Source organism: Anguilla rostrata, chromosome 4, assembly GCF_018555375.3.
Source record: "Anguilla rostrata isolate EN2019 chromosome 4, ASM1855537v3, whole genome shotgun sequence".
NCBI classification, from domain to species: domain Eukaryota; kingdom Metazoa; phylum Chordata; class Actinopteri; order Anguilliformes; family Anguillidae; genus Anguilla; species Anguilla rostrata.
In genome coordinates, this window is record NC_057936.1 from 31,798,754 (window position 1) to 31,938,007 (window position 139,254).

The 139,254-nt window shown below is 38.5% G+C and overlaps 1 protein-coding gene and 1 long non-coding RNA gene across 6 annotated transcripts; one reads left to right on the plus strand and one right to left on the minus strand.

Moving 5' to 3' along the window:
- Positions 1-7,315: 7,315 nt before the first annotated feature.
- On the minus strand, positions 7,316-8,824 carry LOC135254285 (uncharacterized). The gene is made up of 2 exons (XR_010329813.1): positions 8,734-8,824; positions 7,316-7,446 (listed from the first exon to the last, which is right to left on the minus strand). It is a non-coding gene; the product is annotated as an uncharacterized LOC135254285 (long non-coding RNA).
- Positions 8,825-11,324: 2,500 nt separating this feature from the next.
- On the plus strand, positions 11,325-118,129 carry ntng1a (netrin g1a). 5 transcript variants are annotated; one of them, XM_064332266.1, is made up of 10 exons: positions 11,325-12,288; positions 19,833-20,546; positions 60,226-60,869; positions 86,317-86,489; positions 96,144-96,170; positions 99,520-99,564; positions 101,253-101,312; positions 103,502-103,669; positions 106,722-106,856; positions 116,679-118,129. In XM_064332266.1, exons 2-10 carry the CDS (start codon positions 20,301-20,303, stop codon positions 116,927-116,929), a joined length of 1,749 nt encoding a protein of 582 aa, XP_064188336.1. In that variant the 5' UTR covers positions 11,325-12,288; positions 19,833-20,300; the 3' UTR covers positions 116,930-118,129. The 5 variants fall into 5 exon arrangements, with proteins under 5 accessions (XP_064188336.1, XP_064188332.1, XP_064188333.1 ...); XM_064332262.1 differs by lacking the exons at positions 99,520-99,564; positions 101,253-101,312 and having other exon boundaries at positions 11,326-12,288; XM_064332263.1 differs by lacking the exons at positions 103,502-103,669; positions 106,722-106,856 and having other exon boundaries at positions 11,328-12,288.
- Positions 118,130-139,254: the final 21,125 nt, after the last annotated feature.

Genomic DNA, 139,254 nt, shown 5'->3' on the forward strand with positions numbered 1-139,254 from the left:
GCTCTAGCAGGGCATAAATTTGACAAACTGACTTGTTGGAAAGGTGGCGTCCTATGACAATGCCACGTTGAAAGTCACTGAGCTCTTCAGTACGACCAATTCTACTGCCAGTGTTTGTCAAGAGAGATGGCATGGCTGTTCGCTTGATTTTATGCATCTGTTAGTAATGAGTGGGGCTGAAATAGCTGAAACCACTAATTAGAACAGGTATCCACATACTTTTGAAAATGTAGTGTACCTATAATATTCTTTCTCTTGGAAGGTATCACTGACTTTGATAGAGGGTTTGTGTGGCGGTTCCTAATCATCCCAGCCACAGTACAAGTAAAATACAATTGAAGTTTATAAATTATGCCTGTAGTATTCTGCATTGACTGTGTGCACAGACAAAAAGCATGGATGCCATGTTCCAGGTATAGCATATAAAATATATAAAATAAAGAGCTCACTATGTTTGTTAGGGCTCCTTTTAAAATATCTCTGTAGCCTCTTTTGTCAAAGCATGCATATTTATGAGCAAAATGAGCACTAAGCATTCCATGTTACTTTGTCAGTGAAAAGTGGAACTGCATGATTATGTCAGTAAGCTCCACATCTTACCATTATCAGTTAGCTACTTGAATTGCATGGAATTGGAAGATGGTGGAGATTTGTCATAAATTACGTCTATTCTCACATGTTCCCATGTTTTTTGCCTGCTTCCACAGGGCTAGTGGCACAAAACTGTGAACTGACTGTGGTATAAATGTGAGCTGGTAGTGTTGGTAAGAGCTCCATCTCAGCTGCAGTTATAGGCTATTCTACTACATACACTTTGACAAAACATCTTCTGGCTGTGAAAGTGTTTATTTCTTTACTGTTGTCTTGAAAGCACTTTAATTACATTACTTTAGGTTGGTTAAATTTGACCAATGTTGCCACGGGTATGTGGTGGTGTTCAACAGCTGGATTGCCCATTGCACTCCGAGATCTCAGATTTAATGGAAATGTCAGGTATGATATTAGCTTCAAGCAAGTGCTGAACTGTGTGCTGGACTTTCTCACAGAGTCATTTACCTCAGTTAAATGTTAAACTAATTATTATTCAAGGTTTGGCTAGTTTTTAATCCTTTTTAAAGAATATAAATTACATTGCAACCCTGGAATAGGATTATTTTGCTTGTATTGCATAGCAATTGTGTGAAGAATCAATACTGCCATGCATCTATTCAAACTTATACAATGTTCATCCAGGAGTGAAGGCACGTTTGACAAGAAGATTAATGTTAAACTTAAAGCTGCAAAGAGGAAAGCCATAGGTCCCTCAAGGGCTTGCAGTGAATTGTATTTAATACTGCCTTCCTCCCAGTGTTTTCTATGTGCCAAAAAGTAAACAGAACTACAAATAAAATGTAAAGTATAGTAAGTATTAGCTGTATTATGTTTTGGATAAACTTAAAAAAAACATTTGCTCTGTACTTCACAATTTTAGATTCTCAGCCGTTATATAAGAGTATTTCATACACTTTTGTTTCACCATATAGATATAGCTATTTTTATTTATAGCCCCCCCCCCCCACATTTTAGGACACCAAAATGTTTGGGACATGTCCTTTGCATGCAATGACTCCCATAGACATCATCAGCTGCCAGGCCTGTGAAGCAGCCATCTTCAGCTCCTGCTTGTTTCATGGGCTAGCCTTAAGTTTTCTCTTCAACATGAAATGCATGTCCAGTTGCATTCAGATCGGGTGTATGACTTAGCCTGTCAAGAATTTTCCAGTTTTTGGCTTTGAATACCTCTTTGTTATTTTAGCAGTGGCAGCCATCATGCTCAAACCAAAGGGCTGGCTATCAAACTGTTGCCACCATGTATGACGTGGCCCCCTATGACATCCATCAATCCATCCATTATCTATACCTGCTTATCCTGGGCAGAGTCATGGGGGGTGCTGGAGCCTATCCCAGTGCACACTGGGAGAGGTAGGAATACACCCTGGACAGGCTGCCAATCTATCGCAGAGCACACACACCATTCACTCAGACACTCATACCTATGGGCAATTTTGAGTTTCCAATTAGCCTACCTGCATGTCTTTGGACTGTGAAGGGAAACCAGAGTACTCAGAGGAAACCAACACGGACATGGGGAGAACATGCAAACTCCACACAGAAAGGCCCAGCCTGGATTCGAACCCTAGACCTTCTTGCGACAGGGCTTCCCACAGCACCACCATACTGTCAAATAAAAAAATTTTCCGCACATATATTGGTGGTTAATTTATACTTCGTATTTTTTTTAATTAATTTTTTTCATTATTTTTTCTGTGGTCTGATTTTTTTCCCCTAGCACACAGACAAAGATATAGATGTATTTATTTCCCAAAATATGCTGTGATGTCATATCTTTGCACTATAGTTGGTAACTGTGTATGGGTATTGAGCAAGGAATTCTGAGTTTTTAGGGCTGGTTGTTCAGGCTTTTTTGTTTTTTAACACATTTTGTGTTCATAAGAGAAAGCACGGAGGGTCGCACTGAGTATATAGATTTGGCGTGCAATACAGTGTTGAGGAAACCAGCTGAACTGCACGTCTTTGGCAGAAAGTTACAAGAATGGATAGCCTACATATGTACCATTGAGATGATATAAGAAAAAATCACATAATTAAAATAAATACATTGACATAAAATAACATCTGGATATGTCATGATTGCATTGCTCTTATTTTATAAGCTATATGTATGTATTATGAATGAGTCTTCAGTTCAAAACCATTTGGACAAGCTACACATTTGGGATGGATTCATGATATTTCTAATATTTAAAAAAAAAACTATAATGATGTTGAAGATGGAAGATTGTAGATTACTTTAATATATCTTAAGGGAAATGCTGCATGCTTTAATTATGACATAGCCTACACCTCCAATATCCAGATGCAAATCAGGCAGAAATCATCCATTAATATAGCCTATTGCATTTATGTTCTTTTCCGTCATAATTACAACACATTCAGAGGTCACCCAGGTTGAATGAATGAGTCATTTTTTATCTTGTTCTGCCAACATGCAACCCATCTCTAATGGGTTTATAAGACACTGTATCATACCCTGACGAAGGCAAGTAAGCTAAGAGGCTTAGGATTGGTACATCTTTTTAACCTCCTATGAACATACCGCTATATTAATCAAAAAAAAAAAAACTTTCCCTCAACAAAGAGTGCCGTGGAATTTTTTTTCTTTGCATCAATCTATTAAATTGACCACTTTCATAGAGCTTATGGCTTATTCTTATTATTTATATAGGACATTTTACTAAGGATTTGTCGCAAAACGCTTTTACCCTAACCTAAACCCCCACAGTGCAAGCCGGAGGCAATAGTGGCAAGGAAAAACTCCCTGGAAGAAATGCTGGAAGAAACCTTTGAGGGAACCAGGTGCAAGGGGGTCTGGCAGGGTTGCATGAAGCGTCTGAAGGTGGCAGTCCAGGATTGGTGAGACAGGCTGGAGTGGTGGATAGGGTACAGACAGTAAGCTTCGGGGTGACTTATCCAGTGAGGATAAGTAATTGTTGTAAGGTTAAAGCACCAGAGACAGACAATGAAAACAACGCATACATTTGTCCATAAACAACAAGTTTATTTTTTGACAAAACGGTCCAGAATTTGCAACTGTTGAAGCAAATATGATGGGCAGACAACAAATCTAGGGCAGTTGTTACTGGTGCAGGAAAATGGATTCCAGCTCACTCTCAGAACATGCACAATCTGCACACAAGGCAGACAGACAGGCAAGTCGGCCCGAGCATGGTACAAATCCACATAGTGTGTGGGCCCATCATAATCCCTTTTCAATCATGCACTTTTTGGATTATAGTTCTATTTATTTCTTACCAAGCATTGTTTTACTTAATATGATATTGCAATTTAGGCAAGTCCAGTTATGGGGGGGTTTAAGGCACCTTATGAAACAGGTTTTTAGACCACAGATTGGCATGAGGAGCTTGTGGGGGCACAGATGATAATAAATTCTGGGCAAGGATGTTTTTTCCTCACCTGCAGAATGCATTTGTGATTTGTTGCCAGATGGTAGCAACATGCAGTGAATTGACCTAAAATGTCTGAATGCCCTTTGTATTGAGTCTTTGAGACAGTTCAGTGCAAAAACAGCAGTCGGCATCATCTCTGCAATGCTCAATAGGCATATTACAGTAAACAAAGAATGTTGTAGATGACTAATAACAGACGGCATTCCCACGTGACTGCCGGCCCATGTCAACTGCAGTGCCAGTTATTGAACTTCTTCATAGATTTTTAGATGCATGGCTTTGCTGAGTGCAAAATAGTAAGCAGCAATGGTGCGGAAGCTTTTCAGTCAATGGAGGAGGTAGTGAATTGGAGTCTCGGAGCGTGTGTGGTGCATTACATTACACTATTGATCTGGTTACCAGATGCCTCAATACAGGGTTACTGACATGGCTTACATTTCATATATTACCCATTAAAATGGCTGAGTATTTACAATACAGGTGATATGCATTTCTCAAGGGTACGACAGCCTGGCTATTTCTTGGATTCAAACCTGAAACGTTATGGTTAAGTCAAGTTCCCTTATGGTTACAGTACATCACATTGCCAGTACTGTAGAGTACTAGCAATAGTAGTACTAGTAATAGTTTTGGAAATTTCTATACTGGAAATTGCTTACAGGTTATTAGAAGATGGATTTTTCATTTGAGGGATTCAATCATATTTAATCATTTTCATTAATTTACTGTTTTATAAGTACTTTATTAGAGGAGACGGAGGCTTCATGAGAAAAATGTTTTATAGACAAGGTTAAAATGGTGCATGGCACAGTATCAGAAAATGCCATCTGTTTCATAACAGAAATAATATGTACACACTTGTATGTTATAATATTGTCATTGAGCTCAGATTGCCTTAGATTGCCTTTTAATTACAATGCACACCGTTCCCTCCAAAAGTATGGGAACAGTAGAGTGAAATTTGTTGTTTTTATTTTGAGAAAAAAAAATACAACTGTTCTCAATATCTGATTGAACTGGTCAAGCAGCAGCATTATGTGCATGGGAAGCAAGAAGTAATATAACATAAAAGAAAGACCCAATTGCATACCTGCATCCTCATAAACTGAAATGGAAGCATTGTTTTTTACATGCTCCCACTGAGGTTGAGATTAGCCATCGTAATAAAAATATAGGCCTTGTCAGGAAACTCAGTCTCATCCCTAAATTCTGCAGAGACCGTCTTTAATCCCACTGGGTACTGGCCAAAATAACCCGTTGTCATCACCCATTTGACTTCTTTTATACTGAAAAAAAAAAGGTTTTGTGAAATGTTGAATAGGGAAACTGTCTGGCAGACTTATATACTTACAGTATGTTGACGCTCTGTCACTAATATGTAGAAAGGTAAAGATATCTTTATTGTTCCTCTTTAAGTAAGAGAAATTGTGTGTATACTATATATTTTTGTTTATCAGTTATTTTCAATCCAATAAACTACTTTTGTGTCAGAGTGCGCTTCTGCATACAGTATCAAAAATATATTTTAGAAGAATATTCTTTCTTAGTTTTATGATGTAAGATGTGCTCATAGGAAAAGGGCATATTTGTTTTAGATTGCAGTGATAGTCCTTTACCATGCAAATTATAAATGATAACAATTTAAATGATAACTTTAGACAATTTTAGATTTCCCAAAACATTTAAATATTTGACTGGAAATATTAAATATAGCATTTATTTGTTATTGCAATCTTTAATCATCATTTACACTCAAGAAAGCTAATGCTGAAACGTTTGTCTTAGTCGTTTGACTTAATGCTTCAAGCGTGTTTCAGGCATCTTTTTGTATGCAGAGCCTTTTTTTTATTCTTCTTTGATTCATTACTGCTTTGGCATTTATGCACCCAGTTTAAGTCTGTGCACAGTAATTTAGATTTTTTTTTTTCAGTCTTTAATCATAAACCACACTAAACCAATCCTAAAATGAAACTAAACCACCTACAGTGATCTTATTTCAGGTATTTTGGGGTTTTAAAGAGATTGCCCAATTTTAAAGTTAATACACAAACTGCTATGTAGCGTACGGTGGTGTTATGTAGCAGCTTAACTTTTAACGAGCCAACATGCCTTCTATCATCATTTTTATGTAACAACGATGGTGTATTCACAGTTATTTGCAATTGAGAAGGCTACATTTTAAATATTGAAGCATATTTGAATAATAATAATGATAATAATGAAATAATTCTATTCATATATGATTGTCCTGCCTGATGTGTGCCATTCTATTATTTTTCATGATATCTGGATGGAATATGTGCTGCTGGGTGGCTCATCTTGTTGAGGCAGTGTTCAGACACATGGATGGGCCCCAGTGTGGAACTGAATCTGATCTATGCCAGGGTGGACTGTCAGCAGCTCGGTACGGTGAATCACAATTTTCTATAGCGTTGCTCAGGGACAGGACGGTTTCAGTCTGCCTGGATGACAGCGTCTTGTCACGCATCAGCGACCCCCACTGGCTGATAGAGAGCCTGCAAGTACTGTATCTGTTGAGCCACACATGAAGTGCCATCCTGTGTAATCAGAAGTGATTTATTATTATTATGATTATTTTTTTATTATTATTTATTTATTTATTTTACAATTTTTAATTATATATATATATATATATATATAACGCTAATTATCACCTATTGCCCATTTCAACTTGCCATAGTTCACACGCTGTAGCCAACAAGAAGGCTGTTGTATATGTATTCTACAAAGCTAGACAATGCTATGGATGGTGTGAGGCATAATGTAGCTAACTACTGTGTGATCTGTTTGAAACTGAGCCACCGATAGCATTTAGTTTGTGGACATTTTCAGCACTAGAATATAAGTATTCCATTTAGGGTTTTGCAATTAAAGCACCGACATGGTCTCTATACTGTACATTTGACAGGCAAACTCATGTGTAAGCATTTGCTACTGGGTTGCATTGTGCTTTTTACGCCACATTAAGTATTCTCCACTGAGGTAAATGCAGGACAGTCTGTGATGATGTATGTCTAGAAAAAACATAAACAACTCGCTAAATAATGTATGCTAACCTACAACACTTGTTTGTTCTAAACTGTGAACTGGCAGGTAGAATTGTAAGGAATGAGTGTTAATCAGCATCATAAATATAGGCACATAATATAGACACATACAACCGCATTCAGGCAGGCGTGCGCGTGCACACACACACCTACACATACACAGACAAACAAGCCTGCGCCGACGTACTGTTCGAGGTGGCATAAGGAAATATTGGGGTATCCTGACATCAAGCAAGAAACACAGTCGCTTATGCTGGGCTGTTTGGTTAAGTACAGTTAATAGTTTCGTCGGTTGTTGAACTATTTAAATCGCTGTATCGATGGTCTGTAGGGGCATTCTGCTCTGTCAGCTGAAAAGAAAAAAAAAAAACATGGGGAGCTGCCATGTACCTGAAATGAAACTAAAGCAAAAACTGAAGAAATAAATAGTTATCAGTGTACAACACAACCAGCTAGGCCTGCATTATGATCTGAACACTGCATCCCTCTCATAATCAGGTTGTGTTTCGTTTTTTTTCTTTCGTTTTTTTGTTTGTTTGATATTGTGTGCGTATATATATATATATATGTATATATATATATATATATATGTGTGTGTGTGTGTGTGTGTGTGTGTGTGTGTGTGTGTGCGCGCGCGTGTACGATATATATATATATATATATATATAGTAAAACTGCACGTTAGTTCCAATGACTGGCTTTCATCTTGATTTCGTTTTTATTGTTCTTATTTCTATTCTTTTTTAATACAAAATATATAACAATAACGCTAACTAATTATTGAGTAAACCATCCAATAATTTATTTTACCGAAGTTTGATACGTGTTATAAAATTCGGTATATGAGAGAGAGAGAGAGAGAGAGAGAGAGAGGAGGGGGGGGGGGCGCAACCTTGTGAAGCAAACACAGGGGGTTTACCCTATAAGGTAATAAGGGGTGTCCTATTTATTTTTACAACAAAATATGTAACATAACACTGATTTTGCTACGTTTTCCTACATTTTCAATTCCCGTAGAGGCTAAATATAGGCTAGTACAAAGTTGTACTAAGGAGTTTGCGTAAATGTGCTGGTGCCTGCGTAAAGTGTCCGAGTAGTGTTTCTCTGCTAGAGACGGCTAAAATGTGGTCCCGTAGCATTGCATTTTTTATAATCATAAGACACATGCTTTAAACAATTATTACATTCCTGGATTGAATCACTCTTGTTTAAGCACGCTAACTATCAAGGAGCGCTCTCGGGTAAAACGATGAATATATCACATTTCCGGACCTGATCATTTTAACCAACACATGCGGTGAACAGTGTTCTCATGACGCTACAATATATTTGTCTTTACTAACCCTCCGACAGTCACGTTAAGCTAGGCTGTGCAAATGTGTGTAACTTTTAATGAGAGAACTGTATGCACACAAACCTAAAAAAATACGACCATTTGGTGTAGTATATCAGATACAATCTATCTTTATGCATACTGGTGAATTTACGGTATTGCGTTTTAAAATGCATGCATTTCACCGACCTAGATGAGGGACTAAATTTGCGCTTTCTTAGTGTATAAGAGTATAAAACCGAAATTAAAGTGGTTGCCTATCTGCATCACCCTGCCACTGAATTTGTTTGGCTTGTTGTTTTACCATTGGAGTGGCGTTTGTGTCTTCGATTCTTCCACTCCTGGAGAGCTGTGGGGAGAGTTGTTCGTTCTTGAGCAAATCTTTTTGACTGCAGTCCACAAAGGTTTAAGTCCGAAACCAACACGTGCTTGAGCTCGTCACATTCTTCTTCTGAGTCGGATGGAATGACGCTTTGAAAGGAAAGTATAGGTGCGGGAAACTTTTTGTTGTTGTTGTGATGTAAGCCTTCAGACAAACTTTTGACGCGATATTTCAGGGAAAACCTATGTGCAGCGTATATGATTGAACACCCGTGATCATATACAAATTAATAGATAAGAGTGACATGTATAAAAATTGCCTATATTGTCTAGAAATAATTATTAGGCACAGTAAGTAGGCTACAGAAAGGAACCGTTTGCCAGTTGAATCGGGATATGACATTTTGTTTTCATTTGGGCCATTTCTTTCTCTTTCTTTCTTTCTTTCTTTCTTGACACATTTGAAACTCCACCTCCCCCCCCCCCCTGCTACATTATAGCTAGACTGCCAATATGACGCTTTTTACTTGTTTGGTCCTTTATGTCTGCAAACTGACTGAGCCAATATATTCTCCATCTACAGACCGGTATGTCCAGTAAGCCGTTGATTGGTGTGGTTATGTTCACAGGCAGACTAGCTGCTCAAAACTTTTTGATGGCTGTCAGTTTTGTGTGTGTGTGTTAGTTTTAATTATTTGAGAACTAATTCGTAAGATAGGAAGCATGCACATCAGGGTTGCAGATTTTCCCGTATTTATTTATTTATTTATTTATTTATTTATTTATTTATTTATTTATTTATTTATTCATTTTAGAATGTGCATGGTAAGTCGGCTGGTTGGTTTTCATATGCAAAGTGCTGAATCTGCATATCAAACTAGTGACTTTTCCTATAGGCCCAAATATGATCTGTGCTGTTCCCATATTGTATCTTAATCAAGCACGCCTTTAATATTCATAAAAAATATTACTCCACCCCTTTATTAGCCGTTTAAACCACGTTCTGATTATCACACTCCGTAAACGGATTGCCCTGTCGCTTTGGTCTTCACTTGTCTTATTTAATAGTCTGAGTTATATAATAAGTCATATTGATTGACAGGGCCAAACCAGATTTCTTCCGATGGGAGTTTCTGATGCTTTGTAATTCACCTTCAGAACATGAAAATCGTCTCCCCACTCAGGAAATATAGCCCACATTTGCAACCTTATTTGATAGGAGAAACAAAAAACACATCTTAAGTCAATAATAGTCGTTGTTGTCGTTATATATGACACACACGCACGCACACACGCACGCACAGACACGTTCCCAGTGGCGACCCCTCTGAAGTGATAGCTATGGGGCACTATTTTATTTCTTCAGTTCAGTTCATATAGTTAAATGCTTTGGGGTTTTTTTTCAACAAATACAGTACAGTATTTTCATAGTTTGAATGCTCAGCCTATTTATATGTTAAATTTTAGTTAAACATAACAGATCCCGTCTCCAGCACTTGTGCTTTGTTGTCCATGATCCTCACTGCACATTTATACATTTCTTGACGCGGAATCTATGGATTGAAAGGGTAAATCTGATGTAATGTGTGTATTTACAATAGCCAGTGATATAGACCTACAATAATAGACTATTTGTTGAGTGATATCAATGTAACTATTTGTCTGGCACATATTCTAGTATAAATAGATATGTGGACAAGACATCGTCTAAGACATTTTTTTTTCTTGAGCTGGATAAATGCTCTTCGCTCTAGAATAGTCGTCAACCCCGGGTTTACTGTCAGGGGTTGATCGAATTTTAATACCATCTTGGTTCTCCCGAACGTGACAGTGTGCGGGGTCGCTCCTGAAATGGCTCCCAATACTAATCAGTTGTTTCGGCTGATGTCACTGTTGGCCCTAATTGCGAAAAAATAAAGCCTTAAATGTAAGCAGTGTCTGTGTGTCTTATTTCTCACAGAAACAAAATAAAAGGGCTGACCCAAATAAAGCGGTAGCGTAAATGTCATGTTAGAATTCCTCGACTTTCCTCTTTTGTGTGTCGGATGCTCAGACCTTAGGCTACTGACCTTATTACCATATTTGCAATTTTTCTTTTAAGTGGTCATTGTACTATATAGGCACCGTGGTACGTACGAGAGTGCATGAGCACGCGCGTGCGCTTCTTTTGAGTATCTGAAAAGACAGGTGTTAATTATGGCAAAACCATTAACTGCGTAACGTCGCGGAGAATGTGGAGGAGCCGCCCATAACCAATTGCGTTCTGTACGAGATATGGCGCATGCGAAACATTAATTGAAACATACGTTCGATTTTCCCCAAAATTATGTGTGAGCTTATCGGATATAGTATTTGGAACACGTGATCATCAAAACGTCGTTATAGAGTAAGAAAGTGCAGGTGCATTAATTTTAACATATGGCGTATAATGCGCATAGTCAATTCAAAATCCACATTATTTACTTTAAAACATTTATACAGCGTAACAGATCGTTATAGTTGATAAAACAGGACAGGTAAATGCTAGCTTTAGGACCCTGCGGATCGCGCAAGTATTGTGGCAGAAGACTGCTTCCAATCCCTATATTAGCTCGCATTTGGAGAAGATTGCTTATCTCCCATACATCTCTCCTTACAGTGTTAGGTGTTGGCAACGGAAACCCTAATTTCCTCTGCTATGTCCTTTGTCCTCTAACTTCATGTCCCACTGAGATAGCCAACAGAGCGGTGTGAACAGAGAGGATGCTCTAAAGAATTAGGTCTGGACGAATCTATGTGCTGTGTGTTTCATCCAATGGACTCTCCAAATGTGTATCTGTCAACACATCTACATTGCACACTAACACCTCGCACAGAGTAGAGGAATGCGTGGAGGAAGCGCGCTGAGTAAACTGTAGAAGATATTCTAGGCACAAGGGCTAATTGGCGCGATTCTTGTCCCAACTGAGTGTCTGAAACGAGTTCTTAAAGACTCGCGGGGAAAAACATTTCCGCTATCAGGAGTTTATTCTCTTGCTTGTGGATATGGGGAGTGACACAATGAAGATTGCTTGAGAAGTGGGAACCACGCCACGATTTAAAGTTTTGCAAGAGGCTTTTGGGGAAAACTACACAATACTGGCGCTATGTTGGAGAGGCAAGCAGCGGATTTTTGAACAACATTGTAGCTACGGAACTCACTGCCGAAATTCTATATTCCCATGTCATCGCGCTGACCCTGCTCCCCGGACAGTGATAAGTCATTTATTTTGAAGTGGTTGAAATCTCCTCCCCGATCCCGATTGCAAGCTATATGAAGGTGGCACCGTGATTCAACGAAGATTGACGTGTGTTAGGAAACGGCTTAAATCAGTTTATTTAGTCAGCTCATTAAACTCGTGCATCATCAACTTTTTGCATCACATTTTCCCTGAACTCATCACATTGAGATTTAACTCACGCATCTTAAAGAGGATTCAGTGGTCATTTCGGAACTTGTTGAACACTCACAAAGACTGGACCATCGTACCGCGAACACAGAGGGAATCATAAAAAAACTGTAAGTAGCCTAGGTATTTCCGTAAATGTTTCAGTTTTTATTTGTCGGCTACTGCAATGCATCCGCGTAACAGCCTGCGGGTGTACAATTTATTTCGACAATAGAACTATTCACTGTAATTTTGTGTTATGAGAGAGTTTTCTCATAACTGTCGTTTTATGTAGTATTGCCTCGATTTCCCCATTTGACACTAACTGACATCAACTTCATTTGACTGTAGAATAAATAAATAGCTCGTAATAGAAACATGTATATTTTAAAAACCTATAAAATGGGAAACAAATTGATTCTATGGTGCGTTTAATGATTCATATGCTAATTTTCTTAGGAGTGTACACGCGTAAATTTATTTAATTCCTCGTTCTTTAGGATGCAGCTTTCATTTAGAAAATGCACGTTATATGGCCGATTTTTACAGCGCCCTCTGGTGGGGGTAATCAACCCATTTTATATTGTTATTTGTTGTGAATTCGTAAGATATTAACACGAATTGAAAAATATTTACCAGTATTACTACTTTGAATACAACAACTTAGGGAATAGATTGTATTTAGATTTTCTCTGCGCACAGGAAGAATACCATATAGTAACAATTCTGGCCAACAAACTACGAGGCAACACCAGGCTCCGATAGACAGTTAATTGGAGATGCTTCGAGGTCTTTCTTTTCAAATGTTACTTTGTTTGGGGTTTGGCTGAACTAGATTAACAATTTTTCTGACGAACAAACCATAGCAACGCAGGGAGAGCATTTTGCGGTAATTCATAACGTCCATCCCTGTTGTTTTGGTCGGTTACATTCAGAATGAAACTTTGTCCTTGAATATACACTGAATGCAGGTATCTATCTTAGAGTTTTTCATGGGCGCAATAAATGAAATCATGCTCATTGAATATGAAAAGTTAAGACGAGGAATTTGCGTGCTATTTTTTTAGAAAAAGGCCGAAAGGTATTATTATTATTTTTTTCATTTGAACTATTGTGGATGCAGTGATGTGCCCTGACTGATGTTGTGAAATTTGTTCGTCATTGTTTTAAGCGTTACAAAGTATCATGGATGTATAGGAACTAGTGGGCTGCTTAAACCGCGGGGAAATAGTTGAGGTATTATTGCCATGCAACATATAAATGCATGTGATTGAATTGTTTTAAAGTAGTCATCATACCCATTTCTATATTGTTAATAATTAAATAGTATTTCAGGGAAATATCCAGTCTGAAATAATAACGATGCTAATAAGCAAAACAAAAAAGTGATTTGCTTAATTATATTTTTAATTGAATTTAATTGAAAAGTTACTAATAGTTTGGCATGGATGTATTGTCTATGATTATATAGGCCTGCTGCAAATGAGCTGGGAATTGCATTAATTAATAATTTGTTTTCCAATAATAACTCATTCTTGTAGTTCTAGATGAATGGTTTATCATCTCGAAAAATTGCCATAATTATGATGATGATTAGTGACCAACTGATTTTACCAGTTACCATTAGAAGGATATAATACTCTTCGTTGTCAACGGGCCACCCTTTTAAAAAGAGTTAATAACTGGCCTATGATAAGAATGTCACATTAGCAAAAGCCAGGTCACATGATTGAGCATTCCATTATTTCATGAAACCACCAGCAGATTTATGGTGTATCCTTAAAAAAAAAAAAAAAAATATATATATATATATATATATATATATATATATATATATATATATATATATTATATGTACATCATGGTGAAGTTGGGAATGTCTTATCCTAGTTACTGTGAATGTAAGCATTTATTTCAGATGAAGCTTTTTGTATTTTCCTGAATGCAATACCTTGGTTTGCTTTCACTTAGTGGATGATGTGAGCATTTCAAGCAGTCAGCCAGTGTCACCATGAAAGCTGAATAATATGGTAGCCTTTTAGGAAAAGCGATTTAAATAATGTATACAGTTTTCTGATGTCAAGGGGAAGTGTCTGGTTGGTGGCAGAGACAGTACCTTAGAGAGAAAAGAAGGGGAAGGGAAGGAGCTTTCCCCCCATCGCCTCTGTTCGGAGGCAGGTTTTTTTTTGTATGAACGGAAGAGCCCAACCCCCCATACACGCACACGCACACGCACACACACACACACGGCCGCAGCCACATGCGCCCTCTCATGAGCAATGGAGCCGCCAGAAACAGTACCACAAGAGTCACCCTGTCAAAAGGGCCGGTCCCTCGCACATAAACTGCATGTGGCAGCCTCCAAACCGTGCGAGGGGAGAGCCTGAGCGCAGCTGTGGGCTGAGTCAGGCGTGCCTTGGCAGCCGCACTGAAGGGAATGCTTTATTCAGAGGATCAGGGCTTGTCAGGCTCTCGCAGTCAGATTGTGTCAAGAAGGGCCTGCCACGTTCTGAGGTGTTCGGGGGACAGAAATGAGCCTCTGCTTTGATTTTACCGCTCACTGCCAGGACACATCACTGAAACTGTTGTTACCGCTACAGCTGTCTCCATCAACCATTACAAAAAGAAGAATGGCCGAATGCAGTCTTTAATATGGTGGCATATACATCGAAATGAGTCCTATTACAGCCGCACGACGTTATATTATCCAGTATCAGAGAAATGTTTCCTGTGCTTTTCCTGGTCATGGGAGGAAGGACATTTACGAAATGCTTATTTGGGGCTACTGTCAATTATGATTCTATGGCCAAGATTCCCTGTGAACTCTGTGCATGAGCAATTGTTCGCAAAACTTACATTTTATGCGCATCATTTTCATAAACACTGGTTTTGTAAAAATAGAAAGAGAGAGGCAGAAGGGGACAGAGCGGGTCAAAGGGTGGGGTGAGACAGAGAGGGGAGAAAAATGCAGAGCAAAACAGTGTGAGCAATAGAGAAAGAGGAGTGGGGCGTAGAAGAGGATGAAGAAAAGGAAGACAAACGTGGAGAGGGGTGAGAAGATAGAAGAGACAGAGATAGAGAGGATAAAGTAAGCAGGCTATGTAAACACAACGCTTCCCAGAAGCTACACCAGTGACACTAACCAACGGCAGCCAGGCATGTCTGTCTGTGGAGTTTTAAACACTCTGCCATGCTCCAGTGACCCGGGGGAAGAAATTGAAGTGGACGCAAGGGGGTGTTTTAGAACTTAAGGGAGGGGGAAAAAAATCGTGTCCTGCAGTGTGTTCTTCCAGGTCATATAGATTCTGTGAAACATTTATGGCTTTTAATATAAGATGTGCTCCCATGTTATCTCATTGGTGGAATCCTAACCCAAAAATACACTCCCAATCTGTGTTGTCTGGGTCAGTGGGAAGAAAGTACACAATGTACCGAGATCTTTTGCTGAATCATTTGCATAAAGCATTAATATTAAAACCTGTGCCAGAGTAAAATAAATATATGTTCAATTCAATTCTGTGATACAACAAAGTGGAGCCCATTCTCTAGCAGAGACTCTAGTGCCTCCATCTTTACAAGCCTCTTCCAAATGATCATGTTGGATCGACCTTTAGTGATGCTTATCAGCTTCAGCCTTATGGTGTTCAGAGTGGCTTTGGAGTTCTGAATTTCCTCATCTGTGCTGTGCAAACCAGTACAAATGACCCTTGTTATGGCTGAGGAAGCATCCAATCCTAAATAGCGCAGGTCTCGCTTGTAATGTGAGACACGCTCCATTCCTCTAGCTGTGACACCAAAATCCGAGAGCAGGCTAATGAGAGGAAGGACTTGTGTCTAAATTGTAAAAGTGATAATGACCCAGCGCCTGTGATCTTTAATATGCCCTGGCCCTTATCTACCCTGGAATCAGTGTACTCTCATTAGACTTATCTCTCCCTCGCTCAACCAGTCCTAGTCCCTGGCAAGCTCTGACGTTTTTCTACGCATTAATATTATGTCTGTAATGTAATGGGAGACTATTAATCACAACTGGTTCTATGCCAAGAATTCTTCTCCGTAATTGGCTTCCCTCTGCCTGGAACGTCTCCTCTCCATCGACGTGCCGGCATTTAATGGAGAGGATCCCCTCCCTTCCTCTCTGTCTCTCCTTATTCAGCATGGTGGATCCAATCAAGGTCTCCATCCATAACTGCTGATAATGGTCATTTTGATGGATGTGATGGATTTTAATAGAATGGAATTATACTTTCAGATTGATAAAAATATCCTTTTTGTGCCCTGGGTGTATTCATGAGCACTCTCCCGTAAGGTTAAACGTGTAACCCACACCAAGAGAAGAAGAGAAGGAAAAAAAATAATATGGAAAAATAATAATATACTTGAAAAAGAATATGGACGTTATGGCATATCTGAATTTATTTCTGGTCCTTCTTCCATAGTAGGAAACCTGAGGTTACAAGAAGGGAAGGTCAAGGTTAATAAAATATGCGCTGCTGACGTGTTTCCCATAAACAGCAGCAGAATTTCAGTTAAAAAGCTGTGTTTTTGCTCACCTCCTATATTATTTCCAAGGGGTACATGCCATTACCTACTGAATAATATGTTCAAATGTGAGTGAGACCAATTACAGCAGACACATTGTTTTTTTCTTTTTCTTTTTTCTGTCTCTTGTAATTTTTAATCTGTACAATTACCCCCATTCAACTTAGTCAATGGTATTAAACTTTAAACTGTCTTTAATCTTTCCTTTTCGAATTGGACAAAGGCTTTATTATTTTCTTTTCAACTGCTGTGGTGGTTTTAAAAGGCAAAATTGCTTGTGCAGTACAATGCAGCTGACAGCGTTGAGCAGACAAACCTCCAATGAGTTTTGGAGACTAATTGATCACTTAGGAGTAGGTGTGCCAGGTCAGCAGTCCTATTGACTTCCCTGACTGATTAACCAGAACGGAAATGTACAGAAGCATTGTATCTGCAGGAGTGTTTGGTGAGTCATCAGCAATTATCCCTCTGGTAGCAGGGCTGCCATAAAAAATTAAAAACTTTACATTGTTTCTTTTTTGCTCCCGGCAGTAGAATGAAACTGCCTCTGGACACCTGGAAGCACAGAGAGGGTTTGCCTCAAAAGCCATCTGCTATTGATTATATAATCGTGTTTTAGATAAACTGTAGATCTCAATTTACTAAGACCCAAGTAAGTAGAAGCGAACAGATAAAACAGTACTTGTGGAAGCTGCATTGTTCATTGGTCAATTGTGGATGTATTTTCAGAATGGTGTTTCTTTTGGTGTTTTTGCTGTGTTTGTGAGTGCGTGAGCAAGAGACCGAGAGAGCGAGCGAGCATGCATGCGCGCAAGCATGCGAGTATGTATGTGTGTGTGTGTGCGTGTGTGAGTGCAAGCATATTTTATAAGCAGTTTTATAAGAGTGTGGTCCCTCTCAGGGAATTTTACATTTTACTGTTTTTACACAGGAGTCTCTATTTCTCTAGGATCAGAACAGACAAGAAGATAAAACGACAGTGTGAGGGACATAACTGCTGTGCAATTGCATAAAATAAAGAGATACAAATAAAATGTAATGATTATTATAAAAGCACCTGAAATCATAGTCACCCCCTCTAAATACTGAGTGCATTTATCACACACAGCATTTTGGGTATCCCTGGACTTAAACCAGGCTGAAGTGCGTGGGCATTCAAACTGTGCAATAATATCTCCTAAAATATATTCCACGGGGCTCCAAACATTCACAAACATCCATAGAATTTAAATTGGCCAAAATCAAAGCAGCCTCCGTGACAAGCATTCCCTGTTTTGATTTGTTAAAAAATTCACAGTGGTGCTTTCTGCCGTGTGACGGGGTCAAATGAAAGCAAGATCTGCCAGCATTTATTGGAGAACAGCTACAGTGTCAGAGGTGAACAGACGAGTGTCTAATGGATTTCAGTGCCATGAATTCAGCCCAGTGATAATGGAGAATAAGAAAGACCATCACATTTCCCCCATTTGAATCATTTGAAGGTGGAGCTTCAACCGAGACAATTGAAAGTCATAATCACGGTGTTAATTGAATATTTTGTGTGTGACCATAGTGGGTTGTGAGGTCTGTGCAGTCCGTATTAAGGCAAAATAAAGAAACTGATTATCTTGCTCTCATAGAACCTCACTCAGTATGTAGCTGCTAAGTATAATTGGAAGCTGTGATCGAACTCAGGCCCGTATCAGTCCCCTTATTATGATTCTGTATAATGAAATTTAGGACAGCAGTTCCCATGAACACATTTCATGGTCTTGAATGCTGTATAGAATCACTCTTACATTTGCACTTTGTCTGCAATAGAAAACCTGTAGGTAGCACTGAGCCACCTCAAAATCTGTGGAAAGAAGCTATTTCCCAATTTCCTCTTGCCTAACTTCTGTACACTCATTTTTGGTTTGTAACCTTTATTCAGTCAGGAAGATCAGCTTAGACCTGGGGAAACATGATAATATTGGGGTTGTATATGTACTGTATCGGTAAATAACATCTTAAAATGATACTAGCTGATGAACTAAGATTATGGCTGATGTGGTGGCATGACCTACATGCTTCAGAGAGGCAAGACATTGGTGTGCCGCTGATGGTGTCAATTTCATAAAATGCTGTGCTCACAAAGTAGGCTGAGCAGATTCATCTGAACCTCTTTTTATTTTTCCAGCCAAACTCACAAGCAAAGTGATACACAGATTCATTAGCTCTCTAGACTCATGCTGTCTGTTTAATAAAACAGTAAGCAAGTTTAAATAATTTTGGTTTGCAAATGAAATATGTAACAATTTTCTTAGCTGATGTCTGTGTTCATGTACATCTTCTGGTAATGTGTAAACTTGGTTGCAGTTAGCATTTATGCTATAATGTAATACACAGCAGTATTGGCACTGCTGTTAGTGCCAGCCAGTATGGTCAGACTAATATGGTTTATTGAAAAAGTTTCCATATTGTGCTACCCTACTTAGACCCTCTTTGTCTTTAGCGATGACCTTGGGAAATAAAGTAGGTAGTGAATATAAGGGATAGGGTGGTCAGTCAGCTGTGTGTGTGTCTGTATATATGCATACAGTGCGTGCATGTGTGCATGTGTGGAATTTGGGGATTTATGTGGCCGGATTGAAGGGCTATGTTGAGACTTTGGCCTTTTCAAAATGACAGTAGGATCATTGATGACCACAGTGTGTCACAACCTCTGTGGAATGTCACATTTGAAAGACAAATGAGACATAATGCCTGATTGTAATTGCCTCGGAAATGCTCTGAATTTCTGTCTGGTGACTCAGAAATACATTAAGACACATTTAGCAAAACTGGCATTTTTCTATTGCAATTACAATTTAGTGTTTACATTTGAATTGCTGTATTGGAGCTTGTTGTATAGCTGGGAATATTGAGGAAGTTGTGTATTGGCTGAGGTATAAATATCGAAAGGCATAAACGGTGTCAGGGATGTATACCCCAAATCTGTGGTGGTACTTGGATATGTTGTATTTCTTTGTGATGTACAGAAGACATCTGCACAGCGCTACCTTGCACATCCTTCCCTCATCACCTTGCATCTTCTAATTCTCACTCACTGTCAAAATGTACGTTGTCATTATACCCCTGCAACATATTCATCTCCTCTAATTGTTTCTTACAGAGCACGGGTGCGAGGTGCAAAGCGATGACTGACAGGAAGCAAACCTGAGACGGCTGTCACTCATCGCCCCGGGCCAAGCAAGCGAATCACCTGAGTGTCACGGACGGCATTTAATGACCTCGTGCTCTCCTTTCCCCTCTCTCGTTATCACCTCAACAGCCGGGGACCCCCCCCTCCCCCCCTGTTCCACCCCACTGACCTGTCAGCTGAGACACCGGATCTAACCACAGAACTTGGGGAGACGAGACTTAGTGCAGATTTAGGCAGAGCTAGCAGCCTCCCCCACCCCCACCCCCCAAAAGCAGCTAACACAAAGCTGGCATGCCGGCACGGTTCCAAAGCTCTCCACTCAACAGAAGTTGGATTATTTTATAAGATTGCCCCGGCCACTCTCTCTCACTTTCATTTGGGGAGCGGGGTAAAGTATTCTAGAGAGGAATTTAGAGAGGGCTCACAAAGGAAGCAGCGATGCGTCTGCCCGTGCTGTTGACACTGCAGGCCGTGTGGGCCGGCCTGTGCCACGCCATGCAGAATTACCCCGCAGCCTGGGGACACTACGACGTCTGCAAGTCGCAGGTCTACACCGAGGAAGGCCTGACCTGGGATTACATGGCCTGCCAGCCAGAGGCAGCCGACATGACCAAGTACCTGAAAGTGACACTCGACCCTCCCAACATCACATGTGGAGACCCGCCTGAGACATACTGCGCCTTGGTGAGTCTAGAATGCTCTCAGATATGGATGGGCTTATTTGGCACTTCTGTTTGATTTATGACATGCGGCTTTTTTCACTCTACATGACCTTTAAAGTTCAAAGATTTCACTATTGCTTAAATACTAATGCAATATTGTTGTCTGGGCATAGTAACATCGCTCAAAATCTCTCTTTACACACGCACACATAAATTTGCACAAACACACATACACACACATTTCCCCTCTGCAAAACATTAATACAGAAACGTTGCTAGTTAGTCTCACACCACTATTTATATTTTTCAAATATGGGATGTATTTTTTTATTTATATGCACTCAAGAAAGGGAAAAATTAACTTGTTTGTGAATTGCATGAGCTAGAGGACTTTTAAAAGTGAATTATTTTCTAGTTTTGTATTGACAAGACAAACATAAAAGATTTTTTTGTTTATTAGTTAAAGTCTATGCATCACTCCATTACAATGGTGTGTGTGCCCTACAATACATTGGCGGCCTGTCCAGGGTGCATTCCTGCCTCGCCCAATGCACACTGCGATAGGCTCCAGCACCCGCCCATGACCCTCCCCAAGATAAGCTGGTATAGATAATGGATGGATCACTCCATTACACCATACTTATATGTTTGTGTACAGGAAGAGGTTAAAGCATAATAAACTAAATCACATAACAGGAGAATATTATGAAGCATTTCAGCCAAGACAGAGCCATAACGTTTTAATTAATTCCATTTTTTTACAATGATGGAATTATATCTTTGTTTTTGTAATGGCCATGATTTGAATCATATAAAATATGCATTTGCTCATTTACGGGTATTCCTGTCTGTTGAACAAGGCCACTTACACCAGAACAGTGGCAGTGAGTACAAGTATAGAAAACCACTTGAAGTCAAGATTAGTCTGAGGTAAATGCAGCTCGTTTTTGAAAAGGAGGTCAAATTGGTAAAGCACTAAGTACTGTAGCTCCTCCATGTTTAGACTTTGTAGCTTCAAAGCCGCAGTTGGTTGTCTATATTAAGTGACACATAGACATGAAAGCTGAATACGTCTTGGGTATCTGTACTGTTCTGTCAAACATTTTATCAGTAACAAACGTGCTTTTAAAAATTTCAAAACCTTTTCAGAAAAATAAAGGAGGTTCTAAGAAGTGCTGTAACTACTACTTGAGAAATGAAAAAGACAGCAACCATTGGCAGAGGGAGACGCAAGGATAAAAATATGGGGAGTGATGGAAGACCTAATATCTCATGTACAGGGGCTTTGAAAAGTGAATTATTCAATATGTTTGTAGCTAATGTGTTTTATTCATAGGATACATTATTCAGACTCGCATCTCAGGAGCACTTTTGAAATCGCTGACTGCCTGTGATAGGTTTTCAAGGTTAGAAAAGGTTGAACTGGTATTTCTGAGGGTCAGCGTCACACTTGCATTCTGCCTCCTGGTCTCCAGGGACAGTGAACATCATATCGGCTAATGTGAACTGAAGCTGGTGTCTTTATTGGATGGAGGGGGGGGGAAAGCCACCCATAACTGAGTGATTTTTGCTCTCGGCCGAAGCGTGAAAAGGGGCTTCAGTCATCCATCAATAATCTCCTAGGCAGTTGTTCAATAATTTTACATTCAGTAGAAATGCTTTCCAGACAAACAAAGTGCACTCAAAGGACCTTTAGCCTTTATCAACAAGCGCAGCAATTGAGTTAGTTGCATTTTGACTCTTTGAAGAGACTGAGGAAATGAGAATGTGACTTCCCCACCCTGACCAGAAGCTCTTTAGTCAAAATAACTTATAGCATAAATACTGTTATTTGACAGACATATACACTTTTAATTCAATCAGGTCTGTCAGTGATCCCAAGTTACTACCGTATAAATGTGATTTTTCTTTTAGCTGTTAATGAATATTTTTCATATTAAAGAAGCAAGAAAGAAAAAAACATGCTCTTCGCTATCGATTGATTTTTATTCTGTTTTGCATCCAAGTTCTCAGCAGAAGAGATCAATTTTTGAGCAATTAGCTGTGAAATGGCAACTAAAACAATACCAATATCACGATTATGTCAATAACATTTTTATCATAAGTACCGCAGTTATTTATGCAGGCAATTACCAAGTCCTTACACCATGCCCTGTCTGAGAATTCAATCTGGTTAAATTGATTTCTGTCCATTGACCCTTAGGGCATATGGCTCTTTCTGCTGCCTCTGATTGCTTCCTGCGGTTAAGGCGGTATCAGGCGTCGCTGCCTGCAGACGGGCAGGTAGGCTTATCTCAGGTCAAGTGTAAACCTTATAAATGCATGATCCCTGTTTCAGCTTCGCTGCCTGGGCGCATGACTCAAATGTGCAGCACAATCCATCCAGGCAGGCATTGAGTTCTCCTGGGCCGTGGATAGCTGCTGCGCTAAGAGGAGCCGTGTAGCTCTGCTGTTTTCCTGAATGAGGCAGGATTCACCTCCCAGTTTATTAGTCATCTTTTCTCAGTTGCTACCATTGTTAAGTAATTATGCTGCGAGGGGCCCCTAGAAATGCCAGTTACGTCTCACTGTGGGGGTTCCAGGCCTTCAGACGGGTCAAAGTGTACTCTAGGTTTTCAGGTGCGCTATGAATCGCTGAGACATTGTGTAGCATTGTGTAGTTCATACATTGCCCATGTAATCATCGTGATTCGTTTTTGTACATTTTCTTTGTGATGGGCCCCTGATATAATCTAAGATTACACAAAATTCAAAACAAGATAGATTTACAGAAATTAAGTGTGTATAATCCAATAGACTTGAACAAATGCTGGAAACAACAGATGTCTATTACTATCTCTCGGTTAAAAATTGTTTTTGTTTATTTATCGTAGAAATTTGCTGTCTGCGAAAGCGTGACGCGTTCAATTCAGGCTGGTGGTTTCCAGAAAGAACCCTGATGTATGTCATATCCCAGTAGAGACCCCCCCCCCCCCACCACCCTTGGAATGAGGCCTGAGCAGGCCTAGGTATTGTGGTCTGCAGGCGACACGTTCAGGCAGAGGCGGGGGGGCTCCTGTGAAATTATCTGCAGTTATATCCAGGCCACAGCCAACAGCCAGAGGGAGGTTGAACAGAGGACCTGAAAAAGAGCCCCCGGACGGAAGCGCTTGTTTGTGCGACTGTACGGTTTATGGCCAAGAAGTGCTGATGACGGGCGAAATGCGAGCCCTTGAGTGCTGCTATGGATTTCATAGCCAATCAAAACTAAATTAGGAAACAAAGAGATTATTAAAAAGTCCTCCGTGCACCCGGCACTGGCATAATATTATGAGACAGTCATTAAACGCATTCCGCAGAGACTCGGCTGATCACTAATGCAACATTGTCTTAATTAAAGGTTCCTCTTGCCATGTGAGGACATGCTATGCCTCCCCTTCGTGTGCAGTGCCATTTTAATTTTTTCCCCTCATTTCATTTATTTAACCACGTTAAATGAAGAATCAGAGGATAAAATGACTATATTAAATAAGAAAATGTGCTTGGAGCTTTGGGGTCTTCTCAGAAATACACATTGTGGAAGGAAACTGAAATTTACGGGTTTCATGATAGAGCCTTGATGGCTTCACAGGACAATGTTTGAATCTGTTTAAGACAGTTTTTGCAAATAACACAACTAATAAGACTCATTGTTCTTCTGCTTTTTCATATTTTGATATTCCATTTTGACCTTTCATAATGCCATCTCCTGGTATTATACTGCTCTCTGACTGGCAGAGAATATTTCAGCTCATCACACCATCCTCTAAGAACGGATATTCCTCAGGTGGTTGCAAGTTGACATTTGAGTGAAATTAGACTGCTTTCAGCAACAATACGGCTTGTTTCACATTTAAATACGCATTTAAATTCAGGAATAAAGTGAAGTTTCTTTTTTAAGATAGTGTTGTTTCAGACAAACAAATGGTGACATTTCATTTTAATCAAATAGTTTATTCATACTGTATTCATGTGTAAATTCACAAAATAAGCTAGCAGGCAGCATTTCAAAACTGCTGACTTCTCTGAATAAGAGTGGACTCATGGAAATATTTGCATTTTAATTATATTGAAAGGCAATTATGTATTCAGTAGACGTTCAGAATGTAGTAATGTATGCTCTATACCAATCTCATACTTTCTCTTGTGGTCACTGTTTCAGTTGTCTCATCAGCTGTTCTTCATTTAAAAAATTCTGGCAAACGTTAAGTTAGGAAAAGAAATATGAAAAAATTGAATGAAAATAAAGCTACAAACCACCATTAAGAGAACCTAAGAAGACATAGCTATGATTCTCTTTTCAAGAAGACTTGAATTTAATGAATTTATGTGGGCCACATAAATGCTTTATGTCAACAACCAGCACAGAAGGAAATTCTGTTTACACTGGAATGTCACATTCAATAAGATTTTACACGTCGTTATCAAACGTAATGTCCTACAGTGCACTTGAGACGTCAATATATCAGTGTCTGGCATATTTCCAGCAATCAGTTGCTTGATGTATTTCACGCAAAATTTAAAAAAAAATTAAGCAAGGGGTACACTTAGCGATAGTCCATAAATAAACCCGGCTGTCAAAGATAGTCATGCTGATCAGAGGCGGTGCTGTCTGTGTTTGAGTGCTTAGCAATAAAGCTTGCATGAGTACAAGGGAATAGTCTGGGTTTTTTTAAATACAAAACCTCCATCTTGAGCCCAGGCTCTCTTGTCCATCTGCTCTGCCAGGCGCTAGAGGAACCCATTAACAAGGTGACAGGAAATTTCCACATTTTAATTTTAATGGCGTGTCCCTGCCCGGCCATGCGTGGCCGCGCACCTCAGCATCTGTGCTGACACGGGAGCTGCCAGGCCGCGTAGCGCCAGAGAGGCCGCCGCCACCGGCCGCCTCGCTCCGCCGGAACAGCGAAAGGTGACTGCGGAGCCGCGGCAGATCGGCCGCCGATGACATCGTGGCGATCATTTACAGGACATGCTCATTACAAAATCCTTCAGCCTCCGTTGCGGGAGGGGGGTGCTAGATATTCTCTAGCGGAGTGCCACCCGCTGGACAGGTGTTCTGTCACGTAGATTTCAGGGCCTGTGACACGAACTGAGCGCTCAAATTTATCTGCACCGCGAGCGCTGACAGGAAGTTGTATTTCCAGCGTACCTGCAGAGCATGTCTAGCAGATATCCGTCAGGGCATAGATCGGGCACCACTCAGTATATCCTGCTACAATAAGATAAGAAAATAGTTTCTCAGGTCAATGTCCCATGGTGTCTTCGTGACATTTGTCAGCGTTTTTGTCCTTATGGAAATGCAAGCATGATGATGAGGGTGACAGAATCAAACAGCGGAAAGAGCCATTATCTGTCACACACGTTTCCTTTTTTTTCCAAGGTGGACAGGGAAGGTATCTGAACCTCAAAACAGCAGAAAATGGCAAAAGAAAATAGCATCATATGCCACCTTACATGTAAAACATATGCAGTTAAAGAAATTGGTGTGAGAAAACATAACTTGCCTCAAAAAGAATATTCTAAATTATTTTTTGTAGATTATTGTAGGAGTTTTTAGAGACCAAAACATGCAGTCTGGAATAATGAGAAAACATGAAAAACATTTTTTAATTAAATTTGATATAAATTAATCTAAATAACACTGAGAATTATTTAAAACTGATTGAATGTTTAAGCTTTTGAAAGGAAGCAGGGCCTGAATTTTCTAGTGCCATTGCTTTTCCAATACTCCTTAATGGTGCATTGGAGTAACTGTGACTCCTCAACCAGAAACTGAGCTCCAGTTGCTATTATGAGGCAATCATATCCGCTTTACTCAAATGCTCAACAAATTATTCCCATTGCTATTACGCTCACATGGCACTGAAGCAGCACTGTTACAACGTATTTCACTTTGCTCATTTGCCTATTTCTTAGACACAGGAGATATTTAATGTGATTCCATTCAGCCTAGGTTTCCTTTCTGCCTTCCAGTTCCCCCTTGCCTTAATTCAGAACGAACCTGGATCCCCCTCCTGGCTGTAGGGCTTTTGTTACATTTAACAGTTCATCATGCATGGAAACTATTGGTTGAAACCTTTCCTGTGTACAGTTTCCAAGAATAGCTGTAATACAGAAGTAGCACTTCTTAAATAGGGCTTAGGGATCCATTTCTCTTAATTGCTGTTACTGCTTCCGGCGTCCCTGTCCTTCTTTAACAGTGCTATTATACGTACTGCCTTGGATAGAGACAAGAGCTTAAGCAATCTATCTGGATGCTTGTCATCATGAGAACTAGTATGTCTTACATAACATACTGGAGCTAAACACAGACACATTCATGCACTCACCCGTACTCACTTCGCTGGAGAGGGTGACAAATTGGGATAAGGGGATGTTTGTTTGATTTATTTCTGGTGGCATGTTAATTCGCTCATGAAAAGATTAATACTCGCATTTTAAATTGAGACATCTCTGATCGCATTTTTCATGTAGATCAATGGGCTGGGGTCGCAGAGTGCGTTTGAGGAGACTCTTTGATTCTGCATCAGACTACGCACCGCTCGATCTCAGTCGCATTAACTGCCCATTAGAGGAACTGCACAGGAGGAAAGATTAATGATTGTGTGTGGTTGTTGGATGTCAAAACAGGCCCATTTACTAAATGGAGATGGGGAAAAATGCATGGGTCACTTCGTCCAAGTGAAGGGACGATCTTATTGATAAACAAATTGATTCCTTTAAACGGGCATTGGACTACAACCTGCTGCCGTGCCCTTCTGAGTTACATTCAAAAAGTAAAAATAACAAATGAACAGGATGGAGGGTGGTTTGCAGAGGGGAATTAATGGGTCTGTCCATTCTTGGGGGCAAAAACTGAAAACAAGTCCCTCTGAGGAAGAGCTGCTAGCTTTAAAAGGCTGAAGAAGCCTTTTTGGAGGGGGGGAGCTACCACACTCTTGGCCTGAAGGCCTCGTGTTCCCTTGGGAACTTCAGAGGGGAATAAGAAAGGGCCTGCCTGATGCTGTCAGTCCTCAGACAGCCCTGGATTACATTGATTGACAGTTCAAAAAATACAGTGATCTGTTGTGTCTGGCCTATGCAGTGTTAGGGAAATTTTAAATCAATAACAATGCTATCGGAACCTAAAATCAAATGCAAAATAATTCCCCCGGACTTCCTGTGCATAATGACATTTGCTCCTTTGATGAATTGCTAATGTGTTTTTTTATTGACAGAAACTATCAACAGCTTAGTCAAGTGGAAGAGCTAGATGGAGGACGGAACTGTGGTTCCCTCCTGTCAAAGGCTATCGGTGATGGAATTGCAATAGATTTCAGTGCTGAGAAGCACAAATATAAAAAGGCTATTAAAGGGATATGTCTGTGAAGAATATAGGACCAATTACTTTCAGGGGTTTAGGAACGTAAAGGATAGTGGGTAGGTTTAGCTGTTCTCCATACATAGAAATTGTAGCTAATGCTGAAAAAATCTTTTAGTACTTCAGCGCAATTATTTGTAGTCCTGCATCACTGTTTCACAACATGTCGGAGGTGGGATGGTTGGTGCTTTCATTGACATGGCATTTATTCTTAGAATTGTGCAAACATGCTGGCAGAATACAAGTTTATTATCTCTGTCATCTCTGATAGATGGAGAATAGACTATCAAATAGCTGGTGTGTTTTGCTGTCATTGATATTTTGGCTGTGCACTGGATGACTAAACATGTTCTTCACAGATTTGGATGAAAGCTTTTAGAGGTAAAAAGCAATCTCTGCCTACATGCTTTGCACATTTTAGACATTGTACCTGATTTCTGACTTAAGATAGATCACTCTTTGTAGCAGACATTGTAAGGTTAATGTAGTGCACTTAAGTCACTGGCTGGTTCATTATTGCTATCAGATTCAATGTGCTTGGGTGGGTTTAGTTCAATATAATTAATGCATTTACATTTAAAATATAATTAAAACTGAACAGTTTTTATTAAATTTTGAGGCTGGGCCTATGTACACACAGTGAACAATTTGGTTGATGGATTGCTCAAATGTACTAGGCTGAGGGAGGGGCAAGAGCTTCCCGTTGTGTCCTCTTAGTGGTCTCGTACTGCTGCATGTTTTTGATGAAGAGAAATAATGGCATTACACAATCTATCAAGATGTATATTTGGAATTTAGCCTATCATTTAAGTCTATATAGTTTTGTCATGACACCCACTCTCGGTAGTGGGACAGATAGATAGGTCACTAGAAATAGCTAGCTAGCTAGCCTTTCCTGACTGATATTAATAGAGGAAACCACATATTTGCCAAATAGCCTATCTTTTAAGTTTTAGCTGCATTGCAATGAGTGAAGCCGGGGAGAACCATTCATGAAATGGCATCATATTCATTGGAAAAATAAGAGCTGCAGAACTCTAATTGGCTGTTGGCAGGCAAACTTTTCTCTGGAACTTTTGTCGCTCAGATGTCCAGTTCCCAGTTGCACAGCTTCATAGAAAATGAATGGATTCCGGCAACTGGTCAAACGAGTCGCTCGCTGTGTGAACAGTGGGTTAATTTTAAATGCTTCTGTTTTACTGGCAGTAACATTTTGCATAATCTTTGTGACACATTAACTGATATTTACTTAAGCACAATATGGAGCAACCTAGCTAATAAGCACTTCCCTGCTCTAATATTTACTCTTAAAATGGTAAAAACTACTAAAAAAATCTCTAAAGAAGAAAAAAACTACTTAGGGTAAAAAACTACTAATCAAATGTGATAACATTTTTCATGGAGAAAAACCTTCTTATAGATGTGAGTTACAGTACCAAAAATAATATGAATTTTGAACAAGAAAAACTGCACAACACAGACAAACTCAGACAAGCAAGTAGCAGCAGCAGGATCAGGCAAGCAACCAATAATGAGAAAATTATTATTACAATATTTTTAACATATTACATTATGTTATTATTATTATTATTATAACAGTTAATACATTATATTTCATTGTTGCGAAGGTCGTTGTGACCTGCTGTGGTACAGACAGCACACAGTATATTTTCACATGCTCTTTAGTTAAGTCAACAAGCTAATTATACTATTGGACAGTGGTGCTAGACACATGATATTCCTGTCTACTGCATGACACCAATAAATTGGGTAGCTATTGCGTGCAAATGTGTAGGAGTGTTGCATAACAAATGTTAAGAAGCAAATAATGTTATTTGTAACATAGACATTAGCTCTATGCATTGTGACATAATGACAGTTTTTCTTTTTTCTACTTGAAATGCATTTCGGAAGATGTGAGTGTAACACAATTTCATGGATGTCAACTAGCTCAACCAATGTGGTATATAGTATGTAGGTATGTTGTGTACTACAGTTTAATGGATGTCCCTATTTAAAACAATCCCTTCCTGTAATCAGAAAGGTTGATAGTCTTGGTTATATGCATCCTCTGATTTGTTAACAGCTTCCTATAAAAATCTCTTGGGTGAAAAACTATTGGAAAGGAAGAAATGCTAATTCAGTGTCAATCGGAGTAAACTATTTTCCTATTTTTCCTATTTTCCTATTTTCATCCCTAGACTGAAATACAGAATATAAGTATGAACAAATTATTATTTTAAGCTTCACTGTCTATGTAAAGAGTGAGTGCAAGTGCAGATCAATTCATTTTGTAAACAAAATGTGCACTATACAAAATTTTTACTGAAAAAATAGTCAAATAAATATAAAGGTACCTATTTATTTGTTTTTAGTAATGTATTCTGTATTTATTTTTATTCATTTATTTATGAAATAAAAATATTTATAAAATATAGTTCTTAACATATTTTACATAAAATAAAATAGTTTTGAAAAAAATGTAAAAACCTATTAGAACCAGACCTGATTACCAGTTTTTAAGATCAATTAAGGTTAAGTACAATGTCAAGAGTACAAATGTAGTGCCCCAACTGGGATTTGAGCTGGCATGCTTCTGTTTCCCTCCTTTTGTGGGCTAGTGAGAGCTTGCATCATTCCATTCAGTGATAATAAGCATTTTATTTATACTGCAATAGTAATGCGCATTGCTGTTCCACAGTGAGGGAATCACTTGCCAGTGTGGCACTTACTTAAATGCATGTTGTTTAATTAACGAGACAAAAACAAGAGGCGCTCATTAATACTAATCTGAATATAAATTTTCATTGACAGCATAAGTGAAACCACGGCCAGACCAATATACCCCCCAGAGCTTCCCTTTAATTATTAAGGCTCATCGATTAGCTGCATTTCTTGTGGGAAATGCAAAAAAGGCAGAAAAGGTGAAAGTGCCAAGGTGTAGTTACAGAATCGCTGCCCACTGATTGCAATCTTTAACAATTTATGGGTTTGAGACTCATCTATATATGGAGTCCACTTGAGGATGGACTGCAGTGTCTGCAGGTCTGCCTCCTGGAGCCTGAGCAGTTGCATGTCTGGCATCTGAACCAACAAACTTAATCATGCTAGTCCTCAGGACATGAAGTCTGTTTTTTTTTTTTAATTAGCAGTCACTTTTATCGTTCAAATTAATGAAGGTTCTAAATCAGCTACCGATGTTTCTTTGTTTTCTATTTTGTTGGAAACTTTTTCGCCTTGACTGATTGACCTGAATTTAAGTGATCCCAGCCCTCCCCAACCAACACCTCTTCAATAAGTGTTTGTTGGTGTAGTGCATATTTTAAAGGTGCCGCAAAAAATGGGCTAAAAGTAAATCTGGATTCATCAATGTGATGCAGGCCTAGTTTCAAATGTTCTGCATACAACGACCTGCACTCAATCAACATTTTTCCATAAGAATGATGTAAAAAAATAAATAAAAAATCATCCAAGGCTGCTTTTTGCAATGCATAATTCTTCTCACTGATTTTGGTTATCAGTAAAGTTCCAAAAACCATAGGGGACTTTTGCACGTGCATGTAATTGTGAGTCAAAGATAAGGGCCGATGTTTACTGAATCCTGCAAGTATGTTATGCATGACTAGGTACAATAGGTGACTGGGGAAAAAAGTTCAGATTATGCAAATTTCAATTGTGAACCTACTGAGCATTTAGGTCTCTCTCTCTCTTTCTCTCTCTACTCGACTCAAGCATGTCAAAGAGGTAAAAATGTTTAAGTGTTACACATTTTTCATTGATGGTCTCATTCAAATATAGTGCTTTTTCCGCTACTAATAGTGACATAACGGGGCTGTTCACCCAGAAATTAAATTAATGTTGTTTTAACAACATTGACACTACGCCCAAGGTTACTGGCGTGCTTTGGATATACACAGCTGGCGTGATTTATAAATATTAGATTATTAAATTATTATATGCACAAATTAAGGTCTGTCGATATTTGTGAGTAACCACTGCATTGTATTTGGAAGGAAATGTTGTTGAGTTTTTTAAATGTAAATATTTGACGCTTCGAGGCCATAAAAGCCAGAGACCCATTGAGGTCCATTGTATCAGAGTGAGCTGCAGTGGATATTTATAAAAATTCAACAAATCTGAGCAAAAGTTGGATGGATAGATAGTACTCTGGGTAAGTGGAAACATACCTTAATTTTATTTTTGGGTGAACTGCCTCTTTAAGTGATACAGTATAAAACTAGTTTAGGGCCTAGTGCTAATCTAATGTTGAACCCTCCTTATATAGCACAATTTATTTCCTCTTTAAATGTGTCTTATAAACCGCTGGAGTGATTTGTTTTATTCTCTATTTAATAAATTATACCCAACTAATAATCCTAATTGGTTCTCCTAATGCATTTTTTTAGACAAGACATCCCTCTCTTGTATGTTCAGAGGAGGGGAAGCATTTTTTGTCTACAATGTGTCCATATATAGTCGTGCGGTGCAATCAGCTCATCTAACATGGAGTGTTTTTGGACCCAGGGGCCTTCATTAGCGTTCCACTGGAGAGATGTGTGTGCGGTGCTGGCAATTACTGTGCAAGGAGCAGAGGGAAGCTAAAGGAAGAAAATCATTTAATGACTCTAATCAAAATTTAATTTAGAAAGTCTTACTGTTGTTTTGCCTGTCTATTCCTTTGGCCCAGTGTGGGCACACTCAAATCTTTCTCAGACACATGTAAGATAAAACTAGTCTATTGATTCATATGTTTGTTGATTTATTGTGAAATATAGACGATTCCATTAGCATATGCCCCAGCCTTCCGTATGGTGCGTATTATGCTGATGATATATGGCTTGCGTTAAAGAGGGAACATGATCATGCATTCATTTTATTCCCGGACTCTTATTTCAGTGCAACTTTTTTGTTGCAAATTTTTCAATTATGCCGAGCTTTAAAAGTAAATAGTATTAGTGAGCGAAGCAATCTCTTTTCGTGAATACCTTGTTAAAGTGCTGTTAACATAAACCATCTTGTGTGTTTATCAGGAATATATATTTCTATCATATGAAACCCTGCCAATGAACTGTTTCCCTCAAGTCATTTTGTAATTTGGCAGCAATCAAACATTACTCACTGATAAGCCTGCCCAGTGTTAAAATACAATTTGTTCAGGTTTTTTAATATGCTCGAATTAGTCTGACCCATTTGCATTCATTTTCCCTCATTCTTCAGTTATGTCCCTGTCTTTGAGAGGCTTGATTCATTCTGACACTAATCTCGTTTGTGATGATTTCATTGGCAGATTTTTTTTTTTTAAATAAACATATAACATACAGTATATACAGCATCAGGTCCTTGTGACTGGGGTGGTGTGTGAATTACCATGGCAGTGCACTCTCCTTTATTTGTGTACACCCAATTTTTAAAATTTTCAGTATATATTCAAGAGACAACAAATATTCAAACCTTTAATCATTTTTTTTCAAAAATTACTTCTATTAGCTTTCTTTCTTTATACTGAGGAAAACAATGGTATATTCAAGCTTGCAATGTATAAATATTCAAGTATCTATATACAGTATATATGTACACACACACACACACAGTGCCATTAAAAAGTATGTGTCCTCTCCCTGGTCTCCTCTATTATTGCATATTTGTCATACTGAATGGCTTCAGATCTTTATATTAGACTAAGGGAACACGAGTAAACACGAAAAACATTTTAAAAAATGATTTAATGAAAACAGTAATCACCTATATCACCCATATGAAAAAGTAATTGCCCCCTTAAACTTAATAACTGGTTACACCGCCTTTAGCAGCAATAACTGCAACCAGATGTTTCCTGTAATTTGATATCAGTGTTTTACATTGCTGTGTATGAATTTTAGCCCACTCTTTATAGAACTACTTTAATTCAGAGAAATTGGTAGGTTTTTGAGCACGGACTTCTCATTCCTGCCACAGTATCTCTATCTCTATATCTCTATCGGTTCAAGTCAGGACACTGACACTATGGCACTCCAAAACTTCAATTTTGTTTGTGTTTAGGTTCATCTTGTTGCATAACTCAATTAAGCTTCAGTTTCAGCTCACGGACAGATGACAGATGACATTCTCTTAAATAATTTTCTGGCACAGAACAAAATTCATGGTTCCTTTAATAATGGCAAGTTGTCCGGGTCCCGAGGCAGCAAACATCCTCACAACATCACACTACTGATACCATGCTTGACTGTTGGTATGATGTTTGTATTGTGGAATGCTGTATTTGCTTAACGTCAGACATAATGGGACCCATTTCGCCCAAAAAGTTACAGTTTTGACTGATCTTCCCATAGAACATCGTCCCCAAAGGCTTGGGAATCATCCGGGTGTTTTTCTGCAAAAGTGAGCTTTTAAAATGGCTTTGTAACCCTTTCCAGACTAGTGCTGTGTGATTAGTGCTTTTGAGATTCAGTTCGATTTCGATTCGGTTTTTGACATTAATCACGGTTTGACAATCATGATTTCAATTTCACTTTGTTAATTATTTTTAGAAATATGAATGTACCATTTTTTTCAAAACAGAAAGTGTGTCCTGAGGTCTATGTGAAGGATAAAATATATTTTTTTGAAATGTTAAACACTAATTTTAAAAGAAGAAAGAAAGAACTTTCTATTTTCAAAGGTTCCAATGCTGTGACTGCATAAATAATTATCACTTTGATCTTCAAAAATATATGAAAATTTCAGGTGTGTATATATAGTTATTTTATTTTTTGACTTTTGGCTCCTTTTTCATAGACTATTGGCTCTGGAAGTAAAGAGCCTAAGAAGTAAACAGCCAACTGGTCTCAGTGTTCCTTGTGAGACACGTTAGCAATTAATTAACTCGCAATGTGACTAGCAATGTTGAAAATTGTTAGCCAGATTTAACAGTCTGCCAAATATAAACTACCAGTTTGTTAGAAGAAACAAATATGTGTATTGTGGGTTGCAGTTGTGAAGTAGGCCTACATATTCTGTACCTCTTTGGCCCAGCTTTATCATTCGTGTTCTATGATTATTAGGTTCTGTGTTTCCAAACTGTCACAGCACTGTCAGTACGTGCAATGAATTATGGTCATTGTAGTTATCGTGATGCTTATTTCTGTCCAAACTGCATTGAGTAGCTTCCTTTTAAAAACTACAACTTCAAAAAAACTACTACATTGAGATTGGGAAAGACACAGTTTGTCCACCGAATTAAGTTCAAATAATAAAACCGACGTCGAGTGATTCATTATTTAAACACTGAAAAAACACCAAAATGCTTATATTACACCATAGCTTATGATTCACATCATTCTCATACTCATCAAACCATTCAGTTACCCCTCATGCCCTGTGGATGGGGGCGACCACTTCCATCAGGATAGAAATGTTTCATCATAGGATGAAGGTGATCACTCAGAATAACTTTGTATTGATTTGTAGTGACCCTTCCCTCTAAGGGGACAAGTGGACCAAAACCATGCTAGGAAAATACCTCCCACAGCTTAACAGAGCCACTGGATCTCCTGGCTGTAGGGGTCAAGCATTCAGGCCTGTAGTTCTCTTGGTGTATGCCACACATGCACTTGCAAACTTGCCGACAATATGACTCATCTGACCGTATCACTTTTTTCCACATCTCTGTAGATCAGTGACTATGGTTTTTGTGCCATTGAACTCTCAAATGTGCATTTGTCTTTGTAGTGAGGGGAGTATGTACTGCAATGCAACTATAATATTTGTCTGTATGTAGTTCTCGACAAACTGTTCTTGCTAACACAATCTGATCACGTCTTGCATTGACATGCTCAGTCACCTGCGGAAGAGTTGCTTCTGTTTTTCGTTACATATCACACTGAGCATCATGGTCATCGAATGTGCATTTTCGACCACAATTCCTGACCCTGTTTACTAATGCCTTTCCCATAGATCGAAATGCAGATGTCACTTTAGTCACTGTTCCTATTGAAACACTAGCCAGTTGGGCAGTCTCTGTGACTGAAGATCCTACCATCCATGCCCCAGTATGAACCTCCACCTGTTTACATCTACTTAAAGTGATCCATATCTGATACCTGTGCTCACATGGTTTACACTGGAAACAAGTTGCATGCGTACATGAGGGTTTGGTTACCGATACGAAAGTAAACAACCACAGCGCAACGGCCATATCGCCATCTGTAATGGACACAAAACGAGACAGAAATAATAATGCAAGCTATTGCTTTTCGAAGCATCTTGGATCCGCAACGAACATCCACTGTATTTTGGCATATACCGACTCTTCGCCCCACATACTTAAAAAGCACGTAACCTCAGTATTCCCTACTGGACTAAGCCTACATCCTCTATTTAAACCTCACCAGCGGAGAGTGGCTGTGTATGTAATATACATTACTGTAATTCAAATGAGAAAAATAAGTATGAGAATATTGCATTTTGAATAACATGCGAATTGCTAGGACAAGGAAATTTCGATCTGTCCATTTAAGATGGCAGCCGCATTGGAAAATCAGATTCTTATCCGATGTATTTCCAAATGCTTATGGCCCAAAACGGATCTGAAAATATCCGATTCCATATGCTTTTTTCCTGTTTACATGTTCATAGTACATATCTGATCTGTGCCTCATGTGAGCAAAAAAATTGGAAATGGGTCACTTTTGCCAGACAGTGTAAACATACTCTTAGATCTTTTCTTCTTGCTATCTTCAATTCAAAATCGAGGTCAGGTGGGCCTGCTCAGTATTTATATACATGCCACAGAGCATGATAAAGTGTTAATTGATTAATTATACCATGCAGTACACCTGTATGGAAGCATCTGCATTCATTATGTTTCTCCACTCATTTATTCAGGTTTTTTCTTTAGTTTGTCACCTGCCTGTATATATATATATATATATATATATATATATATATATATATGTGTGTGTGTGTGTGTGTGTGTGTGTGTGTGTGTGTAATGAACAAGTCTAACAGTTTGTTATTCACTGTTATCTTTTTATTTTACATTAGGGCCATCTTTTTCACTGAAATATCTAAAATATTTTGAGACCAAACACTGCAAAAGGATACACAGGTATATGCTTATGAACAAACTGTATTGACTGAGACCATATTTTATGGATTTGATTTATTGCAGGTTTGTTGAATTTTATTTCGTCAATGATAAAAACATGATTATTAAATGTCAATTATAGTCCTATTTATGAACATGATATTAGTGACTCTGGATAAAATCACCTTCTAAACAAATGTAATGTAGTGTAGTATAGATTTTGTGGCTTAAAAATTACGTTTGTTGAGTTACACAACTTTCTAACTCACTGACTTTACTGAAAATTGAAAAGCCTCATAATTGGCTCATTAGGTTTCACATTTAAACCTATTATGTTTTAAAATGCTTAGTAAATGGCCTTTTGTGTTTCTTCATTGAAGTGCTTCAGGACCTCTGAAGCAGAATAGAACATTTAAAATGTTATTTCATACCTCCCCTTAAAGAAAAATGAGAGCGACGAAAACATTGCCCCTTTCATCCTCTTAATATTTTTGAAATAGCAATCATCTTTTTTTTTAAATTAGGGAGAAACCGTGCTCATGTATTTAATGCAGTTATTTTTAAGGTAATTATAGGTAACTCCACACCATAAATTAATGGCTGTCTGCTTTAGCTGCTCATAAGAAAAACACACATAGATAAATTGCACTGCATGCAATGGCATTGCAGTTTAAGACTGCTCAGTCATTAGTACCTAATGTTTGACCTCGAGGATACAGAAGGTGTCCTTCAGAGTCGGGGGGTGGTAGGATTTTCATGGTACCACCATTGCTTTTTTTAACTGTTCATACAGTGTATGTTTCCTCCAATGAACATTTTCATACCTTCAGTGCACTACAATTCCCCCTAGCTTTAGAGCAATATGATGTTAACAATTGTTACCATAACTATTGTTATGTCTATTTTATAAAATGCAAACAAAAGTGGATTAGGCAGATTGTGTATTTGGGGTCATGTTTTCATTTTTGTCCTTGAATTGTACAAAGACAAGACAAGGGAAGCATTTTAATGGGAATTTTTCCCCCCAAACTGGAATGCCATGTCATGCTCATGCTTCCATCCCTGGGCAATGCAAAAACATACAGACAATTAATTGGTCAGTTGTGTACAATAGCCCATTAAAACAATTTAGGAAACATTGGGTGGTATTGCTTTGGAATAAATACAGAATTTGTGTAAGCTAATTACATGTAACTTGGCACAATTTTGATATTGGTCATTTTAATGGCAGGCCTAGATTTGAAGTAATGACTTATAGTCAGTGCTTTGTATGTGTGATTAACTTGGCATTTTTGTATGTTGAAAACAATGTACATCAGTCTATAATATGTTGTTGAATGTTATTGTGTCCACAAGATAGAATGACACCCCTCTTTTTTATTTATTTTTTAATTTTGAATTTTTTGCACAAAATTATAGATGCATGCTTAATTAAACCTTACAGTGATTAATAAGTCAGGGTAGTATGGGCCAGGGCCAAGGAATTTTATTTTTTTAATTGGCCCATACATTTTTATATGTAGGTAAATTAATCTCCCTATAATATGACTAAGCATTCATGTTGTAGTTGTTTTGTGATCGACTCCTTCTACGAACTGTATGATTAACAAAAGTGGTCTGAGATCATTTTTCTTTTGTCCAGTTCAGTCTGTTTAGCAGTAAAGTGAGCTGAGCTGTAACTGTCACCCTGATAAATATCAGCGCTTCAGTCTTAACTGGAGAGCTTTCTGTAGACAGTGTAGCTAATTACTCCCGCTGAAATAGAAAGGATCTCTACCTGGTGAATAGTCTAGACTGAGTACTGTGGTATAATTTAGATTTATGAACGAATGCCTGTTCAGCTTGGTGTATTAATACAGAAAGCAAGCCTTCAGTGTGTTTTGGTGGATTGGCTGGCTTTACTTTGATGAGAAAGATGAAACTCCCAGCCAATGAAATGTTGGCACAAGAGGCTTGGAGGCTGCTGTGGTATGGAAAAGGGGCTTGCGCATTGGGGCTTGTGATGGGTGGTGCCTGTGGTGTTAGCATGGCAGTATTCACTCTTATTTGTGTACACCTGCTTTTATTTTCCCCAATGAAGCTCTGAATTCCTTTTTTATTTTGTTTTATTTGGGGACCAGAATGATCAAAAATGACAGAATATTCTTTTCTGTTATAATATTTGAAGTTTTTTTTATTTTCACTTGGCATCATCTCTTCCCTCAGCCCCCCCCCCCCCCTTCAAACCAGTTCTTACAGTGAGCTCCATAATGCTTGGGACAAATAATTTTTTTTCTTAATTTGGCTCTGTAATCCACAATATTAGATTTGTAATCAAACAATTCACATGTGGTTAAAGTGCAGATTCTCAGCTTTTATTATTTTATTTTTTTACATTTTTGTTTTGCCATGTAGAAATTACTTAACTTTCCATTCATAGTCCTCCCTTTTCAGGGTGACATAATGTGTGGGACTAATGGCTTCACAGGTGTTTCTGATTAGTCAGGTGTGTTCAGTTGCTTCAATTGAGGATATAAGAGATTGTTCAATATTCAGTCTTGATTCTCAGCTTTTGGTTGCCTTTGGAGTCTGCAATTGGCTTTTTTCAAAATGAGGACCAGAGTTGGGCCAGTGAAAGTAAAGGAAGCCATTATGAGGCTGTGAAATAAGAAAAAAAACAGACAGGGACCTGGGCCAAACCATAGGCTTACCGAAATCAACTGTTCGGTACATCATTAAGAAGAGAGCACTGGTGAGCCCAGTAATAGGAAAGAACCTGGTAGGCCAAGGAAGACAGTTGATGAAGAATTCTCACCATAATGAAAGAAAAACCCCCAAACACCTGTCTGACAGTTCAGACACACTCTTCAGGAGGCAGGCATGGATGTGTCAGTGACTCTTGTCCACAGTAGACTTCATGAACAAAACTGCAATGCAAACCACTAGTTAGACGAAAAACAGGATGTCCTGGTTAGTTTGATATAAAGTAGAAGAAAATTCCTGCAAAAGGATTTCTAAAAGAGTTATGGAAAAAGGTCCTTTGGACAGATGAGACCAAGATCCACTTGTATCAGAGTGATGGTAAGAGCAAAGTGTAGAGACTGAAAGGAATTACCCACACCCAATCCCCCATCTGTGAAACATGGTGGTGGGGGTGTTATAGTTTGGGCATGTACGGCTACCACAGGTACTGGCTCACTTGTCTTCACTGATGTAACTGCTGATAGCAGCAGCGGAATTAATTCTTAAGTGTACATAAGAATCTGCTCATAAGTTCAAGCTAGTGCCTCTTAACTCATTGGCTGGCACTTCATTGTACAGCATTACAATGATTTGAATCCAATTGAACATGCATTTCATATGCTGAAGAGAAAACTTAAGGAAACTTGCCCCCGAAGCAAGCATGAGCTGAAGGTGGCTGCAGTACAGGCCTGGCAGAGCATAACCAGAGACGATACTCAGCAACCTATCATGTCTAAGGGTCATAGCCTAGTTTCATTTAAAATGCATTAATGTCTCCCAAACATTACGGTGCTGTGTATAGAAAGTACTGTACATTTATACATGGTGGAATCAAAGTGTATAATAATACCCTAAAAAAAGCTGAAAATGCAATTTAACCACATGTCAATTGACATTTGATTACAAATCTAAAATTTTGCAGTACAGAACCAAATCAAGAAAAAAAAATGTGTTTGTCCCAAATATTAGTGTATTACTGTATATACTGTATATACTGAAGAGGTTATTATTATTATTATTATTATTACTTGGAAGAAGCATAAAACCCTAAAATGCACATAATAACTTGCATCATTCAGCTTTCATTGAACTGCTATAATATGGGGGAAGGTTTAGAAATGGGTGCTTCATTTACAAAGCAAAGAAAGCTTTAATTGCACTCTAAAAATGTTCTACAAAAAATCTGTGAAAAGATTGGCAATAATGTTGCCAGTGAAAAGCAATTTAAAGGGAAAATATAAATCCTGTTATTTCATGGGATGGCCATTATTTCTATTATTCTACATGACTTTGACTGTGAAGTCCTGTAAATTTTTACAAACATTTTTCTGTAATGATACATAATTTTTACAGTGTCCCTAAAACTGCTTTCTGAAAGTAAATTTTTGTAAAGGGCATTGGATAAATACAGAAATGAATAATGTATATGCAAAATAAACTATGAATTTGAAACAGTCCTGTGAATGCATTTTGGAAGTGCATGTGACTATTGCAGCCTGCTACAAAGCAAGTTGATGACTGTCTCCAGTCCCCAGATTTAATGGGTCACTAAACATAATTTTACATAGATGTACATGAGTAAAGATATTTTGGCAGTGCATTTAAATGGGGCAGGTCATTTTGAATGATGTAAAATCACATTTTCTGGCAAGAACTTCAAAAGAATTAATAAAAATTAATTTTAAAAAAATACAAAGTAAATCATTGCAATGATTATTAGGTATTTATTCATTTAATGTATACACAGTATTATTGTTAACTTGGATTGGACACAAGGCTGGAGGAAATCAAGTAATGAATCCAATCTTGGCAAAGTTGAGAAAATAGATGATGATTATGGGTTGTCAGTGCCTCAGCAGCAGCTGGGATGATGGGATGCTTAGAATATCCAAGAGGAAAATGGCGCTTGTTATTCATGAATTGTGACCTTTGCTATGTTTTCCTCACTTGTTTTGATTATACGTTGTATTTCTTTTCATCACAGAGGCCGAAGTGATCTGTCGTGGACCTTATTTACTGCGTCTGACCCAAATAGTTTCATTTTAGCTGTTTATTGTCTAATTATGTTTTGATTGTTTGTTTGAAAGTCTTTTAAAGTTTTAGAACAGAGTCGCACAGGAGGAGTAGATCTCACATCAGCACCCTTACATTACCTCTAGGTCAGAATATATATATTTTTTCCTTTCTCACAACTGTAGCCAATCTAACCAATTTAAACAATAAAGCACAACTCGCAGGTGCTAATAAACACACCGTTTGGGCATAGCCATTTTGATAAAATAGCCCATGGCATATATTTCATATTATATTAAGCGGCAGCTAATAAATATTTAATACTGTGTACTTGAGAGCCTCGTGAAATGCTCAAGATATGGTGACTGGCAGCTACAAAACATCTTCAATAAACCCTACCCAGACGTCTGGTTGCCTCCAGCATGACAATTAAAAATTCACCAGATAATAACACTGTTATTGATTGTGACAGCTGTCACGGAGTCAGCTCTGGTTTTTAATTAATAAAGATGAATGCTCAAAATTTCTGAGCAAATTAGTTTTGATATATACTTTTAAAATTCATTCTTTTAAGTTCAGGGAAAGCTTTAACACATATTTTCCTTCAACGTATATAATTGCATTGTATGCATATTCTGATTTGTATGCACTTTATTACTGATATGCTCAGTATGTCTTGTAACCTTTCCTGGGCTGGTTTTGTTACATTAACCTCTTGAAAAGATGAGAATTACTTGACCCTTGTTCCTGCAAGGCAATTTAAATCACACTGATTTGCAAAGATTAAGAAGAGATCCACTTCAGGGAAACTAGTGATATTGAGTGAAATTTATTTGGTCTGTTGAAAATGTTTTGACTGCAGAAACAAGTTACATCCAGTATTTATTTATTATTTGGTGGACCAGTATCATGAACATCCAGTTAAATGTTTTTAAACTTAATTTAAAGTATGCTTAAAATGTACTTTTTTAAAGTATACCTCCAAATATATGTCATTAAGTTGTACTTCAGTGTACTTCAGTGTAGCTAAGACTAGCTGGGATTTTAAACCGGTTTAAGATTGTTTAAACTGTGTTTTCGACACTTCTAGCTGGTCATAGCTGGGGTGTGGCTGCTCAAAGCTGGTCTCTAGCTGGACAAAGCTGGTGGCCAAAGTGGTGGACGAGCTGACTATATATGCTGGTCAGCTGGTTGCCCAGCAAAAAGTGTCAAAAACACGGCTTAAACCAGCTTGACCAATTTAGACTGGTTTAAGATGAAAACTTCAGCAGGGAATTATATTAAATCGCATATATTTATTGTAATATTTTAGTATACGTTATTTTCATCCCTGGATAGCATACTACTAGTATACTTTCTGAAAGTATACTTTAACTTCACTCACCTAAACTTATACTGTAATATACTTATGAAAAATACACATTGTTTTAATCTTGGTAAATTATGGAAATAGTATTTACTTAAAGTATACTTTTCATTCTTTGTAAGTGTATTGTATTATCCTTTTGAAAAGCATACTTTAAATTATATTTTTTCATCAATCGTGGCTCTATGCATTTCATTTTAAGAATATGTATATACGTATACTCGTATGTATATTCTTTACATTGTTCATTTGAGCAGAGTAAAGTTGTGTTTCTCCTACTTGAAGTGTATTTGTTATGGAACACAACATACTTAGAGTGTACCAGAAAATGGTACCAAATGAAGTATGATAACAGAAGCACATGAGATAGTGGTGTAGTGGGTAGCAGTCTGTCACCTCACAGCAAGGAGGTCCCAGGTTTGAATCCCAGCCATGTGTGTTCTGTGATGAATGTGTTATTTTCATTTAATTTTAGCTTCATGAAAAGGTAACCATAATCATTGTTTTAGACTGAATATCATCAACTTCAAATGCAGTTTAAAATGAAATAAACCTGAACTAGTTTATTTATTCATGGTAAGTCTAAAAATCTGTCAAATGTACCAACCATTTGGTCTCTCTCATCAGTAGACTGCATACTTTTTCAACAAACACTTGATTTACATTTTTGTTTTACCTGGAATGTCAATTCATTTTATTTACTTTGGAGCTACGTAACCTGTAAACAAGGGATAGTCATGTTTACTATACAGGCTTTAATTATGAACCAGAGTTTTATCAAAATAAACCATAAATTGTATATTACGGCACATTTCTCAAATATTTAAAATATAAGAATGTGGATTTATTTATTTTTTAATTATTGAGATTCAAGAAATACATCTATTTTTAACATCTCTGTCAGGGCTGCCCAACACTATTTTTGGAGATCTACTATCCTGTTTTCACACCATCTTTAACAAAACACACCTCATTCAACAGCTAGAGATCTTCTTGAACTGCTAATTAGTAAAAGCAGATGTGGAAAATTAGGGTTGACATGAAAACGAATAGGATCTATGTTTCTGGATTCATTTGCTTAAACTGAGCCAATTTCAGAATAAAGTCAATATATATTCAATAAAATAAATATTTAGTCATTTCTTACTGTTGTGCTGTTTTAATGAAATTGCCAATGTATATTATTTTGTAAACTGAAAAACTTTGAGAGCTAATTCATGTGCATATTCTTTTCAAAATTGTATTTTAATATAGGCTAAAAACAAACAAATACATAATAACTGTAGTTCATCCTGATTTCAATGTATCAGATACTCAGAAACATACAGGAAGTTCTGTCAATCTCTTGATTCGTTCAGCATCAAATAGAATATGGCCCGCCTACAGTATATAATATATCTCCTGCTTCGCCGACCTTCATCCCACCAAGCAAATTCATATTTATATTATGTCATAACATCCTCTTGTAATATTTGATTATGCAAATCTAGATAGGAGGGAAAATCATGCCATAAGTTCCTATTGGCCACTTTTGCTGGGGCTACTTCACAGTCATGCTTTATACTGTTTACGGGTTTACATCCTCTTAACCAATTAGAATCCAGAATATTTTTATTTAACCCAGCTGTGATATAAATTAATATAATTTGTAATATAATGCTATGGATATGTTGACTTTCTGATACAAGGTGTTATTATGATAATAATTGCAGTATGTAATGTATATAGAGTATCTGACAAACCACATGCCTAACTTATTATTTTGGCCATTATTTAAGAATCTACACAGTCAGTTTTTTGTGTGAGATGGTTAGTTTGATGTTTTAATCAAGTAAGAGCCTTAGGAAATAAATATGGAAATCATTCTCCAAACTGCTGCACTAATGGGTCTAAACAATATTGTAGTACACTGTATAAACCTGGTGGTGCCAGATCCTCAATCCCGTTAAGTAGAGTTCAAGAGTAGGGGAAGAGCAGACTGTTAACAAGGGTCATGACCTTTATTCTCACACCTCTCAGAGCTGACTGCAGGCTGACGGGGGCTGACAAGACCACTGCTGCTAAGTGGATAAATGTCAATGCATCTGGAGGAATCATTGCAGCTGTATAACTACCTATCACGGAAAATGGGACAAATGGCAGCCTGCTTGGGGGAGAAGACTGGCGGAGCCTGTAACAAAATCCAGCAAACTGGTTGATTAGCCCTCTCCCCCAATGGAGAATCGGGGTATTTTGAGACAGATCTATGTTACCACCAATTTTACATACATATGCATACTCATAATCAATCTCTCTCTCTCTCTCTCTCTCACACTCTCTGTCTGTCTCTCTCTCTCTCTCCCTATCTTTGTCTCTCCCTCTCCACTCAATCTGTCTTCTCTCCCTCCCTCCCTCTCTCCCAAACCCCCAGGGCATAAACACACACAGTTACCAGGGCAAGCAGCACCAGCTTTCTGTGGAGGTCTGAGCCTTCTGAAAGTAATCACATACTCTGATATTCCTCTGCTTGTTATAGACATTGTCTCACATCCTCAGTTTAAAAATATCATAGATTCAGATCATCACTTATTATCAAGTGAGATGTGGATCTACCACATTTGAGCCCATTTCTGTAGCGATAGGCTTCGAACTAGGTTCTCAATCTGGTTCTACTCTCCCACCATATAATTAGATGGGTTCAGCCTCAGAATACAAAATGTTGGCTCAACAGGTCGAGAAATTATTTACTCTTATTACATCTTTCTGCACTCATACAAAAGTTTCCTTCTGGCAAATGACAGTAGAGATGATTGCAGGTAAGAAAACGAAGAATATGGTATCTATTCCTCTAGCCAGATTACTCGCCCAACCAATTATGAAAAATGCGAAAACAATTGAGTTAATTTGTTAGCTGAGGTGGGAAAATCCACAGTGAGTTCAGTGAACAAACTCTTTATTTTTGTCATTTAGTAATATTTGCTTGAAAAGTTGCATATCACGCCTTTTAATACTGAGATATACATGATGCATTAGAGATGTTCACTTTTTATACATGTATATGTGTACCAGTATATAAATTGTATAAATGGTGTGCAAGTGTCAACAGCCAAACTGCCCATCTAGTATGTGCTCAATATATTGGATATATTATATATTGCAGAGCTTATCATAGCAACAAATTTGGCAAATATTTTAGCTAAGACAGATCATTTAGTTATGTTTATTTTCTTGTCCTCCCAAACCCCCTGCTGCCATATGTTTCCTTTTTCACTTTCTATTTATCATAAGCAGTATCATAAAACATGCTGCACATTTTAATATCATGAGGTATTATCTAAGAATTCTCTATGATAAATCAGATCTTTGGGTGCCTCTGCCTCCCATATCCTAATTTAAGCCCTGGGAATGTATACTATTTGTTTGGTATGTCATACACACATGCCTTTACATTCAAATGTTGCTTCCAGAAAAGTGGAATTATTCAGTGATAAATGATAGGCATATAAATAATGTATTAGGAAGTTCATCCTCATCAACAGTGCATTTCCTCACCAGGGACAGAAATCTTGTAAACAAGGACAAAGGCACACTCATCCAAATCTCATTTTATTGTCCCTCTAAACCAACTCCCCTAAATTGGACACATTACATTGATGTATATCAATATTACATCTTTTTAATTTCAAGTCTGGCTGAAAGTTAGCTTTTGTCTTACTTTTTCCAGTATCATTCACCATGATGACTTCATATCATTGATATAACTATGTGAAGAGATGGTCCAGGTAATCATTCATGTCAGGTAATCAAGTGCTGTCTTCCTCTGGTAAATAAACTGATAAACTATATTTGTGACATATTTCCAAAGCTATTATCATTAAGAACATATAATTTATTAAAGGTGTACAATGTCATGAATTGTAATACCACTACACTTGACATAGGTTACTTACTTATTCTAAATAACATTTTTTATCAACTCTTGACCAGATGATCATGTCTGGATGCCCCCCCCCATCTTTTGGTCTGTATTACACAACCATTAGTGTTTCGCTCTGTTGTACACATCTGACATCACACCACCAATGTCCGCAAGCATACCATATACAAATCCTTGACTCATCAGTAAAGGACACTTTAGTGTTTGATGGATGGCTTGCGATTGCTGACCAGTCCACCTTATGAGTCCTTGACCCCATTTCATTATGTTGCATTGATGAGCATGGGTGAGCACTGGGCTCCTGTGTGGTCCAGTAATCTGTACTCCCTCCTTGCCACTATCTGCCTGTTTGCTTCTTCATCACTGATGATGCTCATGTTTCTGCAGTGAGCATGGCAGTGCAAAGATGATTACAAATAAGGATGTCTTTATCTTAGTGGCTTCTAACTTGCATTCTCTGGACCTATCCTTGAAGCTCAGCTGTAATGTCTCGACACATTGCCAGATGGAACTGTGAAAAATATTGATTGTGATGGTGTGGCAATTTGGTCCAGCCCCCAACATGCCAATGGCCCAAAAGAGTTCCCTTGAAAAATGTTACCAGGCTTGATTTAAAAAGATTAATTGACCTTTTCACCTGTACCCAGTCATCCTTCTGACCACAATCAGTTTTGCATTGTATATACAACCAATAGTGTCACTAAAGCAAATGGCCATCATCGGTCATTGGCGATCAATTCATCAAGCTAAAACCAAACATTTCAGCAGATACTAAATATCATGTATCCATATTCAGACGTGTGTGTGTGTGTGTGTGTGTACACACTTTCATGTGTGAGATAGTGTTTTTTGTCTGTGAGAGACTGAGAGTTAGGAGTCAGATCTGCCAGGAGGAAGTGTCATCTAATCCGTGTACCTGAAGAGTCTGAGGGGTTAAGATTGCCAGGGCAAACAGTGATATTTCCTCTGCCAAAAAAATGACAGGCTAAGCTTCTTTTGTCGATATCAGTGTGACACAGTGTCACAAAGTAATCGATGAACCACAGCATCTACATTTATTCACATTCTAAGTAGAATGTGTATTCAAAGAACAGCAATGTTGTTTATATATATATATATGTGTGTGTGTGTGTGTGTGCATGCGTGTGTGCGTGTGCACGCGCGCGCGTGTGTGTGTGTGTTGCGGTTGAATTTAATGCCGCAAGTGAATGCCACTAAGCCTTCTGGAAAGAAGAGGCTATTAATTTGTCTTTAAAACCTGTTTGTAATCATGCGGAAGCTTACATTTACATATACTATATGAGCAAGAACGCCAAAACCACACTTACAGGATAACCGCTTTTATAGCAGCAATCAACATATATTATTAATTTGGTCTGACCTGGCTTGCTGCCCATTTGCTGCAGTGGATGAGATGTGTTTTGATGCTTGTCATTATCCTAATGTATCTAGTTTCTGAAATTGGAGTGAAGGAAGCTTGGGAACAAGATCCATCATTCCCACCAGCTGGGAAAGTGAAGCAGCTTGAATCAGGAGATAATATTAGAAACCTAGATCATTCTCCATTATAGAACACACCTCTCCATTACACAGATGGTCGAGTTCTGTTCATACGTTTGGATGCCGGGTTCTGCATATATACACACAGGCACATCTACACACATGTACACGTGAAAACTAAATTTTTGTTTAACTATAACTACGACTTTCAACATGACTACAAAAGCTTCTTGTCACCTAAAAAAATAGGTAAAAACATAGGACAACATGTGATTTCTTTCAGTGCTACTCCAACCCTGTCCCGGGGTGTTTGAATACCATGTGAACATTTTGCCTTGCAAATGTATTGAGAGTACAGGTTGCTTATATTTTCAGTCTTGATTAATGAAATCTGTGGTGTGACAAAAAAGGCAGAGAGAGCAAACACTGGTCAGAATATATTTCTTTCTTTGGGTTAGAGAGAAGTCTGTGGAGGGTGGGTTTTCCTTAGAGATGAGAATGGTTAAAAACCACAAACTCTTTGTGCACTTCAGTCATTGCTGTCAGCATCATCGATCTCAGGCAGTGAGCGTGTCAACCTGAACTGAAAACAAGCGGTTTCTGGGAGCTGGGAGCCTCCAAATAACAGACGTAGTAGCAGAAAGGAAATGGGAGATTCTACTGTATGCAGCCACAGCTAGTTAATGTGCACCTTAAAGAATGCTTGTTTTTTTATTTTATTTCTTCAAGCTGTGTTTTTCTGTGGAATTTCAGGTTTAACTTCATTTTGAATTATTTATATGCCAACCATGAAAGATAGACAGCCCAGAGAGAAACAAAAACTGTAGAGATTCTTTTATTTCCCAGAGTCCTTCTCAGACCTTTGGAAAACGCGGAGTAGAAATGGAATGAAACAGTGAAAAGATTTCTATTTTGGTATGCAGTCTTACCGTAAGCCATGACAAGGCTGTGTAATCAGTTAAAAAGTAATCAATTCCTCCATGTTTGAAAATAAAGGTTTACCCTGTTGTATTGTAAAAAAAAAAAAAAAATTTAGCATGTATGTAGCCTTAGCTAACCAACTGATATCGCATGCTATCTCACATTTCAGTCAGACAGGTACATTAGAGAGTCAGATTGTGGTTCGTTTTCTGAAATCTACCTTCTGTGCTTGGTTTGTTTTTTTCTTCTTTGGGGCTTGTGCCAGCCAGCAAATTAACGAATAGATCAAAGGTCTGTTTACCAATTGCCATCAAAGCACCAATCAAGCACTGGTCTAAACACACGTTTGTGCAGCGAAATGAGAATGACATTCTTTGAAGTATCAATTAATCTCTCCCACTGCTTGCTGAAATGTGTAGAGAACTGGCTCATGGTTCAAGTAATAAATCCCATTTATATTTTTTACTGCTCAGACTACAAAAACAGATCCTCAAGCTACCATGTGCATAAGACAGCTGTAACCCATGATTTTACCATATTACACCATCTGCAGTTTTTTTCCCATTGTATTATAATTATATTTTCATCCCGAAGGCTCACGTGGGGAGCATTACAAGGTGCCAGATGCGAGCCACTGATTAAGTACCCACACAATAGGGTCTCCTTGACACAACACTTACCATCATGAGGGCTGAGTGGGACCCCAGCAGGCTAACGCAGAACAATTTGACATGGGGCAGCCCCCAACACAACAAATGTGTCAGAGGTGCTAATGAAGGCCTTGAGCTCTCTTCTGTCCAGATGACATTGATCAACACCAGTGACACACTGATAGATTTCTGGACTTAAGTTCTCTCGGGCTTAAACCTGACTGGAAGTCAAGCCGCAAAACATGCACTTTCTATAATTCACTTCCATAAAGCCAACCAGCCATTGGCATATAAAGTTATATATCCAGAGGTGATGCTGCACCATGATTTTTTATTAAGGATATCATGGAAAGCTAAACTGCATGATTAATGTGGGTCAATGATTTATTTATTTATTTATTTGCTTGTTTGTTTGTTTGTTTGTGTGGAGTGTGGCACAGTGGGTAAGGAACTGCGCTTGTAACCGAAAGGTCGTAGGTTCGAATCCCGGGTAAGGACACTGCCGTTGTACCCTTGAGCAAGGTACTTAACCTGCATTGCTTCAGTATATATCCAGCTGTATAAATGGATACAATGTAAAAAAATGCTATGTAAAAGTTGTGTAAGTCGCTCTGGATAAGAGCGTCTGCTAAATGCCTGTAATGTAATGTAATGTTTATGAGCCATAATGTAAGGGCTTGTTTGCAATGCTAAACTACAAGGATGCTTCGCTGTGCTTTCAGTATCAAATAGTTTAAAACGACTTTGAATGTAGGTGTGCTATTTCCTAAATTTCCCACCAAAAAAGACAAGCAACAAACAGGATGTCTGGGAGTATTTCATTGTTGCACAAATTGAGACCTTTAAGGGTACACTGATAATTTTTCTGTCTCTTCAGAAATATTTTAGAATATACATTTTAACAGCATATTCTAAAATATTTCTGAACAGCACAACAGCAAAATGACCCATTTTTCTCTAAGAATCAGAAACATGTTTAATGGCAAACCACACAAATTTAGAGACAAAATGGAGACATTAACTTGGGTCAACTTGATTTCTAAAATAATGTCGCGAATTAGTAGATTGTGGGTTCTGTGTCCTTTGTGAAAGTGGTTAAGTTACCGCCATTGCTATTGAATATATTTTAAATGGATTGGGATTGAAATACACGATTGCATCCGTTAAACAGCTTAAGGCTCTTACTTAGAAACCACTGTGTTCTGACAACTCATTAAAAATATGTGTGATTGGTTCAAATGAAAAGACTGCTATTTTGCTCTGTGATCTCATTAATTGGGTCTCATGACTGAATTCACCAGTATTGGAGTAGTTGATTCATCTTTTATGTTTATGGAGTGGAGTTGATTAGAGGAACAGTTCCCTGTAGCCTTTTAAGATTTTAATGGCTGCTCATCAACAAAAGAGACAATCAGCTCCCAAAGTGCCCTCAACACACCATTAGGACTTTGATTGTGCAGAAGCAGGGTCACCATGCCTGTGAAATACACACAGTGTTCTCAAAATGTCTTGGAACTTTGAGCAGTGTTATCATTGCCCCCACACTCACAGCAATGTTGTGAGAGCCTGCTGTGTCTTAGTTTTGAATTTCATTTGTAAAAGGAGACAGAGTAAATGGCAATCTTAGTCCATTAACTCCTATTTCCAAACTGAAATGGGCTGAAATTTGACTGCTTAAGCACCTTTTAAAACAGTCAATAATAAAAACGATTGTTCTGCGGTACTAATGTTTAACTGCCAGCAAAAAAACAGTATGCGTCAAGCATCATATATCAATACGCCCTTGAGCTGTGCTTGCAGAATACTAAAATTTTGGGTTTTTACTGTTGTGTGTGTGTGTGTGTGTGTTTGTGGTACTGTATGTGTGTTTGTGGTATGTGTGGAATGTGTATGGCATAAGGACAGTGTCCGTTTCTGTGCGTGGAAACGCACACTGTCCTCATGCCACACGTGGTGTGTGTGTTTGTGTCTGTCTGTTTGCCTCTGTGAGAGCGTGTATATGTGTGTCTTCATTTCTCAGTTCTCAGAAAAGAGGGGACTGGAGTCAGGCATGCGCTCTATTCCCTGAAGTCATCTGTCAATCACACTTCCGATTTAGCTCCCCACCCCTCAGAAAAAAAGAAGAAAAAAAAGATTTTTTTTTTTTAAATGGTAAAGTCCCCTGTGGAATAGCCAACCTCCTGACTTCTGACAGCAGCACCAAGACCAGAATTTCAAGTTATATGTTCATACTCGTAATGGCCCCATATATGCTAATTGTCCTTGTTCATTTTTTTTTTTAATAACTCATTTGAAAAGCCAGGATACTTTGTTGAAGGAATAAGGGAAAACCAACGAAGAAATGTTACAGAGAGCAGCTGATCCTTTCACTCCTCCATCCTCCAGCTTTAACTAAATCCCCAAGATAATGAAATGGTGTTAAATGTGCCTGGAACTCGACATGGGATAAATAATGATGCCAGTAAAGGCTTTTTCTCCATCTATTCTTGCAGTGTGAATTCTAATTAAGGCATAACAACATGACATGCACATCAAAGCTGTGATGAGTTGTAGATTACAAACGGAGCCTAACGTGTCGCGGCCTTTACTCCAAAGGGCAATTCACGTGTCAGGAAAACTGTGTACACGCATCCTGAATTAAGTGTTTTGAAGGCTTTTTAATCAAATAACATTCTGTGACGTGACAAGCTTGACAAATGGATATATCTGATTATATGTTGAGATATTTACTCAAGAAAAATGGCTTACAAAAGGAATAAAATGGTAACATAAAATTAATTTTCCCAGTGATAGAAGCAGATGCATTTACCTTCCATTCAAAAAGAGCATGTATGTGAATACTATTTGTGTGCTGAATAACATTACTTCTGTACCCAATACAAACTCCCTCCAGAAATCTCACCTCCAGGAAATCACAACTTAATTAGCAATTCCCAGCATTTAGTTTAGCATGAAGTCTTTAGCTGGGGATCACTATCGTTCTACTTGCAGTCAGATTATTAATTTAACTCAAATTTAGTGATGGTGTTGGTACATTGCAGTTCATTTAGTTTTGCTTAAACAACAGCAGGTCAACTGGACTGGCTTAGTCACAGATGTCAGTGTAACACTCATGAAATTCCAGATTTATACAGAAGTATTTTTCCTCATAACTAAAGATAATGTAATGGCACACTGATGATGCGGAGGGCCATGTAGCACCCTCATTTCCTAAGAGGTTGACTTGCTGCCACAGCAGCGATCTCAGGGCTGTGGGTCAGGTTTCGGTTTGGCCCAAGGTGACTGCAAGTCATGCCCGCCTGGCAGACTTTCAGGATCTATATCTTTTTTTATTACTCAGGTGAGGGAGCAGAAGTCAAGCTTCTCACTAGGAGCCAAATCACCGCAAAGTTATTGCTTAAAAGACCTTTGCAGAAGTTTAGAGATTGTTGTTTCTGCAGCTGTTTAAGCTGGCAGGACACAGGTAATGCATTAGCAACAGACCAACCTGCACAGCTCAATCCGAAGCATGACCGAAGCATCCCCAGCCAGGTCAGGGCTCAGATTGATTTCACATTGCACACATTGAAATGCTGCGTGTTCATCTCCATCACTAACAACCTACTGTTATTGTAACAGTAGATGTCTGCTATGAGATGACAGTACAGCACACCGTAGGATGATGCACACAGCAGTCTGTCCTTTTATGTGGCAAGGTTTGATGTCCTTGATGGGGTTCATTAGTTCTGAAAGGAAATTAGCTGGGCGGATTATTTTTTTAAATGCCGACTCTTTACGGTTCACAATTTCTTACGTGTAAAAAATAATGTTTAATTATGCCTGTCCTGAAAATAATGGGCACTGAAGTGTGGGTAATACTTGATAGCTTCTCAGCTATCCGGTGTATACGGTAACTTTCAATCAAGAGGAAAACATTTTTTTTAACCATTTTCTGTTTTATGGAACTCGCTTACACAATTCATCATTTGTAGCAGCCTGAAGGCTCAGCTTTTCAGAGCTCCTCAAGACTCGAGAGGAGTAAACCCTAGGGTTAAGACTCCTGCTCTCTGTTATCGTTAAGTGCTCTAAGAAGGAAAGTGAGGATTGAACCAGTGACCCTGTTATTACTAAAAATTGCACAAGACAGCAACGCCTCTGCCAGACTGGAAGACTGACTCACTGCTCCCCTCCCACAGAGTATTGACACAAACAGTGACTTGCATTGTGTCTGAAACCGTTAACCAACCACAAGCCCTTACAGGTGAGGCTTTACATGTGTGTACTGCAGTTGTTATATTGTTAGCATTGCTGCTTTATAATGCTGTGGATGCATCCTAGGGAGCAAAGCAGTTTTTATAATGTGTTGAGTGTGGTTAATTTGACAATAGAAATATAGTACTTTGCTTTTGTTTACTGTACTAGTCTACAATGTACTAGTCTTTTGTCTTTGCATCATAATAACAGACCCTACACCCTGTTTTCAGGTGCCAAATTCTGCATCTTAAAGTTTTCCCTCAATGTTTACTCTCCTGACATCAAAATATTATTGTGGATTCAGTCTCTATATATAGATATAAAGACAATGGAATACATCTGCCTATTTGTGCATAGCAACATGGCCAGGTGCTGCATTAATTCAATGATGTTTTCAGTGTAATGTGGAACAGAGATTGAGATGAAATGGTGTGTGGTTAGATGTGTTTAAGGGTGTTAAATGTCCCATGCCAGAAATATTCCCTCATTTTCCAGTGAGCAACAGTGGGGTCTCCAATCCATATTAACATTTTCTCTCAGTGGGCTCTTCAATTGTGTTTAAAGGGTAATACAATATCATAATATGTCTTTTTTACAAGCACGATGAGGGGATTCTGATGTCCCTAAACTGTTTTAAGCTTCAAGCATCCCACAAATCATGGAGCCTGTGTGTCACGGCCTTTAACAGCTAAATGTACAAGTCGTCCTGCATCATAACTTCTGAGGTCAGTAGGTAGCCCGCAGTGCAGTAAAACACATCTATACATAAGTGGCATTAGAGCGCTATTGAATTTCCACTGAACTGCCAACACCCACAGTATTTCATCAACTCACCTATGAGACATCTCTTTTTTTTCAGGCACATAGGCCATCAGAAGGGTCAGTATCACCACGGTAACTAGGGTTGGGGCCAGAATTATAAAAACCTCCCCCCACCAAAAAGGATGTTTCCTATGGGGGGTGGGGAGGTGGGGAGGTAGGCTCACGAGCTTCTGGCTACTCTCTAAACAACCCCTGAGTGACCCACAGCAGTTTGAAAATGTAACGGTAATCCTCAATGGGATTTAGCCTGGTGTCTATCACCAGTTCTAATCTGTGGTACAGCTTCCAATATTCACGCCACATAGAGGTTAAGCCTGCACGCCTTTGTTGCTGAGCGAGGGAAGAGAATCCACGAGGAGTTAACGTGAGCAGGGAGAGATTGAAACCGGCAACAGCTTCAATCATGTCCCATGGCAGCCAGAAATCTCTCCTTGCCGACAAGGCCTCATTTAAGCAGGAGCGATGGGTTTAACCCTCACCTTGCTGGAGAGGGAAAAAGTACTCATTTTACCAGTTCCTACACAGGGACAGAGAGCTGAATTCTGGTTTTGTCACCAGGAAGGTTTCGGTAAACAACATCCCAGAGAAGTTTCTTGTGTGAATTCTCATTCGGTGACATCTGCAAATGTAGTCAAATATGCCCCACAAACAAATGTCACATCAAGATGTCTACAACACTGCATGTCTGCTCCTCGTGTGCCCATGAAAGAAAACAGATAAATGAAACCCGGTAAAAAAAAAATGAAATGGACTGTTGTGTTCCCAAGATGATCCCTCACTCAGCGGTCCAGGCATGTTAATTATAGACTAAGCAGAGCCATCATTAAAATCCCAGTTTTTTATTTATTTTATTTTATTTTTTTTTTTACAGTTGGGAAGTAAATCATGATTATATGGATGCTGAACCTGTTAGTGTGCATTTGCCATCTCCATGATAATATATGCATCTGCACAACAGGGGATGGCTAATGCATACATTTCTGAAATGTATTGAAATGCACTTTCTACATGGAGCATTTAAAACAATGCAGAGGCGGTTGGTTGCCTCTTTCTTTTGGTGGTTTTATTTTGATGTATACGCACGCAGAGGACGTGTGTGTGAGGGAAAGGGGGGTGGGGGGGTGGGGAGGTGGGAGCTAGGAGTGGGTAGAGCGAGGAGCAATCTGTGATCTGGGTTACAAGTCAGAAACATCTGTCACACAAAAGGATTTGTTTGATTGGTTAGACCCATATATCAGCCATTCCTGTCAGTGGACGGTAAATTTATATTCCCTATCCACATCCTCTATCAGTGAATCGGCAGGCAAATGCTGTCATTCTGAAAGGGTATATCTTCTTCTCTTTAAAACTCGGCAGTACTGATGCACACTTTGGGGATAGGGAAAGGCATCTTACCTGTATACATTTCAAGTTTTTTTTCTCAATTTGTTTATTTATTTATTTTTTGGGGATTGAGGGGGGGAGGGGGGTTCCATTAAGCCCTCTCTTATTACCTTTGTTTAACCTGTTATTGCATGGTAATTATATATGGAACTATTTATACTAAACTATACTGTTCGCTAAAAAGTATATACTGAAAGCATGTCTATAGGTGTTAGTACTATCAAACATTAAGGGCTTAGCCTTAAAGAAGCAGCAATGGTAGTACCACATCTGATAAGACAAAGACAATGAAGCAGCACAACTTCTCTTGCCTCACTTGCTGTGAGAATTAACTATCTAACTATCCCTGTTTTTTCTTTATGTGACTTTGTGTGACCAATCCAATGCTACTGGAGAAAAAAAAAAGTAGAAAAACACTTTACAAATTCACCACGAATGCAAATAATATTGTGTCAATAGGGAGAGAAAACAACAAGCCTTTAATAGGGGAAGAATGCCATAGTTTGTTATATTGCGTTTGTAGCCGGCTGGTGAAATTACCTAGAACGCTATCAATGGGCTGGACAGTCACAAGATTAGTGCGGCTGACTGCTTTTCTGAGAAATACCGTGCTCAGATAGCAGCTCTTTCTCACTTCATCAATGACACAGGATATTGGATTAACCTCGCCTGTTTTGAGGGGAAGACATCATTAGCAGCAATTTAGCATGACCTCTATGATCAAGCGACTCTCATCATCTGTGAAATACATGGCTTCATCTGATTCCTTGTCTCTGATGATCAGATTAGGATTAATAGAAACATCTTCTATAATTACAGATCTGGTCTACAGCAGTAGTGATGTCAATTATTTTAATGTGTGCCAAACCATTAATCCCGTAATAGAGCACTCAGAGTCGTAAAGTAAAACGGAGCATTCCCATTGATTTTCAATGGCTGTGTTCAGCACTTTTCCATGGGCCCTGGTTTGGAATGACCAGAGAGGGTATTGATCTTCATAAGGCAGTATTTTGTTGTTAAATGAGCAGCAGAGGAGGCTGTAATGAAAGGTTTTAATGTAATTCTTAGTGTCTCTCTGCAAAAGTGTGTGTGTGTGTGTGTCTGTGTGTGTGAATTAATTTAATTTCTATTTGATGTGAATTTGACAGCATTTTTCTACTTTCTACACTTTACTGAGAAAACAGAAAGGAAAATTGGCCAGAAACCAGGCCTGAACCCCCAGAAAGCAAGCAATTGAGGTAAAAACTCCCCAGTGGGAAGAAAAACACTCAAAAGAGGGTGGGGGAAAATTCCCCAATGGGAAGAAATCTTGGGAGGAAACAAGCTATAGAGGAGCCCATCTTCTGCTGGCTGGCTCGGTGTAATAGTCAGAGGTATTTGCTTGCTGATAAAATAGGCAGTATAGTGTATATTAATATGTAGGGTGGTCTATCTAGGCTTCTCGACTGCACCATGGCATGGGCTTGAATCAGGAGAGGGATGGGCTGGAGTGGCCTGTGAACTTAGGGCAGGTGAAGGGACAGAAGCCACAGGGAAGAAGGAGGAGGTTAGGCAGTTAGCCTGTATAATTATGAGATTAACTGTTGCATATGTAGAGGCCTAAGTGTAATATGGAAAGGTGCTACGCTAGAGGAGCATATCTGAAAGTTGTGAAGAAAGGGGCTGTAAACAACCCTTAGTGTGATCCTGGACTGACAGTACCTCCAACATGGCACAGAACAGCAAACCTAGGCTTTCACATGCAGTGGCAGGGCAACAGCACAGTCAGCTCAGCTCACATAACAGCTTTATGCTCCTGATATCCCCTTCCCAGACATCTTTAACTGAAGGATTGACAAAAGAGCTACATTTTTAGCCTACACTTAAAGACAGAGAGCCTGGACCTATAAAGGGAGATTATTCTATAAGACAAGAGCTCTGTAAGGGAAGGCATTGCCTCCCATTATAATTTTACATACTTGGAATTTTCAAATGTGTGTGTGTTTCTATGTCTATGCATGTTTCATTGTACTACATTTATGTTAGTGAGAGACACCATGTGTATCTGTATTTGTGCATCAGAGTGAGAGAAAAAAAGTGATGTGTATGTCTGCATGCATACGTCTGCTTGTGAGGCAGTTAATGAGTGTATATTTTTATATGTTTATGCATGCATGTACTTTTGCATACATTAAATATTGCTCACTTGAGCGAGTGGAAAGATCGGAAAGATTGCAACTACACCTGTGTCCTTTGATATATCTTTTTTTTCTGCATGCAAGCACCACATGCACACACACACACACAAACGTTCATTTATTTATTTATTTATTTATTTATTTATGTATTACTCATAAAAATTGTCCTACATTTTTTATACTGATATAGTAGATGGAAAATCATGGGGCAAATATAACCTCGGCCTGCGACATTAAAGTAAACTCAAATGCAGACCCCAATGTGGACCCCTCTGCCTGCCATGTACATGTAGCGTTATTCACAGACTCTCCATCCGAATAGACTTTGGGGAGTTGTTGAATAGGGATATTAATGTAACTCTCAACAAGCTGGAAGGTTAAATGGCTGGCAGTGCAGCATTTCATTTTCACCTTGCCTTGGAGGACAAGGTAAAGTAAAAGCTTATTAGTGGGAACATATTCCCCCCTTTTTTGTCTTCTCCCTACTAGCTCCTACCCTTTTATATCACGCCGAACAACTGCAATCACCATGGCCACAAGTCCTACAAAGACGCTGACATCTCTTGCCTCATCAAGTGGCGGATTATCTTGTCCTGATAAATTGGGCCGAGTATCTCATGAAAGGCCTCTCCTTGAAGTGCTTCCCGTAGCCCACAGCTAATAGGCCAGCAGATGTCGGTATGAAGCCCCAGAGATTGTTGTACAATGTGGTGTAATGATTTGTGGCAAACTGTACAAATGTTTTAAAGAGGACATGTCATCGGCTTGATACATCCGACAAAAGCTGGGTCTAAAACTTACAGCTTATGCCTAGAGCTGTTCTCAGGTCTTCCTACCCACTGAAATAGAAGGGGATATATTTGTATTATTATTATTATTTTCAGAGCATACCGTGTAAATACTGTTTGTTCAGCTGTGGTTGTGCCACTAATTATATTATAATAATGCAGACAAAAGCATTTATTTTTTTCTGTCTCACATAACATCTTTAATTAATTTCACTGACCGCTAGAGTATGCTATTGGGGAAAATAAGTAACAATTTATTAAATCTGTTGCTTAAATTGAAGTATAAATTGTATTGTAATGATTATGATGCAATAAATGCCTTGGTTTTCCCACTAACAGATTAAATTGGCACAATGTGTAGTTAATATTCTCAAAAATGATGCCAGCAGGACCCACAGTAAAGTCGATGTGATGAAAATGTGAGGCCTTGGTTTGGCTTTACTGTGTCTGTGCATGTGCGTTCATGGGAAACGACTCCATAAAAAATAGATGTGGTGCTGGGTATTTTATAACACCTTCTCATCTGGATCCCCTCCTTCCACAGCTGGTGCACAAGCCCAGTAAGCACATCAATTATGGTTACAATCATGTCACTTTCTCAGCCCCACTCTGAACATGTGGAGGCCTCCACTGTTTTACTGGAACTCTTCCCCTTGAACAGAGCTGACATCTTTAATCCCAAAAGAAGCCAAAACAAAGGCTCATAAAGCAGCTGCGTTATTGTCATCTTATAAGCCCTCTTTTCTGTGTCTCTCTCCCTCTCCAGGAAAATCCGTACATGTGCAATAACGAGTGTGATGCTAGCACCGAGGAGCTAGCACACCCCCCTGAACTGATGTTCGACTTTGAAGGCCGAAATCCAACAACATTTTGGCAGTCCTCCTCTTGGAAAAAATACCCAAAGCCCCTTCTGGTCAACATCACCCTGTCCTGGAACAAAACTATAGAGCTGACAGATGACATCGTAATAACATTTGAGTCCGGTCGCCCAGAGCAAATGGTCCTGGAGAAGTCCCTGGACTACGGTCGAACTTGGCAGCCATACCAGTTCTACGCCACAGACTGCTTGGATGCCTTCATCATGGAGCCCAAGACAGTTCAGGATCTTACTCAGCAGACCTTGCTGGACATCATCTGCACAGAGGACTACTCCCGGGGCTATGTTTGGAAGTATGACAAAACGGTCCGCTTTGAGATCAAGGACAGGTTTGCCCTTTTCGCTGGGCCCCGGCTCCACAACATGGCCTCGCTGTATGGACAGCTGGACACCACAAAGAACTTGAGGGACTTCTTTACCATCACAGACCTGAGAATTAAACTCCTCAGGCCAGCCACGGGAGCCACCATGGTGGATGAGAACAACCTGTCCAGATACTTCTACGCCATATCTGACATCAAAGTGCATGGAAGGTAAGATCTTGTGAAAAGATTTTTCACTGTCATAATTTATAGATTCAACTCTATTTGAAGCCAGACCTTTCATCCTTAAGAAATGGCCTTCTCTGAATGAATTGTATGAACATTCCATCACTTCTCTCAAAAGAAAAACAGGAAACTTCAAACAACATCAGGCACATGCTTACCTCTAGGCTTTAGTCACTGACGGTTTTTGTGGGTTTGATTGAGCATCTGCATTTGGCTGTATTTGCAGATGCTCACATTTTACTGGTTCTGATTCAAAACACTAGCAGTTTCCATTTTTTATAGTCATGCTTGGTGGAATGCAATTTCAAAACAATATGAATTTTAAGGCTGATAAGTGTAAAGTGAGGTATCTGTTATTTATTGCAAAAACACATATTTATATTTGTCTGTTTGTGTGTGTGTGTGCGTGCATGCGTACATGCATGTGTGTTTTAGTAATTGAATACTAGATACCGAAGTAGTCGTAGGGTAACACAGCAAAAATGTGAGAAAATGGAAATAAAATCTATTTAAAGGCAGACTTTGCAGGATTTTTACTTGACAATATCATAAAATAACCATGCTATGGCATATCTATGATGCACTGGCAATTTATGTCTTTACTTAGTTTCACAAAATTCCTGCGCCTTTTACCTGTATTTGTTATTCTAAATTGTCTATGGGACGTTTCTGGGCATGGCACTCTTTTCTGTGTGGGGAGGGGTGGGTGTGGCTACAGAGCATGTGGTTTGGGATCAGATATCTTGTTAGCTCCTGCAATGACTACAGCGAAGCAAAAAGACATGCTGACAGGGCTCATTCAATAACTAGAGTCAACTTTAGAATTTTCTTTGGTGGCGTCAGCTGAAGTTCGCCATGGGACTTGGCCTGTTTCCTGTTGGACCTGTAAGTAATGTAATTTAGCTAATTTAGTAATTTTCCTGAATTTATTTCAATCTGATTTAAAGTGAATTGAATTGCATGCTATCTAGCTACATGTAGCCAACTTCACTAACAAAGATAACAGTTACAAACAAAAAAACTCCCTGTCCTCATCAGAATTCACTGATGATAAAACTCAGCATAACTGCTCAGGCATCAAGAGTTCACCTGCATTTATTTCAATCAGGGGACTGAATTCGATATAGCATGCATGCTATCTAGCTACAGCTACTTCACTAACAAAGCTAACAACGTCTCTCGTCCTCATCAGGGTTCACTGATTATAAAACAGCATAACTTGAAACATCAAAATGTTTCAATAATTTATTTCTAACTCTATAACTCAAGAATATAACAATGTAATATTACATTACATTTTGTTTGGTAGCAGCTTTATCTGAAGCAATGAACAATACCTGCATACCAAAGGACATTGGAACAACTACAGAACATAGGTCAGATTAGGTAGCTACAATTTGCATACAGTACCAGTTATCCGTAGCCATGAACATATACATATTATGTTGTATTTGAAAAAGTCATTCCCTTTACAAGTGTATTAGCTCGCAATAATGTACCTATGGCCTGCTAATGTTACTTATTCCACACATGACTCTGTTACATTCCAGTTTTAACTAAATGACCAGAATAGCTAAATACCAAATGAGGAAACACACAAAATAGCTGCTCTACATGGGGATCAGAGTTGAGCATCCCCACCCCCACCTCATCTGTGAAACATGTTGGTGGGTGGTGCTATGCTTTGGCTCACATTCAAGAAAATGCTCCAAACTCATTTGACGGCACTTCATCCTACAGCAATACAATGATCCCAAACATACTTCTAAAGCAGCAAAGGGGTTTTTCAAATCCAGAAATTGGCAAATACTTGACTGGCCAAGTCAGTCCCCTGATCTGAGTCCATCTAAACATGTGTTTCATATGCTGAAGAGAAAACCTAAGGCAACTAGCCGCTGAAACAAGCAGGAGCTTTACAGGCCTGGCAGAGCATCACCAGAGAAGATACTCAGCACCAATAAACCAATACAAATTTAAAATTGTGTTGTACAGAGCCAAATAAAGAAAAATTATGTCTTTGTCCAAATATTATGGAGCTCACTATATGACATGGAACCACCGAGAGCACAAATACACATTTGTTTTATTAAATATAAAGCCTAGCAAAAGACTGCTTTCTGTTTCACACTTTGGCCCATGCTTTTTCATGGAATTTTAAAAAGCATTCATTAAAAAACCAACACTAGCAGAAGTGAATGTGTTAGTCAAGTAAAGGTGTTACATACAGCTGAATTAGAACAGACTCACCTGAATAAATACATCAAGGTGTCGTATAAACTATATGTTTTATAAGGCTTTCACAATTTATGTTTAATTTTCACACATATCTTTACTTTTATCATTAACTATTGAGATTTGTGGACTACATGGCACATGGCTAATATTGACAAGGGCATCATTGTGACATTGTTTCAGATTTGCTATACTGATCCCCAGTAACCTGAAGCTTGTGTATTTAAACATTGGGCTTAATACAGTGCAAACTACATACCAAAAACTTTCTAAAAAGCATTAGAAATGTTGAAAAAATGGACCGCGAATGTAAACTGCCAGCGGCGGAATTCTAAAATATCCATTTACATTCTTCACCTATCCATGAGGGCTCATTATGAAGCAGACCTCCAAGGGTAGAGCCTACTACAACCGATGGTTCACCACAGGTACTGCCATTTAGGCTGTCTAGCTGCAGTTGTACAGTCCTATTAGTGCAAAGATTTAATAGCCCATTGAAGAGATTTTTTTCTACCATCCTCTTTGCCAGTCAGGGAATTCCTCCTGTAATCATTTACAGAACTCCACTGTTGGCAGGATCCTTAATTAAAGTAATTCCTTTTGACTATATATCTTGCTTTAATTTAGGAACTGTGTCAGTCTGCAATTTGTTGGCTGGCATGAAGCACATAAGGTTGCAGCAAATGCATCAGGGCATGCCACGTGTCCTAACCGACTTAGGACAACTCATGAGAACAGCAAAAATATCCTAAATAATGTAATGGGTAATATATTTAATAGTATTCAGCAGTTAAGTTGCTTGGTTTTTTAATAAAGCATTCAGAGGCTCCAGACTTGCAACAGGAAATAAAAAAATAAGAATTTTCTTTGCAAGCCAAGTTATTACTTCAAAATGAATAAAAGATTTTCCCCTTGGTTTCTAAAATTGAACTTGCACTTCGGGCTCCAGCTGGTTCACAGTGGGATCATTAGTTATAATGCCAGCGATCATGGCTCCTCAGCTCAGACACGATGCATCCAAAGTTGAATTCAGCGGAGTGCAGTGGTGGATTAGAACAATTAGAATTTTGCTTGATCAGAAGGGAACTAATCTCACGACTAGAAGAGTCTGCTTTAGATCTCCCATGATAACCATAGAGGAGTCATGGCTAAATCAGAGAGACTAAGGTATTATGGGCTGCAGGGACACAGCAATCCAAATGTCAGACAAAGATCTAAATTCTTGAGCAGTAATTCTACATTTGCCTTGCATATATTTATGCCTACATAGAAGTATTTGACCTAGGCTGTGGGTATATGGCAATCCTTTTGGCGTCAGTCAGCCTGTTCTGCTTGGGGTCTAATGAAGTTCATATCTGTAATAAAGTTCCCAGTAAAAGGTTGTACCGGCTTGTGATTATTACAGTGAGCCGTGCCACAGAATTGGTAATACCCCCGATGTTGTAAAACAAGGCTGTGCTTATCCAACTGTTTAGTTGCTGGTTGTAAAAATTGTTGTCATTATTGATCTGTTGCCATTTTCAAGCAGCCTAATGGTAAGAGTGTCTTATCTGTCCATTTCAATTGAAATACTAATGGGCTTAAAGTACAAAAAGGTACTGCTGAAGGAACACACTTAATAATGGGGAGATAATAATGGGGGAAAACACATTTAAAGCATAAAAGTAAATACAGTAGAAAAAATATATAATAACCCATTTAGGTATAACCGTGCTAGCCCAGAGGCATTTCAGGACATCCTCAGAATTCAATTTACAGCACTACTAATGAGTTCAGTGCTCCCTATGAGTTGAGGTAATGTGTGATTTCACATAACAGTTTGCATTTTAGTCTTCCTTCTGAAGTAAGTAACTGTGCATCCATTCCTCACCATCCTTCTTGCATCGCACGGAAAGGTAAACTTGTTAACCCAACATTCTAATCTGCCCGATACTGTGAGAGCAATTTCCCATGGGGTGAGCAGGTGGGGATTCAGCATGAGTCACTGGACCCCTATATCCCTTCTAGCAGGTTTGCATAATACAGGTTGTTCCAACAGTAGCTGTCTGACAGCATCTACATTTTTATCAGTTCTGCATTTAGTCTATTTTAGCATATTAAGGCTTCCCGTTCTATCGTTATCTCTATCTATTACTGTAAGAACAATGATTACCTTACCCATTGTGGGATAGTTAGGAAATTATTTCCCTCCTGGAGATTAGCAAACAAAATGAACGGAACATATAGAATGCGATGAATCAAATACAGCACATGGACAGTATGCGGTTGAAATAAATTCACTATTTAATGTGTAGTACTAGTTTGGGTTATTAAGTATGACTCTAAGTTACCTACCTCATATATGGATCTAGGGTTTCCTCCAATCACAGCGCAGCAGTAAATTAATTACCTTTGAAATTTATATTAATTTAGTATAAAACTACTAACTACTAACCTTTAATATGAGTCTGTTCTAATCAGTAGACCTCACCTAATAGAATAAAATGGAATCCCCTGGTCTGGCACTGTTGCTCATTTAACTCAGGTGAATGCACATATGTTCTCTTGCAAGTTGCTCTGGATAAGAACATCTACTAAGTAACTAGAATGTAACCGTTTGTAATTTGTAACACAAAATATGTATTTTCAAATAATTTAAAAAGACTTTATTACCGAACGATTATTTAAAAAAGAAATTATGCTTAAACACTATGCTTATCCTTTATCTGAATTTCTCAGTTTAGTTGTAGTTTATTCACCGAAATCAGCCTTTTAACCTCAGATCTATTCATAATGTTCTGTCGTGAGTATTTCAGTAAATAGAGTTCAGTCTCTCTTGTTTCAAAGGTGGCTCCCAGCCTACTATGTTTATCACATGGGCAAGGCTTTTCCAGTGGCTTTTTGCTTTGTAATTAAATTAACAGTGCTGTAAGCAGCCATGTTAACATATATTAATATGTGACTGTGGCCAGTGATGTTGTTAGGAAACAAAGAAAACATGCTAATATTTATAGGAAAGATCAAAGTAAATGACTGTTTTATCATTTTCACTTCCTTCAGAATATTGTAGACTAAGGTAATGACGTGAAAAAATACACTTACATTATCATCAGTCAGAAACATTTTGCAAGCATGTGGATTTGGAAGTGTGTGACTGATTGTGTGTGAGAAAGAACGGGACCAATGTTTCAGTACATTAGTATATCGGTCAAACGTCTTAGTTGGGCAGACCGCAGTTAGTGTAATTGTCCTAGCTGATGTTTTTGTTGGTTTATTTTGTCTGTTTCTTGAAGTCATTTGGAACATGCAAATATTAAACTTTTACTTTGGTAGTTATGGTACAAGTGCATAGGGTTAACAGATTTAGAATTTGGCTAAACCGGCCAACGTGCACAGCTGGAAGCGTACTCGCGAATGATGTTGGGAGCGGGGGGTGGGGGAGGGGGTCTCCTTATAACCATCCAACCAGGGGACGGAAACCTGATGTCTGGCAACACTAGTTGTGCAATCAAATGCATAACCCTTAAAACTATGGAAAAAGTTCTGGGCAGTTAGTTAAAGCAAAAACCTTGCTTGCATCATAAAACACATGCTTACTTTCCCTTCACACTGGTCAGATACATTTAGCTTTTCATTTATTACATATTACTTTTTATATCTACTTGAAAGTGGTCGTAATTAAAAAATAGTTTAGTTCAAATGTGGATCAATTCATAATTTAGTAATATTTTTCTTTTTATATTTGAAAACTCATCATAAGACACTATGTGAACTAGTCTACATGATTGGGATGGGAATCAGACTTGAGGAACATTAAGTCTTGCACAGTGGCTTGAAACGAAGAACTTGACTGAAAAGTTTAATGTAATGCAAAGTAGGTCACTTATTAAATGTGGCCAGGGGGATGGACAAAATCAGAAATCAGGAGATATTTCACGAAGCTGAAATAACAACAGTGGCATGCAGAACGGCATCTCTGAATGCAAAACACGTCAAACCTTGAAGTGGGTGGGCTACAACAGCAGATGACCATGCCGGGTTCCACTCGTGTCAGCTAAGAGCAGGAAGGGGAGGGTGCAGTAGACATGTGATCACCAAAACGGATGGTTTTGCATTTTTTAAAAATGGTCAGGTCTGAAGAATCTCAATTTCTGCTGCAACATGCAGATGGCGGGGTCTGAATTCGGCATAAACTGCATGAATCCATGGATCCATCTTGCCTTGTGTCAACAGTGCCAGCTAACGGTGGCAGTGTAATGGTGTGGGGAATATTTTCTTGGCACATATTAGGCCCCTTAATACCTATTGAGTATAATTTGAATGCCAAAGCATACCTACTGTAAGCATTGTTGCTGACCAAGTGCATCCCTTTATGGCCACAGTTTACCCTTTTAAAATGGATACTTGCAGTTGAATAATGTGCCATGTCGCCGGTATGGTTTTAGTAATTCTTATCAAACATTTTTTTCCCAAAAAGATGAAAATAAAATAGTTTTCTGAAAATGAAAGCAGGGGGTCTGCACCTAGGCAGTGATGGCCAAAAAAATGATGAGTGCTGGTACTGATCATATTTCATCACTGTCTGTTATTTTAGATGAATGTTTATTTATTTCTTTCACTCATAGTACACTGCTAAAAACGTGTTCTTGACCCTTTGTTGACAGTGTGTCTACTCCAAAATAAATGGCTGTTGATTTTAAAATATCAACTTGGAGATTTAACAGTTCATGTGGAAGCACATTTTAAAACATACCCGGAGAAACATTATTTACTGCTCCCCCCTTTTCTTATTTTTTGGCTTTTCAGAAGCCTCTTGATTTAATATAAAGATGTACTTCTCTCAAAAGCCGATTTCCGTCTCAACTTCACTTCAAGCACTTCTCAGAATTACATTATTGAGATTTCTGAGCTGCTGTTTCAGCCTGTTAAAATCTAAATTAAACTATGCTACACAAGTGGCAATGCATTGGCTTATGCTACCTTTCCATATGTTCAGTCAGGAAAAACACCTATGAAGTGCAATTTTCCTTATTGCAGTACCATGGTGTTTTGTGTTTCCGGGATAAGGGAGGGAAGGGTTATGCTTGTTTAACATGTTGTTTTTAACATTCACAGCATAGTGGTATTTTTAACCTGATGCAATAGCCATTTATGCATTGAATAATATGCCAGTATGTCTAGAGAGAAAAAAGGTCTATTCTGCGGTGCAGAGCTACACTGCTAATCCCTGGACATTTCATTGAGGTTGTCATCTAAGAATAAAATCAAAATGGCTCATCAGTGACTCAATGATGTGTGCTGTTAATTCTATAAAAATTGATCAAGGACCAGCAATTCTTAAAATTGGAAATGTACATCATATTGCCACGTACTGTCATATATATTAAAATAATGATGTTTAGAAATGTTTAAATTACTCACATTCTGTAACAGTGTGTTCAGATTGCATTTTTTGACACAGTACTGAAAACACAAGCTAATGACTAACTGATACTTATTTACTAAACAGCTTTAATTCTTTCACATTTAATATATTATAATTATGATGTGACAATGCAATTTGGCAATCATTTTATGACAACACAGAATGTGTTGTACTGGATGAAGATTTGTGTCTATTTATGATATATATGTAATATGTATTATTGTGACCACGATTAATAATATAGGCATCTAAATCAGGACTGTTAAATTGCATGGGCTGGGGGATAGCTTTAGTAACACACCAAAATAATATTCAAAGAATAAAAATAATCAAATTATTTATGAACCAGAAACAAATAAGAAAAGGTATAAATAGCTGCAATTCATGAATTAATTATGTATTGGTAATTTACCTTTCTGTACATTTTATTCAAAAACGCATCCATGCAGATGAATATGATTATAAAAAGTAAAATAACATTTATAATTATATAATTATAAATAATAAAATAATAATAATTTATATGGAATAATGCAAAATATTACTCACATTGTACCACATTGTCATTCTATTAGAGGTCATCCATTATTTTAAAAGACAAAAATGAAACATCAAAGATTTCTGTTTGAAGAATACAGAAAGGTACAGCACTTCCAGTGAATATGTATTATTAAATAATAAAATAAAAAGTATGGAAAGTAAAATTATTTTTTTAAACGTTCTGTATTTGCTTCAAATATCTGACTTAATAATGTAAATTATTAGTCATATTGTAAATTCTGACCTCTTAATCTTCATTATGGAGGTCATTTATTCAATTAAAGAACAAAAATGCATTGTTGTTTGAAGTATACAGAAATAGTCTGTTCAGCTCTTACAAATAGACTCACTGGGCAACTGCATGCACAATTGGTTCTACAATAAATCATTTAGTCCTGAAATGTACCATTTTTCATGGTGTCACTGACACACTGATGCTATCCACACATTGATTCTTACACAAACAGACAGCCAGCTATTGCTGTTTATTATTTGGCTACACACCTCATAGTTTTTTTACCCATTTCTCTTTTTAGCTTCAGTCACGTTTTATTCAAGATAGCACCGTTGACAATCAGATTATCACTGAGCACCTCGCAGTGGACATGTAGAACATCATGTGCTGTCATATGACTGAAATCCTACCTGATAATATAGGTTCAATGCTTGCAAGGTAGGAAAACCTTCATTCGTGCACCTTTATTTCCAAATACAGGCATCAACTGAACAACTCTGCCTCCCTCACGCTAAATCAGGTGACCCCATTAAGAACATAATTTGTGCAGCATATTTACTGTAAACGAAAAGCAAGGACAAACTGTTTTGTTTCTTTGGTCTGACTAAAGACCCACTACACTCCTGCTTTAAAGGCACCTGTTTTACTTATTGAACGGTGATAAAATGATTAATTGTTCAACCTAAATTCCCACTTGACTGAGCTGGAAGGGCCTCAAAAGTCAATCTGTTTCATTTCTTCTTTGAGGATTGTGCTTGGGCTGGGAAGCAGGGGACATATAATCCATTTGTACTAATTCCATGATTCTTTCCACCACACATGAGTAAGCCATTTTGCATGGCTTTTGTCCTCACTCTCAGTTTCTTACTGTGAATACTCACAGTGCGTGTTGCACTTTCCACATTTGCGTTTCTGTAATAAACAGCAGCTTGTTTATATCTCATGACCTGGTATAAAACCAGCCGGTAAAACTGATATTTGCACAGTATGTTACTATCCGAATATTAATGGGGATAATATGCTTTATTTCAAACAAAATCTTTATCTTCTTATATGATAGGCCTTGGTTACACATGAGTACACAAAGTGAGCTGTTTAAATTTATGCACATATTTAATAGTTCAATTTTCTTTCAAATGACCTACTCAGGTTTTTAAGATACATCTTCTCTGACCTATTTATTTACGAGAATCCAAGCATGTATGTGTCATTATACATCACATTCACATTACACTGAGCGATTTCGTCTCATGGTTTTGTATGAAAATCATCATCAACCTTTAAACCATTAATATTCTGTTGAGGCGGTGCACAATTACACACCCAGTTGATTCCGGCATCTAATCTATCATTCTGTCATCTCATTATCTACAAACACTATTTTCTTACATCCTCTTAGCTATGAAAACAATTGAATCTGTAAAAATTTAAACTTGCCCGATCAGTTATTCTCAACATCTGTGAAATTCCATCCCTCAGGGGAAAGAAGATCCAACATCAGTTCCACTGGCCTGAATCTACCTTCTGAATCTGAACTTTTCCATCACCATCTCTAAAATAAAGCCTCTGACTCTTCAAAGAATGCATTAAAAGATTTTAGGATTTAGGAGTTGTTAACAAAACTTCAGTAAAGGATTTACCTTCATAACTGCAGAAGTCCTCAGTTACCCGACTTGGGGATTTATTTTTTTTCTGCTTGATGGATAGTTTTCGACCAGTCAATCTGCACTTCCCCTGTTGACACAAATCTCAAGGAGACGTTATGTCCATTTCCTCCACATTGAGATTTGAAATTTTTGACCTTGACTCCCCTGTGACTTTAGCACAGTGATTACAGTAGCGTACCATTCTCACAGTGGGTTCACTTTGATCTCCCCACACGTATTTCAACTACATCCCTGTAGCTGCCATAGACACAGTGTCTGGAAATGTATGGCAATGTATGGGTTTTTAATAATCACGGTTTTAGAATGTGAGGTGTTGCATGGAAATGTACAGTTTGATTTAGTCCGAGAAAACTGTGCAAAATATACACTGCTGAGATGGGAACTTAAATAATGTAGTAATATTCCTGTTTGTAACATTGTGTGGATCTTCTCAATATGGAAACCCAGATCTTGAACTCATATGTAGTAATACTAATTGTTTCACTAAAATAAATAATGTACTTTTTATAAAAATGGTTTAATTGACCAAAACTGTTTTCAATACTTTACAGTGATTTGAAAGGATATACTATAAGGAGCTGCACTTTCTGAAATGGAAGCTATTTGAATCTTTAGCCTTCACATTGGTTTTCCTGAAGATACCATTCATTACAGGGATTGAACAAGTAGCAAAACTGTTTCTCTTGCATAGGAATCATCAGCTTTCAACAATCAATTTTCAGTTGTTTTATGTCTGTAGTACCCCACACACAAGAGAATTACCTCCTGGATAACTGACAAAAACCTCGGCACATGGGAGTCAAGTAGCTGTTGGGGGATTTGTCGGATGAAAATGACGATTTTGAAGCAACGAAGTGGTGGTACTGAGGTCGAACAGTGTGGCCCACATCCATTTTTGCCTCCCTCTAATTGGATATTCCCTGCACTGAAACCTCCTCAAGCGCTACACCTGTGAACCGTGAAGGTAAAAAAGGGAAGAAAATTCCCACCTCTGCGAGTTGGCAGCGCTCGAGTATGACGTGCTGTATCTGGAAGACCCAGCTGGCAGATTCCAGTCGTTTGCATATGGCGCCTGGCAGCGTCAGGCCACCGTTCCTCTTTCTTATCATGAATTGAAGGGACAGGTTTATTTCTGCTTGCTCAACCAGATGCATGTCACATGCAGACGTGTTCCCTGCCAATCATGACTCTGCTCAGATGTTTAATTAGCTCTCATTAGGAGCTTTGCTTTTTGTAAATAATAAATGAGTGACTTGATACATTACACACATAAATTCTCCCAGAGGTAAAATCACATGAATATCAATGCATCTCACAGCATCTCAAAAATAATTTTACTTGAAAAAATAAGACTCTCCTCTCTCACTACCGACAAAAACATTTTGTTTAAATATACCTAGAATTAATGGATTAGCTGTAGAAAGTCTGTCTCAGAGAGAGAAATAGTCTTTCACCCAAAATTAGGATTTATCTCAACATTTGCTGGACTGAAACTCACTCAACATGTCACATCACTAAACTCATCACTAAAATTACATAAATGGAAATGTAATGCAAAAAAAATGGTAGCATGTGATTGTTTACTTTTGGTTAGCTTCATCTGAGCATTTATTGTTCCATCAGTTGCCGTCAAGTATCAAGAACTTGCTTTTGGCACCTTTCATCTATGATAAAGTTCCTTCCATGCCTCTCTAGCCATTGCTCATGCAATCAGACTTGCTGTAGAATATTTGCTGGGAAAGCTGTTAAAGGCGCATTGTTCATTGGATGAGCATGAAAGTTTCATCTGTCAAAACAATTGGATTGAAGGAGCAATAAATAAGAAAGGTTATCTTAAGAGTGTACAATTTCACAAATAATTTGTACAATATTTAGTGACTGGTTCTGGCATACAGATGCCCTGTTGGGTTACTTACATTGTTAATATTCATGTAACAGAAGAACATATCCTGAGCTTAGTGCAGACTTCTTCACTGAACAGTGAGCAACCATTTCAGTTGTTGGTCTGCAGCATAACCTATAGAATGGGCCTTATTAAGCAATAAGGCACGAGAGGCTGTGCTATATTGGGAATGTAGTCATGGCTAAAGGGCGCTGTTAGAGAGGATGCAAAGTGAAGTACCTCTAACCCCTTTTGTCATGATCATTTTCATAATATTTTCACAGCCTCAGATGCCTTTTTGCTTTTGTAAAATGGCGGTAATATCATTAACATTATCGCCAAATAAAAAAGACACCAATGTTCAAAACATGCAATAACATTCTTTCGCCAAGAAATATAGTTCTGTAACAACATTACTGGATGGTTTCCAAGCTTGGTGCATTTCAGTGGGACAATTAGTGTAGCTATCTAGCTAACCCCGGACATGGAGCCTCTAACGTTATCTTTTCTGTGATGATTGAAAGCAGAGAGAAGATGGCCAAGATAATATCATCTAATGTTATCTAGTTAGCTAAAATGCTAAAAAAAAAAAAAAACTTGAATTTTATAGTAGCACCATTTCATTGCACACTCACCTATCTGATTATGCAAACTTGGCAAGCAGCCTACACCTTTTTCACTTGTCAATCACTCTAGCTACTGCTATAAAATTACAACAAAAAAAATAGAAAGTCTAACTAGTTAACTAGGTACTTTTTCACATAAGGTTTATTATCTGGATGTTGCCATTTATATAAGTGGTGAATGTGCCAAGCAGTAGTTTTTTTTAACACCAACACAAAACGTTACGTTTTGATGTTATCCACGGACAGCTACGTCAGATGCATTTTATTATTAAACATAGGCCTAATGTTAAAACTGTCCACATTATTGTCCTAGTTTGTTGCACATTTTTTGTTTTATATTTTTTATTCTGAGTTTTCTCAGATGTAGCCCACCAAATGTTGGGCGATGGCAATAGCTAATAGTCTAATCTCTTGTTAAAGGTGAGCAGTGATATTATACACAGTAATAATTGAACAGGTGTGTTGTATCATAGCTGCCACTATATTTTGTTTATGCAACTTTATATATTATGACACAGCCGGAATGCTGTATTGACCAATCCGTGTCTGGAGATGGAACATGTTATGAAGGGGAATTGGAAAAGTTGTTTGACTGTAAAAAAAAAAGAAAAATAAAGTTGTTCAGCGTTATTAGCTGTAAAAATATTTTGTGGGTGATCTGTATTTTGTTATTGTGGACCAGCAGCACAGCTGTAGTCATAAAAAAATGCTGGAGATACACATGTAATACACCTACATAATTAGTGTAAGTACCCCATTATCTGCAATTTAAACAATTTAAAAAGGAATACTGGCAATTAAATGAAAGTATTTCTGATATATCCTGATATTTTTTCTGGTGATTTTTTTATGGTTGGGATTATTGCATAGGAACACACAGATATGCTGTGTGATGTATGACATCACGTTCAGGTGTATAAAAATATTGTATGGAATGCAGAAAATGAATAAATGAGAAATGTGGCATCTGGTGCACCCATGCACACAATTATTAACCTAACTCCAGGAACCAACACACCAAACATGAATTTTAAAAAAGTTTTTTCTTTCTCCAAAAGCTGAAAGGATGAAGAGTCAAATGTTAGTGTGATCGTCTCCTTGCTGCACAAAGGAAAGGGATAAATCCCCAGCATATCAAAGGTGCATGTTTAGCTCATGAAGCCAGGTTCAGAAATAATCACATTCTCCAGAGGAGTCTGTTTGAAATACACCTCAAAGAAGCAATGCTGACAGCGCCCAAAATAAAAACAAAAAAGGAAAAACCTTACAATTATAGTACAGAACTGTAGTCCAACCACAACTGTTTGTGAACACTTAAATTACGGTAAGATAGTATAGTATAGTGCTTCCTCAGCTTTCCTGAATTGATTCATGATGCCGATTACACCTTGTCTCATCTCTTTTACATATTCTCTATCTCACATAGAAGTTAAGTGGCAAAGCAGAGGGAGGACATATTCACACATGTATGGATATGACCTACAAATTAACCTTTTACGCGTCTGGAAGAATGTTTTAAGCCAGAGGAAAATGGGAAAATAATAGGAAGGGGGAGCTTTTTATCCGCCTGTCCTAATGGAACAGTGCCACCCCTGTGCCTTTGGGGAAAGGGTGTCAGATGCAAGTCGCTTGGCGGGTAGCGCTCTGTTTCAGAGTCCTTGGAGATCAGTGTCTGAGGTCCCAGATTAGCGCGGTGAATTCACAGCCTTGCCGTGACAGATAGCAACCTTTTGACGGGAGCCACAGCCTCAACTCTCACAGGCTGGATAAATTCAGGCGCTCTCACCGCGCCTCCATTTACATTCAGCTCACTCATCCACTCGTTTTTTTTTCTTCTTCTCCTTTCTCCCCTGATCAATCTTGCATACAAATGGCAGGTACTGTAGGCTCACAGCCCTCCACTGTCTTCTCTTCCTGCCTACAGGCACGCGCACAGGCACAGACGCGCAAACATACACCCCAAGCCTGAACCACAGACGCATCACAAGTATCACTAATTGTCTCATTTGAGAAACAGCGGAGTCGATAACATGGCTCTGATTTTATACATTGATTTTTTTATAGCATCCCACTGTGAAATTAGCAGCGCTCACAGACATTGTAATTGAATTTTTATGTTGTGGGTTTGGGGCTTTGGACCCGATGTGCCCTGAATGACAAGTTTCCCACACGGACAGTAACGGAGAATTCAAATCCTCGAGCTGGCAAGTAAACAGGAACAGAAAATAGCTTGGGAGGGAAGTCTCTCCCAGCCTAAAGTTAAATAAAACCTTTGAGACTGGCAGATTTCATTCAGAACTGCAACAAAAGACAGCCTCCCAGTTTCGGGAAGATTTTTGGCAGAAACAAAGCTGCAGAGTAAAGGCGTTCCTCGATCGGTGCTGTTGGAACTATTGGTTTCTATTGAAAATCATGTAAAAGGTTTTAATTTTTATGAGAAAGCAAGCTCTATGAGGGAATTCAGTTTGCTGCTGGCTCATTTATAAAATGTCCTTTATTCTCTCATTAAAATAGAGCGCTTCTCATCCATTGTACTCCAGTAAGCTGGTCATATTAAAAGAAGCATCACTTTTTTTTTTTTTTGGGACTGCATTCAAGATTCATGGAGTGACCCATATAATTAATGGAGAGCACTTTTAGACATGTAACAGCGCTTTTTCAATCCATTCCTGGGCCTGCTTCAGACCACATAATGTTCCTTCTTGTCACATATTAATGACTAATCTTCACATTGACCTCACCTTCACTTTGACTGTCACCCGTTCCCTTTGATTCACTAATACACATGCACACGCACACTTGCACGGACGTGCACACACTTTCACACACACATATACATGTGCACAAACACACACGCGCACGCACACACACAAACACACATACAAACGTACACACATGCACACAAACACACACATACACACAGACACACATCCTGTGCACATTAAGCCTCATGCTGCCGTCAGTGTGACCACATGGGAAAATATAGAGTGAGCCAAACCAGAAGGCTCATGGTGCAACATGACAGACTTTTCTTCAGTTTTTTGATTTGCATCTTTAACTGGGCCATGAGCTTCCAATGTGTCTTTTTTGGTCAATGAACACTGAACCAGAAAATACACAATAACAGTACATACATACAATACATGTACCTGACGATATATGATTAAATTAACCATTGGTTTTTAAACAAAGGTTTTTCATCTTTGGTATCATAAGCTGACTTCATGTAATTGTTCTGTTTCCGGTTTTCTTGCTAAAACGGAATGAAGTTCAGTTTATTGGTAAACTTGCGGCTTGTGGGCAATGGGATGTTGTAGACCAGCTCTCATTGGCACATGATGCTCTGGACATCTAGCGCAGAGCGCCAGGGTCCTGCGCATATCTTACAGATTTTCTGATGGATTTAGTGCTTTTAATCATGAGAAATGCAGAGACTTGGCTATAGCCGTGTGGCCGAATTGGCTTCCAAGTACATAAACATGACACGGATCTCATGAGATATTATCTTTTATCAGATACAAGCGGAGATGTGGCCGTATGTCAACATGTTTACCACTACTTCCGAAGCAGTATTCAAATCAGGGGAAGCTAAGAATGATGCCACATTTTTCATATCCTGTTATTTTCCTGGTATCCTGGAAAGTCCTTTGAACTTCTTGATTCAAAGAAGTTTCTATTTCATGAAACAGGCACTGCCCTTGAAAATAAGCAAGTGAAATTATGGCTAAATGTCAAACTGCACCCAATTGCATAGTTTACCGTTTACTAAGATGCATTCATATTTTGGTACCAGCTTTTTAAAGTCAAATGAGAAAGAAATTACCATTTTTAAATCACACAGTTTACTACACCAAACTAAGTATCCATCAACACAATAAAATGGCCAATTTGAGAAGCCAGTTTGCGCACAATACATTGCAATAACTGTCAGTCACCCTGGCAGAAAATTGCTGTAGAGAAGGAGTTTTTCCCTCCATAGCAGCATTATGACTATGATCACCGGTACCATAGGGATTTATGCCTGCTGCCTTATTTTTAAGAGCTATGTGCTTTTTATGACTGGAGTAAAGTGCCATTTCTTTGTTTTGAAAATCCCTATTTGCCAAGACTGTGACATCAAACATCTTGCTTACCTGAACTATGCAAAGGAATTCCAGAGGACAACAGAGCCATCTGCATTACAGATCAGTTTCCGCATCTCAGGAAATTAGCAAATTGCTACCCTACAACTCCAGGAGATATCAGCTGGAGCACAAGGTATATACTGCTTGCAGTTAGTTTTAACAAATGGGGAGTTAAGGCATATGGCACAATGTGATTTTTGACAGGATTTCAAATCCTTTTCCACATTTGCTTTATCGTTGTGATAAACTAGAGGTCACAAGAAAGCAAATTACACAGACATGTTGTGAATCGATGGCGAAAGGTCTCCAATCATTTTTGCTCAGCACTTAATTTATCATTTAAAGTGGTTGATTATACAGTTGACTAAGATAAAAACAAAAACCAGCCGACCCTGTAGCTTTCCAGGATCAGGATTGCAGAACTGTTGTTTGCCCATATTCAATTTTTTAAAGCCTTCTGCGTCTCTGTCCAGCTATGAACCAGCCACAGACCAGCTATGACCAGCTAGAAGTGTCATAGCATCAAACACAGCTTAAACCATCTTAAATCAGCTTAGAATCCCAGCTGGTCTTAGCTGGAATTCTCAGCAGAGCAAGAAAACAAAGAACCAAATGAAAGCACCTGGAGCGTGTTATTTAATCATTTTTGAGTTGTTTTTTTTTTTTTTAATATCCCAAAATATGGCACATTGTGCATTTAAGTATGTCCCATCCAGTATGCATATAATGTTGGTTTTTACACAAATTCGTGAATATCAACTATTTGGCACTGGCATAACTGTGGGGAAAGGAAGCTTAACAAAGATGCTTGCTGTAGAATCATAAAGCCTTTCAGATGCTTAGTCTGATGTTTGAAGGTTGGACACATAATGAAAATGTGCAACGTGGTCAAATGTCACACAGTATTCAGGGTCTTTAAATCCAGTTCTGTGGTGCCAGTCCATCACTCTGATATATTGAGCCGAGAGACTCCTTTTTTCAATCTGTTACCTCTGGCATTGACCTCATTAATCTTGTCATGGGGAAGGCTCCCTGTGTTTTACTCAACAGGAATCATGCCCCCAGCCCTTCATTTCCTCTTATGAGCAGGAATATGGCATTAAAGTACTGCTGCCACAGGGGATTGTGGGTGTTAAGACCGCTCCTCCTCTACTGCTAGTTCTGAACAGTAAGCACGGCGCTCTGGACCCACCGCTTTACCCTCATGGTGTAACGTGCGTCTGTGTATCCCGGGTGAAGATGTGACTGCGACGGCAGACTCTTGCATCCTACCCCAAATTGATCAATGTCCCCACCTCAATATGACAGTCTTACGAGGCCCCTGTGAGGTTCGCCCTCCAGCTGCGAAAAGCATCGACTTCCACCACACTGTTTTCTTTTGCTTAAAAAAATAGAATCACAGGTGAAAGCGTATGTGATGGCTTACATACTGTGCCACTGCTCTGGCTTTCATTAAGAAAATCAAAGAGGTCATTTAACCCCCCAGGTTCTGCAGGCTGTCCCAGGGGTCGATCAGGGAAAGAGCAGACATTGATCTCTTCAACTCAGTGGAACTGAGCCTCTGTCTTGCTTTGCCTCGCCCGCTAAAGACATGGACAGATCCATTCTCGCAGCTTCAGTGACCCTCGATCTGAATCTGCACTCATGCACGAAGCATACAGCACAATGCCATACATTAAAAATAGTCTGTTTAATGTATTCACATTTAAAATGTATGGGCTAGAATTTTTCATTTGATCCTATCGTATTACATTACATTAATTTAGTAGATGCTCTCACCCTGAGCGACTTACAGTGTAGGAGAACGTAAGTGCTCTCACCTGATTTACGTGATCAACAGTGCTAGACCTGTCTTGCAACATTCCTGTATCAGCCAGTATATATGTAACATCACTAAAACACTAATGCAAATTAACCTATTGAATCATGTTTCCATTCAAGGTCTATTCAAGGTCTTGCATTGCCCTATATGCCAGTATGTTCTTTATATTTTATGGTTAATATATATTATATATTGTGTATGGTTTTCCACTGAATTAGTACTGATGTAATAAAATTGGTGAGATTTTCCAACATGGCATATATAAGTGTAAGTGTGTGTGTGTGTGTGTGTGTGTGTGCGTGTGTGTGTTTTCCTGTGTACTCTCTGTTACCTTTAAATCATTAACTGCTAAATCCAAACAGAGTGAAATGGCTTAGGCAAGAAGCCATAAAAGTCAAGCTTCAGGGTCATCCGTTTATTCCACATGAGATTTCAATTGACTAATTCATTGGACTAGATTTCCCATATAGCAAATGTAATATTCTTGCAACGTGTTAACTTGTAAATGCTCTCCAGATACTGGTGTGTGTGTGTGTGTGAGAGAGAGAGAGAGAGAGAGTGCACATGTGCATTTTTTTTCTCTCTGACTCAAGTCTTCAGATTCAATTCAGTACTCCAAAAATCACAGAACAAATCACAAAAGTGCTCGAAACAATTACTGTTGCGGTTGGTAATGAGGTTTGAAATGGTTCAGGCTTCGCTTTCTTCCTAATTTGAGTTCGGAATGAGAGTTGTGAATCTGCAGTCCTCAGGAGATTCTCATGGAGTATAACCACAGCACACTCTCTGTCAGTCTCATGTTGCAGGTTTGTTTTACCAAATAAAGTGACTGTTTTTTACATTCTACAGTCCAGGCCAGAGGACAGATCTCAGGAAACAATTAAGATTCAATGAAGTTTTGTTTATTGTCAATGCAATCTGAAGTGTGGAAGTACATAAACTTCAGACGTGATATGACTGCCAATTGTGTGTGTGTGTGTGTGTGTGTGAGAGAGAGAGAGAGAGAGAGAAAGAGAGAGAGTGTGTGTGAGAGAGTGTCTGTGAGTGTACGTCTGTGTGTTTGTGTATGAGTGTGTGCGTGTGTGTATGTTTGAGAGAGAGAGATAGAGGGAGAGAGAGTGTGTGTGTGTGTGTGTGTGTGTTTTGGGGAGGAATTGCTGCTGTGTTTGACAGTACTATAAATATGAGATGGAAACTTGTTTCAGGGGTTGTCCTAGTTATAAAGACATGGTAATCACAGACTCTCTCCACCCCAGTGATCACAAAACCAATCATCTGCATCAACCCTCAGGATGCAACAAATCCTTTTTACATTTGCTTTTCTACTGTTAATTGTATTTTGTTTTTGGCTCACATCATGCAGCTGACACTTTTGTTTTTCATTTGCAAGATTAGTTTCATGGTGACATGAACAAACATTTAGTTACAGGATATTTGACCTAATTTGATGTAACTAGCTTGATTACAATAACACCTGCATGTATGATTAATTTTAATTGCCTACCACTTAGCTCATTTAAGGACCACATTACAGTCATTTTACTCAATGTTGTGGTGAGGGGGCTGTACATGTATTGATGCATTTTTATGAATCATGTTCAGTTTGTTCTATTGTGGTAGTGAACTATTTGAGTGATTTATTAGTTGATGATCTGGACATCTAAAATGTTTAAACAAAAATTGTTTGCCATCTTTCATGCAGTAAAGTATTCAATAATGCAGTAAATCACATCCATCAAATAACATGCAAACGCATGCTGCATAGTTTTTAAGTTCTGCCAAACTTATGTTATGCTGCTAGAAATATAGGAAAATAAAAAGCATAGGATATCAACTGCAACGTGTGTCTTTTTGAGCACAAAGAAAAAATAGCATGTAGATAACAACCTTGAAGTGATCCATCAGATTACTGTGTATTACATGAACCAAATCTCCATATCTACAGCTACCATGCTTCACGTAACGTTCTATTGAGTCAGTCACCGTAGATATGTAAAGATGTTGGCACATTATAGCCAACATTAGTATTTACATTATTACCATAATCATAACTTCATACCTACTGCAGTCTGTGATCAGCCTAGTTCACATATAGTACACCATTATAATACCCTTTTGATGCTGACTGCTTAGACTATGTTGAATAACAAGCCTGGGTTCTTTTATTGCTCCCTGAAAAAATAAAGAGAAGGTAATATTAAAAAAGAAATGAAGAAAAACCAAGCATGAATTCTTAGAGTTGCTGTTATTTTTGCTAAAAGAACTCATCCGGAATTCACCATTCCTGTGGTTTGTTTTAACTGTTATTTTTCTTACCTTACGTGAGGAAAGTGCAATAATGTTCCCTGCTCTCTCATTGCCAATCAGAATTCCATTACAGTGGAGGTCACAGCCTCCTGCTCCGGGCTAGCAGGGTGTGGGCTTCCGTGGCAGAGCACTTCAATTTCTAAATAAATAAATAAATAAATCACCCTTTAACAATTTGTATTCCTTTTTCTGATCCCTAAGGAGGATGTTTCCTGACAGATATAAAATAATTTTTATTTAATATTATTTGTTTGTATGTATTTATGTATTTTTAAAGCAAAGATGGAAACTGATCTTATTTATACGCTGTGTGTATGTTCGCGCATATGTGTAGGTATTTTTTCTCACTTGACACTATGAATTCATTGTCTCATCTGTTTGGGGGAGGGTGTTAGTGACTCCTCAGTGTAATTATGTAAGGGTCATCCAACCCTTTGCCCTCCATACTCATCAGTATTTGCATAGTTGAAAGCATCACAGAAAAAGTTTTATATCCGCAATAAATGTTCACTTAAGGACAGGGTGCATCTGAATGTGGCACATTCTATTTAACTGACAGAGGCAGCAGCCTGTATTAATTAAAGACAGGCGTTCATTGTTGTAGAACCCATGAGAGGAAAATGCCATTAAAGCCATATTAAATACAGTTTTACAGCATTACCCATTAAGTTGTTGCTGAGCTGTACCTCCCCTGGCGATAAGAGTGAAATGAGAGCATTTGGTTGCTGGGCTCAGTGCAAACATGCCGACGGCAAAGACCCCAGGCCCGAGCCTGCGCGCTGTCATCATTCCGCCTGCATTCTGCTGCATCATCTGGGCCTGGTAATTAAAATGTACCCGCCGTTTAGGGAAAATGTTAAAACAAAAGCGAACTTTGTAGAAATTAATACCTCCCAGCTATATTTAAAAAAAACAAAACTGTCAACTGCTCTCTGCATTCTGAATTTCCAATGCAAAACTGCTGTTAATTCTTACTTTATTCGGCAATGGCTTCCAATGGTTGTTAGCAGTTATCTATATATTTTTAAAAGTTGACTGAAATTTCAGGATGAACTTTCTGACCAAAAAGAAAAGGAAAGCACAAGTTGACTATTGTAGTGATTTCCTTTTGTGTGTCCCCGGCACATGTTGTTCAGCAGTAAACCATCCTATTAGATTATGTTGTGCCATTCAGAAACTCTTGAAAAGATTAGGTACAGCAAGGTTATCATATGGTGCAACATCATATATTTTATCGAATCAATGCAGCTCTCTTGATTGAGCATGAGCAAAGTTGTCAAATTTGTACAGTCACATTAAGATGCCTGTTAAAGATTAGTCTGTAGTAGGTAAGCCCTTGTTGCTTTATAAGAAGATCTTGAGCTTGATACGCCCTTATGGAAAACCTTTTGATAATGAGATGCAAATCAGCCCCTCTGGAGAATAATGACCTATCATTTATGCCATCCATGTATACCTGCAGGGAGACCGGAGTCATTTGTCACCGAAGAGCAGTTCAGTGCATCATGCACATCAATTCCTACAGGCTCGTCCTTCCACACGGTGCGGTAATAGGTTTAATAATGGGCCCATATTCATGCTGTGTGAATTTTACATGCATGGAAGAAATGAAATACATCAAGCAACCTGTTATGCTTATAATCATCGTTGAGCCTGAATCAAGTGTGTCCCAGATAACTAGGATGCTAGATCAAAGTCAAATTATTTGGTTTAGGAGAGCTGCTCCTTAAATTGTCATATTTATCTCCGGGGATCAGTCTAAGCATCTTAAAGCTGGAAGCTAGCAGTGGCTAGCACATAAACAACACCAGCTGTCGCCAACCAAGGAGCCTCTGATGATTCCATCGCATCCTTATGCTTCTCCAGTCAGTCTACTCTCTGAGCAGGATATGGATATACAGTGAGGTCCATAATGTCTGAGACAAATACATTTTTTATTGATTTGGCTCTGTACTCCACAATTTTATATTTGTAATCAAACAATTCACATGTGGTTGGAGTGCATAGTCTCAGCTTTTATTAATCGGTATTTGTATACATTTTGGCTTCACCATATAGAAATTACAGCGGTTTTTTATACATAGCCCCCCCATCCCAAGGAATCATAAGGTTTTTTTCTTTTTCCCATATCTTATCTGCATATACAGTAAAGCAGGCCATCATGACGCTGAAAAATCAGAATAAATTGGGTGTGAGAATCAACAGTTTGGTACGTTTTTAAGAAGCAAGGACGCAATCGCAAACAACCTGGTAAACCACGGAAGACCGCTGTTCTTGATGACCAAAGAATACTATTGTGAAGAAGAACCCCTTTTCAATTGCCAGACGAGAGCACTCTCCAGGATATAAGAATAGATATTTCAAAGACTACTGTGAGAAAAAGACTACACCAGCATAACCTTGCAGGGTTTGCCAAGATGCAAACCACTGAAGCCTCATAAGAGAACAGCCAGGTTAGAGTTTGAAGAAGTCCCTTAAAAATCAGTAGAGTTTTGGAACCAAATTAAAATATTGTTTGCAGTAATGGGGTCAGTTCCAGACCAACCTTTATGCTATCATATTGATTTGGAGGATAATATAATCACATACAAATTCTAAACATAAGTTAAGTAAAGTCATTGGTGCCTGATATCCAACATGCCCTTATTTCTAACCAAAATGATTTTCATTAATTTCAATTAAATTAAGTAGGCCTGTTAACCGTAACTGTTACTATAACAGTAATATTATGGCATATTTTCCCTCCTCCTCCTCCTTCCCCTCCTCTAGACTTCTTTTTTTAGACAAATTTATATGTACTCATCTCTGTCATAAGTGAAAAGTTTATGTTTTCATTAGCTATCTAAGCTAACATTAGCTGGATGAATGCTGATGCTTGCTAAATGCTAGCATCCATTAATGTTGATAACTTTTCAGTCTTTGGTAGGGCAGATGACATTGAACACACGATGCATAACAACTAAACAGCTATATTTTACCAAATATGAAAAACTAACATTTCCATACCTGACACAGATACAGTTGCATGACTTGTCCTTCTAATTATGTTCTCGTTCAGGCACTGTCCTCCCTCCTCTGCTCTACATATGCTGGCTACAAGACGAAGGGACGAGGGCCAACTCATGCTGCAAAACGAAAGTTGGCTGTATGTCACAGATAATTAAACAAAGAAATAGCCAATACTAAAGTATAGTGTGTTGCCTATAGAAATAAGCAACTAAATTCCAATAAATATTTTTGGATGGGGGGAAATCTATTTGGGTGGCCCACCCAAATAGTATGGGAAACACACACACACACACACACACACACATATATATATATATATATATATATATACATCCTTTTTTTCCCAGGAGAGATATTTTCATATTTTTCTCCTTCTGGAAATTGGGAATTATTCAGCTCTTCTGAAAAATGGCACAAAGGGTAGGAGGTCCATTAAAATGAATTTACCTCCCACTGTGTCTTTAATGTGTCTGTCTCATGTTCACAGTGGGGTGTTGGTTGCAGGTCCATAGTGAGTTAGACCTTCTCTTATCTCCAATAAGAGACAGGACCTCTAGATATGCTCCATAAACCCCAGAACATACATGATATCAAACTGTACACAAATTCCCATCAGGAGAGTATGATTACTGATAAAGCCAATAATTCCACAGCCACCTCAGTTCCTCTTTCTTGTGTGAATGAAATTGGTTGTATGCAATAATTGTAACATTTTGTCTCCATGCAATAAAATCTGTGGCATAGTTTTATATTTAGAAAGCCGGATTTGTATTACAGGATCTCTCTGCCTAATGTGTTTTTAGGAATTTAGAGAGGTTGTTGTTTTCCTGACCCCAGTAGAATTATACAGAATAGGAGTGTCCACAGGCAAGTGCTATTTTGTAGAAAGGCAATTAAAAAATGCATAAAACTGCAAATACATGTATTATGTGAAATAATGGGAAAAAATTAGCTTTTTTATTTACACAAAAAACCAATCTATTTTTAACAGCATTTGTAGCTTTCATGGAAATGTAGTTTTGGAGGGGTTGAAGAGAAGCTGTCGAGAGACATTGATTTGTCCTAGTTTTTACACCTTCCAGTGTGCAGTTGAAGTTATTTTTTTACAAGCATCATTATGTTTTAATTTATCATAATAAATGCTCCGATAGCACTAATCTTAGGTTCCTCAGCTCACTTCACAGGGAAATGACTATGAAGACGCTTTTTACTATGCTCTGTCTCAGTGTTTATAAATTGCACTAAGCTTGTTTCATTTAGTTTTTCACCACAAATGTGACCACTATTATGCTTTCTCCACAGGGACAATTACAAATTAATTATGTTTCCCAGAAGAACAAAATAATGAAGCAAAATAGCTTTCCCCCGCAAGTTACCGTGCATCTTATTTGAAGCTGTGGAAGAAAACGAAAGTACGCTGCATGCAAATATGTGTCCTGTAAAATGTAAATGCCTCTGAAGGTCACTGTGGCCTTGAAGTGTGTTTCAGACTCTGACTGTTTTTTTTATTTTTATCTACCCCTCATCGAACTCCACAATACAAAATTGACCAGTGTTGATGCTTATTTTTCCTTTTTTTGACAGGTGCAAGTGCAACCTTCACGCCAACAGCTGTGTCTTTGACAAAGAGAAACTGACTTGCGAGTGCGAGCACAACACCACAGGCCCCGACTGCGGGAAATGCAAGAAAAATTACCAGGGCCGAGCATGGAGCGCGGGCTCCTATCTTCCGATCCCGAAGGGAACAGCAAATATCTGTGAGTACCCAGTGTGCGCACCGCCATGATGCAGGCGGCGTGCCTGGAAGTCCGCGCTTAAACGGGGCGCTAATGACAATGGGGGCCTGTGTAATCCGTTGGGTTTTCTCCCCCGTTTGAACACAAGATCTTCTCAGTATGCCCCGCACCTCTCCCCATTTTTCATCTGTCGGAAAAAAAACATTTACTAAATGAACAACCTTTTGCACCGCAGAGGATTCGAGCAGACGCTCACCCTTTTTGTCTTGTATTTGTTCTTTGTTTTTTTATTTATTTGCTATTTTTGCTTATTTCCATGTGACAATCTTTGTAACACAGAGAAAGGGGTTTGGTCTTTATCCCTGTCCTAATCTTGGTGGAGTCCTGAGCCACATCTGTCAAATCTGTGGATTCAGGCAGGGGGGCTCATCGCCTTTATAAATTTAATGCATCCAGGATCCCCAGCTCAGGGACTTCTTGCATGCGGCCCAGTACTGTCCAGATGGTGGCAAGTGGGCACTTTGCCTCCCTGAATGCAGTTTCCTCGGAATAAGCCACCTCCATTAAAATGAATGCTGCATGCTTCTGCAACTAGCACTATGGGGCAATTCGCAGTTTAAGGACAAGGATAGAATGTGTCCCCTCCCCACACTTCCCTCCCCCATCCTGAAAAAGAAAAAAACCCACGTATTTATGCGGCAATGTTCTTAAGAGGTGATGTACTTATTGTCCGTTTCTTTAGATTTTTCTTTCTTTTTTCTTTAATTGATCCGGACTATGTTTTTGCTTTTTTGTTAATTCGGTGTTGCAGGATCACACCTTGTTTAGTTTTTCTGCCCGGTAGCATACATTTATTTATTTCTGTGAGAGGCAGTAGGATGAAGGTTATGGGGCTCCGATTGACAGCACATTATTAAAAACCCAGCATTTAGTCACATCTGCACCCAGGTGATGAAGCCTAGTCCCATTGCAGGCTGTTATTAGGCTTCTGTCAGAAGTTTATAATGCAATAATGCTGTAAAAAAAAAGCTATCAATGTGATTCCGCCTCTAAGGGGAAAAAGTGAACACATGTGTTTGATGGGAGAATATTACTAATGCAATTTTTTTCATTGCAAAACAGATCAGCCGGTTCTGCAAAGCTTTCCCATTTGCTGAGAGGATATTAAACATATGGCACCCGTATAGAGACAAATTAGTCAAAAGTACAAATCTAATTAGGATTTAATGCATTTCTGAGTTACACATCAAGTCATCTGATACGATTATGGGTGCAATAAATCACCTATGTAGAGACAATATCCAATAATTGAAGAGGAAGGAAATGCCTGCCTGTACAAGTGAGAAAAGGTATGAGAGAGAGGGAATAAGGGGAGCGAAGCAGAGGAGGAGAAATTGCTCTCTGTCACGGTGAAGGCTTCCTTCTGCAATACAGGAATTTTCCTTGACTGTCAGTGCGCAGAAGAAGAAGGATCAGTTTGGGAATCATCTTTGACAGCCCACTTTGCAGGGGCAATGTGGGAGCAAGCGGCTGCACTGCAGCGGCACTGGTCTCCCCAGCGAAGGATGCTGGGAGCCGGGAGGCCCAGGTCTCCGAGCTAGCAGAGAATTCTCTGTTTTTCCAGCGCTTTGATTCAATGTGTCATCCGTGAGCTTGTCCGACCGTCTCTCGAGGAGCTCCCCGCAATTCCCCGTGGCTTTTCCACTTTACAGAGAAACTTCCGACAGAATGAAAATATGTTATGTCGACTTGTGTGTGGATAGCGCCGGTATGGTCTGTGTAGGCAGGCGGGTATTTGAATAACTATGCAAACCGAAACTAGCGCAGACACATGCCGCTCCCTGGAGCTTCCCCATGCCTGTTAAAGGCTGTTATGTGGTTGTGCCAGATACTGCTAACAACCCACTATGGTGTTTACATAGTGTTAAATACACTGCTGCCAATTCCTGTCACGTAAATTTATGTGACACTTTCTTGGCAGTGTTATAATTGGTCCCCCAGACAAATAAAAAATGGCTCATTGTAGATTATATCATGGTCATTCACACTATTGAAGTGTTTCAAAGATCTTATTATCACAAAATGAGCTAATGCCTGATCTAAGATGAACAGAGCAGAGAAGATGAATTATTCTAATGTTGTGGGTTGTTGTTTTCTTTTTAAAAGCCCTCTGTTTCCACTATGTGGAAATTGTTCACTTAGGACTGAGGTATATGTATTGAACACAGATCCAGTTATTAAACCCCTTTGTTCAAGCTGGATTAAACACAACATGCAGAACTTCAGATCAACCAGATTGAACTTCTGAATTACTGCGGATAAAAGTATAAAGAGGAGACATGTCCCAGCGAGGATTTCACAAAGGTCTAATACTCCTCATTGACCTGTACTCCTGTCTGTGGGGATAAGAGCTGAACATGATATAAGCTTTTATGTGACTTATTGATTTTACAGCTTTTTAACATTTAATTATTCTCTGTTACGGTATTATTTTTCCACATAAAGTAGAGCTAATAGGATCTATGAAGATTTTGCTTTCTAATGTGATTCATCACATGAATATGACCTGAAAGCTTTTGCAGGAGAGGCGAAGGTCATCTTGCCCATTTGGGCGCAAGGATATCTCAGAAGTTCATGTGCAACAAATACAAATCGCTCCAACGTTAACCCCGACCGTGAAGGCTCGGGCAGGTTTCCTGAAAAGCAAACAGACGCACGTCTGCAGAAGGCAGTCCTAGCTAGGGCCAAGGATTACGTGTGCTACTATGTTCTGTGGCTTATAAATTGCTGTTTTTGATTAGAGTGCATAAGTGCGACTGCCAGATGTCTTGCAAATTCCCTGCTATTATTATCCCCAACTACTCCCCTCCTCTCGAAGATCAAGCAGTGTGGTTCTGTCACTATGGATAAGACGGATTTTGCCCCCCCTCCCCTCACATTGTGGCTCATAACCTCTCCACCAGTTTCACCTGGATGCACTTTAATAATCATCCATAGTAAGTTAATTGCAATAATAGCTTGGGGATGGGGTGGGCATACCCCCGTGTAATCAGGAAAAAAACACTATTATACTGTACCTGTGTGTTTAAGTCACAGTGAACCTGTGAGAATATTTCAGAACCTTCAACCCTTTTAATATTTTTTCCCTCCCAAAGTATAATTCAGCCACCACATCCTTTAGTTAATATTAAACAGAATTTTCATATCAAGCCATGAACGTTCTCATGCCCTTCCCCCTTAAAACCCTTGCTTAGCCACAGGTTAATATAATAATTTGCCGTTGAACAGATATCATTGCAAGGTGTGATCAGGTGTAATTAAGACAGACTTCAGAACGGTTTCCTAAGTGAAGACAGGGCTCTGTAATTAGTATTATCCAAAGGGCAGGTGGTCACCTTGCCGTAGCGAAGAAAATCCAAGTTATTTCTATTATCAAAGTTCCTAATTATTCTGGTTGCTATTTATACAAACAGATGCCGTTGGGCCGTACATTGTTTATGCTCCTTTCTATTTTCCAAACGCTATTTGCATTTCTCTCCTCCCGGTACTGATCCTGTGCTCACACCTTTATTATTTTGTCATTTTCTTTTTGTTTTGTTTTGTGCTCTTGTTATTGGCCCCATGAGACCTGCCTTGTTTACTTTGTCTTTCTCACATCTCTCCTTCTGCAGCTGAGCCAGTAATCTCTCTTTCAAATATTTGTTTTTTTTTTTTTTTTTACTCATGGTATTCCACTCAGAATCGTAGCTGTGTCTTACTCTGCAGACCTGTTTCAACACTTGCCACCTTCAATAAAAATCTACCCCACCCCCACCATCTCAAGACATTTGAACCAAGCCAGTTGGTATTCAGGATAAAGAGAATAGAAGTTGTGCTGAATATGAATTCCATATATCAACTGAAAATTTCACAACACATCTCCCAAAAAAGTAATGTGGAACAGCAGAATTCCTCTAAAATACAGTACGGTATCCTGCGCCTGTTTCTTCAGATGATTGAAAATGAATGAGGGATATGGCCAGCAGCACAATTGCTGAATTTTCCTGTTTCCAAACATCCAGCAGACACTTCGCTGTGTGAGCCAGGCAGACCTGAGCTAAAAAGACCAGATATAGTGAAGGTCAGACAATTTTAGTTGACACAATAATAAGGATGTCGGACCATTTACAGCTAATACAACCCACTGCTTAAGGCTGAGCAAAGACATCCTTTCTTCATCTTATATGCGGGATAGTTGATTTGTGAATTTTTCTTCTAGTAGGAGACAATGGGGCAGCTATAGCTACTATGTTTAACAATCGTATCCCAATAAAATAATATTATAATTGCTGAATGCATTTGCTTTGTTTGCCAAGACAGATCCTGGGTCAACCTAGTCTTGCTCACTCAGGTGAAGTTAAGTATATCACATCAGTGACTAGAAAATTTTGAGGTTTCCAGGCGTCTTTGTGATAGCATTATGACCTAGATTTGATTAAATCAACAGCAGCTATGTAGTAAAACCACATTTTGAAACACTTAGGTAAATAGAAGATTTGTTGTAACAAAATGGCTAAGCATGTGTGCAGTGCTTGCCTATGTGTAGAACGTGGATATGTGTGAATGCTCATTCTGCTTCTCATACACTTGTCTATGCATCTGGTGATTCAGGGTTAAAACAGTGAACCTGCGGGTTGAAACACCATGATAATAGAAACCAGTGAAGTACATGATAAACACAAACAGCATAATGTGTTCCTGCATTATTCTGCACAATTAGATTTTGATTATGGAGTTTAATGGAGATAACTGGCAGGTGAAGAGTACCGAAAATGATGGTGATTGAAAATTAATCTAATGAAGTGGCATATGATCTTCAACAGCTGGCCTGACTGCATGTAGTCGATTAAGAAAATAAATATAGCAATAAGCACTGTATGAGAATGATAGCTGGTAAAAAAAATTTAAAAAAGGAAAAACATACTTCTAATTGTTTAAAGTCTAAGCAAGTAGAACTTGTTCTAAAATCTAAATTTTAAGTTAAACAATGAAACTGTTGTTGAGGTATTGAATATCCCTGCATTTCCTTTTGCACTAAAGTTAGTAATGGCTTACAATATGAGTTTTATCATTTCTGAAACATGACGGTTTTTAGCAAATACAGTATAATTTTGAAATATACTATTTAGATACTAATACATTATTTCATTTTAATGATAATTTTACTGGTGCCTAAAAGTTAAAGAATTTCAAATATTTGCTTTAAATGACTAGGTCAGATTGATTGATCTTAACTGTGCAAAAATATACTTATTATAAATAGATATTGTACAGTTATAAATATACCCTTATCCAACTCCACTGTTAAATGTTCATATACACAGTTATGATGCCAGTTATGACCGATAACCAAGTAATAAAAGCAAACGTAAGTAGGGCACTGTGGCCATCAATTGGCATGAATTCAATTAATTGTCAATGTCACAACGAGTAAGTCCAATATAATTTTTTATGGTGCTAAAATGTGCTGTAATGAATTTCTCTCTCTCTCTCTCTCTCTCTCTCTCTCTCTCTCGATATAACCAATTAATGGTGAATGTGACTTTCTTTATTTGGGATTGAGTATTACAGACCCTGCACGTATGTGGCAAGATGATACATGCCTAAGCAAGTGCAGCACTGCAGATGCCCAGGTTGGATGCAGTGGGATGGATTCAGTACATCTCATGGTTCCTATTAGATTTCATACAGTTGGAAGTTCCATAATCCTGTCATGCCTATTAGTACATCTTTGTTCATCGTACTGCATATATCCAGCTCTGTGATGCTTTGTCTTGAAAACTCCCAAGGGTCTGCTTCCTTGAGGCCCATTGATGAGAAAGATATATCAGAAAAATACTTTCAAGGAACTACTGCCTAGCATCATAATATTCACCTTTGATGCCTATCTATGCTCGATTGTTCTGCTGTTAGAATTCATAATTAAATAACTTTGCCAGTCCACAGTAACATTTTAAAAGCCTCAATAAAATCCCTCTGGTCTCTTCTTACTGAGCCAGAAGAGAGTAATGGGTTCAATCGACACTTGTCCTTAACTTTATTTAAGTGTTGCTTTTTTATTTGGAGAAATAAGTTGGTAAAAAATGATCTATTTTAATGCAACATTTGTTATGTATATATCTTGCAGAAGGAAAAAACTGTGACTCATTTTCTTTATTTGTAATCAATTTTCCTCTGACAATGACATTGCAGCATACGATGGATGATGGCCAACTGAACTTCTGGCCTGTACCATAAGTCATAAGGCACATTTATTTTAGCCTAATGCGTGTGTGCACTATGCAAAGTGGTTAAAATAAATTTGACAAAATGTGTGTAATTTCTATTACTGATACATTTCTTTATCATTTTTTTTTTTTTTAAACAAAGGCTAATTGAATGCTGACAGAGGTATAGGACAGACTTAAATCATTCCTAGACCAAATCTGTATTGTTGCTCTTCTGTGTAGAGAGCTTCTATTTCCACTGTGTAACATGCCCTGTGATGGATGCAGTCTTGTAAAAGTGGTCTGATGAAGGAATCAGACAACATTCATTGTATAACATTAATATAATCTACTTTAACCTTCTTTGATGCTGAAAAGATTGGCTCCCCTCTCCCTAAATTGCTATTGCACACATGTTTATCCTTGGTAATGTATTCATGTTAGTATGCTGAATTCTTTTTTACATTTATAATACTCTCAAGAACTACATACATTTCTAAATTATGTCAATCTGACCATTGGACTGGTCTTTTGCTTGATGTCCATCAAACATTTGGTAAATATTTTTACTCCCACAATAAAGTTTTCAGTATTATTTCAAGTTAACAAGAGATAAAATGCTTTCAGTAAAATGTACTCTGTTAGTGTTAAATTTACACTAAAATTTCAAGATGGCATGATCATATTATACTGCACAAGCCCTATGGTTTGTCCCATGTAGCTTAAGACAGGCTTTCACAGTGATTAGCATACATCTTATATTCTATCTTCCAAACAGACCTCAGTTTTAGTTTGTTCATTTTTGTATGAAAACAGAACAAATGGTTTTATTGAAATATGGCTAACAGCCCATTGTTTTGGCCCCTATTTAAATGGTAGTGTATGACTTGTGCATATATGCACAGTAAACTGTTTTTTTTTTTGAACTTTTTAAAAAACTGGTTACTTTTTGTTTTATAACCATACATTTACCCTACAAATGTGGTATTTCACAAAACAAATATTTCAATCAGCTAATCAAACTCTGACCAAATTCAAATTTATGAAATGTTGAGAGCGGCTGCATATGTCTCAAGGACTGCAGTGGATTTTTGGTGACCATAGCTTGGAAATTTAAATATAAACTGCTGTACTTCCATATAATAATCATATACAGTTTTTTGTCCAACCAAAGATCTGTCACATTCTCTTCTTTTGAAGTTTTGTTCTTCTCTCAGATCGTCTTCACACAGGAAGTTATATTTCAGCTCTGCGGATCTGTCACTGCTGACGGTGAAGCTGACACACAAAGGGAAGTGACAGTTCCAAAAATAGATGGACAAGTTCAATTTTCGTTCATTTCTGGAGAGGCTCAGTTAAAGCCAGCTGCCCCCGTTCTGAAACACCACAGTTCTGAGCACCTCAAGATATCCACTACCTTCTTTTGAGCTTGTTTGTGTTAGTCTTCCCTTTGGAAATGCGGAAAGTTAACTGAACCAATCAAATGATGCATCGGCTGTCCATGGGAAATGCAGCTATACTAGCTATATTCAGATTCAAATGGTTGATGAATATGGCGTCAATGTTGACTGCTGCCATTGCTGCCTCTCTATAGCCTGGTCCATTTATGTAGCAATGTGCTGTTTATGACTTCACTAATGTATGATTGTACGATCTTTAACGGTTTTTAGGTCTGCTAGCCTGAAAAATCATTTTCTGCATATTCATTTTACAAGTAAACCTTTCCCATGTCATTCCTTTAAAGAAAATATGTCATCATTATGGGTCATTATCATATTCAATTGATAAATCTTTTGCCAGTAACTCTGCCATTGAAATAGGTTGCTTTATGGAATGCAGTTCCTCCATGATTTCAGAGGAGTTTTATTTGAGCAGGGCATCCAGGAATAGCATTTCTGCAGACTCTTTGCCTCGTCTGTTTCTTCCTTATTCTAGCCCGTGCCTTCACACTCGACAGTGCACACAGAAGCATCACTTTTGCAGTGGCCCACTCGTTTTCTTTCCCAAAGGTCATAAATTTGGTTCCCAACCATCCCTGTCAAGCTAGGATCAGAAGGAGAGATTAGCTGATGGGGAAAAAGTTGGGGGGGGGGGGGGTGTATTGACTGTGCGTGGCAGGGGGCTCTTGCATCTCTGATGATTGTGCGTGAGAGCGACAGAGAAGGGGAAGAATTATTGCGAAATCCGCGAAGCCCCAAGTGCTGTCGACTGAACGCCCTGTTTGATGAAAACATTGCACAGATGCCTGCATATCTTCAGTCCTCGAGAGAGAGAGAGAGAGCTAGAGAGAGAGAGAGAGGCAAAGAAAATCTTGAGTTCGGTTGTTCGCTTGTTCATTTATTTATTTAATTTCTTCTATTTTTTTCATGTGCAGGTCTCAACAGGCCTCCCATTGCTCGGTGTCACCACACTGTTTCTCTTATTTATTTGGCAGACGCCCTCATGCAGAATGACTTGCAGGGGCAGAATACAATTCAGAGCATGAAAACATCAAAATATTTTACAATTACAAACAGGTGACAGATTCAACAGCAGTTTTACACAAATATAAACTGCTATTAAAACAACTGAAAATGATTAAGGTCTATTCATAACAATCAGTTGTCATCCTTGTGTAATAATGCAAGAGCCAATTAAATTGAGTAGAGTCCTAGTGTCTCCTTTTTGTCTTAGTTCTCTGTTGAAAATGGTCAATGGGGGCTTGTGCACTGGCAGAGTGTACACTCTTCACAGCAGTGCTCTCTGTAGGTGGTACATCAGTAACTCAAAAGAAACAATTGGTGATTTGAAGCCAAGAAAACACCGGGAAAATCACTCTCAAGCTAGCTCACATAAGATTGATTTGACGAGATGAAAGCAATGTAAGTCAATTAAACATTAGAGGGAATAAAACTGTGCTGTATTAAAACATGAACCAGATTTGATCTATTTATCTTTAAATTTGTCTGATTTAGCTGAATGGAATTTTATTTTCTTAGTTTGGCTCGAGACAGCAACAAAGCTGTAGAAATAGGTTAATAATGATGGCTTGATAAACAAAGCATGTGCCTTTGTTTAAAGTTCCATTTTATATGACTGCCTTTTCTCTTCACACGGACACAACATCCTGCTGTGCAGAATCAATGAGAAAATGGGAAACCAGACTGTCCACATCTGCAATAGCGTCTAAGTGCATTCTCCCCTCACCACTCAGTACAAAAGCACCTTTAGATAGAGAAACAAATGTCAGCTGGATCAGGCTTTTTTATTCTAATAATAAAAAGTGATTTTGTTCATTGTGTGTGTGTGTGTGTGTGTGTGTGTGTGCGTGTGTGCGTGTGGGTGTGTGTTTGTACATGTGTGTGTGCATTATGCAAATCTGTAATTATTGTTTCTACATTTATACAGTAATTGATTTGTTGAATAATTTTTGTTTGTTTGTCTTTTCCAGGTATTCCCAATAATGTCGGTCCAGTTAGTAAGTAAATGAAAACAAAGCAAAACATTAATTGCAAGTTTTTGCTCTGCTTATTAAAAGTAATTAAAGTCCACTTGGTATTCATAGTTCATTTCTGATTTCAGTTTTTATTATTTATGGAGTGATCTCACAACTATAATAGGCCCAAATAGGCAGTTGGTGTGCAGTTTATTTACCTTAAGGACCAGAACTGGCAATTCAATTGTCAATTCATACCTTAACAAAGAAGTCAAGTATGTGTATAATTATGTTCATACTTAACATATACAGTAGTTGTACAAGAAAGTATAGGTTTCTTCATCCTATGTAATGACATTGAAAATACCTGTAATTGGTGTATGTACATGAAACATAAATAGCAATTATTTTTATTACAGTCCAAGACCTTTCCACAAGCGCAATGCTGTAAAGGTCACCATAATAGAAATGACACAGTATTATCTTCTCTGGCCAGCATCCCCTGGAGCTGTGTTATGTATAAAGTTACAGTTGCTGGGAGGCTGAATAAAGAGAAGAACCACAGAAGTATTGAACAAGTCAAAGTGCATTTAAAGCCTGGACATTTTTAAATCAATCCACTTCTCTGGCTTAATCAGAACTTCCTCATCTGGGAAAACAAACAGATTCAGTGCACTTCTCTTGCAGTCACTGGCTCTCCAGTGCTCTGAAAGTACGATCCATCTGCACACATTTTTGGAATATGGGAGGTATAAGGTTTACAGTTCTGTTTGTCTCAAGAACAGCCCTCTATATATTTTGTCTATGCAGAACCAACAGAAATCTTCTGTTGAAATGTTCTCACTTTATTCTCAGAATAGTTGTGTCCAGTCAGCTTTATTTATCTAATTTGTTATAGTTATCTGCATTGTCACAAAATGTAAAATGTAAATTTGTTTTGACCAGAAATTGGCACGATCCTGTCAAACTGAATTTCAGCAATGGACATTGGACTAAGTGGATCTTTTAATCTGCAATACTGATGTTCTCACTGTTGTTCATGTGCATGAGCTTGTGTTGCACTGCATGCTTTCCATCCCACTCATCATCATACCTTCACCAAATTCTGTCATAACCTCTTTGGAGTGCTTAATGGGAATCTCAATGAGAAACATTCATGTGTTTTGCAGAAAGGACACAGTGCATGTACAATGCACTCAGCTGTTGTTGTCAGAAAGCATTTAAAAGGGTGCCCCTTGTCCCACATGATAAATCTCATCCAACTTCTTTGACCACATTGGGAAATAAAGTTGGAGGGGAAAAACAAAGCTTGAATGTCCTTAGTCTAGACCATTTTCACTTCAATTAAAAGACAAAGCATTCATAACAGGAAAAAGAAGAATGCCCTTGAAGGCAGCAAACTTATACCTAACCTTATATAGAATACCCAGAAAAAGAAAATGCTGCAGTTTTTATACTGTTGTTTGAATGTAATTGAATTCTTTATTGACTTTTCTCAATTCGATTTCAAGTTTATTAAGCCAGATAGAATAGCCTAATGCAGCCATTAAGACAAAATTAATATTAAAAAAGGATTCTAGCTGTGTAAGATTGCATTGCATTATGGGAGTGTCATTGATTAAAATCTGTCACTTCTCATTTCACTTCACCTACCTGAATTTTCATGGAAAAAATAATTAATAGATAACAGCTGTGTTGTGAATTGAAACCAATCATTCACAAATGTTAAATTAATGCTTTTAATTCTAATCAGATCCTGATTGCGTACCATTGAAGAAAATATATCTCGCATCCCCATGTTATCAAATGAAAATGAAAAATTACTTTCTCATTTTAGAATTTAAAATTTACATGGCTGATTTCCCTTCCATTGTCAATTTGATGGAGGCCTGTGTCCTTTCTATTTGTGTCAGCCTGGCTTTGTCCTTGCTGTAAAATTGAGATACCCATTAAGGTCATTGCTTATTTACTACTCAATATCATAAAACAATGGCAGTGATGTAAGTTTTATTTCTTTTTTTTTCATAAACATCTTTAAATACCACTACTGAAACTACTAGGAATAATGGTACATCTCTACAGGAGCTTGAACTGAGAACCCAGTGATACAACAGTTTTGGGGAATGGATTGTATTGGAATAAATGACATCCAAAACCAAACATTTAAAAAATGCTCATTAACTGTATTCTGCAGTTATAAATGTTTCTGGTTTACAGCACAACTTAGGTCAAAAGGAATAACTGATACATAATGTTAGAGTTTTTGTTTTATGATTAAGTTTCCTGCAGACTTAACCAAATAGAAAAAAGATTCAGTAAAATATCCTGTATTCTCATCTTGTATTAGATAGGTGATATCAACACCTTTATTATCTTAATTTTTTTTACTACTTTCTAGCATCGTGAAGTATTTATGGGCTTTACAAAAGATGTTTGTATGCACTATTTCAAATACTCCACAATCATATCACAAAATTGAATGTATTTCAAGTTTTTGGACATATATTCAAAACAAATATGCATTTCCAACTTGCCTGTTGTGATATTTGTAGAACTCAGTCTCGCCCCTCACATAAGCATTTTGGCCTGGATTCAATAAATATTTATCCTTAAATTTGACTCACAATTAATAACAAGGGCCTTGTCACAAAAACAGTATGTGGATTTTGCCCAACTGTATTTGCTAAGGAAGAAAAGAATCTAATTCTTGTATATACTCTAAGCCAAAGTTAAGAACAAATTTTGATTGAATCCAGGCCTTGAAAAAATTTAGCAGCACACACAGAGAGTGAGGAATGATTTTAGGTTTTTTTCGTTAGATGGGTCTCAAAATTATACCACTTTTATCCCTATTTTTACAATTCTTCACTGCTGCCTCTGCTTGACATGACATTGAGAAGACTCCATCTCTGGCTACTATTTCCCATCAAGGAAATAAAGAATTGTATGTAATTATGAGGTTATTCAATAAATCGATCATTGTTTTACTGCATACACATTATTATGAATTATCCCAGTCCCAGAAAGCTTAAGACGATTTGACTAAACAAACTGTACTCATTGAGAATAACCAGGTTTCAGTACAGATGTAAATCAATGCACTTCAGTTCACTAGAGAAAAGTCACAGATTGTTGTTTTATTCATCATCACCATCGATGTAAAGACTACCATGAAACTGCACAATTACATACAATGTTTAAGAGTGTTACTGGTCTTGGGATGCATCAATTGCTTGTCTTCGTCAGGCTTGTTGTTATGCAAGAGAAATACAAGAAAATCCAGCTAGAGGTGAATGTCTGGCTGTCTGTGTCCACTAGTTCACCATAGATTCGTGAGAGCTAATGTAGACAGTTCTTTTAATAACTCCTGATTTCTCCTGATTGCATGCAGTTCGGCTGAATGTTTCATCCCTAGGGGTTGCTAACCGAAATCAAGGTAGGATATCACAAGCTGAAATTAAGTGTTTGTGCAGATCTAATGGCAATGGTCTTTAGAGTGGATTGGTAGTTATTACAAAATTTTACAAAGCTATATTTAGATTTCAGATTTTTTGTTCGTTAGACGTGATATGTGTTTTCATTGAAGCCGACATCTTCTGTTCCAAAGTAGATACCATTTTCTCCCATAGATGGGGGTTTCTGCTTTCACAGTGAAATGAAAGTTTTGTGTGCAATTCGCCACCAGTTTGGACTGCCCCCACGAAACGGGCAACATTTAGACAAACACTTCCGCCAATTACAACAGCCTTTGATTATCCCTTCCATTTTAATTAGGCATCACACTTCTAGGGATTCTGGATTCAGGCTCCATCGACTGGAGAGAAGACGAGTTGCCACGAAGGTTTTGTGTAGATTGATTTCAGGCAATCTCCAGTTAATCCCTCGTGCAGATGTGCCATGCAAACCTCTTGAATTTGCTGCCCGTTTCTTTTCTTTTTTTCACCCTTTCTGGCAGAGGGGGTTCTTGTCCTCACAGTTAGGGGTTTTGTGAGAGTAGGCAGGTGGTTTAAATATAATTATCCGATTTTTTTCTTTGTTGGAGTTGAGGAAATAACTGCTAGTGGTGGTGAATTGTGGAGTCTGTTGTGTGCTGCCTTGTTAGATCCCTTTTGTGGGGCACTGTGTACTAACTCAAGGGAAATGGTCTGCGGGTGGGTCATGGAGGCGGTCTTGGTGTTTAAAGAGTTGTTGCACCAGGGGCAGGCCACACCAGATGACAGTGCAGCCAGTTCTTCACAAGGCTCTCCCTGATGGCACAGAGGTGTTACTTGCTCACATGGAAGTAGGCTTACTATTGAAATGAATGTATGCACCAGAACCTGAGAATCAAACATTGGGTGGGTACATTCATGATTATAAGGACCACAGAGGGACCACATTTTGTCAAACTTTGTGAAACTTACGCTGAGGCTAATGGAATTTAATTGATTTAAATAAATCAGTGCTTCTGGAATTGTTTATTGGCCCAGTCCATCAAATATCTCAGGGCTAAAATCCTGTTTTACTGCAGGACTTGCAGGGAATGCTCAATACCATTTTAGCAAAACAGGCCCTGAATCCCTGAAGTAACTGATATTCATATCACAATTTTAACAACAGATTTGGTCTTGTCGTTATGTCTTACTGTATTTACTTTTTTACTGATTTTCATAGTTTTGACTATCATTCTAACAAGAAATAGATCATTTGTACCACATTCAAAAGTAAAAATGACCCTTTTCAACCAACAAGCCATTATGATAACTATAAATATACTCCTGGTCTTAATTTTAATTTAATATCTTTTTTAGGACTGGTATTCTACTATGGTCTGGATTCAATCAACATTTGTCCTTAATTTTGACTCAAAGTTTCTTCTTTCTTGCCAAAAGTAATTAGGCACTTTCAGAAATCACCGTCAAGGTTAAATGTCAAAATTAAGGACAGATATTAACTGAATAAGTGCCTATGTATTTATTTGTTTTGATTGACTTTGTTTTAGTTTTTGTGTGTGTGTGGGGGGTACATTTAAATACAAGCAGAAAAAAAATTATTCAAGACAGGACAGTCTGGACAGCCGGTGAGGCCTCATTTATCCAGGTTAATGGACATAATATATACTTTGTTTTGTTCTAACTCATCTAGTTGCTCCACAAGTTGCTTTGTCCACTGTCCCTTCCGTTCAGCTTGCAAACAGCAAGAAAGGTAGGAATTCTAAGATTCATGCAGTGTCCCCTCAGTCTATGTAGTTGAATCTCCCACTGTATGAATCTAGAATCACTTGTTTTGTGTGGTAGACACCTAACCCAGCCTCACCCTTTTTGTAATGACCCACCTCTATACCATAGATTGTATCTTCCTGAGAAATGTGTGCTCTATGCTCATTCTCTAGATCAGGAGAGTAGTGATTTTAGTGAGTTTGTCTGTTCACACGGGAAACAGATTAAACATGCACAAATATCACAAAGGGAGTCCTTCATCATCGCAGTTCTTCTTTTTCTCCCTTGCTTTCTATTTTAAATAAGCTATAATGTACTGCTGAGTAATTACTTGTATACAGATTGAAATCTATTGAGTGTTTTGTTCTAAAATCATTTTTCCTGGTTGCAAATTGGTGACTCAATATCTCTGGTATGCTCAATGGACATTATTTTGAATACTTGCAGTCCAACACTGGTAACCTTTCGTCGTGGAAGTTAAAAAGCATCCCATTGCAAACAAGCTTACTAAACTAATGTCACACTTTTTAAATGAAACATTAAGTCTTAAACTCACACCAAGATGAAATATTGATGACAAATTGTCAATTTACCTAAATAGTCAATTTACATAAACTAATGTTGAGGGACACAGTAAAACTAAAATAGCAAAAAAGAACTTTAAATATATTTTTTGCACGAATATAAAACTTCTGTTAATCCTCAGCATATTTTCCTAACTAGTTCTTTTTTAACTATAGTTTTTGAAATTAATTTAAAATTATGGTGGCTCGCAATTTTATTCTCAGTCTGAAGCCTAATCTCTTGTGAGGATCAATTCTCACATTCACATTTTCATTATAAATGTCTCTGTGACTGAGCATCGCACTGTACTTAAAGCATAGTTGCATATTTGCACATTAGAAAAAAAAAAAAAGTGTTACATCTACTGACATGGTGGGATTTTATCACACCAACAGAACCTTGTGAATTTGGAAAAAAATTATCTCCTAGCGATTTATCCAGATACAGTGATGGATAAAACTTTGGATATATATGGCACTGACCTGTTTCTTAAGCAATCAAATCCAGACCGTGCTGTAAGGTCTCCATCATGATGGACTGGCCAGATAGCCTCTCATTTTGAGAGTGTCTTTCAAGGGGACTGGAAAGTGCATCAAACATACCTGACCTCAATCCGGGTCTGAACAATCCGAATCCCCTCCAAAAGTTGGCCGAACCAGCTCAGAGGAGCACGTGAGGCTTTAATACTCGGCTGGCTCCGTGACATGTGGCAACCGTTGTTCCGGAAGCCAGATTTGTCACAATTCACCACTTGATCTGGGTCTGTCAGCTGTTATGTGTGTGCTTTAGGAGACTGGTGTGCCGTGATCATCACAGCCTCGTCTCTATCCATAGTAAATCAGCCTTGACACTTGGGCCTGGGATGTGATGCGCTGAATCCTTCCAGGAATCAACAAATAGTCCTCCAGTATTTCTCAGAACCAAAATGCTTGCATCGAGGACGGGACTGCAGAATTATTTCAAAAAGATGAGATGTGAGGTCTTTATAATGTAGCTGAAGTCATAAAGCTTTGCTTGCCTACAGTGTATATTCACAATTTGCCTGGCATATCAAGACATCATGTGAAATATTTATAATATTTAATACATTCATTATATACTTTATTTTATTATACCATAGATCAGATAGGTGTTTGAAAGTTCTAGCTCCTTACAATCCATTATCTTTGTTAGAGTTAAACTATCCAAAAAACGAAACAATATTGATGTAAATTTCAAACTGCGTGGTATGCACATGCCTTGCTGTGTTTGAAAATTACATCTCCCAGAATTTGAACTTTTTGTGGTTGTTTATTTATTTTTTTTTATTTATTTTTTTTGTGTCCATGTAACACTGCTTTTTGTGTCGTTCTGGACCATGTGGCCTCCTTGTCCCCTTTCCATTGTCGTGTGCTTGATGCAAAAAAAACGCTTTTAACAACATGCTGTCCATGAGTACATGGTGATCTGACATCTAAAACCACTGCCTGCCTCTGTGCCAACATCCGGTCATCTCTCTCACAGCGACTGGGCCAACCTTCCATCCTAACCACGCATGCAAGTCTGCTCTCTACCTTACTGCTTCCTTACTGCGCACCCTGTCACATCCACGTCTCTGTTCTTCTTTGCAAGATTGCGAATGCTCCGGCCACTCCAACCGGTGCAGCTACATCGAGCTGCTAAACACGGTCATTTGCATCAGCTGTAAGCACAACACTAGAGGGCAGCACTGCCAGTTGTGCAAGCTGGGCTACTACAGAAACGTCTCAGCAGAGCTGGACGATGAGAATGTTTGCGTAGGTCAGTCCCATCATTGTAATCAACATTGCAACTTGTGACGACCACCAGCCCTCCCCACTACTCCCCCACCCCATCACCCGTCAGCCGTCTGTCTGATTCATCTTCCACGGCCTCATTGCTCATTTTTACTGTTTGCCTACTTTGTTTGCTTCACTCCATTTACTCGCCACCTGACACAGTCATGAACAAGTGTCCATTACACATCCATTCCCCTGCGGAAGAGAATGGGAAAGGCTGCTTAAAGCACAAAGAAAGCAATGCACCGCGCGCACATATTTCTGCATTTCACCGATTTACATCTATGCTTTGCATTGGCTAAATGGATTACCGTCAAAACAAAACATTTTTAAAAGTCATTTTGGAGCACAATCGTAGAGCTACAGGGCATGTGCCACATGGAGAGCAGCTTTTCAAAGGCTTCTTTCCAGTGTTCTTGGACATGGTGGCATCACCTATTGGAGGTTTTCAGTTGTTCAACCTGTGAGCAGACCATGTGCTGCTTGCTGTGTCATTTTGCCCGAAGAGACGTTTCCTTTCACAAGAATTCCCCAGCGTGTTGAGATAAAACATCACACCTTGAGAAGGTGCCATGTTGCACATACACTATGTCTTCCAGCCAGTTTGTCTGGATAAAGATAGTGTTCAGAAATCCATTCACCGAGATTGAGGCAGAATGATGTGTCAAGTAAATTCACTGATGGTCCTACAGTATGCAACAGTCACATCCAAATAGCAAGCAAGAGAAAAACATTATTACCTTGATAAGTTATGATGTAAACCATATAATTACAAAAATATGTTAATTAAATTTTTTCTTGTATGCCAAAAAAGTAGCAGCAAAAGACAGAATGCAGGGATTTACATCTATCATAACCCACCAGAAAGTGTTTCCCACTATCCACTATCTGTTTCTTTTCCCTCTTTTTGTTCACCAGTTCCTCTGTTTCTGTCAAAATGTGGAGGGATTCAAATACAAGGGGAATATTTTGCGAAAGATGGCAACCTACTGTAGTAGAATGGCTCTCTGGTACCTAATTATGAACCTTTGTTAAGAAAGAAATGTTTTCGCAGGAAGCAAAATATTGAAAAACAATAATAGCAGGTAAATGTTTTTTTTGTTGTTGTTGTTGTTTTTACAATAGAGACCCTATGCCAAGCTAATCACAATGTGCCTATTCATTAAGTTTAGGAAAACAAATTTAATGAGTGTTGCATTTTATTTTGTTTGCAAACTTCCTTCATTAATTTCAGTGACCACCAGAGTAATGCAATGTAAGTAAAAAAATTACCATACTTTAAATGCCCTGATCACTGGTTGAAATGATCAAAATAAGGGAAATATGACAAACATATTATCTCAGATAAATAACTAGATTCACGTTTGGTTTACACATGGTAGTTTCTGTTGTTGCTCTAATGGAGAGCAGTCTTAAATGGGCCAGGATCACACCGGACACTGCTAGGCTTTCCCTAACCTGACACAGGGATCACTGCATTTTATAACTTGAATAAGGCTTGTGAGTGCTAAGGTCTTCTCAGCAAATCAGGAAGCAAAGTGTGTGTGTGTGTCTGGGGGGGGGGGTCATTACAGTGTCATCTCCGCTCAGTTCTCTTTCCCCTCTTATACCCATAAAGTTAATGGGACAGATGTCAGTGGAGATAAACTTGTCCTTTATTGGCCTCCCTTTTTTCAGACCCTGTTTCTTCAGTGCTGAATATGTTCTCTCCTGTCTCTCAAATGTTTTCGTTCTATTTCTGTCAGTCTGGAAAAACCAGCAAGTAGCAGCACAAAATGTAATACTAAGAAATACAATTCCAAACTTTCATTTTGCACCCCAGCTAATGCTCATCATAAAGGTGAATATTTTTTCACTACTATATCTTGTTGCCTCAGCCTTCAAATTAATATTGAGCTTCAGATTGTGTATGTTTCATTTTACATTCCATCTTCCACATCCCCTTCATAGCCCATACTGTACATATGTGCATTGTACACATGGCCACACTCTCTGTGGTTAGTTGAGTTACTATCAATGATAAAAATTATTTCCACATTAGGACCTGAATATCAACATCTGTCCTTACATCCTTAATTTTTTCATATTAATAAATGGCATGTGTGACACCTTTCCACACTGGCATATTTGCGATAATTCCGCCAAGTATTCAAATATGGTGATTCACACACAGGAACTTTCATGCCAAACGTGAAATGCCAAGCGTCAAATCCAAAAAGCATCTTTAAAATTAGGTTTCATATGTTTCTGTGTCAGACAACATTGTTGGTTGTCTTCTTTCTCCAAAATACTGGTGGATTATCTTCTAAAACAAAACAGAAAAAATGCCCTTGAAGTGCTTTTAGTAGTCTAGTAGCTTATTTCTGAATAGAACTATGATATTTGGAGTGGGAAAACAAACTTTTGTGACCCCAGTCACCATAGATGTCACCAAATCGATCAAAACTGATAAAATAAGGATAGCCACTTTAAATGACAATTCACTGAAATAAACTGAAATTTTGCAGAAAAGCATAACCCTTTCATTGACTTGTAAATCAGGGTTAAGGACAAATGTTGATTGAATAAATAAAACATTTTACATAAATTAATTGGAGTATAATTAGTGAGATACTGTGTACTATTCTTTAAGATGCTAAACCTGACAGAAACCATCATTCATCTTGGTTACCATCTTTAGCAAAGCCAGGAACATCCAATGAACTGAAAATGCATTTATATTTAGCATTTATATTGATGAAAATTTTTAACAAAATATTAAAATGGGCTTTATAATGTTAATATAATCTATGCTGTGGTTGTACTTCAATATGTATCCCATTATACTTGAAATGGCAGCATTTTTTGGTAAATGGTTGGTTTTGCTCTTTATTATTATTATTATTATTATTCATGGATTCATGAGACTTCAGGGCCCTTTGAACCAACAAGTTTCTTAGAAATCTTAGAAACAGCAGCTATTATTTATTGATACGTGCTTTTTAAACTGGTAAACCAGTCTCCAGTGTCTTTGTGTATGTGTCTTGTTTCTACAGACTGTAATTGTAATCCCTTTGGCTCAGACAGTGATCGCTGTAATGGCACAGGATTTTGTAAATGTAAGGAGGGAACAACAGGGGCTAAGTGCCGTGACTGTCTTCCGGGATATTTGTGGGACAATGGCTGCAAATGTAAGTAGAACCGCTCCCTTGCAGCGCCTGTGTCCGCATTTCCTGGTCCTGTTGGCTGAAACCGCTTCGCCAGCCTGGCCTCAACCGCTTCAGGTGCCCTTAACAGCAGAAAACGAACCTGTGATACCTAACCACTACTAACAGGCTGAAGAATGAATGATTTGCTTTATTCAAAATTGTTGGAAATGCATTACTTTTCTCTCTTTCCTGAGATTTAATAGACTTTTTTGATAGGCATATGCACACCAAAGCTTGTCATTTTCTTTAGTTTTCATTTGCTGTGTTCAGAACTAGGCAATAAGCTGTGCATGCAGACTGTTCCTTTTTTTAGCCAAATTATTCAGCAGTTTGATGTAGGGGGAGCATAACAGCTGACCAAATATTTACTGCCTGCAGCATGCTGTTGATGTGTGGCAGCAACAGGATTATTTATTCAGTGCCAAGTCAATTTGTTCCCTCTGCCTAAATGTCTGAATAATGGTGTTCAAAATACGCGGTTTTTATTTTTATTTATTTTTTTGCAGTTCCTCTATTTTAAATTTTAATTAAAATGTGTCATCTGTGTTATCACAATGTTTCACGTTAAGCGGCAGAAAGCACATCAGAGGCCTGGACATCAGGTTTGTATTGGCATTCTGTGTGAATGCAATGGATAAATAGATGTAATAGATGTAAATATAATGTAGATAAAATGCAGAAAAATATTGATCTTTTTTCCATCTGAGAACAAATGCCAGCATACAATATTACAGATCCCATTACCCAATGTGGTTCCCCTCATGGATATGATTGATTGGCATATGTACGATTAGCAACTATAGAGGTTGATGCAAAGGTACATTTCCATCTCAAAAACAATGCATTTAAAATGTATCCGCACAAACCTCACTGCCCATTATTAACGCTCTACCATTACGTTCTGACACACTGACCTAAATGGATTGCAGATAGCCCTATTTAACTGACTGTTGACAATTGAGGGGTTCGATGTCAAAGTCAGTGCAGTAGTGCCAGCACATCCATTCAAGTGTGCTTAAAACCCATTCCCCAGAAGCCCGCTCACCCTGAGTACCAATAACACCTTTAATAAGACAAATCATGTTGATGCTCTTCTAGAGGACAGTGCACGCCAGTATAATCCTTCAAAGCGAACGAGGAAAACTCAAAGCGCATTTTGTAGTTTAATATTGGAATTGAGAAGCTGAGCCAGTCGAATCAAGCATTAAAAGGGATCATGTTCAATCTAACCGGAGCTGGTCCGCAGAAACATTGTTTTGGTGACTATATTGAACTATATTTGGTGAGCTGTATTTTTTCTCTCAATGTGACTCTGTGAATGGAAGATATTTTGAACTGGCAGTTTTCCTCTGGGATGCTCGTTACCTAAAAAAGTATAATCAAAATAAAAAAATACTGAATAATGAAATCTTACTGAAAGGCATTTGGTTTAACTTGAGAGGATGTACATCTGATGTTCAACTGAGTATGTGATACTGTGTGCAGTATGCAACATCGATAATATTTTCAGAGGTAAAATAATTTCACAAAAAAATAAGCGAAAAACTAGAATGAAGTCACACACAACATTGTATTATCATTACAATCTCATGGCCAAGTTGATGCTCTGCAAATACTATCAACCTGTCAAACATGCAGAGGGTAGTTAACTGAACAGTGCAGGCGAGATATTCATGAGCTCCTTTAACCTCAATTTTCTTGGGCTTTGCCCTATGAAGATTCTGAGCTGCTCAGTAGACATAATCTCATGAAAGCCCTTGCTGAGGGAGAAGAGCTATCTGTCCTCACCACCCACTCCACTTGTTATCCCTGCCCTACCGTTGGTAAACAAGCAATTGTGAAATCAAGGTGGCACAATCTCGGAGCCAGTCCGATCTTGTTCGCTCAATATTGGATCAATATGAAATGCATCACCATGTATTTAGAAACTGCATAATGTTCACTGTATGACTGATGGATAAAAAGGGCTAAGAAAAAATTGGATTTCAGCACATGCAATGGCTACAAGATCAAATCTGTTTATTGAATGCAGCAGTACGAGGCATCTGGGCCTAATACAGGCTGTAGGAAAAGAAATGTGAAAACTGATGCTGGTGACAGAGAATGATAAGTGAAGTATTTCTTTGCTTCTTTTGCGTGTGTGGAATTCTTGTATTAGAAGATCAGTTCATAGCCTTAAAAGTGCTTTTTTTTTGTAAGCGTCTATTGAAATACACCGTGGAATAAGTCAGATCTATGCACAGCAACAGAATGTGACAGACAAGTGATGTAGTTGCTGTCATATTCTCAGGTTGCCAAACATGCATGAAAATAAGTACCTAATAGAGCACCACAAACCAAATGAAAAAAGGAAGATGGTACATAGATGGGCATGAGCTGGTGATTCCATGCACAGTTCAAATTCTGGAAAGGTGTTAAAAAAGGGATGACTATGGATCAGTCTGTGTCAGTTTATTTGTTTGTTTGTTCATCCGTTCCTTTGTCACACTGTTCTATTTATGAGGCGGCATTGTGGACAAAGGTCGGTCTAAAAAACACGAGAGGAAACAAACCGTTTTTGCGTGAGCAAGATCCAGTTAGCTAGCAAAATGTGTAATAATAATACACATAGTGTCAGATCTATAGCTATTCTCCAATGAAAACATACACAGTTATTATTATTATTATTTATTTTATTTTTTATTGGTAGACCCTATATGTATTAAACATTTGTAATTTGTTCTTAGTGACCATAGATAACTTGCACTGGTGTTTTACTCGGTACATGCTGCTCTGGGAATGTTGTTGGAACTATTAAAAACAAAGCCTGTTTTCTTTGAAAAGTTTAGATTTTTTAATTTTAATAAATCAAAATCAAGCTAGTTACAATATTATGTTTCTACAATGTTAAACTCACTTATGCTCTGAAGATAGTATATCCCTGGCCAGGTTAGCACTGTGATATGAGATAAGTCAAGTCTATCCAATGTCCAGGGATGCATTTGCTAATAAACCAATGGTCTGCTATTTCTGGTGAATCATGATCTGGATGGGCCAGTTCAAATGTGATATGCCTAAGTTTCTTATGTATCTGACTAGCAGCAAATCTACACATTCAATGTTTACAAAAAAGAATGTGTTAAAGTTGAGGCAGCTTGTTCATTAGTGAGCAATATGTGTCTGAAACAATACCTAACAAACCAAACCACCATCCCTGAGCTAATTTATTTATATAATTGCTAGCTAGCTAAACTTGTGTACTTGGAATATTATATTAACCAATTAGCCATACTTCCTCTTTCATAAAATGGGTAAAGCATTGTTATTAGCTAGTTAAATATGCAAAATCTGACAGTCACAAAGCCAGCTGATGCTTTATACAACCAAAAAGTGTAATATAAAAGGATTTATTTCCAAACAACCAAGGCAAAGATATAAGCAAGATTTAAGTATTGAAACCAAACTGCCTAAATTTAATTGTCAGAATCAATAAAAAAAAATCACAGCTGATGAGGCCCATAATTACCATCAACTGGGAATATTCCAATAAATAAATTAAGTAGATGCCTGCAAGACATGCCATACATATTAATCTAACAGTCAGTTCATGAAATTTAAATACCTAAAGAGCTTATAACACATACCCACACATGTATTTTACAACACATGCAAAGTCTTGCCCCTCTCTGCAGTGTTGGTTACTCATTTAGCCCAACTCAACTCAAAAATATATATATATATATATATATATATATATATATATATATATATATATATATATATATATAAAGCAGTTCTGCAAAGAAGAGAGGGCTACAATTCTTTCACAGCAATGTGAAAGACTAGGAAATGTTTGGTTGCAGTTATTTCTGCTAAAGGTGGTGCAGCCAGTTATTAAGCTTAAGGGCGCAATAACTTTTTCACATGGGATACATGGGTGTTTTATCATTTTTCTCATTAAATAAATGAAATAATTATATTAACAGTGTGTTTACTCAGGTTCCCTTTGTCTAATATTGCATTTTGTCACAGAAACCATTCAGTGTTACAAATATGTAATAGAGGAAATCAGGAAGGGGACAAATACTTTTTCTTATCACTGTATTCACAGCACTGCATATATATATATATATATATATATATATATATATATATATATATATATATATATATATATATAATGAAAGTCCCACATATTCGATTAAATGGCTTGTAATGAGAAACAGTAGGTGGCTTACCAGCCAAGTGTATGCTGGTCAATGGCAGCAAAAACTTGCTGGAACCAGTCAGATTGCAGGAAACCAATTTCACAAACCATAACTTCCCTTTCCAGATGCAGTAGTGATACTGTGTCTGGGGATGAAAGTAATATATTATAGTTCGTCATATTCCCCAGCCCTTTACTTTCTCTGGGGGATATGACTATCCATAATAGATACACCTTCCGTATTTATGCACAGACCACCAAGAACTTTGGGCTAAGGTTATTTTTGTGCAATACAAATTGAAAATATTACAAACATCATAAATAATACAAATGTGGATTTTGCTACGATCATATATACATATGCATTTTTATATGGCTCATCCCATTGCCATTAATGTGTGCAATAACTGGATTACTAAATCTGCTTGCATTTATGTACATAACTCTGTGGTGTAAATAGAAAATTAGCCCTATAATTTTAACCTTTTTGAACACTTTGTCCAAATAATGCACTTTCTGGACTTATTTTAAAATTAGTACGCACACATTTATGCTGCATCCATAATGGCAATCATTATGGCTGAATGCCATTAACCATGTATTATGAATAAGGATTTAGATAACAGCCTCCATGCTAGTCCCAATGTTAGCTTCTGGTCCTATGAAAAATGAGGGCAAAATATATCACACTACATGACAATCATGCTTATAAAACCCACAAAGTCTCTTTAAAATGCACTCTTTCATATGTACAGAGCTAGGGTACACCTGTGCCATATACTGAATACTTTCGGTTAAAATATGTCATTTTATAATGTATGACAAATTGTATTAAACACACAATGATTTTAATATTGGTGATAAATTTGTATTATTTTATGTAGCGATCACAACCGAAGAGTTAGTATAAAACCTGATTCAGAAGACCTGCAGTCTGTTGCTACTTGGTATGTTCCAGTGCTAACCATCTTTTCAAATAATTTTTGGACAGAGATAAAATAAGCAATGCTTCAAAAATGGGAAATGCTTTTAGCTCTGCATTGGAGGTGAACAAATATCATTAATGTTCCTAGCTCATCATTGGCCATATACAGTACAGTACCTGCAGACCTTTAGATCTTCCAGCTTTTTTAGGCACTCTGATCATTCAGTATATACCTCTGATAGAGTAGGAAAGGGAATCCATCTGTATGCAGATAGGAATAGGCAATTAAAACAGAAATCTCTCCTCAAACAATCCCCACTCACTCAGATGCAACATCTACTCTCTTCCTTACTTGATAAATATTATTCCTCATAGCAAAAGTAAACCTAATAAATCTCACAATCTATTTTTTTATCGCGTCTGTTTACGCTGGGGAAATTGTGAACGTGAGCGATGGGAAATTACTGCCTTACGCGGTTCAATCCAAGTTCCATTGTTCCGGCATATTCTGTAAAATATTCTGTAAAATGAGGACAAAGGCATGTAGCACCCTTTAGTGTAAAAAACATTGTGGTCCAGAGCTAATACTCTCATATTCTGCATGTTGACCCCTTTCTTAATGTTTTACACACAAGCTGGCTTACATAACAGTTTTGGCCTGAAATCTGCATTTTGTGTTGGGGGAATATTGTGTGATTTTAATATTATGAAAGATAAGTGGTACCTAAGCATAATTTTACTTAGATTTGAAAAATGCTAAGTGTAAATCTGATCTGCAATAATAGCCACAGCTTGTTAAGGTATCACAGCAGTAGAGTTAACCAATTGAAATGAGATTCAATCAAATAACATCTTTTTTTGGAAAATAAGAGTGTGATAGCAGTGAAGTGGTTTGGAATATATCACAATCAGGTCACAAACAGAAAGAGTAAAATAAAAAAGTTTATAAATAGCCTTTTTCATGGCCCAAACAACTAAAAAGCACAAGTTCAATTCTGCTTCAAAATGATGGTACAGGTGTGTGTAGGAAGATTTGCTTTCTGTTAGACGTAGTAATCCACTTTAATAAATACACTTTCACATCTCCTATTATTTTATCATATTGGTCAGCCAATTTAATAGGTCATGTTGTACAAGTGTGAAAATGTACAACTGTGAAACCTACGTATACTAACAGTTTCAATACCAGTAACCTAGTTAAAGAATGAGCCACCTATGACAAACACAAATAAACTCCAACATGTACTCAATTCTTAATTTCAACCTGAACAAGAAAATATTCAGTTACTTATTTAGCAATTAAATGTCTTCCACATTTAATTAAATTAAGCACAGGCTGTACAGGACCATTGCATATAAAAGTGTATGTTTTTGCACCATTACAAAATTCAAAAAGTTAAACCCAACATCTAACACCTTTCATTGCAGCAGTTGACTTTTTTGCCGTTTGTTTGCAAATAAGATTTTTAAAAAATCTTATATAGCTATAGACCTCTATACAGTATATATACCTACTAAATCAACAGCTTGATATGATTATACTCACATTGGGTGATGATATTGATTGCAGTCACACACACACACACCCGCAGGCGCACACACATATACACTCAGATACACACGACAGACGGATTCAAAGAAGGTAGATTCAAAGTCTGCATCGTTTTGAAAGGCCTGCATCACAAATATGATGTGTGTGCTCTGTGTGGGGACTGGGAGTCCAGGGAGGACTCTCTAGGGTAATGTGTCCTGCTTTACTTGTGCTCAGCAGTCTCACAGTGAGGCCAGGGGGCACAGAGCAGAGGGTGGGGGTGGGGGCTGATGAGACGATGACTGTGACCTGGAAAATATGCCAGGCAGGACAGCACAGCCACCTCAGAAACGACACCAACACCCCGCGCTCCCCCCTCACCCCCGCCCACACCCTCCCTCCGCTTCGCCTCACGAATCAATGCAGGCTGATAATCTATCCATCAGAGCAGTGGACTTGAAGTTAGGTCTAAAACTAAGCCCGTCGCATCAGAATTGAGCTATCTCTATCCAATGTTTCCTTCCTTTAAATATTACCTTCCTTATTTTAGTTCTCCTCAGTAACACGCTGATAACTGGAAGTATTGACGTTTCACTTTAAGAGATCAATACCCCCCCTCTCCAGCATAGTTTGATGCTCAGTGCAAACCTCAGAACTAGACCAATGTAATTCTACACATCCATACGCAGAGACCAAATCACTCTGTATATTAGCATTAAGTATGATCTGTTTGGTAAAAATGACACATCCATCACATCCAAAAATCAATTTTAATTCATTAGTTGTTTTGTTATCCATATTTTGGTGCTCACCTCAATATAAGTTGGGGCATTATTTAATAAATTATTAGTGCAATCTTAAGTGTGCCTGTTTCTCGAGCTGGAAAACAAATATCAGCATGTCACTTGAAAAATGTCAGCATTTTATTTGGTGCATAACGATAGTCTGTGATCTTAAGTTTGCCTGTTTCTCATATTTAAAAAAAAAAATCTAATATCAGCACAACACTTGGTAAATGCCAATGTTTTATTTGTTTTGTGCCAGTAATCAGTCATTGGGTAAATAGAAGTAAAGTCTTACATCTATGCCAGATTAAAATTTACATCAATCACCAGTATGTGTGTTACACAGCACAATTTTCCGGTGAGTGTCCTCCAGTAACTCTAGAAAAGTCACAAAAGACCTTTTGCTCTAGATTATTTGTGTTATATTTTAACATATTTCTACTGTGTAATGTTCAATGAATGGGGAAAAAACCCTTTGAGCTAATCATCCTCATTGTTTAAACATGAAAAACTACTTGGTGCTGACTAATTCTTATGAAAGATAATTATCAGACGGCCTTTAAGAAAATTTAAAAGAATAGGCTTACGTTAGTTTATTTATTAAGTTCATAGTTCTTTTTTTATATTTTTAAAAAAAAATGAGCATTCAATGATGATAACATTTTAGGAGTAAAATAGCAATACATTTTGTTTAGAATTAGATTTTATTATGCCAGTGTTTCTTCCTGCATAGGTATAGCATGTTCAATTGGACTGAATGAATTTGAATGAATGGAGTCGTGCTGGCAGGCTTGTCCAAATTCTCCTCTGACTTTTAATATTTGTATATTTTACGTAAAGAAAGATTAGTATACGTTAGTATATTAATATACACAAGCATATAGATTAGCGATTACCAGAGGAGTTGAATTGAGCTTGGTTTCTTAAAAAGGAATGCACTAGTATTATCCATCTGTCAGTATCCTGGGTAATGTAGTTCAGAGTGCTAGACTGGCCCTTCTTTTCCTGTTACCGTCTCATGCGTACCTCCCAAAAATAGCCCTTTAAGGCTTTTCTACCATTACGTTAAGCCAGACATAATTCAACTGCGCAGTATCAGTAATGGTAAGACAGAATGTTAGTTTCATGGGTGATTTTTATCATGAGTTTTCTGCTAATACGCCATATTTTCTTCTTGTCAAGGTGAACAGCAGTAGCTCTTTTTGTTTGTTTTTGTTTTTGTATGTGTGTTCTGTTCGCCTACAGCTTGCTTGACAGCTTGCTTCCAGGAGAAATAAAACTGGCCTTGTTCTTCACACTGCAAAATATATTTTGTTTGGATGAATTCTATGCTCGTAGAACTGTCTTTCTTGAATAGTTTCACCTCCCTCCCCCCCTTCCCACATGAGTTCAGGACTTTAATATGATATCATGATTTATCGAGTGTGATTCTTTAACCAAAAAGAATAACTAGACAAATGTGTATAAAACAAAACCTAACCTTATACTCATATACTTATACCTGGGTCTAAAACAAAAATAGTTTGTGAATAATTGTCAACATAATGATCAAGTGCAAATGCATTGCTAATTCATTTAACAATGAGCTTGTGACTGTGCTTTAAACTGTGCTGAGAAGTTTGTTTGGAGGGGGGGAGGGGGGTATGGTATATGGGCATATTTAAAACTACATTTGCCTGAAAACTGTTACCCAAAAAACTCAATTTGTTATGTGCAGCCAGAAGAGGATTAAACGGTCTTTTAGTCAGACTGGCAATAAAGATACAGCCTCAAAATCTTTGTCAATATTGTATCCATTGTGTTCTTGTGTTCTATTTCAGTTAGATGAACTTTGACCTTCTCCTGTTATCATGGACATACTCCTTACATGCTTTCCTACTATCCCTTACCTTGTTTATTTGTCTTATGTCCTACAAAATATGCTACTTTAGGTTAGTTTTCTTCAGGTTGTGCAGTCTTCACCTCACAGATTCCACAGAACTGTCAATCATAATGTCAAATTTATTTTTTTGATTTTGACTTAGAAATACCTGACCTCTTCCAGTCATGAACAGTATGTTCATGAAGATCACGACTGAAAAAGAGTAGAGTTTCCTTTATATGATTTCTGTTTTTTGTATTTTTAACTACTCAGACATGCCTTACACATAAACTATTTTTACAATATATTATGTGACAGTTAAATTTTACTGTACCATTACTGTATTATGATGAATATTTGTAAAACTCAGGCTAGCAGCTTATTTGTCGGAAGAAAGTTTCAAATGCAATAGCCTTGAGTAACTGAATGCAGATTGATGTCAAAGGTGGCGCCAGGCCCTGGTTCTCATCCTCTCCATCCTCTCTCTGCTCGACCCTCCCCTGCTCCCCACTGCAGCCCAAGTGTGCAACAACGAGCTGATGCGCTGTCAGAACGGCGGCGTGTGCCACAACAACGTGCGCTGCCAGTGCCCCGCGGCCTTCACCGGACTGCTGTGCGAGAAGCGTCGGTGCGAAGGCGAGGCCGGGGGCTGCGGGGGCCCCGACTCCGGCCAGGCCGCACTCCCCCTGCCCCCGGCCCCCCTGCTGCTGCTCCTGCCCCTCGCCCCCGCCCTCCTGAGGGAGGCCTGCTGGCCCACGGCGCTCTGAAGCAGAGCGACAGAGAAATATATCCAAAAAAAAATCTACAAGCATACAAGCAATCCACCCAACCCAAGACACAGGCTGTCAATAAGGAATGTGCCAGAATGAAAGCAAAACTATAATTTGAAGAAGAAGAAAAAAATTATAATAAAGTATTGAAATCAAAAATAAATACATTTAAAAACAGAAAAAAAACAAAGATATATTTAATGAAATAACTGAGCATTTGCTTCATAAAGCCGACAAATGAACGGAGACCAGTGAACTAAGCCATACTAGATACCATTCCCCAAGAGAGGATCCAGAGATGAAAGACTGTTTTTCCTCAACCTCGCCGCGGCAACAGCAGCTGAAACCACTCGATGGCGATCACAACAATGTCAGAGCCACACTCTGGTGCTTTTGAGTAATATGTTGGCTGGGTTGCTTTGGGCTAATCTGACGCGAAGCAATGTAGGACTGTCCAGTTTGTGTGGACTGACACTGAAATTAAACTCAAGCATTCTTTGCTGTCAGTGCATTGTGGATATAAGGAAAATCACACCGACTGGCACGTTTGACCTGTGACCTGCATTAGTCCCGCCCTCTACTCTCTCTGCCCCAGTTATCCCTCCCTGCCCCCTCTTACCTGTGCTATTGTGAAAGTTACTCCTGTAACCCTCGTTGGTTGAAAGATTTTTTGTCCAATGTTAGTGACGCACATGTGTAATAGCCCTGCCCCCGCCCCGCCCCCCCCACCACCACCCACCCAAAAAAGTAAAAAGAGCAACCCCCTGTCCTTCTTTTATCTTAGAAGCACTGCATCAATAGAGATCATCGCAAAGATGCTAGTGTCCACATGAGCAGAAGTGCTTAGAAAAAAAATCAGTGTATTTAATTTTTGTATTTAAAGAACAAGTTATTTTCTTGATGAAGCAAAACCATGTAATGCATATACATTTTTGTATTATTGCCGATACATGTTAAAAGGCAACTTGTTAATATATTCATTCATTATGAGAAGGAGAAAAATAAGAAATGGTTTACTTTTTATTCCTATTTGGTTGTGCAGAGCTTCCTCTGTATTGGCAACGTGCTGGCATCAAAGAATATAAGTTTACATATATACTAAAGTGTAATAAGATTCCACCAAAGGACATTTAATTGTTTTCTTGTTGCTTTAACACTGGAAAATTTAAGTGAATAAAATATATTGAGGAAAAACTGTGTAAGTCTTATTGGCTGTTGTTTGTTTTTTGGCTAAAACACAGATAAATTAATTTCAGAAAAAAAATAAAATAGTAATATCTATAGTCCAATTGTAGCCTATATAAGGTAGTGTTACCAAATTCCCTGGAGGGCCATGTGCAAAATGCAATGAGAACCAACAGTGATGGAGATTACTGGTATAAATGAAATATGGGACATCAAGATTTCCTGTGAATAAGTCAGTAAAAGCAAAAAGGGCTGAAATACATGGCTATCCCAGATAAAATGGGACATCTGTTCACCCTAATATAAAGGGTCGTTGGCATACCATCCCGGTTTTAAGTTAAGTTATATTTTATTGACCCCATGGGGTATTTTGTCCTTTGAATTTGACCCATCCTAGTTACTAAGGAGCAATGGGCAGAGCGAATGTAAAGAGAGTTATTTTTGGAACTGTTCTCACAAAAAACAGCTTTGCCAGTACCCTAGTGGGACATTTGCCATGGTTAATGCTTGTCAGGAGGTTACATGATTGATTCCCAAGCTGAGCATTGCTAGTGTACATTGAACACGAGGAAGGTACATTACTTCCTCAGTAATTATCCAGCAGTAAAAGTGAATCAGCAAATTAAGTAAATTGTCTTGCATAAAGTTGTCCACTGAGCAAGTAAGTAAGATAAGTAAGTAAGTAAATAAATGAATACATAAATAAATAAATAAATAAATAAATAGCAGACCACAGCCAAAAATGACTCCCTGCAAGTTCCTGGGTTACATAGAACTTGTGATTATGATGCTATGCGTTATATATACATGTGACAAATCATTAGTTTAAGATCTTGTAAACATTTTATTTCAATGCCAGTCTGTGGCATGCTGTGAAACATGTGAATGTGCTCCCGCAGTAGTAGATCTCGCACGGTGTTTGCGGCAGTCCAGATCTCCAAGCAGGTTTCCAGCGTTCTCCTTGGCAACTTGTTTGTAGCTGAGTCCAAAAAACAACAGAAGGTTAACGGGTAACAGCCAACTGCGATGCCCCACTTATAATCACAGGCCTCTCCTAAAATCAGCTGCACTGTTGGCTCTACCATGTCTTCAACATGTTTTCCACACATCCTCTAGAAGAGGCCTTGTTTCTGCATTACCATTGTGGGTAAGTATCTGTATTTGCGATGAGTAATTCCTTTTGATGACACATGTATTTATTGTCACGAGCATAAGGCTAAAAATATAGGATTAGTAATTGTTAAGGTTAATAACTGTCCATGTGCATTTAATTAATTGTGTCCCCATCTGTTTGAACCATAATGTTACAATGTTACTCATCCAATATATTTGCATAAAAGACTTACATTTTCATTTTCAATATCTTCTGTTGTCCAAAAACATACAGTATAATTGTGCAGCATGACCTTGTTGCAATCTGACTGAAACTAGGAGGGAAAAAAAGAGGGGAAAATGCTCAAATCCTAATCATTATTCCTTAAATTTATCAAACGCCTTTGAAGACAAATTACTGCAGCTTTTAAACATCAGACATAAACTCTTTGTACTTCTAAAGAGAGCTATACTTGGGAAAATGTTGGAAAATGTGGTGAGCTTCATTGGTATTTATATGCTATTTGTCTCGAATTCAATCCGGTAAAGATTTGTTTCAGTAGAATGCATTGTCAGAGGGGCAAATTAAATATTAAAAGGTATTGACGTCTTGCTGAGAGGCTGTGTTCAAAGTTTATTCAGTATAGTAGGTCTCATCAGCCAAGAGACAGTTCATCCATAATGTGAAAAAGTCAGATCTTGCAGAGGGGATTGTTTTTGTTTTTGAGTTGAGTTTTGTTAATCAGATTCCTGGAAAATGTGTCAAGCATGTATGGTTAATTGGGAACTGCTATTGGGTGCATGATAAGGTGCAATAAAATGAAAGTATGTGCACAACAACTCTCAGACAATTATACCTCACATACACTGTAAAAACGTTTAGGATTTAATAGTTATTTTTCATCAAAAAGTATTGTAATCAGAATTTAACTGTGAAATTAATGGTTACCTGGAATTTACAATATGTAACAGTCATTTTTCACAATGCGGTCAGTATTAAATGTAAGATTTTGGGGCCCTTTACACTTTGTGTTTATAATCAAAGAAGTCTCCCCCGCCGTCCTCAAACTCACCCATACCTCTCTTGAGGACACAACCTCAAACGCTACAAGCAAAATTTCAAGCAAAGAGTCGAGGTGGTCAGAGATACTGAAAATAGCATTTTTAGCAACATGAATGATTCCATATAGATGGTAACTGTAATTAAACCGAGGTTCTGTCTCGTTGTGGTCATTAAAGTCCCCATGACACTCATCGCAAGAGTAGTGGGTTCCCCAGTGTCCTGGCTAAATTCCTAACCTAGCTCCCAATTTTAATTGACTAAAATTGTTCTCTCCGGGGCCGTCTGGGTAGTGTAGCGGTATAAGCACTCGCCTACCACCGCAGAGACACGGGTTCAATCCCCAGCAGCGGTACTTCCGGCTTGGTCAGACATCCCTATGAACACAATTGGCAGTGTTCGCGGGTGGGAAGCCGGTGAGGGTATAAGTCCTGATCGTTGCATTAGCGACTCCTACTGGTTGGTCGGGGCGCCTGTTCAGCTGGGAGGGGATCTGGGGGAGATAGCGCGAACCTCCGCACGCGTTACGCTCTCTCAGTGAAACTCCTCGCTGTCAGGTGAAAAGAAGCGGCTGGCGACTCTCCCCAGACCGACAGAGGATAGCGCATCGACCGTGATACACACAGGGAATTGGTATAACGACTAAATTTGGGAGAATATGGCAAGAAAATAAATTGTTCTCTCCCTCTCCACCTCAACTGATATGTGGTAAGCATGCTGGTGCAAAATAGCTGCCGTGCATCACCCAGGTGGATACTACACATTGGTGGTGGTTGATGCAAGCTTCCCCTTCATCCCTGTAAAGCGCTTTGAGTGAGAGAAAACCGCTAAATAAATGCAATGAATAATTATTATTGTTGACATTAAATGGTCAAACAGTATTTACAGTATTTAACAATATTAACTACAATGTAGTTAAGTGTTTAATTACTGACTCCTGAGTTGCATTACTTTTACAGTTGATGTGTGAAAATACAGGTTATTTTAGAAACAGCTGATTACTGTAATTCTACAGTAGCATACAGCTATATCACAGTAGCCCCAGGTCTCATTTACTGTAAAATTACAGTATATAGTTGTCATTTAATTGCAATATACTTTGAATATGTTACAGTAAATGAAATTTGAAGATTACAGTAAAAGTACTGAAACTAGATTCCAGTAATTTACTGTAAATATACAGGCAATATTTTGCAGTGTACACCTTAGTTTTTGTCCTCAAGGGTTCTTATCGACTTTCCCAAATCTAGTGATGTGAAACAGAAACCTTTTTCTGAGGAAAAAATTATTACCGGAACGCTGGTGGAACGAATTGCCTGATGTGATCACTGTAATTTTCATCCCCAGTTCCAGATGTTGAAAGTTCTGTGTGTGGTGCAAATCGTCCTAATTTCACAGTTAGCAGTTTGTTAGCCTGTGTTTTTCCTGAAGGCCTTAGGAAATCCCTGCCATGCCAAAAACTGTGCAAAGGGGTCTTCTGATGTGTGAAAATTATGCAGTCTTACCCCCAAAGGATCTGCAGTTTCTATTAAAAGTGTAAAAAGTCTAGTGAGTATTAGATACATACCGTATGCGGATCTTAAATTATAGTTAATGAACACTTTTTTTAAATTAGGACATTTCCAGGGGATAAGTGATGAAAATGAGGTAATATATGCAAAGGAATGCATTGGCGGGGATCCAGTGGGCTTACTGATTAAATTATTTCACTGTCTATGGAGACCCCACTACAGCCATGAGCCAGGAAATCATTTTCAAATCCCACAATGGCTCTTCACATCCAGCCCTGCTACCAGCCCTCTTACTCTATTCTCCTCCCTTCCACACACACATATGCACACGCACACACACACACATGCTTACACATGCACACACATGCACTAGCACATGCTTACACACACAAGCACACACTGATACACAGTCATACACACACACAGATATGCATACACACATACACACATAAATACACTTTTTTTGTACTAAAAACCTGTTAAAGGAAGGTTGCATTTCCCTGCATTACTTCAGAGAATGCACTTATCTGGCATACTTTTCTGCAGAAAAGGGTTGCACTTCAACTTCATATTCATTTTTTTAAATTTCAAATTCAATGTGTTGGAGTATAGAGCCCAAAACAACAAAATGTGTCACTGTCCAAATACTTACTGATTGCACTATACACTCAAAATTCAAATTCATTCACTTTCAAATTTGTTTTTCATGTTGCCATGCTGTGGTAGCCAATAGCCACTTCTGTTTAGGTTGAACATATTTCATTCACATATAAAATATGATTATAATACTTGCTGTCTTGCAGTTGTATTACTGTGATTTGAAAATTCTCCTTTTCAAACAAACCAAAAACTTCATCTTGAAAATGAGAAATTATTTATATCGCCACTGAAATACATAGCTCTCTTTGTCAACACATGCTACATTTTCCAGGTAAAAAATTAGATTCACCAGAGTCCTGTAAGCCATCTTTATTTCAACCCACTAAAACACTTTTTTTTATGCAAACAGATGTGCACTGCCTGAATAAAGCCAGTCTCCTCTTCACCTGTTTCAATTACCAGTGCAAAGAGAACAGAATATGCACCACATCCAGATGGGATAATCTAATTCCAATGGGCTCAACAAAACGACGTGACATGCATTGTTTTTGGGTGCTTGACTGTTCGTGCTGAATTACAAGGAAATTCTTCTCCATTTCTATGGTGCTGTTAAAAGGGAGCTAAATGTACATCAGTATTATCAAACAGTAAACCCATGTTCATTAATTTTAGCCTCCAAACGTATTTTACTTCCCCTGATGAGCAGCAACAAATGCAAATCACCTGGCTCATTTGTTCTATAATTTGTCTGAATCCCAATTTGCAAAGCAGATCTTGGAAAAAATCTGCCAGGGTGTAGGAAAGAATGTACCTTATTAACCGGATTCGGTGCATCAGGAGGGATTGGGTGTCCCTTATTAACACAGAGGAATAGTAAGAGCGTTTTAAGGGGATGTGTCTAGCGTATCTCTCCGTACCCAGAAAGCGATGACCATTTTGAGGAAATGTGAATCACAGTGGCCCAAACCACTTTCCCCAAGCGGGGGTTTTACATCAGTTCAGAGGTCTGGCTGTGTCAAAGACATTGGTTCTCAGTTGGGTTTCCCCTCTGCGTTTTAATGAACAGCATCAGCGTTGGTTTTGTCAAGATTCCTCATTACGGCACTGTTTTAACTGTATATTCAACCCTGGTGTCTGCATGCTGCATGCTGGGTGGTGAATTAAAATAGCGTATGTTCTTGGAAAGAAACCTTATCCTAGATTCCTCACCTTCAAAATGTGGCTACTCCTGTCCTTTTATTGCATTCCAGAACCAGACCAAGAAAAGCACTAATTTGGCCAGAAGAATGCATTCAGTAATCTCAGTAGCCCCAAACTTTCCTTGATAAATTGTGTCATGCACTAAAGTGCTGAAGGCACAGAATGAGGAACAAAATCGATGAATATGTTCATTTCTTGTTGAGATGATTATAACATCAAAATACAAGCATTTTTCATGTATATTTATCCATGTTTCTTGTTTGTACTTAACAAGTTACCAAAATGAAATCATTCCACTCATTTATATTGTCTATATTTATTTACATATATCATCATATATTTTTTTTGGTTTGCCTCATGATTAACAAAGTTACTAACTGATGTATTTTTTTTAAATGATAGTACTTTGTCTTTCAATTTATTTTGGAATGAAACCACAATAAAGCTGCAGAAAAATGCAATATTCCAAAAAGGCTTGTCAGATCACTGAATGCTGTTTTGTGGATGAAGGAGCACTGGGTCTTTCTCATGTGAAATACAAGGTTCTGTGAATCATGACTCCCCCAGCCACAGTGCAACACAGAGAAAGACATCCAACAGCCACACAGGAAATTGACTGAGTGCACAAGCAAACGTAGCGCACGTGCAATCTTTCTTGGCATTCGCGTATTGATTCGTGACCTTGGTCAACATTCTGTTTTACTGCATTATCACAATGCTGTTCAGTGCGCAAATCGATGCGGAGAGCGAACCGGAGAGATCAGACATTGATTTGTTTTTCTTTTGGAGCAGTCATATTTATTTTTCAAGCATCCCAACACTGCCTCTGCCTTGGCTTCATACTAGCCAGATCACATGACCTGTGGAGACAAATAAATTATTTTTTAAATGACAGCACCATTATAGTTTATCATTTTATTATTTTAACAAGATTTAGATTATTTATCTCATGTGTGATACACACACACACACACACACACACATCTTTATTATTCTTATGAATATTTGTAGAATAAAGAATATGCTAGCTGCTAAAACCATTACCATTTCCCTAAATGTATCCCTTGACGTTGCATCAGCATTATCTAGGCAATATCAATGGTTCTGTGACTAATGAATGTATTCTAGACTCCATTTTTCAAAGTAACAGACTTCTTTGGAGGGTAGGACACCCGAGAATATCTGAGGATGTTGTCACGGCAAAATGTCTTGTACTGTGATTAAGTGTTACGTGCCAAGAATTTTTGCTGTACTGAATTATGGAGCCGCTGTGAACGATCTCTTTGGGGAAATGGCCTGGTCATTTTCTCAAGTTTTAGGGAGCATTTCTTTTTCTTGTACAGCCTAAAACACTTGTACATAGATCACCCACAAGGCTTCCATGTACAAGCCACTAAACTAAGTCACCAAACTGCTTCAGATCTTTTATTTTTTTCAACACCAGTACTGGAGCAATGGACACAAAAGTAGAACAGAGACACATTCACACTGTGGAACAAGAAATTATCTTTAGTATCCAAAGACACATTTAAAAACATCATATCATGAAAACTCATACAAAAGAATGTAACCAGACTACTGGCCACAAGATTTTGAGTTTATGTGAATGGTTGCCCTGTTTTTATTTCTAAAAACATGAATTGAGCACAGATTGTAAATGCAGTGTTGGATTAGAGCCTATATTAGAGTTCACAGATTTAAAGACAGTTGAGTTTATTATGTATTAATTCACATGTAAATTAAAGCCGGATCTGGTTTAAACACTAAGGCAGTCTTATGACCACAGTGCATAGATGCAGAGGAGGGGAAGCACCAAATGATTACCAAAGCTATGTATAGCATGGGAAAACACAGCTGTAACACAGCAACGAGCCGTACAATTTCTGGGATTTAACTGTAGCCTAACCCTAACCTTAATTCAATGGGTGGTTATTGTTTCAACTTCTAATAGAGATAAAACAGTTGACCTCTAATCCCACAGAAAAATATCAAACATTATTATGAGGTTGGAAAGTACCTGTGTCCAGCTATGTCTGAATACATGCGGGCTCCCCACGTCATGTGATTGTGTTACATGTTCTTGGGTCTTTTTAATTCATCTCCATATAAACACAGTGATCCTTATGGCATCACTTGACTCACAATGGCTCCTGTCTCCCTGCTGAGATAAATGTATCGGAGTCAGTTATACTGTGCCATCAATGCTTATCTTCAAAAAAGGAAATGGTGTGGCATTTTAATTATAATTAGTTACCATAGCATATGAGTCATAATTTCTGGTCAGTCTTATTCAGAGACTGTCATAGAGCTGGCTAAAAATAAAGATGACTGCGCTGTTCAGGAAATCATTATCAAGGTCAGCAATTTGTAAGATTATGATTTGTTTAATTATAGAATTATATTTGTTCACATGCCAACTGTTTCAGTTACACTTTCCAGCTAATGATAAAGCACTTGTAATATGGTAAGAACCCATCAGCATTGCAATGATAAGTTGCAATTGCCCAGAGGTCCCTGGTGGCTCATTACAAAGAAATGACAATTGCCAGGGTAAGGTGACAATTTAATGATATGGAAGCAGTGTCACAATGGCTATACCCCTGTAACTAGAGTGAATGAAGTTAACTCTTTAATTAACTCTTTCAATTACAAATAAGTTCATGACTCTTAAACCTTAAAATGTACCTGTCATTGTACCAAGGATATGATGTTCATCCAAGTAACCTGTTCCTTTATACTATAAGAGCCAATTAATCTTACTCCCTGCACCACTGCACTCAGGCCCAACATTTGTATAATAGATAATATTTTCTTCTTTCCCATTAAATAGAAGTGACCGAGTCTACCTGCATTGTTCCTCCACCAGTGTAGTGACAGAGACCAATATTCAGCCCTTCACATCAGGCCCATATCTTTTTTGATATCAACAGGACCTGGTTGACTGATTAGCATGTGACTGATCTGAATATATTTTGTGCCTCCATCTCAAAGCAGAATAGTTATCACAGTGTGAACAACAATGCTGCAGGAGAATGTTTTATTATTATTATTATTATTATTGTTATTATTATTATTATTATTATTTGTTTGTTTGTTTATTTATGTACTGAGAAAATGTTTCTTTACAAACTAACCAAGAACATTTCTGATCATTAAAGCATGTGAGAAGTAGTTTCTTGACCACCTAATTAAAATTCCAAAGAAAATGTACTGTATTAGCTCATAATTATTAAATAGATATTTCTCTATTTAACTTGTATTATGTACAGTGGTGTAAGCTCTTGAGACCTATAAGTGCATGCTGCTCTGGAGTCATTGTTTCACCCAGTTGCAGGTATCTGTACATTGGGTTTCCCCCTCCCCTCCCAAGCTGTAGCTTGCAGTGTACACACAATTTCCCTAAGCATATAGTGTCCATGTTCCCTCAGCGTACTGCATCTGTTTATCAGGGCAGACAGCTGTGTGCACTTTGGGAGCACAAACAATCTAATGCATTGCTAGATTCAGTAAACTCAGGCCAGATGCTGTGTATCTGGGAAGTAATTTAAATGCATTCTGCCTACTACCATTTATTGTGTGTGTGTGTGTGTGTGTGTGTGTGCACATATGCACATGTGTAGTTGTGTTCCATGTGCCGTTTATTTGCTATTGCTCTTCATGAACTGGGATAATAATATTTTAAGCAATAAAACATTATTATTTATGACCAGCAGCTATACCATTCTCCACCATAGTTCTACCCAATGGCTGAAGCAAAGTAAACATGGGCTTGGATGCGGAGGCATCCTGAGACAATGCAGAGAAAATTCCTAGATATGGAGACATCCTGAGAAAATTAGGTTGCTGCCTGAAATAGAGTTGGGGTATTAAGAATAATAAGTCCAAAAATAACTAAAGAGCATTCTAGGCACTCATATAATAATCCAATGAGAACAGCAGGAGTTGGGGTATGCAGTGCCATTTGTAAAAAGTTTCGTATTCTGTAACGGTGCTCAATTTTTTGCACATTTAGCATTGTCAAGAGTAAAAAATAAATGGACAAAAATTTTCAAATGTCACCTTTTTAATTTTGAGAGAAATGTGTCTAAAACAGTGTAATCCTTTTTCCAAGAGTAATGTCATGCATTAAAGCAAAATTTAAAACTTATATATTATATTTAAATATAAATGTTAAATGTAAATGTTAAATATAAATGTAAATGTTAAATCCCAGTAAGGACACATAAGTCACTGCCACATCTGCACGATGAAATTCATCAGCATGACATAGTGTTTACAGCATTTGCACACTGGCCCTACATTCCCGCTGCACTGTTTGGTGCATTGAGACATGCCAGTGACATGGGACCACTGAGAAAACGCTCCTAAGATTAGACCTTCAAACGGTAAAATTGTGGTGATGTACAGGAGGTCCAGTGAGCAAACGCTCTAAATAATATGTCGTGCCGATGGATTTGATTACATTGTGCAGACGTCATGCCGACCGTGTGTTTCTTAATTAGACGTAAATGCTAAAAATAAATGTCAATGTTAATGTTAAATATAAATGTAAATCTTCAATGTAAATGTTAATTGTAGCAACTAAATCTTCAGAAAATATGCTAATTGGTGATGCCCCTTATTTATAAGTTCAGCTGTTTGGTATGGAGGAGGGGGTCTTAACCATACCCACACACTGTAGTAGCCGCTGAAATTGGCTGCCTCAAAATGGGTAGTCCTGGGAAATTTGTTTAATGTTTGCAGTTGGGGTAAGAGCTGCAACCAGGTATAACATTTTTTTTTTTTACTTCAATGCATTCTATGCAGGATTTTTACCTTGAAAATATAAAATAACCATGCTAAGTCATATTTATAATCTCTGTCTTTATGCATTTTCACCATATTCGTGCATCTTCAACTATATTTGTTATTCTAAAATGTGTTTGGGACATTTCTGGGTGTGACACTTTTCTGTGTGAGGATGCATGGGTGTAGTAACAAGCCTGTGGTTTGAGATCAGATTTCAGAGTGTTTGTTGCTAGCTAGCCGCTGCAATGGCCCAGAAACAGCAAAGCAAAAACACAAGCTGACAAGGCTCATTCAAGAACTAGAGTTAAAGGGGAATTGCACTTCTGCTTCTCATGACTGATATTGTCCTTCTAATGAATTTGTCGCCCATTTGTCATTTTTCAATTAGTTATTTCATTTTATATGTCTAACGTTAGAAAGAAATATCTATTTTTTTCCACATAGTACCACGGTTTCCGGTTTTTCTTCTTCTTCAATTGTGTTTTGCCGTGAAACCGAAAAGAAGCGAAGTAAAACATTCCGTTAATTTAGCGTTGAAATCGAACAAACTAACGTTCTTTTGTTTGATGCGATATCGGTGTAATAATGAGGTGCATTGTACCCGGTTGATGTAATGCTCCTGTTAAACTTACCTTGAAAGCACATTTTCATAGTTTTCCACGTGATGCAACTTTGTGCCAGACATGGCTGGATGTAATCAGACACCCCAACATAAGAGCCGAAGAAGTTTGCAAACGAGGACTAAGGGTATGCAGCGACTACTTTGAAGCCACCGAATACCAAGGCGACCGTCAGAAGCCTGGAGCTGTACCCACCGTTTTCTCATCGTTGGTTGAACCACTCGAGGTAGGTACTATGCGGGCTGGCTAACGCTATCACGTCTGTCTGTGATACATAGGATGTCTATCACCAGTTGTCGTTTGTCCTGGGAATAGCCTGTGGTTCCTCAATCTCGGCCCGCTCCTGACTCGCTCTCGCTCTCGCACGATCAGCCTGCAAATTAGCCAGCTCTTCTTCTGTGTATTCCGGCTCGAATCGATAGGGCACAACAATTCCATGATCAAAAATCTCCATCGTCCTCAGCCATTTTCGGTTTTGCTAGCTAGTAGTCATACAACACTATTTCTGCCATAGACATATGTATATAATGTCTATGATTTCTATGACCAACCTAATGTTATTGTCTGCAGGTACACCCACATCAGAAGTCGCGCAATGATATGCATCCTCGAGTTCGACACTAAACTGCCTGGGTCTACTTCCTGAATCTGTAAAGGAAAACAACAAAACAGCGTAAAATATTAACATAATGAAATAACTAATGAAGGGCGACACATTCATTAGAAGGACAATATCGGTCATGAGAAGCAGAAGTGTTATAAAGTGCAATTCCCCTGTAATCTTGGAGGAGTTAAATATAAAAATATACTGCAAACATAGCATCTTTATTGAAATTCTACATTTTCAACTAGGTCATGTACAAGTTAGTGGTTATTCTCACAGGACAATTGGGAAAACAATGAAACATGTATTAATTAGTGATTATGTACAGGTAAATATTACCATTGTGAAACCCTCCTGCAGGAGAAAACTTGCCTAATAGTGTTCAGCCTTGCATGGCCTAGAAATCTTATGAACACACAATATGCCTTTCGAATGCAGTGTACACTTTCCTGATTGCTCGGTATAGCTACTGTGGCTTTAGGCTATTTATATTTTATTTTATTTGGCTTTAATGGTAGCCTATTTATCATTTTACTGCATACAGCTTTTAAAATGGTATGGGTGTGAGGAAGTTAAGCTCAATACAGTGTCTGTATCACTGTTAGGCTGAAAATATACTTTAATTCTATTGTGCTGCGTGTATGCTCGTCTGCTTGCTTTTTGTCTGATTGTAAATTTACAAGGTATATCTACCAGGGGTAGATCAGGGTTTCTCTTCAAATTATTTTGTCATACTTTCTGATTTCCTAGCATCTGTTACATCACTAGGTATATAATGTATACTGCTCCCACCGTTTATGTGGGTATTTCACCTTGCAGGTGCAGATAGTTCATTTTTGAGGACATGTACAATGTTTGTACATATTTGTTTACATTAAATCAAGTATGTTTCCAGCCATGGGGCTAACTTCACTCTGAGTTGGCAATGTGCACTTCTATAAATTTCTGAAGGTAAATAATTCCCTGCCGATCAGTAGTGTTCATGAAGATGGTAGGCTAAAAGTGCCTGAAAGGATCTTGTCAATATCTAAAAACACATTCCCTTCTAAATGCACTTCTTACAATGATGGCTTGTTCATCGACAAGAACCTTAGGTTAATTTCTGCTGTTGGTGTGTGTGTGATTTCACCAGCTAACTTAAGTATAAGCCTGTAGTTTTGCGGGTTTGGGCTTAAGACTGCGTTGCCCCGGAAACCAGGCACACTAAATTGTGAACTCATTTTGTGAAACCAAAAATCTTGAGTTTATCCCAAGATGTCAAAAAACTAAAGTTTTGATATAAAAAGTGTATTATTGTCAAGAATTTTTCCCCAATGAATAAATTATTACACCAAAACATTTCTGTGAGTAAACAGGATCATTTGAATAGTTGGAAACTTTTTCAGCCTTTTATCAAGGGAACTTTGAGATATTCTTTATGAAAGAAAAGTTCCAGTGAAGGTTTGCGGGATCAAATTAGATTTGATTTGTGTTTATTTTGCACATCCTGCAGAAATTATTTATGTATACTTGCGTGGGTTCTCCCATGCACCTGTGGCCAGCCTCTTCTTCTGTTCAGTGTACAGTTCCCGGACTAATCTGCGGAGTCATTGCATCACAGGAGCACACTTCATGCATGCCATGTACAGGCAGACTGCCAGAATTTCTCTTGCACAATGAGGTGGGCGGGGACACTTTTGGCTGAAATGCTCTCTTCATGGGTGACACTGTTACTAATCTTGGGTCTCCCCAATGGGCCCTCCCAGTCTCAGTCAGCATTGGCAGGGTCACAATTTAATTCCAGACCACTGGGGCACGTCATTGCACTCAGGGCTAGCGCTTTTCACGGGATGAGCCACCCAGGAGGCCATAAATAAAACATTTATGAAACAAAGCATTGGCGTGCACACGTAGAAGCAGAATTTCTCGTCCTTGCCCACTTGGTTAGTTTCACTACCTCAGCTCGGTATGTGCTTCGGTGTTACATTTGTGCTTTGTAAAAGCTAAGGGCAAGTCAGTTGGATGAATGGTCTATACAAAATAATATGCCAACTAAATTTCTTAAAGATAATGCAGGAACATCACTGCTGGCAGAAATGAGCTTGTAGGTTGCTGTAATATATTTCACAGTATGTTTACTGTAATAACAATTACAGTACTGGAATTATTACTGTAATAACAGTCCTTAGAGGGGTCCTGTAAGTGTATTTATAGTAAGAATACTGTGCTATGTATTAAAGCAACTTGCAAGATAATTTCTGCCAGGATGTTATTGTACATTTTAGAGTATTCATTTTATAATAACTTGCCGGCACTATTATTTAAAACAATATTTTTTACTTATGAAAATCACATCTATCAGGTCACACTCCTGGTCAGGGTTATGAGGGGGGGCATTGGACGAGAGGCAGGAATATATCCAGACAGGTACCCACTTAATTGTAGAACACACCCTTCACTTACAACTACAGGCAATTCAGTCTCCAATTAAGCAGAGAAAACCCATGCAAACACGAACACCTGGGACCTTCTTACTGTGAGGCAAAGGTGGTATCCACCGCACCACCATGCCATCCCAATCTACTAGTCCAAAGAATTGCCTATTCCATTAATGTAATAAAAACAATCCACCCAGAAGAGGTAAGATAATCAATAATAAAAACATAATTTGAGTGTACTCACTAGGATGGAATTCTCAAGTATGTATTAGTTTCTTATTTTGTATTGTATATCTAATATAGATAATTGTATAAACTGAAAATTTTTCATTGATGATATACTGTAACTGCTCTGTCGCTCATACCCCATCCAGATTCAGTGTGTTTTGTACATCTGAATATAATGTGACACCTCAAGCCTAGTCTCCAAAGAGTATACACATTCAAACAGAACACCTTTGACATTTCTTTGAAATGTCTTTGTGTTTCCCAGTTACGGCATGTCAGGGAAAATGAACAGTGTGTAATGGCATGAACAGGATGTTCTGGAATGGTGTCCAATTACTGGTCCAGGCTGAGAAGGCCAGAGGATGATGATTAGCCAGCATTCCAACATTACGCCTTTATATTGAGAACAAAAGACTGTAAATGACTCACCCTGTATGGATGAATTATTGTCATTTCTACCTGTTAATTAGAGAAAATAAGGACACTATCATCACATATATTGTGATGCCACTAGTCTATAATTATATTCTTACAAGCATGAAGGCAGCCATTGCAATTCTTCCTGGTAAAAGGAAGGCCATATTTCTTTCTGGATTCAACTCCCATTGCATTTGGCAAGTCCCTGTGCTTCTTAATGAAGGACAGCTCGATTATTTCTCTGGAGATATATTTATGCTCCAGGGGGTTGGTAAAACCAATGTATACTAAAATATAATATCAAATCAAGATTTACATATTAAATAAACTTTCCCTAAGGGATACGCTTTCTCAAAGGGATTTCTGTGTGTGTGTTATATATATATATATATATATATATATATATATATATATGTATATATATATATATATGAACACGCACTACTCAAGCTGTCTGAGTACCTCAGTATTCTAAACCTTCTTTATGACAAGGTAATACAATCTGTAACCTATATTAACTAAATTTTCCTGCTCACCCTTAAGAGGCAGACAGGTGCATGAGTGATTCAAATTATTCCTGCCATTTACAGGCAGGCTTGTGTTTTACCTAAAAATTCTGCGTTTGGGGACAGAGATATAAATACAACGACCTACACTTGTGCAGCATGCACAGCACATGTCTTCTCTCTGGCTCTTTCATAGCCACAGATGAATATTTCAATCATTTTTGGAGACACTGAAGACAACCATTCCATTAATAAGACATAATGGAAGCCTTAACATGTGCCATTAGCCACAAAACTATAGCAGATGAACTGTGGTTATTACAGCTCACACATTTTTCTGGTCTAAATATAGGCCTAATTACACAAATATGAATATAATAAAAAGAAACACATATAGAATGAGTTTTAAATCACCAGTCATTCCACCTCTGCTACGTTACCAGGTTTTCCCCGACAAATGAAAGGAACAAAGAGACGGGGAGGTAAGGGGAAATACTGTAAAATGGGATAAGGGAGCTGGACAGGGTCTGAAGTAGGCGTGGCTGAAAACGTGCCAGAAGAACGTGCCCAGAAAGATCAAAGCATAATCCCACTCAACCACTTGGAACTGCGAAGGGGAGAAACCCCCTAAAAGGTCTATTTAAGAACTGACAAGCACGATTAAGGGGGGTTTTATTCGTGATAAATGCTCTTCGGTTAAACGGAATGGGAAGATTTGCATATGACCTTTTTTTGTCGTTTTTTTAGGGGAATAATGTTACGTTTGGCATACGTATGGAAAATGGTTGATTAAGATGCGCTGTTCGTGTGTGGGGGGAGGGGGGGGATTGGTGGGGGGGGGGGTTAAATTGGTAAATTGGTGTCGGCGCGGGTCACTGAAAGCATAAGCAGTGCTCTGTGTGCAGTGACCCACCACGCGCACGTTCCCCCGGCAGCTTATATCACACGGTACCCTCCCTCGCTCTCTCTCCCCCAAAAATTCACCTCGCAGTCCTCATCCTCGCCGCCTCCGTGTCGCTCGCTCGCTCCGGAGCGTCCCGTCGCGAAAATCCGATAGAGCTAATTAACTTTTCCCCCCCTTTCCATCCTTCTCGAGTGATTTGGCCGGAGCGCGTCACGCCGCCGAACGGATCTTGGCGATATGAAAAATGGCATTTCCAGGCTAGGACAGGAGGATGGTCAAGTTAATGAATGGCTGCCAGATGTCCCTTATTAGGTTAATGTGCTTCTCTTCCCCCCGTTGTTCTGTGGTGGGAGGCTGTGCGCGCGGAAGACACAGTCGGGATCCCGGCGAGAGCGCTTCTCAGCCCTGCATTTTACTGTATAAGTAATCTAAACCCATTTCAAGGTTTATTAGCGCGGCGACACTTCGGGACAACCTTATAAAACGGCGGGACATGGCATCTGCGCTTTTTACTGGGTGCCAATACACAAAGCGCTTTTCACGGTGCTAAACGGACAGCTTAACTGACGAGCGTGGACCCGCGCGCTAACCCTGTTCGCTTTCTCCCATTCGACAGGGTCAGCCTCGGCTATTCGCCTTGACAAGGCCATGCCAGAGTTTAGACAACTTCAGAAACCTAGAGTGATAGGCGTGCTTTGGGACACCAACAAACTGTGTACATGGAGCAATTTTTACTTGATATATTTTTAATGAATCCAACTATTCCATAATTGCCTAATTTATTATCATTCCATAAGTAATTGCAGGGAACACACAGATACCGCAAGGACCTTTTAAAACAATCACATTATTCTAAATATGGTAATTAATCACATTTACTCCATTATATTTTCATTTGTATAGTCTTTTGGTGTCTTTTAATTTTTTTCCTCTATTGCTTGGGTCTTGTTCTTATCAAAGATTGCCCTTTTTAATCTCAGGCTTATCCATTTGACTTTGATTCCATATAGCTCAGCATCACTCCTCTCTATATGGATCCATACCATGACACAAAGGTGTAGCTATATGCAGTGTCATTTTGCTTATTATTCTCGGAAAAGTTAGAGGTCTTAGAAGTTAATTGTTAAATCCACCTGTAGGCTAGTACATTACTGTTCACAGCTTTTTAGTTTTCAGAGTGTTATATGGTATGGAAATGAATTTGCCCACATAGCTCTGATCATATATTCAAGTAACCAATGCATTGTTTTTGTTTCAGGTGAAGTGCTCAGTGTAAATGTATGTCTACCACTACTGGGGTTGAATAAAACTACGGGCATAGTTCTTGGTCTGCATTTCTATCCCAGGAAGAATTGAAAATTATATATTGTGCATAGTTTTATGTGTTCCATACAAAAAAAGATAATTGTTGAAATAGTTGTGAGCTGTGGCCAATTAAATAGTTTATACTGCATGTGTTAGTTACTGTAGTTTAGGCAGTGTGCAAATATACTATGTGTACATTTTGTCATAACATACTGAGTGCATCACTTAACATCACAATGGGCCTGATTTTCATCTATTTGTTTATTTGTAACTAAGGTTCGTACTGCAATTCTTTTTATCAACACTAGAATGCATATTTCTGTGTTTACCTGTGTTGCACTAGTGCTCAGTGCAGTGATCTGCCCCATGGTTTGTAGTCGAACTCCCAGGGCAATGCATAAGTGGCCCAGAGAATCACACAGAGAGAATGGGTTTCAGTCTTCCACTGTAGTGATCTGTGGATTGAAGACTGACTTTCTTTTTTTTTTTAGTGTGCACCCACCAGAGATTCCAAAATGTATTGCACTGATGAGAAGGAAATTCAAAATTGGTGCAGGAGAGCAACCTCTGCAGTGATACAAGAGTAATATAAGTCTACGGGAGTGCTCTTTGTTGGGTCATATCAAGCTGTTTGCTGTTTGGCAAATTTAACCACTCCAATAAATTGTTTTGTGTCACTGCAGCGGATGCTCTCCTGCTGTTTTTCGAATATTTGACAGAGCCCTGCTACCCATTTGTATACTCTACTCATATTTTTTGTAACAAAATTCAAAATTGGGAAATAAATAAAGAAAAATGTTGATAAAACTGCTGTGATTTATTTTGGCACACAACAAAGTGATTTCTGTCTGGCTCACATCTGCTATAAGACCAAAACTAAAACCACCAGCCATACATTGCCACACTGGTGTAGGTTGGTTGCCACTGAAAGGTGCAGGGTTTAGAGAAGGTAATATCAGCAGGAGAAATGACGATGGTCAGAATTAGATAAACACCTGACGGATAGTGGTTTAAAGAAACAAAGTGACCTCAGGAAGCACAGGAGCTGCTCGGAAGAGCTGACGACATCACTTTTCAGAAAGACAAATGAAAGTGGAAAATATCTGGAGGCAGTCAGGGGCCATGTGGGACCAGGGGGACAGGGGGGCCTATCAGAACTGAGCAGTGACTTTTCTCACACCGGGCCCAAAGTGAATACACACCTGGTCTCTATTATGCTTCCTGTGCTAAACAAAAACACAGACGCACACACACAAACACACTTGCCCGTGCATGCACACACACACACACACAGATCCGCAGCAGAGCCGTTCAGATGATACTGGGGCCACTGAGATCCATCGTGCCGATGACCTCATTCTCACCTTCCTAATCAAGTGAATAAATGTGTATATGGAACTCATATATGAGGAAAGTACTGCTTTCTCCACACACTGAGCGTGTGCAGAAAAACCATTGTTGTGTGCCATTTCCTGTGGTGAGTCAAAACACATACGCGCACCCGTTCCCCTCTGTGTGCTTTCTGAACCCTAGTTTGAGACAGAATCCGCTCAGACAGACCGATTCCGCCCCCGCCCTTCCTCCCAACCCCCACCCACACCTCCACCTACGCTCCCAACCGTGCATTGCACAAACATCGCGCATAAATAAAAGATATGCTGCTAGCTCTCGGCTCCCGGGATAAAACTGTTATCTGCTGTTTAAACATGCGGAGAGGGGAAGCGGTGTTTGGAGCAAGCCAAGCTCCGATGTACACAAACAGATCCAGATGTGGATCCCCTCTTCCAGTCCTGCTGGATAAATATGTGTCTTATCATCCCTCCCAAAGTGTGGAGCTGATCTGTATTGGCGTTTTTCCCTTCTCGTCTGCAACAAGACAGGTTGGCTCATATGTTCAGTGCGTGCCCTATTTTTATTTTATTTTTGTTTCAGGACAATGCACCATCACTCATTCTGAGTGGAACAGAAGTCCATCGCTGGCCATTACCCAAAACATGGCCTCTCTTTAACATGGTGAGCCAAAGAGCAAAGCAATGGGTTGCCTTTATACACTCAAGAGAACAAGGCCACTGCAACACTGTGTATTTTGCATCTGCAGGTGAGCACTTATTTATTTGAGGAGATCTCCCCGCAGATGGCGGGGAGCGGACGGGAAGGAGACGTGAGCACGGAGGAAGACTGTCACGCTCGTTGTAGAGCCTGACTGGTACACGGGCAGATGCGGCGCGCAGTCATTTCTCCAACCGCCGCCACACACTTATCTTATCTAGTTCAAGTGCCCCTGAGATGAGAGACCTGTCAGTGCAATATACGCTTCCCCGTGGCAGTGAGACGATCCTATCAGCTGCAGGATTGTGCTGCAGATGTTTCATCTCACAGGTCATCCAGGCAAGCAAGTACTGCCTATCAGAGGGAAAGCGCCGCTACAAGTGTGCATTTCAATACCGCACAAGCGAGGGGGGAACTGTCAGGTAATGGCTTAAGGCTCCCATGCAAGTGTTGATTAAAACCCTGTCACACACAGAGCCAGATACTAATAAGCGTAGCGCTCTCTTTTAGGGGTAGGAGGACCCGTGGTCTGATTGAGCGTGCGATCTGGATTTCTTTGCTTTTAAATCAGCGGGAGCATTCTGGGAGATCACAGCGCTGTGTGTGCACTGCAGACGGTCTCGGGGAGGAGAGTGGGGAGCCTGATATTTACACACCAGTAACTGCCTCTGAAGTGATGTCTCCCCTAAGGACCAGCAGGAGCATGCGGTAAACAGCACATCTCTGGCAGTCCAGATGGGTAGAAACTCTGGTCAAACTAGTCATTGGCAGCAACAGTCAAACACGGGGTAACCGTGCTAATGCTTATTATTATTATTATTATTATTAGTAGTAGTAGTAGTAGTAGTAGTATCAATAATAATAATAATAATAATAATCCGCATTCTGATAAATGTTTCATAAATAAATTGTGCCACAGTAGTGGCGGTCCATCCGTGCTGTAGAGCAAAGCTCCTTTCTGCAGTCAGCAGCACTGAGGGCTGGTAAAGTAAATGGACGTCCCGTCCTCACCATCTGTTTCCTGTCTGCGCGCACGGCTTCTGCGAGCGCAGCGGCGAGGCGGGCCGTCACAGCCATGGCTACAGGGTGGAGAGTCGGGTCTTTGTTACCGCGCTCCCTTAGCGACGGATCAGGGAGCAAATCGCCGAGACCCGCCGCACGCCAGCGGGGCGTCTCCCCCCGTCCTTACGCAACCGGGAAGCAGATGGCTCAGACCACAGCCACGGCACCGTCTTTGTCTGATTGGAAATACGGACGGACTTCCGTCACCCACCCCCCCCCCCTTTCAGGAAACGAAAGGTGATATTACAGACGTTACGAACAGTGGGACCGGACCGCCCGTACGCGCGGTGCCGTAGGTTTCGCTCCGGGCTTTTCCTTTCCCTTTAACCTTGTGGATAAACGAGGGGCCAGGCGGCGTTCTGCCCTCAGATTTCCCCGGACGCGTGAAAAATGGGGCTCAGGTGGCGACCTTACTGTAGATGAGACTCAGCGCCCGCCTGGCCGCCACGGCCAGAGCGTCGGCGCGGCGACCGCCACGCACAGACGCGCGAGTAACCGACTGCAAATACCGAGCAGCTGCACCCGTATTCCGTCCACAGAGCGAGTTCTTTCATTCACCGTGTGTGGCACAAATCATGGACTTTACTGCAAATACATAAACACCCATCTACATATGCACTATTACTACAAATTAACACATATATTATACTTGTAATCAACCAACAAAATATATCTCGCAAAAACAACATGCCGTACTATCTACATTCATCATAGCCTACGTACAATACACCATCATGTCTGCAGATTTTAAAAAACGAAGGTAAACTGTACAGA

Bases quoted from the DNA above. Each gene is read 5' to 3' on its own strand.
- ntng1a (XM_064332266.1), top strand. From the start codon at position 20,301: ATGCGTCTGCCCGTGCTGTTGACACTGCAGGCCGTGTGGGCCGGCCTG. The intron at 86,490-96,143 runs GTGAGTACCCAG...TGTCTTTTCCAG, and splicing joins GAAGGGAACAGCAAATATCT to GTATTCCCAATAATGTCGGT. The intron at 106,857-116,678 runs GTAAGTAGAACC...TCCCCACTGCAG, and splicing joins GTGGGACAATGGCTGCAAAT to CCCAAGTGTGCAACAACGAG.